The sequence below is a fragment of the Antedon mediterranea genome, chromosome 9 (assembly GCF_964355755.1).
Source record: "Antedon mediterranea chromosome 9, ecAntMedi1.1, whole genome shotgun sequence".
Lineage (NCBI taxonomy): Eukaryota > Metazoa > Echinodermata > Crinoidea > Comatulida > Antedonidae > Antedon > Antedon mediterranea.
Window position 1 is genome coordinate 18,107,082 of NC_092678.1, and position 112,174 is coordinate 18,219,255.

The 112,174-nt window shown below is 34.0% G+C and overlaps 4 protein-coding genes and 1 long non-coding RNA gene across 7 annotated transcripts; 3 read left to right on the forward strand and 2 right to left on the reverse strand.

Moving 5' to 3' along the window:
• The first annotated feature begins 25,024 nt into the window (after positions 1-25,024).
• LOC140058577 (NADH dehydrogenase [ubiquinone] 1 alpha subcomplex assembly factor 3-like) lies at positions 25,025-28,088 on the forward strand. The gene is made up of 5 exons (XM_072104256.1): positions 25,025-25,121; positions 25,689-25,887; positions 26,068-26,134; positions 26,466-26,566; positions 26,887-28,088. The coding sequence occupies exons 1-5, from the start codon at positions 25,036-25,038 to the stop codon at positions 27,025-27,027; spliced, it is 594 nt and encodes a 197-aa protein (XP_071960357.1). The 5' UTR covers positions 25,025-25,035; the 3' UTR covers positions 27,028-28,088.
• On the reverse strand, positions 28,065-42,734 carry LOC140058576 (store-operated calcium entry regulator STIMATE-like). Its single transcript, XM_072104255.1, has 6 exons — positions 42,267-42,734; positions 39,569-39,617; positions 38,916-39,023; positions 32,701-32,935; positions 32,202-32,291; positions 28,065-31,493 (listed from the first exon to the last, which is right to left on the reverse strand). Exons 1-6 carry the CDS (start codon positions 42,445-42,447, stop codon positions 31,278-31,280), a joined length of 879 nt encoding a protein of 292 aa, XP_071960356.1. The 5' UTR covers positions 42,448-42,734; the 3' UTR covers positions 28,065-31,277.
• A 14,420-nt stretch (positions 42,735-57,154) lies between these two features.
• On the forward strand, positions 57,155-58,744 carry LOC140059146 (uncharacterized). Its single transcript, XR_011847128.1, has 3 exons — positions 57,155-57,466; positions 57,893-58,015; positions 58,692-58,744. It is a non-coding gene; the product is annotated as an uncharacterized lncRNA (long non-coding RNA).
• Positions 58,745-61,622: 2,878 nt separating this feature from the next.
• LOC140058502 (uncharacterized) lies at positions 61,623-84,137 on the forward strand. 2 transcript variants are annotated; one of them, XM_072104132.1, is made up of 20 exons: positions 61,623-61,683; positions 64,224-67,241; positions 67,417-67,526; positions 68,138-68,274; positions 68,925-69,091; positions 69,406-69,658; positions 69,822-69,910; positions 73,379-73,622; positions 74,716-74,822; positions 75,637-75,886; positions 76,275-76,357; positions 76,962-77,205; positions 77,476-77,515; positions 77,664-77,752; positions 78,093-78,348; positions 78,920-79,095; positions 79,681-80,012; positions 81,012-81,131; positions 81,710-81,841; positions 82,370-84,137. In XM_072104132.1, the coding sequence occupies exons 2-20, from the start codon at positions 64,311-64,313 to the stop codon at positions 82,505-82,507; spliced, it is 5,898 nt and encodes a 1,965-aa protein (XP_071960233.1). In that variant the 5' UTR covers positions 61,623-61,683; positions 64,224-64,310; the 3' UTR covers positions 82,508-84,137. The 2 variants fall into 2 exon arrangements, with proteins under 2 accessions (XP_071960233.1, XP_071960234.1); XM_072104133.1 differs by having other exon boundaries at positions 68,931-69,091.
• A 527-nt stretch (positions 84,138-84,664) lies between these two features.
• Positions 84,665-99,360, reverse strand: LOC140058495 (man(5)GlcNAc(2)-PP-dolichol translocation protein RFT1-like). Of its 2 annotated transcripts, XM_072104123.1 has the most exons (13): positions 98,966-99,360; positions 96,956-97,041; positions 95,923-96,039; positions 94,453-94,642; positions 93,409-93,510; positions 92,845-92,973; positions 90,304-90,382; positions 89,766-89,947; positions 88,781-88,925; positions 87,996-88,101; positions 86,328-86,456; positions 85,725-85,845; positions 84,665-84,901 (listed from the first exon to the last, which is right to left on the reverse strand). In XM_072104123.1, exons 1-13 carry the CDS (start codon positions 99,029-99,031, stop codon positions 84,731-84,733), a joined length of 1,623 nt encoding a protein of 540 aa, XP_071960224.1. In that variant the 5' UTR covers positions 99,032-99,360; the 3' UTR covers positions 84,665-84,730. The 2 variants fall into 2 exon arrangements, with proteins under 2 accessions (XP_071960224.1, XP_071960225.1); XM_072104124.1 differs by lacking the exon at positions 96,956-97,041.
• Between the last annotated feature and the right edge of the window lie 12,814 nt (positions 99,361-112,174).

Here is a 112,174-nt window from a genome sequence, read left to right on the forward strand (position 1 = left end):
CTATCGCCTATGTTATGAAAAGATATGAGTACGCGTGCTTGCTTCATTCATTCTTGCTGATATAAAAATTCATTATAAATTAAAATGTTCAAACATTCTTCTGCTATAAAACATATATTACACTACGGTCAAACTAGTGCGACTGACAATAAACATGATATTATATCTTCTCGAAATGGTATCCACATCTATAATACTGGCATGTAACATAGCTTACTAATGAATATATCGGCTCGAAAAGTATGTCAACAGATGAAATGATTAAAAGTCGTATTATTCGGACTATGTCATTTCTGCGTGTTGTGAAACAAAGATTTCCCATCTGAGCCATCAACAGTATCGTCTGCAAAATTGTATGTGCGTACTTGAAGAACTATAGACGAGGTGTTATGCAGCCAGTGACGTATTATTATTATAATGTCTATGATATGGTAAAATATTATGTTGTAGAGTCTGTAATTATTGAGTTTTATATTCTCCTTTTAATCGAAATGTTGTAAATAGGGAACCAGATAAGGACATGGTACACTATAGCAAATTATATAACCCATCAGATGATATATAGATAAATTATTGTCTATTTTGTTATATAAGCTTAAAAAACTAGAGACTAATGACTTCTGTACGTACAAATAAATTGGTGAATAAATAAAAAAAAATCACTCCTCATGTTTAATACCGGTACTAGTTCAACCCTTTAGAATAATACATTTATACAATAAGTCATTCATTTTTAATTAATCGTATTTTTTATTTAGTATTGTGATGGCACTAGTTACACTCGGTTATGCTTGATTAATTAATAGAATGACGTCATGCATAAACGAAATACAATACGGAAGAAGAATATCATTGCGAGTAAGCTGCTATGGGCGGCCATTAGGGCCAAAATAGACAAACGTTGCCGTACGAACAATTCCGCTACGGGATACCGCTGTAGGTTATGCTTGTAAACAGGCCCGATGGGTTGTGAATAAAGTACCAATGAATTTAGCTGAATTGTCATCAGGTGATTATTGACCGACATCATAGTATCATCAGTTACAATCCCTCTAGGTATTAGTGTATTTTTCTTATTCTTATGGCTGAAAAGTCCAATCTTAGATCAACCATACTGGCAGTGGTGACATATGCACTCATTAGTATCTGTAGGTCTAAGTTGATACAGAGTTCCTTGATAGGCATAATTCTTCTCTCATGAAGTTCCTTCTGTTGTATCTCTAACTTATTGACACAATCTCAAATTGTACTATTCAATTGTATAGTTCAGTAATTGTAAAATAGATTCTCGGGGCTATTTCCGGTTACTCCCCACTTGCTTTTTGGTGGTTCGTTGGTTTTTGAAGGAATCAATAGCTTCAGCGTCTCAGTCAATTGCTGCAACCAGTCCATAGTATACAGCACTTGCTCATCTGGTCTAGAATGTTGAACATAATATTTAACGTAATTTGACGCGTTTCGTATGAGTTATGACGCGTGTCGTATGAGCAGGTATGACGGGTTTCGTATTAGTTATGACGCGAGTGATGAATTTAAATTGAAAGCCTAATATACCAAGAAATAATACAATACACATTCTATGAACGTCGCTATATGATTTATCTCACTGTGATCAATATCAGTTATAGAAGATAGTAATATTGTAATTTATTTATTTTAATATTTTATAAAACAAATCAAATATACTTTCTAATTTCTGACATGTAAAACATTTATAGGAAAAAAAATCAGAAAATTATGTTGAGCACCAATATAAAAGTCATGTGAACAAAGCAAATAGGATTTATTTAAATCAGGTATATTGCTTAAAAACCTGAAACGCATGATGTGTTTTTTTTTCTACAAAACCAATCAAAAAACATGAACCCAACCTCAATTGTGTTGAAGTAATTGGAAACATTATAGCTGGTATGATTATTGAAGGTAAATTCATTTGTAAACATGATGAATCGAGTATAGTTTTGCATCAGTTATGCTAAAATATTTTAGTAGAAAGGAAGTAATGGTGGAGTTGTGGCTTGGTAGTTATGATGCTTGGCTACCACTCCAATGGTCCTGGGTTCGAGTCCCGTCACATCCCATGATTTTTTCTAAGGACAACATTGCAACTCTACTCCTAAAGATTTGTAATACGACTCTGTTTATGTAGAGCATCTTGTGTATATGTTTTTCTTGTAAACCTCTGAGGGTCCCTAATGATCAGCAATTGATGGATGTATCACCCTCATTAAATATGGTTAAAAAATATATATTTAATTATATTTTAACAGTCATTGTATTATTGGTACTGCAGGATTAAGAGTGGTAGTTATAGTGGTAGAGAGGGGTTAGTGTTAGTGGGAGTGACAGTAATAGCCGTAGTGGTAAGGGTGGCGGTAGTGGTGATATTGGTGGTGGTAGTATCGGTCGCTTTGTGGTGGTGGTAGTATCGGTCGCTTTGTGGTGGCGGTAGTATCGGTCGCTTTGTGGTGGTGGTAGTATCGGTCGCTTTGTGGTGGTAGTAGTATCGGTCGCTTTGTGGTGGTGGTAGTATTGGTCGCTTTTTGATAGTGGTAGTATTGGTCGCTTTGTGGTGGTAGTAGTATCAGTCGCTTTGTGGTGGTGGTGGTAGTATTTGTCGCTTTGTGGTGGTAGTATTGCTCGCTTTGTGGTGGTAGTATTGGTCGCTTTGTGGTGGTGGTAGTATTTGTCGCTTTGTGGTGGTGGTAGTATTGGTCGCTTTGTGGTGGTGGTAGTAATGGTCGCTTTGTGGTGGTGGTAGTATCGGTCGCTTTGTGGTAGTGGTAGTATCGGTCGCTTTGTGGTAGTGGTAGTATCGGTCGCTTTGTGGTGGTGGTAGTATTGGTCGCTTTGTGGTGACACGTTCAGGCTTAGCTATAACTATAGTAAGTTGACAATCTACTCACCAAAGTTAGCGATAATTGGTCGATGACGTCACCCTATGCGAGTAAATAATATTAGTTAAACCTATCGTGACTGTAATATAATAGTGGACATTTCAGATTTACGCGTGCGAATTTTGATTTTGAAGTGCGCACAATCATTGATCATCACTAATGTTTTATTGGCATTGATTTTCGCTTAAAATGTAAATATTACTGTCTAGTCCAATTCTATTGAGTCTTACCAAATCTCGCCAGATCGTCTCGTCGTTTTTTAATAGCTTACACCTGTTGTCTTTGATGTATAGCCGATTTTACAGTTTGTTTAGTACTGTATCATAGACAATTCCTTGTAACAGGGTCATACGCCTGTATCACAGAAACAGCAATACTAGATAACGCTGACGATTCTCGATACTGCATCTAATTTTTCTAAATATCCGTAGACAAATTCTGTGATATATAGTAAGCAACGTATCATATGCCCTAATCTAACACTTAACCTAACCGTCCATGATACAGACATCACATGGAACACGTGTGTTGCTGTATTAGGAAATTTGACTTTTCATACTGAAGAAATATAGATACAGTATTGAAAATCGGGTGCGAATAATTGATATAGAATGCATGTTAAGCGTGGTTCCCACTCGCGACGCAACACAAGGACGTAACGCAACGCAAGTGAATTGACCAATCACAAGCGATGGCTTATTCGCTTGTGATTGCTAACTGTCTATAACTTCGCTTGTCATTGGTTAAAACGCTTGCGTTGCGTTTACGTCCTTGTGTTACGTTCTAGTGGGAACCAAGCTTTACCGCATGGGACCCTGTATCACGGACCTTTCCTGTGATAGTACGCTATCTTTGTAGACATACGTTTATTACTTTTCTGTACATTTTCACCTATACTATATATTTTTTTCTTATGGATATCATTCAATGTCTATTGCGGAGGCCTATTCTCTTGTTGAACCATATACAATGTAGGTCGCCATTCTAAACTGCATTTGATTACGTTTTAATTAAACCCTGGTCGATGACAATTACCCATCAATCATTGCGATGTTATCCAGAATAACATAAACTGAGAATGTTTTGTAAGATCAAAGCTTCTAGGGACTTAGTTAGACCTATTGTTCCTATGACAACGACCTCAGTTGACCTTTACGTTAGTTTTTAATGATTTTTTAATCTATATATTTCATCTTTGTGGAGAAATGGCTGGCTTAATTGGTTTCTATTGTTGAAATATCAATCTATAACGTACGGAACTTTCTTTAAATTGAATTTTTATATTTACATAATTGATATATTATTACAAATTTGATATTTATTTTTAAAATAATGTCAGGCCCATTTCACTGTTTTTATACAAACTGTGTTTACGAATTGATAATTGTAAAAATGTCTTCATTTTGTCAGTGAGAAAATACTAGAAATTGAACTTACTCTGAATTGGTTTATCAGTTAAATACTATACTATACTATATGAATTTATAAAGCGCTTTTCCAAAAAAAAAAAAGACCAAAGCGTTGTAGAATAATTTAAGCAGTTAAAGCAGGATCTAAGCCATTTATAAAACACCTAATGTTGTGAAACCTCTAAGTGCTGTACAATATTTCTCCGGTAATGTTTGGATCAAACACGTATGAAAACATAATAATAATGATAGATTATAATCAATATTGGGCTCACTCATGTTCACTTATCAAACTTTGTTTATTAAACCTGATTTTAAAAGGAGTAGTGGGTGTAGGCCTACAGAACAAAAAAAAATCCCTTCTTGTTTTCCTTTTTTTTTTTTTTTTTCTTCTTTTTTTAATAGATAATCATTATGGAATAGTTTTAATTTTGGGCCCACGCATTTTCCGTCTTATTAATAAAGTATTATGTAAATGTAGACCTATATATCAGAAATTCTGATAATATGTATCTAATATCTATATCTAACACCTGTTTGAAATAGGCCTACAAAATTCTCATTGCTGTATCTCCATGTACTTCAATATTTGCCCAGTATCATAGGAATATTTGGTAATACAGCATTTCATTTGTATCACATGTGGTGCTTGTATCGTGTACGATTAGGTTAGCCTATTGGTTAGGTCTATATTATAATGATAAATGTGAAACACATGTGATGCTGTACCGAATGATCTGAAGAAATCTATAGATTACAGTAGGACTACAGAGAATCGTGTGTTTTGAAATATGTATTGATTTATATTAGTTAGTAACTAATTTGTTTTCACTCATAAACAAAATAATATTATAATACTGCTTTTCTGTTGGTGTGTTATATAATCTAAAGCTCTGTTTACCCTATCAAACTTTATGTGACAAAAAATGTAAATGTTTTGTGTCCATATATGGACATGATGATGTCATATCGCTACCATATTTGTGCATATCACTACCATATTTGGGTACATCACACTAGTTTGATACTATAGATAGAGCTTAACTTGTTGTCATTCTTTGCCAAAATACGTGATATTTCATATTTTTACGAGAGAGTGACTAAAAACAGATTAATATTAACGATGGGCAAAAGCTGTTTGGACATGCACTAGTTATTATTAAAGTCCAATCCAGCAACAGCATTACCACAATTAAATTATATGATACTGTAATATTATTAGTAAAATTTGATTTAATTGTAGTCTAAATGTATTGTAGGCCAGAACAATTTACAATAGAGTTTCCTAAACTCTACACGTTCATACAAATTCATATATACATATAAAATACAAACGCGTTTCCTAAACTCTACACGTTCATACAAATTCATATAAAAATAAATACAAACGCGTTTCCTAAACTCTACACGTCAATACAAATTCATATATACATATAAAATACAAACGCGTTTCCTAAACTCTACACGTCAATACAAATTAATATAGACACATAAAATACAAACGCGTTTCCTAAACTCTACACGTCCATACAAATTCATATAAAACTAAAATACAAACGCGTTTCCTAAACTCTACACGTCAATACAAATTCATATAAACATAAAATACAAACGCGTTTCCTAAACTCTACACGTTCATACAAATTCATATATATAAAATACAAACGCGTTTCCTAAACTCTACACGTCCATACAAATTCATATAAAAATAAAATACAAACGCGTTTCCTAAACTCTACACGTTCATACAAATTCATAAAAACAAAAAATACAAACGCATTTCCTAAACTCTACACGTCCATACAAATTCATATAGACATATAAAATACAAACGCGTTTCCTAAACTCTACACGTTCATACAAATTCATATAAACATAAATACAAACGCGTTTCCTAAACTCTACACGTTCATACAAATTCATATAAAAATAAAATACAAACGCGTTTCCTAAACTCTACACGTTCATACAAATTCATATAGACATAAAATACAAACGCGTTTCTTAAACTATAACAGCAACCCTTGTATGCAATTGACAATATCTTTGCCCACGTGTTGGACAATTGAATATACATATTAATTAAAGAGTTACTCTCATGTTACACCGTTGTATAGGTACACAACATGCGTTTCAGTATATTTTCTCAAAATATGAGATTTCGAGTTTTAAGAGATGATTTTATTTTTATTTTAATGTTTTGACAATAAATTACATATTTTAGTACTGCTTGTATACAGTATTGCTTTGGCATTTTACCAGGAAGGACAACAGAACAAAATGGCGTCACACACCATATCTATAGCAGGCTATAATTCTGCTCAACAGAAAAATAGATGTTTTATATATATTAATTTGATCCAACGTGCATTGCAATTTCATTTGCACGTATGAAAACATTTATAACTGTCCGTTCGTTACAGTCAGGAAATTGGATTACAGTAAGGACATTACCAAAGTGTATCAGTGGTATAAGGCCTAGAGAAATAGTGTTTGAAATGAGAAGACTGATCGATTTTAACTGTAATCAATTATTTCTTTAGGCCACAGTTTCCTGCTCAGCAATATGAAGTAGCCTGCTTGATGCCATTTGTCCCGCGGTAGACTATACGTGCTAGTGTATGGTAAACAACATTGATAGCCTGTTTTGGTAATTCAAACAATTTTGAAAAGTATATACTGTACTAACTAAACAATACAACATTGTAATTCTTTCTGTTTCACCATTTTAAACCCTCTTCAACTTTATTAAGGTGTGTTTAATTTAGATATCATGGTTATTGCAAAGCTAGATTTGTTACGCCACACCCACATCAAATTGTGTATCATTTTATTTGAATATTGGTTAATTTGTATCACGTGCCGTTAGTTATTTGGTTCCATTGCACAGTCAAGTTCTATACAATGGTTATATTGCACCGGTTGTAACTTTTTGCAAGAAAGAGTGCATTTTTTACATTTCTCTGAAAATGTTGCGCGACGCGTTAGTTACCGTACCAATATTAGGCGACCGAGAACTACTTTGTAGAATGCGCTGTTTATAAATTGTTCAGGTCCCGAATTCGAGTGCCACTTTTGTTCTGGCCTGAAGTCTAAAGCTGTAGATATATTAAATATAAGTTTACTTTGTAACCGTCAGTAGGTATTGTCGTATTAGGTATTTTGTTTATAAAACATATAATGATTTTTATATAAAATAAAATATTCTCCAAATTCAGCTCATAAACATTCATTACTTTGTATAACTATTTGCCTGTAATATTTGAGGTTCTTTGCCGTTACATCTGTCTTAATGAAAATTTCATTATTGTACATACCACTAGCGATAGCGTCCTAATCAGTATTTGACAGCGATCAATTTCATAAGGGAAATGTAAAAATACAAACATCAATCTTCTCTGTCAAAACATTCTCAGGCATATTGAATAGCTTAATGGAACCTATAACATCGATTAACGGGTTACAGAAGCTAGATTGAATCCCACGGGTGATCAACTTGTACATTTGTGAAAAAGAAATTAATCCGAGCGTTTAATCAGGAACACTCGTTAGGCTGTGATTAAGCGCGGCAAAATCTTGTCAATTGATATTCCATTACGACGGCTTTCACGTTGTAAGAACAACTCGAGCGACTAAGTAGGAACAATAAGTACACGCATGATTAGACTAATTTTAAATTTTAAAGTGTGCCTCGTTATCATGCGCAAGCCGCTGTTCTTTCTCGTAGATGTATTGTTTATTGGGAAGATGATCAGTTGACCGGCAGTTTGGTTCTCGGAAACAATTACAAATATTAATTATCAAGAACAAAGAAAGTTATGTTAGTGTCTCCAAATGATTGCTTATCATTTGATGGAGTTATCAAATTGGTAACTATCAAATCACATTCCAATCCATCTTTCCACTTATTTAATTCTTAATTAATTTAATATTCTAGAGGTTGACCTAGTCTCATTAATTTGATGGATCCTTGGAGTGGAGCTGTGGCTTGGTGGTTATGATGCTTGGCTACCAATCTAAGGGTTCTGGGTTCAAGTCCTGTCATATGTCAGGGTTTTTTTCTCATGACAATTTACAACTCCACTCCCAAAGACTTAATAATAAGTCTTTGTTTATTTCTTGTGTATTGTTTGTCTTATATGTTCTAGTGCAGTATATGGAGAGCCATCTCGATAGTGCTTTGCACTCATGGCAATCCTCAGGGTGCTGCACCGCTGTATTGTCATGTATTGTTGTGCCTGAAAATTGAATAAAATAAAATAAAATAAAAAAGACAATACACGACAAACAATATTACAAAAACATTTAACTATCTTTAGAGGAGGTGCATAGTATGCAATTATAAGTCAATATTTTCAATGTTTTATTAATGATTCACTTGGAAAAATTAAAATTTTCTCATAAAGTTTAAGTAACTTTAATATTTCCCTATTATTTCGTAGATATGAAACCAATAATATCCATGGCCAAAATTCATATTTTCAATAACACACCAATATATCACTAATATTTCCAAGATATTTAACATATACTGGACTCCATATTAAATTGTATTTTACAATATTCTTCAAACATGTTTGACTCTTTTAAGTATACTTTTTTTCCATATAGGCGTATCCTTAAGACACGTTCATTCATCGTGTCAAAACATTTTTCAGGTTCAAGATTTATTTTTACTTTCAATGGAATTATTCCTATATTTAGCTCAATAATTTCAAGATCCTTAACTCCAAACATACTTAACTCCAAACATATTAACTAATAACTCAATTGCTTCAAAGAAACCTAATCTATGTGTAATATATTTAACTAAACAATGTTCAAGGTTTTTTTTAAACTCAATGTTAAGATTAAAGTTCTTGCTTCCAAAATCTCCATATTGTCAGGAAAAAGAAAAATTCTATACATTTCAGAACATGTAGTTCCTTACTTCCAAAGCAAATTAATTCTATCGTAGAGGAAACTGATTTTACTATAAGATATAACTCCGTACTTTCAATTTACCTCCATTTTTTGTGGAACTACAGTACATATTCTGAATAGTCTTCCATGACTACATTACATAGATATCTAAAACTTTCTCTATTTCGCACACTGTGTAACTCTATCCTTTTCAATCCATGGTGAAAACTAATCTAACCATGTTGAAGCAGAGATCACTTCCTTAATTCAACTACTATATAATTCCCAACCTTTATAATTAGCATGCTTAACCTCAATTCATTTAACGAAATGATGTCATTTGTAAACTAAAGATGATACGGTGTTGAGATTCAATTCTTACCGGAATTTAAAATGTGGCACTTGAGCTGAACCGGAAATTACTCGACAAAAATGTGAACATCAGCCTTCCCTGCAGCATAAGATTGATTACGGTATCAAACCCCCTTCACAAACTACTCCGTATCTACTAACGATCCAAAAGAAATATGTTATCGTTTTTTGACTGCAGAAACTCTGATGCTTATAAATGGTTACAAAATAAGAATAAACATATTTGGATTATTACCCTTTTTAGTCGCGTGCAAACGCGACTCTACAACTCACTATGTCGATCGGTTGGTCAGTCGGTAGTTTGGTCGGTTGGTCGGTAAACATTAACTAAAATTTGAGCACGCGACTGCAGCCTTATAGACTTCGTATTAGTGTGTTCACATTGACTGTCGTTATACCTAGACTTACTGGTATTAAGTTCATATTATTTTTATTTTGTTTGAAGGTACGTTTGCATGGTTGATATAAGTTTTCGGTACACACCACGTATGCAGTTCTGAAAAAAACTGTTGAGTTTCTCGACGTTTTGATCAATATGCTTTAATCGTCCTCAGGGGGTGTGATACGTGGTTCGATGTACGGCACACTATCAACATGTTTCGGTGTACCGCAAACTATCAACATGATGTTAGTTAGTATGATGTTAGTAGGATCCCATATGATTATTAATCAAGCATAGAATTTGTTTATTATTGTGTAGCAGCTACAGTATTCAAATTCAGCAATATGTCACGCTTCATTGCCTGTCAGATCCGAAAGTTCATTGTTTGACTACAAAACATTGGCCTACGACGACCTAGGCCAGTTTACGGCTTTCTTTCTCGGCAGGTGAAAACATTTATTGCAGAGGAAGATTGTACTCTGCATGCACTGGACTGTACATGTATTTTGTTATTGAGAAGCGAATATAGACATTTTGTTTTGTTTCTTAAGGAGGCCCTGTGTACATCCATATGCTATACACTTTGTAATTTCTAGTTTAAAAAAACAATTTACAAAACTTAATAAAAGTTTTAAAATACAACAATGAAATTCAACAAATTTATCGTCGAACACAGATTCCTCATCAAATTAATCACCACTAGGCCTAATTGTAAGAACAGTTCTATAAAGTAATAAACCTTCCTATTTTAGTTGCCCTAGTTTAAAAAATTCGTATTAATAAATATTTTAATTTTAAAAAAAGGTATTTACAAAAGCAATCGATATAGGCTACACTGAACTAATTTTGAAAAAAGCAATGCAAATATTTAGTCACCCAACCTAGAAATGAACAAACAAGTAATTTTGCTTGCTCGAGGTAATTTGTCATCAAATATAACAGGGTTTTTATACTATAACAAAACATCAGTTTATTTGAATATCAAAAGAATTATATTTGGATAACAAAAATCTGAGCTGCACTTGACTTGATGAAATTATTTCTGAAGCATAGTTCTTCTAGATAAATTTTAATTAAGTATCCAGAATTCATATTGTAAGAAACCCAATTTAAATAGTTGATGAATTTATCTTATAGTTCTTTGTCTTATGTAGATTCGTCCCACTTTATTCTTCTTTATCTGTTAAAATATTGTTTACGTAATCATGAATGATTGCACCGAACATACGAGTTAAAATAACTATAGCGAGGCATTTAATGAATAGGCAAACTGCCTTAAAATGTGACATGTTTCGAGAAACTGTTCTCATCATCAGAACAGAAAACAGCACCTAGAGTACTTATATACCAATATGACAGAGGTTGTATGTAAATAAGAGAGTGATTAGCATGATAAAACAACAAGGAACGCAGGCAACAAACAATCATATTACGTAATAATATGTATATGCCATACAGTACAACAATTACTCCATGTTACAACTGACATTTATTTTTCAACCATTTAAAAAAAATCTTTTCCTTACTATATTGTGTTTAAAAAACGATTGTTTAACTTAATAGTTTGTAAAAATATATTTCCTCCTCGTTTGTGTGGTGGGAACGTGTCCCCTTAATTGTGTCTGTATGTGTCTATTGTATAGAGGTGGTTGTACTGTATGGGAAATAAAATAATTATAATTTTTAATTTTGATTAATAGACTTCCCGAAGTATGTAGTTGTTGTCTTGTTTATGTTAGTCCACCACTGGTACTGATATTCGTTTATTGTCCATAGTAATATAACATAGAAATACATTTATTTATTTTAATTTTTAGGTTATATGCATTATCATGCATATAACCTCTTGATTCTGTCAAAATCTTTATTAGGTTATATGCATGATATGCATATAACCTCTTGATTCTGTCAAAATCTTTATTTATTTATTTATTTATTTATTTATTCTTTCCTTAGCACTATTTTGTCCGTGCATTATCTTGGCATCAGTTTAATCTAGCTAAGTCAAGTTTTCAGAGTATATTCCTCATGGCCAGGAATCGATGTGGTTATATTTTCACGATGCGTAATCAAAAATTACGCGGTCTACGCGCGATTTTACGAAATCACGTTTGTAATCATATCTTCACAAGCATGAATCACAATTAAACAAAATTTGGTACTCATAAATTTCAGGTCATATTTCATCATATGGCAATAAAATTACGTGCGTAGCGCATATAACGCTTGCGTACGCGCGCTTAAAATGTTCAAAATTGTCAAAATTTATTTTCGATGAAATTAGAGTACGTTTCAGGCAATTTTAAGCGTTTAAAAAATTGCCATGAGTGCGCAGATTTTTGCACGCGCACTGCGCGTTAAACGTTAATGCGCACTCTTTTTGCCCGATTTCTGTTTTACAATCTTTCTTTAATAATATCATCATGTTTGATTCAGGTTTCAACTCGAAATTGCGTTATACGAGCACGTCAAAAGTGACTGGCTACGCACGTATAAGTTAACAAAATGGTGAAAATATGCTAAATTTTAAAATTAATATATATCATCAGAATGCAGGGGAACACCTATTTTTTATTTCATTTTCTTGAAGTGTATGTATCATATGTATGATTTATTATCAAATAAAGAGAACAAAAGTTGATTAAGTCATCATTAATTGCATATTAAATTTTTTTTAAATAATTTCGACAACCAAACAAATTATGACATTTTCTTAGGCCAAAATAACAAACTTAACATTAACTTTCTTCCTTCAAAAATTTTATATATTAAAGTTAAAAGTATGTAGTTTGACAGTGCATCATTTGTATACATTTTAAAGATGTCATCATAGTAAAAAATTATAATTCATTTCGGTATGTAATAATCTATTTGCATCAAAGTGGTTACTGCATAGTAAATACACGGAGGAATTTTTCTACAACTTTTAGTCAGTTGTGTACGGCTCGGTGGTCTGTGCTCGTGTCTATGGCATTCAAGGTACCGAGATCGAGTCTCACCTTGGGAAACGAAATAAGATTTTTTTTTTATTATCCGTATTGTTTGTTCAAATTTATTTCTTAGTGTATAGATTATACACATGATTTATAATGAAATCTAGATAAAAATTAACTTATGTCTATATTATTATGTAACAACAAATGTGGTTTATGACATTATACGCATATGGATCTTTGATCGGATTGTGATACCGGCTATGGTGTTCGCGTTAGCAAGGTCCTATCATATATTATAAATAATTAACGATTCTGAGAAAATCAATCAATCAATATATCTTTTAAAAATCAATTATCTTTATTTAAATCAATGCATATAACCTATAATTCGTCATAGTGACGAATTAAATCTAGTTTATTTATTCTTTCCTTAGCACTATTTTGTCCGTGAATTATCTTGATATCAGTTTCATCTATCTAAGTCAATTTTTCAGAGTATATTCCTTATGGCCAGGAATCGATGTGGTTATATTTTCACGATGCGTAATCAAAAATTACGCGGTCTACGCGTGATTTTACGAAATCACGTTTGTAATCATATCTTCACAAGCATGAATCACAATTAAACAAAATTTGGTACTCATAAATTTCAGGTCATATTTCATCATATGGCAATACAGTTACGTGCGTAGCGCATATAACGCTTGCGTACGCGCGCTTAAAATGTTCAAAATTGTCAAAATTTATTTTCGATGAAATTAGAGTACGTTTCAGGCAATTTTAAGCGTTTAAAAAATTGCCATGAGTGCGCAGATTTTTGCACGCGCACTGCGCGTTATACGTTAATGCGCACTCTTTTTGTCCGATTTCGGTTGTACAACCCTTCTTTAATATTATCATCATATTTTATTCACTTTTCAACGCGTAATTGCCTTATACGAGCACGTCAAAAATGACAGGCTACGCACGTGTAAGTTAACAAAATGGTGAAAATATGCTAAATTTTAAAATTAATATAGATCGTCAGAATGCTCGGGAACACATATTTTTTATTTAATTTTCTTGAAGTGTATGTATCTTATGTATGATTTATTATTAAACAAAGGGAACAAAAGTTGATTAAGCCATGATTAATTGCATATTAAATTTAAAAAAATTCATTTCGACAATCAAACAAATTATGACATTTTCTTAGGCCAAAATAACAAACTTAACATTAACTTTCTTCCTTCAAAAGTTCATATATTAAAGTTAAAAGTATATAGTTTGACAGTGCATCATTTTTGTACATTTTTAGAGATGTCATCATAGTAAAAAATTATAATTCATTGCGGTATGTAATAATCTATCTGCACCAAAGTGGTTACTGCATAGTAAATACACGGAGGAATTTTTCTACAATTTTTAGTCAGTTGTGTATGGCTCGGTGGTGTGTGCTCGTGTCTATGGCACTAGACTCAAGGTACCGAGATCGAGTCTCACCTTGGGAAACGAAATAAATTTTTTTTTTATTATCCGTATTGTTTGTTCAAATTTATTTCTTAGTGTATATATTATACACATGATTTATAATGAAATCTAGATAAAAAATAACTTATGTCTTTATTATTATGTAACAGCAAATGTGGTTTATGACATTATACGCAGAGGGATCTTTGATCGGATTGTGATACCGGCTATTGTATTCGCGTTAGCAAGGTCCTATCATATATTATATATTATTTAAAGAATCTGAGAAAATCAATGAATCAAAATATCTTTTAAAAATAAATTATCTTTATTTTAATTATCAATGCATATAACCTATAATTCGTCATAGTGACGAATTAAATCTAGTTTTATTTTATATCTTTAGGCAATGTGGCCAAGGATTACCAATAGTGAATTAATCACTGTCCTATCAGATAGGTGGTAATCCCCCTGATACAGGGGCTATTTTGTGTTATGTATAATACATTAAAAGCTTTTATCATAAAATCACTTTTTATCATTAAAACTATTAAAAATACAATATTAAAAAGGAAGAATTGCACAATGATACGTTAACTCTACAGTTTTGTATCTGCCAGTAGACGTTTCGATTTTTTTTAAATATTATGAAACGCCATATGTCTCAAAATATTTATTTTTTAACTACTTTCGAACTAGAACCTACTTGATTAAAAGCATAGACCATCAAAGACATTTGCATTACCAATTAATCAAACCATAATTATTCCAACGCATTATTATAAATCGCTTAGTTGGTCATGTTTATTTGGATTAATTTTAGTCGTAAAACTTATAATTATCGTTTATGAATTACTCATCTGAGCCTATAATTGTTTATTAATTGATAAATGTAAATTTACAAAATATTTCTTACGTATCTTCACAACAAAACACCTGTTGATAGCATTCAGACACTTTTACGGCCATTTTGACAAATGTTCTCAACGGTACATGTACCCGATTCAGCTGTCAATAGGAAGAGTCTAACTGACTATTGCAAGTCATCTAGAAACGAGTCATAACAGGTATATGCGTATAAAATCACTGTTACTACATGTTACATGAGTTGGTTAATAGTAGTATGGGTCTTAACGCCAGTTTATGGTTTAAGCGTGGTTCCCACTAGCGACGCAACACAAGGATGTAACGCAACGCAAGTGAATTGACCAATCACAAACGAAGGCTTATTCGCTTGTGATTGCTAACTGTCTATAACTTCGCTTGTCATTGGTTAAAACGCTTGCGTTGCGTTTACGTCCTTCCGTTACGTTCTAGTGGGAACCAAGCTTAAGGCCTACTTCTGATTATTGCAACCTGGGAAAGTAACGCAAACATAAAAACACAATTAAACGCAAACATAATCCTAGACAATTAACTAATAACAATTCACGAGCTCACTTATTTGTTTATCTCAACGGTTCACAAAGTGTTTAATCGTTATGTGGAATTAACGATGCCTCATAATATTTTAGCCGTACTTCTGAATATTACCACTTAGAAAACGCAAACAAACGCAATAAAACACAATTAAACGCAATAACTGCATAATCTTATAAAAACAACTAATGAACTATATAACTAATGTAATTCAAATAAATAATAAATAATCAATCATATAATTTATGAGCTAACTTATTTATTCATCTATAATAATTAGTACCGCCCTTATAATGCCAGAATAAATTAAGCATGACGAATAATAATTATAATGCACTGTGTTTTGGTTTCGGGTGACGCTACAATTGAAATGGAAACAAATGCTAGTGGCGACTTGTGACTCACTATAAAGGTGATAACAGTAAAATGGCTTTCCATAATGAGTCATAGTTAAATTTAGCTGGTAGAGTAATTTGAAATAAATCATAACTAATAATTTAATTATTATAGTTATAGATATAATCTAATATTGGTTGTACATGAATTTGTTGTATTTAATGCGAACGAGTACTTTTTAAAAGTGGTTTAGTTTGTCCAAAACTAAATACTAAAAAGAATGTCTCTTTACGAAGGTTTTTAATAATAATTATATTGAAAATGTTTGGTTTTGGGGAATCGCCGATTCAAGAGGGTTTGTTTATGATGTAACTATCTGTTTGACGCTTTATTGCTTCATTAGTCTGTCATTTAAAAATAATCATTCTGAGAAACTACCGAACAGCAAAAACAAACAACAATGGAAAATTGCCGAAAATTCTGTACTTATAACATTGGGAATCTACCGAAAATACAAACTGACAGCAATGAAAACTACCGAAAATACTGACATTCAAAACATTCAAAAACTATCACAAATTCACAAACAGACAACAAAATGAAAAACTACCGAAAATACAAACTGACAGCAATGAAAAACTGCCGAAAATATAAACTGACAGCAGTGAAAAACTACAGAAAATTCTAACAGTGCAGCAATAATGAAAACTGCAGAAAGTTCTAACACAATAAAAAATACCGAAACTTACTACTGTACTAGGCCAACCTGAAACTAAATCAGCGTCATTTTTAATATTGAAAGTAATGTGTATTTTCCCTAAAAACAACCTATTTTGTGTGTAAATAAACTTGCAATTGTTAACATTATCTTCGGTTTCATCATTGTTATTTTATTATTCACGATTAGCAGTGAACACTATCGTCTGCGCAATTGAAGACGACTAAACGGTGTAAACGCATTATAGAAACGCATTGACCGTTCACCGCTCTAGAGATACCGTTACTGATCTCTGTAATACAATCTCAATTACACAACAAACATTTGAATTGCGGTCAGTTTTGGCTGGAGATAAAAAAACCAGGTTAATGAATGCTGTAATTATCTGAGCGCGTGTGTTAATTAGCGCGATAATACGCACTTGTCCATTTGTGTTAGGATTTGGAAACTAAGTAAAGCCAAACTGAATACAATCTCTGGCTGAATGATGATGATAGAGATATAATATGTTTTACAATTCAATCTTTTTCGTGTACTGTCTTGTGTATATCCTTCGCTCTGTGTTGTTTGAAAATTATACGTGACGCGGGACGTGACGCATCCATTATCTTGTGTAAATCATAATAATTTATTTATTTTTGTAAACATACATATTTTTAATTGAATATATTACACTAGTAAGCTTGTTCTTCTTCCAAATGTAAATACCTTGTCAAGTGATGCACCAATATCAAAACCTAACTACTCGGACATGGATATCGTGTCTTAAAACATACTGGGCATGCGCATATGTTTCAGAGCGTGCGCAGTGAATTCAGTAACGCAACGCAAGTGAATTGACCAATCACAAGCGATGGCTTAATCGCTTGTGATTGCTAACTGTCTATAACTTTGCTTGTCATTGGTTAAAACGCTTGCGTTGCGTTTACGTCCTTGCGTTACGTTCTAGTGGGAACCAAGCTTAAGGCCTACTTCTGATTATTGCAACCTGGTAAAGTAACGCAAACATAAAAACACAATTAAACGCAAAAATAATCCTAGAAAATTAACTAATAACAATTCATGAGCTCACTTATTTGTTTATCTCAACGGTTCACGAAGTGTTTAATCGTTATGGAATTAACGATGCCTCATAATATTTTAGCCCTACTTCTGAATATTACAACTTAGAAAACGCAAACAAACGCAATAAAATACAATTAAACACAATAACTGCAATCTTATAAAAAGAACTAATGAACTATATAACTCATGTAATTTAAATAAATAATAAATAATCAATCATATAATTTATGAGCTAACTTATTTATTCATCTATAATAATTAGTACCGCCCTTATAATGCCAGAATAAATTAAGCATGACGAATAATAATTATAATGCACTGTGTTTTGGTTTCAGGTGAAGCTACAATTGAAATGGAAACAAATGCTAGTGGCGACTTGTGACTCACTACAAAGGTGATAACAGTAAAAATGGCTTTCCATAATGAGTCATAGTTAAATTTAGCTGGTAGAGTAATTTGAAATAAATCATAACTAATAATTTAATTATTATAGTTATAGATATAATCTAATATTGGTTGTACATGAATTTGTTGTATTTAATGCGAACGAGTATTTTTAGAAGTGGTTTAGTTTGTCCAAAACTAAATATTAAAAAGAATGTCTCTTTAGGAAGGTTTTTAATAAAAATTATTTTGAAAATGTTTGGTTTTGGGGAATCGCCGATTCAAGAGGGTTTGTTTATGATGTAACTATCTGTTTGACGCTTTATTGCTTCATTAGTCTGTCATTTAAAAATAATCATTCTGAGAAACTACCGAACAGCAAAAACAAACAACAATGGAAAATTGCCGAAAATTCTGTACTTATAACATTGGGAATCTACCGAAAATACAAACTGACAGCAATGAAAACTACCGAAAATACTGACATTCAAAACATTCAAAAACTATCACAAATTTTAACAGACAACGAAATGAAAAACTACCGAAAATACAAACTGACAGCAATAAAAAACTGCCGAAAATACAACTGACAGCAATGAAAAACTGCCGAAAATACAAACTGACAGCAATGAAAAACTGCCGAAAATATAAACTGACAGCAGTGAAAAACTACAGAAAATTCTAACAGTTCAGCAATAATGAAAACTGCAGAAAGTTCTGACACAATTAAAAATACCGAAACTTACTACTAGGCCAAACTGAAACTAAATCAGCGTCATTTTTAATATTGAAAGTAATGTGTATTTTCCCTAAAAACAACCTATTTTTTGTGTAAATAAACTTGCAATTGTTAACATTATCTTCGGTTTCATCATTGTTATTTTATTATTCACGATTAGCAGTGAACCATTATCGTCTGTGCAATTGAAGACGACTAAACGGTGTAAACGCATTATAGAAACGCATTGACCGTTCACCGCTCTAGAGATACCGTTACTGATCTCTGTAATACAATCTCAATTACACAACAAACATTTGAATTGCGGTCAGTATTGGCTGGAGATAAAAAACCAGAGAGAAACCAGGTTAATGAATGCTGTAATTATCTGAGCGCGTGTGTTAATTAGCGCGATAATACGCACTTGTCCATTTGTGTTAGGATTTGGAAACTAAGTAAGCCAAACTGAATACGATCTCTGGCTGAATGATGATGATAGAGATATAATATGTTTTACAATTTTCGTGTACTGTCTTGTGTATACCCTTCGCTCTGTGTTGTTTGAAAATTATACGTGACGCATCCATTATCTTGTGTAAATCATAATAATTTATTTATTTTTGTAAACATACATATTTTTAATTGAATATATTACACTAGTAAGCTTGTTCTTCTTCCAAATGTAAATACCTTGTCAAGTGATGCACCAATATCGAAACCTAACTACTCGGACATGGATATCGTGTCTTAAAACATACTGCGCATGCGCTTATGTTTCAGAGCGTGCGCAGTGTTAGAATGTAGCGTTGTGAACGTATAAGTTGTGTACAACACTTTCGTTTATAATGCTACGTTTGGTATTATTCGAGATGCTGTTTCATAAATGTTAAACCGCCTGCTTTAATTTATGGCTTTACGATGCATTATACTATTAACAACAACCTTCGATTTACAATCCGGATAAGAAAATATAGATTAGAACAGTAACAGAGCCGTAAATCATATCATCGTTACATCATAATATGCATGTTTTTGTTGCTCAGTTAGTACAAATTAAACTAATTAGTAGCACCCCAAAGAGCCATTGATGTCATCATTTACAGACCCAAACACGGGGCTGCCGGAAATGTCACGGCGTCGGGAGGATGCGCAACTGTGGGAACTAACCTTCATGTTATGAAACCTACTCTTCCTGACTTACTCCCCCTGACCCAAGGCGCATTACCCCCACTGACTTACTCCCCCTGAACCAAGGCGCATTACTCCTTTTGAATTACTCCCCCTGACCCAAGGCGCATTACGCCCCCTGATTTACTCCCCTTGACCCCAGGTGCAGGTTCGTGGAACAGACCCCGTCAGAAACACGAACGTTTGCCGCGCACAGAAACATCCATAATCTTGGGGAACACACTGCTCTCCCGCTCTTTTAAATTTTAGATAAAACAACGCTAATGTAACACTGGGTTAATTTTAAAATTTCATTTACTATAATTCTCCCTATTTCAAATTTCTTGTAGGTCAACTTGATATGGAAAAGACACCGATCTATTTTTTGAAAACATCTGCGTCTTGTAATAGTGTCAAAATATTCTGTAGGCACGAATACGCGTTATGTTTGCTCGTCGAAGCGAAATAGTAACGCTTGTTCAACTGCTATCACGTCCGATACGACGCTTCCGAAGATTAACAATATCGACTGATCTGCCTGCCTAGACTTCCGCTGGTAGGTTAATATATTGTATGAGGACAAGGCCGCTTGGAAATGAAGACACACCCTAACAAAACAGCAAATTGCATTGTAATTCATACCATATTTTTATTACCGATTACTCAAGGTTTTATGAAATAAATTCTGCAATAAAAATCAAAATATGACGTGAAAGGTCACGTGAAAGGTCGCGTTAAAGTCACAGCATTGTGGTATTATTAAACCAAATCATATAATGTAGCTATTAATAGTTTGTACAAAAATAATTCGCAATTTAAAAAACTGACTTACCAATTGCATAATATGAAGCTTTTGTAGGCGCGCCTACCCAACAAAACCATGCAATTATTTAAATTATAATAATGTTGTACATTGGGACCGTATCTGTAGTTCTATTTTAAAATAGAGCCTTTATTTCAGTATACTTATTACATTGACATGATTGTGTGTTTATTGGAAAAAAAAATTGTAAACGCCGCTTTAAGTTAAATCAGTTGAACCGTAAGATGGCGCTCTTTACAATTCAACAACATTCGTATAAAAAGAGAAAATAAACGTTAAATTATAACCCAAAAACCATTGTCTGACAGACAAATTAAATTACATTATATGACAACAAAATGACACATTCAAAAACAAATTTAAAATTTAAAACTGTTACGCGAGAAGCGTTTTTTGTAAGAAATAATTCTTGTTTATTTCTTCTTTTACCATTTTGTATTTAAACAAATAATTGGATAGTATTTATCTTTCAAATTAAAACGTATAATTAAAACATAATTGAAGTATTATTTATACCAGTAACCAAGAAATTAATTAGACCAGAGATACACTGTATTCAGGCTTACGTTGTTGGCATGACTCGGCAATAGTATTTTTATGAAAAACACTTATTTTTTATTACTCTTTTATGTAACATATTTTAGGCAAACAGTTATCTAAAGACAGTATTTGTCCATATATGTTGTTTCAGTATAGCCTATAACGTGTAATTACACAAAAAGTTAGTCCTACTGAATGTACTACTACTCCTCTCGCGTGCAACACGCGCGCCAAACGAGGACTATAATTATGTCATTGTGTCACAGGCAGACATGAAATTGTAAATCTCTATCTACACTATCAAACTGTATGTGACAAAATAATGTGATGTGCCCATATTATATATGGACATGGTGATGTCATTATTACTACCATATTTGGGCACATCACACTTTTTTGTCGCATAAAGTTTGATAGTGTAGACAGAGCTTAACGGTTTGGTAAATCGTGGTTCCCACTAGATACGCAACACAAGGACGTACGCGCAACGCAAGCGAGTTGACCAATGACAAGCCGCTGTTCGAATAATCCATCGCTTGTGATTTGTTAAATCACTTGCGTTGTGTTACGTCCTTGCGTTGTGTCGCTAGGGGAACCAAGCTGTAGGCTTTGAATTTAACTGGAAAAAAATACATGCGGTACTTTCGTATTATATGATTGTTTTTTAAAGCCAACTGCAGCCTCGCCATGGACTCGTCTGTCATATATATGCATTAGGCCTAACAATCCATTCAACACGATAAGAATTAAACAATAATTCTGTTTAGATAGAGATGATAAAAACTACATTTCGACACGATTATACCACTTTATACCTTATAGGTTCAATGACAGTTAATTTACTGTACCATCTGCCTTAGTATTTTCTTTTGTGATAAAACGAAGGAAAAATCAATGAACGTCCAACGTATCTTTTTCAAATTATGAATTATGGAGAGATATGAGATTACAGTAAATTGCTATTAAAAAGTTCATTGTGCAAAATTCAATTTGGGTTTCTCATATCAATTTATTATAAGCTCATTAGTGGAAGTGATGTGCTCTTGTCGTGTACGCGTTGAATCGACGTACACTATGTACTTCAACATTAACATATTCATGATGACGACAAAATATATATCTGTAAAGATTGGTTCCCACTAGATAAACAGCATGATGTAACGCAACGCAGGTGGTTTGCCCAATCACAAGCGATGGAGTATTCGAACTGTCGGTTGTCATTGGTCAACTCGCTTGTCTTGCGTCTACGGCCTTGCTTCTAGTGGGAACCAAGCTGTAAGTTTGTTTCCCATTTGGACACAACGTAATGATGTAACGTAAGTATTTTGAACACCAATGACGAGGCGTGTTATTGGTCAACTCACTGTACATGCGATGCGCCTGCTTTGCGTTGCGTTCAAGCATTGGGGGAACGAAGCTTAAATGCCAATTTACACAGACGAGCGGTAACGGTAATAACGCAGCGCTACGGCTATGAGCGCTCACTGGATAAAAACGCATTAGGCCTCCAGCGCTGGAAGGCGGCTTGGGGTTCCTATACCAGTGACTATAGCATCTATTCTTCCTTATGACCACACACCGCGGTTTCCGTCTCAATATAGATACAGCTTATCGTGGGAACAAGCTACGCGGTTTTCCGCTTACCGTTACCGCTCGTCTCTGTGTAAATTGGCCTCAAAGAACAGAATTCCCTTTTTACCGTATTCTTATTCGAATTTGCGGAATCCTCTTCAATGCATTAAAATAGCGTCTTTAAATAAGTGTTTTATTTGAAATATCATCTAATCCTTGGCTTGAATTTTATAAGGAATTTATTATTTAAAACGTTTTTGGCAATTGATACCTCGCGGAGATAGATATGCATTATCGCATAATTGCACACCGGTTTAATTAGCAGCGAAAACAAAACGTGATCAATCAAAAAGTGCATTTTTATTGCTTCATTGATTTTATATCAACACACATGGCTGATGTAACCAATATTATCTTAACAATTTTATCGGTGAAAGAGATAATATAAAACAGATATTATTTTTATTTTGTTTCTTTGTATGATGTATTGTAGTACTCTACTGACATTTAAAAATTTCATCGTTTTAACATTATAGTTACAATGTAACTGAAGCAATATGTTTGTAGTCATTTTAACAAATTTTAATTTCTCCTAAGGTTCTCTTCACGTTTAGGTACAGCCAACAAAGACACTTATTCTGAGATGGGCCAGTAGACCGGGGTATACCCTCCCCCACCCAGTGGCGTAACGCGGAGGCCAGAGGCCCCTGGTTTAGGAACCACTTGATGCCTCGGGCGGTTTTAGCATTTTCGACATATGTATACCTGTTTTCCTCTTGGCACTGCTCATGGGCCCCATGAGCTCCATGCCTCCCCCCCCCCCCCCCCCCGGGGTTTAGCCAGTGAGCGCTCTTATCCGTTACGCCACCACTGCGTTTCGTGTGTACACTGAACCTCCAATCATTATGTGTTTATTAATTAATTTGATTAATTTTCTATTTTTACTGAATATATATTCAGTGGCCATAAAAAAAGAATGAAAAACATCAAACAAATTAAACAACTAGCCAATGAAAGATCCGATTGGAAACAACTGGTAAAAGAGATATACGGAGCACCCCAAGCGGAAATGTCGTAGACTTCAGCGGAAAGGCAGTAATCTATCAACAATCATTATAAGAAAGAAACCCACGAAACGTTTACTTTAACTGAATACATTTTAGGAGTCAACGAACTCATTTTAATTTGATTTTTTTATAGATTCGATACAACTTAATGCATTAAAATGTGGAAAACAACGAACTGTCAGGTAAGTAAAACGTTGATTTGTTCAAACTATTAATCATGTGAACGTGAACCCAATGGTTTACACTCCTATTGGCCTTGTGTTAATGACGTATATTACAAACAAAACATTAACCCATCAAAATGTTAATGAACCAGATGGCTTACTGTGCTACGACGAAATAATCAAGCAGGGTTTTTTTTAGAATTGATTTCAATTACCAATTACGGTATACAAAACTGACGTCTTACATTGTATTTAGTATTATTATTTGGGAGTCTTTTAGCTATTAAGATAATTAGACCTTATTACAATGAAAGCAGTTATGGGTTGTGTTCTTGCTTTTAGGTTCATAGATTAATATATAAACGCTTAACAACAAATCAACAAATGTATCGATCGATTAATGTTGGTATAATTTATTTCAGGCCTAGGCCTATGTGTGATTTCAATCTACTAGACATTAATTTTTTTTAAGAAAATCGGTAAAATGTTGCGATTGTTGTTAATTTTGTATTCTATTACTTTGATCAGGTTGGCGTATTAAATTAATTAAGGCAATTTATGAGTAGGTTTTCGACTGAATATAAACGAATAATATAGTACTTTATTTTATTTTCGATTTTGTTAAAAACTGGGTTGCTGCCCTCTATAATTGTAATCCAAAACTAATAGCGCGACCTCTGTCGTCAAACTTTAGTCTAACAAAATGGCTGCGCCCATGGGTCTTGTCAGGCCTCGTCTGTCAGGCATTCTAAGCCTGATATTTTCCAATGTAAAATGTATTGGTTCATGTTACAACATAAGGTAACAAGATTAAGATTTAATAGTTCTAGGCGCTATTGTAATAGCGCCTAGGCCTAGTTTAACATATTTTATTTTAGGTCTAGGCTAGCCTACTATTCTAACTAAAAAAAAGCCAGGAGGCTAGAGCCTAGGCCTAGCCTGCCTCTCTAACTAAATCTAGGCCTAGCTAGACCTAGCCTAGAGGGAGTAGGCTAGAAGAATGAATGTCACGCATGCAGTCATATTTGGCCGGCATGATCATGTAAATTGTAATGATGATGGCGAAACCTGCCGCCATGTAGGCCTAGACAGAATTGCCTATAATATAGACTAGTACTAATACTAGTAGAGAGTCTACCCAAGCTGCCGCCTAGTAGTACAGTAGACCTACATCTGGTGGGGCCCAATAAAAAAAGGTTTTTCAGCTATATTAATATTATATTATATAATAAATGTTATTGAATAAATGGGTTGATGTCTATCTTTGTTTGGTCAGCTGTACATACAAATAAAACACTAATTATACTATACTTTTTAGTATTGTTGTACATTTAAACACTATCTTTGTAAACATTTGTATTTTTGCAGCAAAACATCAAACCGAACATTCAGCAGGCTGCATCCTACTGATGATGAACTGTACGTTAAAACTACAGTTAGTCTTTTGTCGAAAGAGGTCACCGACGTCCCACAAGTGACAGCCTACAGTCAGAAGGGATTCACCATTAGTGAGGATTCAATTACTGGGCCAGTTGCAATATTACCGAAGAGTCTCATCTCGTGGAATGTAAGGGTAACTTAATTCGATGTTCCGCAAGCTACGGGACACAAATTGTAAAAAAAAATATTAATAAAATATTTGACTGACAGGCAAGCATCTTACCATCTTGTAATTCCACTTTCATGACATCATTTAATTTACTTTACTCTCTCTTTTTTTGCTAACTTGCACTATTTTTATTTACAGATTCGAAATTGGGAGGAGATTTCAAAAGAAAGTTTAAGTTTATTTTATTTGATAGAACCTAAAATAGGTGAGAAAATATGTTTGAGGAATAATAAAATGTCATTCCTATTTTGTACTCAGTTTACCTCAGTGATTTTTTTCAAACACGTAATCAGTGGAGCTGTGTTTTGACTTTGTCAGGTACCCATTTATACACCTGGATGAAGAGAGGTAAATGTAAGTAATGTCTTAACAAAGACACAAGCAATGTGACGAGCATTGGAATCGAACCCGCGATCAATACACTGTTGGACAGTAACAATGTGTACCAGTAAAAGATCTTGGTTATAAACGATGAGACTACTGTAATTGTCTTAATTTATTAACATTGTCCTGTAATTTTAATTATATATTTTTAGAAATTTTTATACTCGGTGTTGGATCAACAAACCGAAGACTTGACCCTGAAATTCACTCCTTTATGAGTTCAAAGGGCATAGCACTGGAAGTGCAAGATACGGTAAGTGACATACATTTTGGGGAACTTCTAATTCACTCCTTTATGAGTTCAAAGGTCATAGCGCTAAAAGTTCAAGATACTGTAAGTGACATGCATTTGGAGAACTTCTAATTCACTCCTTTATGAGTTCAAAGGTCATAGTGCTAAAAGTGTTTAATCCAATCATTATGTTGACATTAAATATTAAATTAAACTTTCAAACAGGGAAGTGGGGGGGGGGGGCTGAGATTGGACAGAATAATCTCTTCCAAAAGATACATTGGTTTCTTTAAGAGTGCACACACAGCCTATACAGTACTATAATTTTTTTTTCATTTCAGAGGCATGCATGCGCCACATTCAACTACTTGGTAAATGAAAGCCGTATCGTGGCAGCTGGCCTGATACCACTTGACCCTGTCTTACCCCCATCATTAGCAAAACTAAAAGGAATAGGAAAGGGACAACAATACATCGAATGACCGAGATTCTCAGTTTAAAAAATCGGTAACTAGAATTCAATTTTATCAAATTGATTCAATTTTTAAAAAAACAAATACACTGTAATATATTTTATACTCCTCCTGAAGTTGTTTAGTGTTTTTTTTTCAATGTCGAGTTGGCCAAATTTTGACAAGAGAAATTTGGCTGAACCCTTTATGGTGTAAACCTGATCAAAATAGGTTTCTTCTGTTTATGTACATTGTTGCAGACTATTGTAGCCTGCAGGAGTTGTCATTAAGGTTTTTAACTGTCCAGTTAACAAGTAGATAAGTTTTCTTACTTGCCCAAATTCAATATTACTGGCCACGAGTGTTGTATGCGAAAATTAAGTATCATAAATGACACTTTATGTTAAAAAAATATTCTGGCCCCATTTGGCCAGTTTTACAGGCCTGCCATGGGTTTTACTGGCCATTGTACTAATTGAATGGCAAGTCATATACTCGTGGAGATATACTGCCGTACTTTGAGAAAAGGCATTACCTCTACATTTTTTTCGAATTTGAGATTTTTGTCTTATTTGATTCTTAAGGGCATAACTTAACATCTGAATTGAGCATACATGGCATATTTTTGTTTGATGTTCTTCTCAAGACTATACATTTAGAAATAGAATATTATTTGTATGTTTTTTATAATAAACAAAAACGCATTTTGCTCATTTACTCAAAAGTACCTTTTTGTAGATAATGCCTTTTCTTAAAGTACGGCAGTATTGTACTCAGTTTCCAAAGAATTGCGTATAAAACAAGCATACATTTAAGTACAGTATGACACGCCATATGTGCAAAATGTTTTAGCTGAATCTCTATTTAAAACCTGGACTATGTGTTTACATTATTCTAAAAATTTAGCAACATCATAAATCTGTAGGCAGAAAATGAAAGCAAATCTTCCATCTAAATTGATAGCTGGTGTTTCAAGCTTTTGAAACCGGGTTGGTATTTTTGTTAATATATTTGTTGGTGATAGTAAGTATTTATGTGTTCAAAAACAATAAATAAAACATACATACTTTTAAAAATAAAATGCATTTATTTAAATGTGTCTCCTGTCAGACAACACTGATTTATCATTTCATTTCACCCTGAAAGCAATTTTTCTCTGACTTTTTTAGATAGAATTCGCTTAGTTTTGTGCAACACAAATACCTTCTTTGGTGAACAGTATTAATATTTTGGGAGACTAATAGGTGATTTTTCATTTACATTTTATAATCACAGGTCAAATAAAAAAAAAAAATGACTTTCACGTCCTCAACTCAAGGATGATTAAAAGTATGCTTGCAAAATTAATGATTCTTTCACATTTTTTTTTAAATATCTACATTTTTTAAACAAATAAAAATGAAAACACTCAGAAACTGAGTGAAGTACCACAGAGTGTACATGTTGATATTTAGGCCCATGTTAAGAATACAGATTTTTCTTCTTTTTTTTTTCTATTTGTAAAGTTATCAATGAACCAATTGTCTTGAAATTCAGTAGGCAGCCGCATGTTCTAAAAGTATATATACCTATTCACACCAAACTATTTAGGATAATAGTTTGAAAATAATGAGGGATGGCATTTTTTTTTGGCTAATAATAATAATAATAATATATACAAATTATAATAATATAATATGGCAACAAAATATGATGTTTGATGTTTGTTCGTAAAAGCTATGAATAGTTGTCATATCACAGATCGATTCACTTCTTTGTTTTCCTCACATGACGTAAAGAAATCCAGTACATGCCTACATATTTAAATTAAAAGTATTGCTTTTTAAAACACTAATAGCTTTGGTTAAAACGTGGAGGTATATTGCAACCTCCAGGGATAGACTATGCTCTCCTTAGGGCATTCGATAATGCACACCCTACCCTCACCCTATTTTAGCAATTCCAATACAATATAGAGGTTGAATTCAGCACATTTAAGATTTAGGCCCAATCAATATAATCAATTAAAAATATTCAATAAAAATAATAATAATAAATTAAAAATAATAATAATAATCAATAATAATCATTAAATAACTTATCAATTAATTATAAATGTAATTGTAGTGGTACAGTACCTACAACCTACTGTAAGGTTTGTCATATTAATAAAAAAAAAACTTCACCACCTACATTTACCCTGAAATTTGGCACACAGATTTTTGTTTTCCTTTAAAATCATATTCATTTTAATATTGTATTCTTACTATTCACTTTTACCAGACCACTACAATATAATTGTTTTTCAATTGTTTAGTTACTTCATATTAATGAAAAAAAAAACCAAACAAAAATAATATTACGGGGACACCTCCAGGGCACAACAAATTGTTCCCTTAATATAGGCATAGAATAGATACATTAAATTTTAACAATGCTTACTAAATATAATTAAAATTACAGCCTTTATTTATGTCAAACTAAGATTGCACATACGCTAAAACATAAAACAAACTTTTAAATTAAAAAATAAATATTTGCTAACATTATTACAAATTACTGTGGACATACGAAAGTATTTGTTTATAGGGTGAAAATTAAAATGTTTAATATACAAAATAATATATACATTGTTTTATGATTAAAATAAATGAAAGGGTTTTAATACGCCACATGCAGCATACCTTGAATGAAAAAAAGTGTAACTCTAAAAATTGAACGTAACAATTTTGAATAAAAGTTTTGATTCATTACATAGTACACAAGAATGTTAATACCACTTTTCACATATTTCATATTTTCGTTATTAATAAAATGGCAAATCGGGTGTTGCTAAAAAATGTATTTCAAATCAAATCCAAGTATAATATGTTATTCTTTCAAAACCTTCTATCATGGGCCATTATTATTATTATTATTATTATTATCATAATTTACTTCTAATACTACTTATTCTATATTATGATTTTTTTCCTCCTGTGTAAGTATGTTCCATAGAGATATGAGGACGGTATTGACTAAATAGCAAGGATACAAACATGGTATATGTTTCGTTCTATGACTAATTTGGCAATTTAATGCTAATAGCACACACCTCATCTAAACCACTCTAAATTAATTACAGTATAAAGATTTTTTTAAAGGAATTAACTTTTTTTTTACGTGATTGATATTGACAAATTTTTGAAATTTTATAGCAAATTGGACAGATGTAGATATTACATTTCCAGGAGGGGGTGGGGGGGGGGGGGGCGATCCATACATTTTTAAATGGCAAGCACTAACATAATCTATCAAAGATAGATATTAAAAAGTAGTTAATAATTCCATTTTACCTGTCTAAATTGAGGTAGAGTACGACCCAAGTGCTACAGTACAACCAGCTTCCTTAGCACCGTCATCTCGGTAAAAAAAACTAATGATTCTCGGGAGACCAATGCATTATGGCAACCATTTACCGCGCAAACATTACCACGAAATCGTATCTTCTTTAAAAACTTCACTGTCTCACAGACCACATTACGCGACACACAGCTAAAAAGTAACGCATTATCTGTGAACAAGATTTCAAAGCATGATAAAGTAGACTAGAAAAACAGTGGGAGACCTTTCAAATTGTGGTTATTGCATTATTAACTTCAGCCTCATTGTGTTATAAAAGTGCCGTTTTTTTTCGTACGCGCATCTAACCGCGAGAAAATCGGCAATTACAGTACAGGAGGATGGATAAACTATTTCATAATTTATGCTTATAAACCAAGTCTCACTCGAGGTTTAGGGAGTGGTGTTGAAAGAGTTGCGAGTTACAACCCTGGCATTAGGTTTAGGGAGTGGCGTTGAAAGAGTTGTGAGTTACAACCCTGGCACTAGGTCAGGATTGAACCTCAGGATTGGAAGGCAAACATGTTAACCACCAAGCTACTACAAGCCTAAGTCTATTCGCCATGGAGTTGAAAAAGTCAGGATTGAACCCTGAACTTGGGATTGGAAGGCAATCAAGTGCAGAGTCGATGGTGCCAAGCCTTATCCTATCCTATAGCTTCACCATACTTCCAACTATCTATGTAATATAACACAAAGTGTTAGACGCACAGTCGATGGTGCCAAGCCTTATCCTATGCTATAGCTTCACCATACTTCCAACTAAAAATTGTAAAATCAGGTTATGCAATATCATATAGTTGGTCTGTGAGATACACGTAAAACTATTTGTATTTGCTATTTTATGTTTGTACAATTACGAAGGAACATTTTCAGGCATACAATTTGTTTTGGTCGTATTTTGGACATTCGATCCATGGTCAAACACTCCTGTGTAGAAGATGCTCAATGACCACTTTCTCGTCGCTGCTCGACACTCTGTCATGGTCTTCTCGGTCCGTTAGCAGACCGTCTGATTCGGAGTCGCTGTTTCCCTTGTGGTATTTGACAATGTCGTACGACGGAAGACCTCGGCTTTTCTTGGACATTTTTTTGTGCTTCATTAGTATGTTATCAACGACCCAAAACATAATACCCTTTAGAAATAAAATAAATATTAATTTAATACAATTACAGTAATAATATTGCATTTAATATAGCACTCAATAATTCACAAAGTCTATCATTATAATGAAAAAAGGAAATTCAGTCAAAAATTCTTGAAATACGATAGTCTTGTTCTCAGTAAACGATTTCAGAGTTTCGGACCACTGACTGGTCGCGTAATTTTTTTTTCCAGGACGAACGTGGGCAGAAATCATGAATAATTCATGATTAATTATGACATAATAGGGAACATTATAGAGGGCGCTGTATAAGAATGCAGAGAGATTAAATAATTAGTGTAAACAACGATTGCCAACCGAAATGTTTGGTCTAGTGGTAAAGGCTTTAACCTATTACGCTGAAGCCCTCGGTTCAAGGTCTTTCATGAACATGTTTTTTTTAATAGTTGAGAGAGATTATTTAGAGGGTTAGGTTTAGTATATTTAGGAAGTAGATCAGCTATCTTTCAATTCTTTATAATAGAAAATAATTAAGGTAATGAATTATTCATGACTTCTGCCCACGTTCGTCCTGGAAAAAAAAAACACGCTGACTGGTCTGTTACGGAGAGAACATGCATCAAATCAACATTTCAATCAATGTTTCTGAGATATTGTATTGTTTGTGTTTATAACCGTGTTGTAATGTTGTAACATAAAAAGTAGATAAATATAAAATTAACGATTACGATTACTTACATTGACTATAAAAGGTATAATTAGAATATGCAGAACTATCCTTACTTCTCCACTAAATATATATTTATGACTTACTAGTATACTTTGCATCTGAAAGAAATAATGTTCAAACACATTATAATAAGTCTAATTTAAATATTTATTGTTGTAGCTCACTAAGGGGGGGGGGGCAAACCTGTTGTAGTGAGTCCTACTAATGGAAGAAAATAATACAGCCATTTGAAATATTGGACTATACCGTTATAGTTCGGACATTCATAACCCCTCCCGATATTTCAGGTTTCCAAGTTGGGGGGCAGTGGCGTAACGCAGAGGGAAAAGGCTGGCTTAGCACTCCTAAGGGGCCTTCCAATGCTGGGCCCCTGGGTTTAGCCAGTGAGAGCTTATAACCGCGCCACTGTTGAGAGGTCTACCAAAGGTAGTCAAGGTTTTGTATATTTATAGTAATTTAAAGTTATGAAAAATGAAAAAAAAGATAATTTGTAATCAAATTTGTCACCTTATTCCCAATTTCGAGAAGAATCAGCAAGATAATTACAGCCTTTGAAATTAGCAATATCAGCAAATATAGGGCACATTGACCAATCCACGCCTCTAATTTAGGAGGATCTCCATATTCTCCTGATAATAGTGATATATAACCTCTCCACTTGACTATACATTGCGATATTTTGACCAGAATATATATAAGAATTAGTCCAAGACTGGAGTCTAACAGGAAGTTAACTAAATATCTGAAAAATAATACATAACAAATTATTAATTAATGTGCACTGAATTTAGAATGTTTGCCACTTGGAAGTAAATAAGTGCTATAGTGAAATAAGTGCTATATATAGTGAAATAAGTGCTATAGTCAAATAAGTGCTGCAGTTTAATAAGTGATGCAGTCATACAGTTGTCAAATAAGTAGTAGTTCTAGTAAACTAAGCACAACAATCGAATAAGTGCTTCATTTGAATATCAGATTTGAATAAGTACCGCAGTCGCATAAGTACCATAGTCAAATACTGCAAGCAACGCAGTAATAACGAATAAGTAGCGGAGTCAAAATAAGTAGCGGAGTCGAAATAAGTACTACAGTCGAATAGTGCAGCAGTCAAATAAGTATGTACCATGTCAAATAAAGTACAGTCAGTTGAAATAAGTACTACAGTCAAATAAGTGAAACTGCAGTATTGAATAAGTACTGCAGTCTACTTTATAATACCGCTGTCAAATAAGTACCACAGTTCAAAGTAAAGTAAAATAAGTATGCTTGTAGAATAAGTACAGCAGTCAAACATTGTCCAGCAGTTTATCAAAAAAAAAATAGAAAACATTTACTCATGGAACCATAAGTTAGATCAATGATTTAATTAGTCAGTCAATGATTTAATTAGTCAGTCAATGATTTAATTAGTCAGTCAATGGTTTAGATAGTCAGTAAATGGTTTAATTAGTCAGTCAACAGTTTAATTAGTCAGTCAATGATTTAATTAGTCAGTCAATGGTTTAGATAGTCAGTCAATGGTTTAATTAGTCAGTCAATGGTTTAAGAGTGCTTGTCACCAAAAATCAGACATATTCGTAATTTAGTGGCAAGGGTCAAAATTTCGAATTGGCTCATATTTTGCACATTGGTAGACCTTGATGTAAGTAAACCTGATGTGTAGTTTGTTTGGTAAAATATCGCTTAGTTTTCGAGAAAATCGAAAAATAACGATTTTCGGCCAATTTTGTTAATTTTTGGTGTATAATTTACAATAAGTTTAACAGCCTCTGGAAGCCAAATTTTGCAACCTAGCGTTTTAATATTTTACACTTACGTTAACTAGCATCTTGACAATAATTTAGTAAAGTTTCAAAAAATTTAATGAAATTCTAATATTTTTACTAATTAATTACTAATTAGCATATATAAAACTCTTAAAAAGTAGGGTAAAAACAAACGCGTTTTTTTTCATGTGCGACGAATTTTTTTTAAATAAAAAAATCGTCAATCTACTGTTTAGATACTAATATTTATGAATCAAGTAAAAACAATTTGGGGAAACTATTTTCCGCTCCGCACCAGAGCCACAAAGTTGTAAGAAATTCAAAGATTTTATCTGTCGGCAAGATCAATCAGATGTACCTATTGTTCTCTATTTACAGATTTAAGGTAAATTTTACTACGAGAAACAAACTTTAAAGGTAAACTGAAAGGTCCTGAATAATTTGGAATTACGTTTTAATATAAAAACATCTAAAAATAAATTTCTAGTCAAATTTAAACGACTGACCCATGAAATTAAGCAATTACTATCTGAGCTCAATATTATAACTCGCTTAGCTTCATCACCTGTTATATTCTCCACTAGGTGAATTTATTCTTATTATTATTATAATATAATAATAATAATAATATTATTTTTTGCACTATACGCGCGCATGCGCAGTTTATTTTTATCAACAAAGTGTTCCCCTTGAAGTGCGCGTATACGCGAAAATGTTTGATTTGCGCGAATAATTTCGCCTAGTGGAAAACAGGCTATATAACATAATGTTCTTATCTTCTCATATAGGGAGTATTCGTACAAGCATGTTAACGCTATTTTCCAAGCTCCGCCCACTTTGTAAACAACTTGCTGTGCGTGCGCAAGCATTACGAAAAACTTTAGTTACGTGCGTCGAGAACCTTATTTTTTTTAAATAGCGTAAATGAAAACGTTAACCAAAACATGATTAAACATGCCTGGCTAGGCTTAGTCTCTATAAACCCATGATTTGTTTTAATACGTGTGGCGTATGTTGCGTGCGCTACACATGCGTTGCGTTCTACACTTCCCGTCGAAGAGCGAAATGAAAACGAGCAAGTACGTTAACGCAAATGTTCACTGAACTCTGTTGTTATGCAAATGAGTAGAATGGTGACATCCGATAACGTTCATGTGCTCGTGCGAAATTTCCTAATAATTCGTAGCCTAAACAATAAATTGTTTGTAAACTTGTAAACCATTGTTTCATCCCTTCGCTTTATTAAAAATTTACAGAATCGTCCCACATATTAAATTGTTATTTTAAAGAATTCTTACAGACATAGTTTTACCTTATTTTTTACCTTATGAGTGAGTGAGTGGCCGAGCGGTTAAGACAGTGCAACCGTAATTAAGTAGCCATAACATCGGCAAGGGTTTGAGGCTCACTCGCTCCATGGTTCTGGTGGTAGAACGAATCTTCTCGGATAAGGACTATAAACCGTAGGTCCCGTGTAGACATAGCTCATGCGCACTTTAAAGAACCTAGTACATCTTTCGAGACGAGTAGGGGGTTACCCCAGTGTACTAGTCCACACAAACACAGCCACTGTCACACACAGCCACTGTGCAAATTGGGACTGGGCCGTTTTAGAGGTGTTTACCACCTGTTGGTCCAGATCCTTCACTAACTGAGTTAGTGAGAAGTCGAATAAATAAATAAAAAACCTTCATTGCTACCTTAATCACTCAAGCAACTGCACATGGAAACCATCTTTCCCAGCAAATCAATATATGGCTTCTTGCGCTTTATGGTTATATCTGTGGTATCAAGTTCAAGAGAAGTACACATTTCTTGCAACATTGGCAAAGAGAATCTGGAGAGTTTTTCTTGAGCTTTCAGTACACAAATATTATGCTTTCAAACATTATTGGATGCTGCAAGCCTATTGTGTCCAGTACGGTTTGCGACAAAAGTTGAATTTCTCTTTCCTTTTCCGTTTTTGAATCGTCTCAATTTTCTTCGACTTCGTCACCATCTTCATTACTATCGTAATCATCATCTTCGTCATCATCATCATCATGAACGGCTGCATCTGTCCTCCTTTTTTTAGCCAAGTGTGAGAAAAAACTTGCAATCTGCTGTTAAAAATTCAGTCTTGCTACTAAATAGATGTGAACCATCGCTGTGCCTGGCCGATCTCATCTCTCGTGAGACATCACATGGATCAGCTTTCTGTCCCGTCTGCTCTCCAGCGTCAAAAACATCAATAAGGTAGGTTTTCTATGGTACAGAAAATCGGGTTTTTTTTGCAGAGGACTTTAACGCCCAGCCCATTTGCAGTTTGGGGCCAATGTCAAACCGTGGCAAATCGTTGGTTCTTGTTGGTTCTGGATTTTTAGAAGTACCCTCTTCTAGTTGTGTTGATTAATTTCATTGCCCTGTCATAAAGTGTTTCATGTTCTAGTGCGTTCTTGTGATTTTCATAATCTAAGTGTTTCTCTAGGGAAGAGTACCTCTGATATGACCTAATGCAACCTTGTTCGCGACAAAAGAACAGTTTGCTGAGGGTGCCAGGACTTTCTTCTCTTTCTATTTGTTCGTCGTCATTTATATCAGCTTGTTCTTCATGAGATGTCTTGGCTTGTATTCTTGCTTTTACTGCAATAGATGATACTTGATTTATTTTAATCAGACGTTGTATCTTGGTTATGAATTAAATTGGGTAGCTTCGAAGGCACACAGAATTTACTCAAAAGTAGATTTTGTCCTGCACCAACACCATTACGCCATCCACACCTTCATGGACCTGCTTCCATACTCTATGTTGTTGATGTGACTCACGCCTTTTATTTCCATTTCCCTGCTGCACAAATAGTACCACTCACTATCGATGCCCGTAAACCTAAACATGTATCTGTGTGCAGCGATTTCCTTCTGGCATGCTTGTAAAGGTAGGACTTCAGTGCTCTGTTTGCGGTCTTTTCTATCGAATCCACAAGCTCCGCCGACAACCGATTTAAAAGAACATGAAATCTCCATTTTGTTTGAACTTAAAGCCATCAGACAATAATTATATATATGAATTATTTTCAACACGTCTTTACATTGTAAGACATAAAATAAAATGGATAACAAATCAGTTCCGTTGTCAACGTCAATGAAGATCGTTATCTATCGAATATACGCAGTAAAGTGTTTTGTCTACTGTGGTTACTGTTTTGAAACATTCTCGTTGAGTAAGTTCGACCAGGTTCGACAAACAGGAAAACGATAACAAGTTAAAACAAATTTGTTTTTCAGTTTTATCCTATAAACTATGAGAGGATGGAATAATTTATAATAATGTGGTTTGACAAAGAATAAGCGAGTGATTTTTAGTTAATTGCTTAATTTCGTATATTGGTTAGTAATTGAAATTTTACCAGAAACGTATTTTTAGTTTGTGTTTAAATTACAACTTAATTCAAAATTTATCTTTCAAGTTTGTTTCTCGTAATAAAAGTTTGGCTTAATTCGACTTAGATTGCTAAATAGAGAACAATAGGTACATCTGATTGATCTTGCCGACAGATAAAATCTTTGAATTTCTTACAACTTTGTGGCTCTGGCGCGGAGCGCAAAATAGTTTCCCCAAATTTTTTTTACTTGATTCATAAATATTAGTATCTAAACTTTAGATTGATGACTTTTTTATTTTACAAAAATTCGTCGCACATGAAAAAAAACCTACTTTTTAAGAGTTTTATATATGCTAATTAGTAATTAATTAGTCAAAATCTTAAAATGTCATCAAATTTTTTGAAACTTTACTAAATTATTGTCAAGATGCTAGTTAACGTAAGTGTAAAATATTAAAACGCTAGGTTGCTACGTTTGGCTTCCAGAGGCTGTTAAACTTAATGTAAATTATACACCAAAAATTAACAAAATTGCCCGAAAATCGTTATTTTTCGATTTTCTCGAAAACTAAGCGATATTTTACCAAACAATCTACACATCAGGTTTACTTACATCAAGGTCTACCAATGTGCAAAATATGAGCCAATTCGAAATTTTGACCCTTGCCACCTAATGTTTGATTTTTAGTGACTGGCTCTCTTAATTAGTCAGTCAATGGTTTAATTAGTCAGTCAATGGTTTAGATAGTCAGTCAATGGTTTAATTAGTCAGTCAATGGTTTAATTAGTCAGTCAACAGTTTAATTAGTCAGTCAACGCTTTAATTAGTCAGTCAACGGTTTAAATTAGGTGTGTTTGTGTGAATATCAAACTTTTTTCTTTGGATTTTATATTATGGTATATTTTAATGATGTTCTTTTTGGAATGTGTCAGTCCACTGTAAGACACATCCCTCCTCTATGCTCTCAATTTCCTTTTTTTATTTATTTTTATTTCATTTAAACCATATTTAATGATGGCGATCCATCCAGCATTTGCTGATCATTTGGGGCCCTCAGAACAGATACAATATACAAAATACAGCAAAAAGAGAAAAGTAAAAGAAAAACGAAAAGGATATTCATAAAAGAAACATTTTGTTTTTCTAATGTACTTGTTGGCCTTAGTAATTACAGCAAGTTTTCTCAGTATTCAGTTTAAGACTGCTTCTGGTCTCTTATGGTAAATAAATCAATTATAAATTATAATTCCAGGAATGTATGAAGTATTTGTCAGGCTCAAAGGTCAAATGCTCACTTGAATGTTTTTTAAATCTGCAACATATTAGATTACTACAGAATTTGTTTTTTTTGGTGGACAATTTTTAAAATACATTCATCTAAAAGTTTGGAGGATGCATATGCCTAATTATCAAAAATTATTTGTCACAATTATTAAAGATGTTTGTTTATCGAGGCAGCCGCACATTGACAACATTAAGACTCGTGTGGGCCAAATGAATAAATAAATAAAAATCATTAAACATAATAATACAGTATAATTGTCATTAAAACATGCGAAACATTGTCAAAAATGAAAGTTACAGTATACGCACAATGTACATGGATCTACGCCCATGTTGAAGAACTTATAATCGGCAAGAAATATGTTGGCAAAATGGACCATTCCAGCACCAAATGCTTGCTTTGAAGTGTCATAAAACCTGAAAATAAAAGAAAAACATTATATTACTCTTACTTTTTTTCTGTATGCGGACATACCTTTCTGTTTTTAAACATTTGCAAAATATACAGTATTTGTCGAGTCGAGTGGTCGAGCAGCACCATACAGTAGCAATACAATCGGCACAGGTTCAAGGCACTCTGCGACCATTGTTCTGGTGGTTGCCCCGGTGTACCAGTCCATTCAGCCCCTACAGTATCGTTGTGGACAGACAACGGGCGCCGTTTAAAGGCAGCACTCGAAACTAAAGGACCTTTGGGCAGAAGAAAGTTACTGTATGTGCCGTCAACACCTGTGCGCAATTCAGCCCAGTTAGGCTGCAAGTCGCAGCTTATTCTCTTATTTACATTTACTGTCAATTCTAGTTTTTATTAACTAAATTCAAAGACTAGGTAGGAGAAAAAAAACTGATGACTGTTTTGAACTTCCATTATCTTAACCAATCAAATTTAAGTGGATATTAACAACATAGATTAATATTTGAATATTCAACCACCTGTATTTCAAATTATTCAGTATAATTACCATATTTTCCATGGTCGCCTTTCAGCTGCTGGTTCACGTAGTCGTTTTACTATAATGAAAAAAAATTTGTATACATAATACAGTATATTGTATTTTACAGTATGTTTTGTATTTAAAGCGTGGTTCCCACTAGCGACGCAACACCAAGGACGTAACGCAACGCAAGTGAATTGACCAATCACAAGCGATGGCTTATTCGCTTGTGATTGCTAACTGTCTATAACTTCGCTTGTCATTGGTTAAAACGCTTGCGTTGCGTTTACGTCCTTGCATTACGTTCTAGTGGGAACCAAGCTTAATATGTATTTTATAGGTCTACAGTTATCAATAATGTTTTGTAATTTAAATGTACATACGGCCCAAGGGAAAAAAACCCTGTATTTGATCTTGGCCTTCCTGGATTTAAATAAACTTGGGGGTGACACAAAATTTCTGGCCCTATATTGACACTTTACATGTGTCTGTTTCTATTATTTTTCTTAAGATTTTAGTTTACACATTGCCTGAAGAACTTGGACCCAAAATAAAACCGATTTATCAATTGTGATTGGTTGCGTATGTTCGATTAGATCATCTGATGTGTTGTCAAATTGCGACCACGATTAATTTAATTGGTTATTAGGGGGGGGGGGAGGTGGTACCCTCTTCAAACTATCAGATGTGATGATAAACACTGTAGACCAAACTACCCTTGCTTATGGCAATTTTTTCCCCTTTTGTGGAAAAAAAAACAAACCTGGTAAAATTACTGGCTTGCATTGCTTACATGATATTTCAGTGAAATACAATTTTTTTTTCTAAATTAAAGAAAATGGGTCTAGATAGAAGTAAGTGTAAATTTTAGTTACAAAACAAACAAAAAACGCATTTTTTAACTAAACAATTCACTATTATACAGTAAAATATAAATTAGAGGTTAAATCCAGATGTTGTATTCACTTTGATCATCATTATATAATTTGCATTATAATAAATTTCTATAGAATTATTCATTTTCAAAGCATTCATTCTTACAGCGGATATGCTTAATACGTCTCCTTGTGTTATCAGTTTAAAGCAGGGGATGTCCCTCATTAAACCAATGGCTGTCCAGGGAATATGCACAAATAACTACATAAAAGGAGCTTAAGAATGTGTCTGAAAAATGTGTTTTTTACTCTATTGTTTTTGTTATATTATCACACATTATAAAGATAATTGTCAATATCTTTTTTTAGTTAATTTCATTGTCATTGATTGTTGGATTACATTACAAATACTCTGAGAAAATAAATCATAAATGACTATACATTATACTGTACGCAATCAATTCCAATACCAGACACCTTGCTATAGAATAATTGGAAACTATCTAAAAACACAAATTGTATGCCTCTGCAACATTTTCGCCAAATTGGGTTTACCAGGCATCGTCTGAAACAGCCGCCAACATTTTCTGTGGGACCAACGCCTTGAGGGGACGGGTTTAAGTACTTTCTTTGAGCAGCAGCTCAACTGAAATTATGTAAGATAAAACACTGATCTGATTCTATCAAATTAAAAGCATAGCTAACCATAACATCATGTAAATACCAGAAGTTGATTTTTTTATCTGACACGATAAAATTAGGCCTATGTGATGACGACAAGATTGATATTGTAAACCGACTCTAGGCCTAACCGGTTCGGCGCTAGTTCCGTTTCGCACCTGTCGTTTATTTCGACTCAAAATTGGTTAAGTAACTTTATCGTGAGTACCACACCTTAGAATTAGGCCTCAAAAATACTATTACGAAGGAGATCACACAAAAAGTAAAAAATAAATCCTTTAAATTGATGAATTTACAGACGTGTTTCTCGCACATCGGTTCGTGAATTTCGCATACTCCATGTTCAATGTTGTTGTTTCTATGGAGCGCCAAAAGAGCAATCATAATAGAGGGCTAAATACTCAGTAAATTACGTATATTTAATGCATTTATTGATGAAAATTACGTTCAATTTTATATTTTGTCAATGTCAATGCAACAAAAATATTACTGTTGATACTGTACATGGTTTTTGCAGGAACTTTTAGGAATGAAAATCGACAAATTCATCATCATACATGTACTGTAGTGTATTAATAATATTCCTCTTAGTCTTTCTCTTAGGAAGGCGTAGGCCTAGGGTTGGTTGCTATTTGAAAACAGCAAATTATTAGCAGTAAAATGTTACAGCATTTTTATTGACAAAATATATTAAAATTAAACGTGTATTTCAATAATAAATGCAATAAAAGAAGACGCATTCCACTGAGTTTTTAACCATCTATTGTTGTTGCTCTTTTGGCGCGCCATAGAAACGAAAATATTGAACTTCGAGTATGCTAAATTCGCGAACGGTATGCGAGAAACATGTCTGTAAAATCGTCAATTTAAGGATTTATTTGTTACTTTTTATGTGATTATTCTTAATAAAAGTACTTATGTGGCCCAATTTTAAGGTGTGGTATTCACAATAAGTTGCTTAACAATTTGGAGTCAAAAGGAAGTCGAAATAAAAACAGGTGCGAAACGGAACTAGCGCCACCGGTTCAAGCTACTGTATGCTGTACATCATGACATAGCCTACCTTACCTAATGTAGGCTAAGTCTAGTATTGTAACTACTGTAGACCATCTAGGCCTAGAGTAGTAGGAGGCTATACTGTTGTAGGCCTAGGTAAAATGGATACTTACACATTAAAGTACAGAAAGCTACAAAAGCCAAAACAAACTGGACAAACCAACTGAAACGGCCCGTCAAAGCACATCCTTCTTCCATATCATCACCGCCATCCATGCCTAAGTTTGGGTTAGATACTTCTTGTAGTCTAGTCGAGTAGCCAACGCTTGTGACAGAGTGTTCAACGCTAATCATGTTAGGCCAGAGGAAGGCTATTCCAGTACCGGTAATCAGGAACCGCTACCGGCGTCGAGTATCGACTATCCGCTATCGTCACCTAATATTAATAATGTAAACTTGGGCCTAGCTAAACAGCAGCAGAAGAATTTATGATCTTCCGAACTCAACGAGATTACACAAAGTGTATTTCATAAATATTATACCACATGTTTCATACCAGTACTAGGCCTAAAGTCACATAAAATCGTATTCCCATTCATTCGTACTTCCTGATTAAAATAAAGGTATTTTAGGCCTAGCAATCATCGTCCGTGTAGTACTCTTTTTGTGTTTTCATGCGTGTCCATTTCGTCATTCCTAAATATTTCGTACACAAAAGAAATATGATGTAGCGCCCTCTATAGTTTTTAGATTCATCATTATTCAAAGGGAGCCATATTATTATAATTATTTTTAGAATAATAGGCCTATATCTGTCATAATATTCTTTTATAAATTAATAATAATTTGAATAACATGTAATCATGTATTGCAGGACACATGAATAGGAAAGGCTCGATTTTCCTACCACATTAAACAAATTAATAATTAAATATAGGGTAATCCCAATGACCGGCCCATTATATAATATCCGGAGAACTGCAGACATGTTTGCATATTAATAATTTATAGTGATTGAAAAATTGAATAATACAAATAGGGCTATTATAGAGGTTTGATTAAATGCGACAGAACAGCAACACAACAACAGTCTAATCAACACTTTCAACGCCCAAAAGTTTTTTTATGATTTAAAAAATCCTACAAAAATTCGAAAACGAATTGTGTGTGACAACAAAAAATATCGGTTTGCTGCCCTATCTAGACATTAAAAGTCTAAAAAATAAATATAAAAATATGCTCTCGTTTCGTTTTAAAAAAAAAAACACTAAATTGTATAGATTCTCACCAAATACATAATTCCTACCTGTATGTGTTATACTGTTAATGATTTAAACAAATGTATGCGTATTTTTCGCATATTTAGCCATTAGTTTAATCTTATTTTTGATAATATTATTAGTTTTTTCCCCTAATAAAATACAGTTCTTTCTTTTTCTTCTATTTAATTGTTCACACTAATAATAGCAGTAAGCAGGTATCAGAGAAATAGTAAATGTAGTAATAGATGTACTTGGTAATCGGAGACGTGTGAATGGAGGTCAAATAGGTGTAAACAAAGTTTAAGCTTTACCCCCTGTAAAACTTCAGGATACGGTACATAATTACACTACCTGTACAGTTAGGAGTTGATTTTAAATTGAGTGACACGCACCGGGAATATAAAGACAAGTAAGTAAAATAAGTTTCCGTTGATTTAATTTCATGGATCATATACGACGTAAGCCTAATAAATGTTACGCTAATATATAACAATCATACTAGAAATTGCAAAGTGCAACTAAGTAGATCTAGTTTTGATGACATGCCTTCATAAAGACACAAACCCAATGCCGACCTCAGTGGACAGTCGTCGCCTGATCAAATTATTTCACTCGCAGAGAGAGCGAAAGCCATAAACTTGCCTATGTCGTCTTATTAGGCCAATGTTTTGTAGACAAACAATGAACTTTCGGCGGATCCATGAAGCGTGATGGGGAAAGCTCAAATTGCTGTCCAGGCTATGAATAGCTGCTACGCAGAAGTTTGTAGAGAAAAATCTAATCTACCATGGTAAAAGTAGGCCTATAATAAATTCACACAATATTTTGCGTTTGAAAATTATAAGTACTGTATGCGCTACCTCAAACAAGGTCATATGGCCTACATGGCTGCAGTCGCGTGCTCAAGTAAAGGCCCATTTACACTAGGACGATAACGATCGACGATAAATAGACAAACTATGCATTTTTTATACATAAAAAAAAGAAATACAAACACTTTTCATTCTAGAACTATAAAATAACTATCTGTGCTTCCTTTGATGAAAATTATATTTTCACACGTCCAATCAAATGACGTCATGATTTGTAAGAGCAAAAATATCGTGACAAATACAACGATTTTATTGTTTTTATTTATCATGACGTCATTTGATTGGAATTTTAAAAATATTATTATTTTTATCAAAGACAGCATAAATGATTATCCTATAGTTCTAGAACGAAAACATTTCTAATTTCTTTTGTTTTATGTAAAAAAAATGCATGCTTATATATTTATCGTCGATCGTTATCCTCCTAGTATAAATGGGCCTTTAGTGTTTACCGCCCGACCGACCGACCGACATAGTGAGCTGTAGAGTCTAGTCGCGTATAAGCTTTTTTTCGCGAAAAGTTTGAAAAAGCACATTGTGATCAACTCTTTTCGATCATTGTTAATGAGAAACCTATTCAATAAATAACAAAAATCGTTCCACGTAAAGAGCCATTCCAATGACGGTCATTGCTTCTCATAGCGCACGCTGTCAAAAAGAAAATTAAGTTTTCAGAATTGAATTTTAAAAAACTGTCTAAAGAAGATTACGAGTTTCAGTAAAGGCATATTTTGGCAGCACTGGAAGTCCCATCTCCCCAGCAATGTTTTATCCTTTTGGAAGGAATGGTCCCATATGAATTATAGTCTGTGCCTATCTTTTTGGTATCCTTCATCCCAGTTATTTTATCGTTAAACGGTTATTTATCATCACGTGACTAATAATGGTTGCTTACATAAAAAACACGATTGTATAAATAGTGGAATGCATTTTAATCTTCAATCATTTTAAACAGATTGGCGTTTGGGGTTACATCATGGAGGAAATATACATATATGTATATTTCTTCCATGCATACCTGTAGTCGATTGTTGAACACCCTTTATGGGGCAGAGCTTCGGACACGAACTGGGACTGGATGGCGTGGAACGTGGAATAATCTTATACAGTGTAGGCTTTATACATTTGTTTGCATGGTAACTTACATAAGGTTTGTCCTATTTGTTTTTGTTTTGTTTCGTTTTTGTTGTTTTTTTTTTATTGGTTTTAGTTGACGTAAACAAAACTATTAAAGCTTGGTCCCCAGAATACAGCGCAATTACGTTAGTCATGTAACTGATTTGACCAATTTACAAAATAATGGATATTCGCACTGTCGCTTTTTGATTTGTCAATTCTTATGCGTTGCCGCCTTGTTACACCCTTGCGTTTCTTTTCAATAATTTCTCGTTTCGCTCAGTTTAAATGTTTAGTAGAGGTGGGTATATAGTAGGTCTACTAAACTAAATGGTTCTGCATTAAACATGATAATCAACAGTCCAGAAAATTCATTTTCTCGTTCAGCAGCGTATAACGAAAATGAAGTAAGCAACTACCGTTCCGATCAACAAGCAGTTAAACTTAATTAACTTACTATAATTTAAACTCTTTTTGTGCCACCATTTTGATGAAAAGTACATATAGTTACATTCAGAATGTCAACGGGGCCCCCCTGCGCTATCCCGACTGGACCCTATGGCATATTGTAGCCTGTTTGCGATGATCAAAACTTAATTTTAGGCCTTATACTTTGTAAAATAAATTACTTGCTTCTGTTTAAATCAAAATGAGCCTCGCGACGTCCGGGAGCTACTGTGTGTCCAGGTTATTTGTTTATCAAAACTTAACGTACAATACCCCAGCTAGCAATTTGACATTGGCCCGACGTCGGCAAGCGTCGGCAGACGTTGACAAAGTCGCGGGCAAATTGCCGACGTTATTACAACGTTATTACAACGTGTACTATAAGTCGTGAATTTAATGGTTGTTAACCTAACGTCCTGCCGACGTCGTATTTACGTTGAAAAATTGACAAAAAAATGTGCCTTGCGATTACATAAATCCAACGTCAGTTTGACGTCGTTATCATTGGTTGGCACAACGTCTGCAAACGTCAACATATTAAAGTAATTTTGACACGTCGCATCAACGTTGGCAAAACGTTGTAAAGAGTTGTCAACAATCAAACGTCGTCACAACGTTGACAATTTGCCAATATATGACAACTTATCAAGTCGGCAAATTATTGTTGGTTTAACGTCGCCATTAGTCGTTGGTTCACCGTTAGCGAATGTCGACACACTAAAGTCATTTTCCTCACGTTGCACCGACATCGGCTAATGGTTGTAAAATTTATGTAGGCATTTTAACGTCTACCCAACGTTTGAAATTGGATACAAGACTTTAAGCATTTGGGTTGTTCATTTATGTCGATTCAACGTCAAATAAAAGTTGTTAAGCCAACGTCAGCAATTGTCAACAACATTACATTGACTTGTTCCACGTCATACAGACGTTGGCTTATAGTTGTATACGTTAAGTCGGATATCAAACGTCGTGCCAACGCTTGAAATTGACGCAAAATACTATCATTTATGGTCACTATTCTAGCGTCAGTTTAACGTCAAATAAAAGTTGTTAAGCCAACGTCAGCAATTGTCAAAAATATTACATTGACTTGTTCCACGTCATGCAGACGTTGGCTAATAGTTGTATACGTTAAGTCTGATATCAAACGTCGTGCCAACGCTTGAAATTGACGCAAAATACTATCATTTATGGTCACTATTCTAGCGTCAGTTTAACGTCAAATAAAAGTTGTTAAGCCAACGTCAGCAATTGTCAAAAATATTACATTGACTTGTTCCACGTCATACAGACGTTGGCTTATAGTTGTATACGTTAAGTCTGATATCAAACGTCATACCAACGCTTGAAATTGACGCAAAATACAATCATTTATGGTCACTATTCTAGCGTCAGTTTAACGTCAAATAAAAGTTGTTAAGCCAACGTCAGCAATTGTCAACAACATTACATTGACTTGTTCCACGTCATGCAGACGTTGGCTAAACGTTGTATACGTTAAGTCTGATATCAAACGTCGTGCCAACGCTTGAAATTGACGCAAAATACTAGCATTTATGGTCACTATTCTAGCGTCAGTTTAACGTCAAATAAAAGTTGTTAAGCCAACGTCAGCAATTGTCAACAACATTACATTGACTTGTTCCACGTCATACAGACGTTGGCTAATAGTTGTATACGTTAAGTCTGATATCAAACGTCGTGCCAACGCTTGAAATTGACGCAAAATACAATCATTTATGGTCACTATTCTAGCGTCAGTTTAACGTCAAATAAAAGTTGTTAAGCCAACGTCAGCAATTGTCAACAACATTACATTGACTTGTTCCACGTCATGCAGACGTTGGCTAAAAGTTGTATACGTTAAGTCTGATATCAAACGTCGTGCCAACGCTTGAAATTGACGCAAAATACTAGCATTTATGGTCACTATTCTAGCGTCAGTTTAACGTCAAATAAAAGTTGTTAAGCCAACGTCAGCAATTGTCAACAACATTACATTGACTTGTTCCACGTCATACAGACGTTGGCTAATAGTTGTATACGTTAAGTCTGATATCAAACGTCTTGCCAACGCTTGAAATTGACGCAAAATACAATCATTTATGGTCACTATTCTAGCGTCAGTTTAACGTCAAATAAAAGTTGTTAAGCCAACGTCAGCAATTGTCAACAACATTACATTGACTTGTTCCACGTCATGCAGACGTTGGCTAATAGTTGTATACGTTAAGTCTGATATCAAACGTCGTGCCAACGCTTGAAATTGACGCAAAATACTAGCATTTATGGTCACTATTCTAGCGTCAGTTTAACGTCAAATAAAAGTTGTTAAGCCAACGTCAGCAATTGTCAAAAATATTACATTGACTTGTTCCACGTCATGCAGACGTTGGCTAATAGTTGTATACGTTAAGTCTGATATCAAACGTCATACCAACGCTTGAAATTGACGCAAAATACAATCATTTATGGTCACTATTCTAGCGTCAGTTTAACGTCAAATAAAAGTTGTTAAGCCAACGTCAGCAATTGTCAACAACATTACATTGACTTGTTCCACGTCATACAGACGTTGGCTAATAGTTGTATACGTTAAGTCTGATATCAAACGTCGTGCCAACGCTTGAAATTGACGCAAAATACAATCATTTATGGTCACTATTCTAGCGTCAGTTTAACGTCAAATAAAAGTTGTTAAGCCAACGTCAGCAATTGTCAACAACATTACATTGACTTGTTCCACGTCATGCAGACGTTGGCTAATAGTTGTATACGTTAAGTCTGATATCAAACGTCGTGCCAACGCTTGAAATTGACGCAAAATACTAGCATTTATGGTCACTATTCTAGCGTCAGTTTAACGTCAAATGAAAGTTGTTAAGCCAACGTCAGCAATTGTCAAAAATATTACATTGACTTGTTCCACGTCATGCAGACGTTGGCTAATAGTTGTATACGTTAAGTCTGATATCAAACGTCATACCAACGCTTGAAATTGACGCAAAATACAATCATTTATGGTCACTATTCTAGCGTCAGTTTAACGTCAAATAAAAGTTGTTAAGCCAACGTCAGCAATTGTCAACAACATTACATTGACTTGTTCCACGTCATGCAGACGTTGGCTTATAGTTGTATACGTTAAGTCTGATATCAAACGTCGTGCCAACGCTTGAAATTGATGCAAAATACAATCATTTATGGTCACTATTCTAGCGTCAGTTTAACGTCAAATAAAAGTTTGTTAAGCCAACGTCAGCAATTGTCAACGACATTACATTGACTTGTTTCACATTGACTTTATAGTAACAATTGTATTACTGGTTAAGTCGGATTTTAAACGTCGTACCAACGCTTAAATATTACAAACATATCGTGTTTATTCCAAACTTGATAGAGTAACTGATTGACAACTTACTAAATAATACAATACCCCACATAGAAAAGTTGATTCAAACAAAATGCAATATTATGTTTTGATATGGATATTAAAGAAAAGTAGGCCTATATTCTTCTTTAGATTGTTTCTAAATATTTTTGAACATTAATTAGGACATCTAACTTTATATATTAAGAGAATGTCTGTACACTTATCGTTTGAATGCAGCTATTGAAATGGAATGATTGATTTAATGATGGTCATCCTAATTATGGTTCCATTTAAAATAAATGGCGCCCCCATTCAAGAAACTGAATGTAATCAAAGATCTTATAAAATTAATGAAAATACAAAATCTACAATTTACAAGGAACCAATTATTGGTATTAAAAGATAAATATTGAAATATGTACTTGGCTATTTTTCTAAACGGAAAAATGCAACCATACCACCATACATCATAAATGCAAAATAAAGAAAAACGATTAAGTTCATTCCACTGATAATACGTTTAATTGCATTTTCATTTCAACAGCCTAACATTAAATTTATTTAAAAACATTTGTCAAGATAGATATTGGGAATACACCTCCATTTTTTCGCAATATAAGAGAAGCTAATAACGAATTGACAAATGGTCAAACAATAAACGGTCTCAGAAAACGATGTTATAACGTTCATGATCTGTAATGTTCGCTGATATTATAAAAACTAAAAAGTAGGCATAGGTTAAGTTTAATTCGTAGTAAGATATATGTGTGTATTATATTATATACTCCAAAGTAACTAAATTCTACAGAGGCTTCAAATTTAATTTATGTAAAAATAAAAATTGTACATGAATGTTAATGAACTATTTGGGCTTATAAACTTATGTTATGTTATGTTCTAAATTACCGAACGTAAAACAAAAAATGATGAGATACAAAAATGTGGATAAAGAAAGAAATAATGCGCAAGACATAAAATTAAAATAATACATTATTATGTAAGCAGTGTATAAATTGTTGAACAAAGTATTAATATAGTTCATATGTTATATATTATTTGTCTTGTTAAATAAATTTGTAAGGCCCTATACTGTTATTCTTTAAGGAAAGTTGATATACCCTATTATTTTATGCCTATTAATAGTATTAATATTGTTTAAGTAAATATTTTGTCTAATTGCCTTGATTTTGTGTATAGGCCAATGGCATCAAATTTGTCTCAAAGCAAATTAAAGACACTTTTAGACACATGATTCATTGATTTCTGATATAATATTCTGTACTTGTGTATGCATTACTAAAATAGTTATATTATGTTTCATTTATAATGTATGTAAACATTTATTCATTTTTTTAAAACAAATCGGTGCACTTTTTCTGTTGTTTTTGTTTAATTAATTTTAATTAAAATTATGACAACAATTCCTATCTAACCTAGATTCACACAAAAACAATTACTTCCTAATAAAATTGTATAATGGTATACATTACAGAGCATTGAATAAACTCGAGCGGAATATTAACGCACATAAAAAAACATTCATTTTCTTGTCGAAAAGTGCCCTCTCTAGTTTTCTATTGATTTAATAATTATTAATAATTAATTAATGGGTAATATTAAAATATTTTTAACTTTTAATGTTAGAAGTTGGTTCTACTCCTAACAAAGTTTCATATCTCCAAATTTCAACAAGGTAGACAAAGCACTTCAATAAATATCACATTTAACATCACAAATTAGGATTATGGATTGAATTTTTGCTAATAATTTTCGATAAAAAATACTTTTCGTATTTAAAAACATTTGATACTTGGTATGAATATTCAATATAAGTTGCTCTATCCATATTGCTAAAGAAAAATAAATATCAAACCATAATTCACTGATTGTTGTGATTTACGTTTTTACAAAATTTACACTTATGAACGACCATACAATTCCAACTCATTTTTTCAACCTAATAACGATTTAAAAAAAAAAAACCAACAGAAAAGGGTTATGAAAGCAATTTTGTTTCTGTGAATAGAGCAACCTATATTGAACATATAAAACGAGTTTCAACTGTTTTTAAATACGAAAAGTATTTTTTATCGACGTTTTTTATATATGTTTTTAGGCAAAAATTCCTTCAATAACCCTAATTTGTGATGTTAAATATGATATTTATTGAAGTAATTAGACAACGTTGTTGAAATTTGGAGATATGAAATTTTGTTAGGAGTAGATCCAACTTCCTACATTAAATGTTAAAAACATGTTAACCTTACCCATTAATTAATTATAAATAATTAATAAATCAATAGAAAACTAGAGAGGGCACTTTTCGATAAGAAAATGATTATGTTTTTTATGTACGTTATTATTCCGCTCGAGTTTATTCAACATACTGTATTGTATACTACAGTAATATACTATTTTATTGGAAAGTAAATATTTTTGTGTGAATCTTCTTGGAGTTCTTTGAAAGAGTATCCGCTTATACTTCTTTTCTTCAGATTCAACATCTGATTTAGGTCTTAAATGTGCACACACACTTCCTGAACCAACATAGTACATTGAAAGTCAAATGAATTGTTTTAACTTTTTTTATTGAAAACAATCTGACTCAAAACATATTATCAGTGACAATAATAGAAAGGTTAGATAGGTTTGTTGTAATAATTTTTAATTAAAATTAATTAAACAAAAAACAACAGAAAAGTGCACTTTTTTGTTTTAAAAAATGTAAAAAAATGAATAAATATTTACTTACATTATAAATGTAAACATTTCGATAAGAAAATGATTATGTTTTTTATGTACGGTATTATTCCGCCCGAGTTTATTCAACATACTGTATTATTATACTATTTTATTGGGAATACATTAATTTACACATTCATAGAAATATATGGTTCATACTTTTTTAACATAAATATTTAGCCATTTACTTTGATCGATACATTTATAATTTGTACCGATAATAGTACACCTATTATTGTATAGCATTACCATGTTTTCACCCATATTAATAATTCTGCATTTTCAATTCAATAATCAATTTCATTTATTTATTTCAACACACATTTAAATCGGTGATTGACAGCAAAATAAATAAACAACAGGCGCGTATCTTAATACATGTAGGCCTATACTATTTGTAAATATTATAAACAAAAAACATATATATAGAAAATGAAATGAAGTACATTTAGACCATTTTGAGCATATTTTCACTTATTATTAGGCCTATGTCAAAAACCGAAATTGAAAATGATAAAAAAAAAAGCTGAATGAAAAAATATTTAGGCCTACACATGTTGCGGGGATATATTAAAAAATGATTTCGTAATTGGTACTTCTCTTTAAAATGTACTAATTTCATTATTTTTTTTGTTTGGATTTTGAAATTATTAAATACGAATTATACTACTTTTATCCATATGTACTGTACGATATTTGTACTAAATCATTTCTCCAAATAAACATTGTGTTTAAAAACTTAAATTGCTCTCTGTTTGCGCTGTATGCAACATTACATATACGCATTGGCTCCGGTTGGGGGAGGAGGGGGAATTACCAACCTGACGTTTATTACAATATCGGAGCAACAGATACTGTAATGCGTAAGTTCAACAAAAGATGCGCGTAGGCCTACACAGTGTTTGTGCGAAATGTGTGTTTCATTAAAAATGCGAGACCCGTGACGTGTTAAAACTCTGTGAGCTGATATTATAGTTTGACAATAGGGAATGGTGTGTGGGGTGCTACAGTCCGCAGTAAATCGGAGGGATACGTGGGACTGTGGGCAGTAGCGAATTAAAAGTTCACACCATATTAATTCTAAAAAATAATTGATGAGATGCTCTTTAGTTTTCGTTTTAGCTATTAATGTATTTCATTCAGCAGAACATTTTATTTAAATTACATTCGTATACCCCTTCAGTTAAGATACATAAAAAGTGTGTGCGGGTGGCCGTTTCGAAAACGCGGATGTTAAGTTTTGATGGATGTAACTGAACATATTTGGAGGTGCGAAAAAGTCTCCACGACATTGGCCCATCATGTTTTTTACTTCATTTCCAAATAAACATATAGTGTTTTAAGGATGAATGATAAAATAATTTGATTTTTTTTTTATTTGATTTGAGTATTTAAAAACTTTAATTACTCTCTGTTTTTGCATACGCTGTTTTTGATACTTTATTCACATGCCGATGTAAATGTCCTTCAATCCTGTCGGTTGTTTACGAAAACCGAATGCCAATGCTTATATCGTAAACAACCGACAGGATTGAAGGACATTCGCATCGGCATGTGAATAAAGTATCAAAAACAGCGTATGCAAAAACAGAGAGTAATTAAAGTTTTTAAATACTCAAATCAAATAAAAAAAAAACTCCTACCAGCGTGCAAAAATGCATTACTGTAGGTATTCTTGGGAATGGGATATGTAACTAATTCCACGTGTAAATCGAGTCGACTTGACACGGATGCCCGGATGTACTCTCCTAAATGTTTTTAAAAAAGCCAGAGACGATATATATATATAAATCACTTGCACTGATGAAGGGCTAGTGTTGGCCGAAAGCTCTGCTAACTTTTCTGACTGTTTTACTTATCGTTTTGATTTAGCTTTCTCTTTTTTTTGTATCTCCATTGAGATCCAGCCACAGCATTGTCATTTTTTCAGTAATTTGCCTTTGGATTTATAAATCAATACATACTTTAATGTCCAATCATACTCAATTCATTCTATTGAATGTTTTAAGTAGAATTGGGCAATTGTAATAATTCATAATTATATTATTAGACCTATGTACAGAAAAATGAAAGAAATGTATCGGTTCAAATATATACAGCCCAAACAACACATTTGAAATGTAACACAAACACACACACCCCAGACCCACTGTAGGTACAGAACATTCATTCTTAGCCACCCGGTGATATAATTTAATTAACTAATTATTTTAAAACGATCATGTAATGAGGAAATCTGTGAGAATAAGAAAAATTTAGGAACCCTCGCTTGATATGCTGGTGCTTTCATAGTGTTTTTCAAATTCGACTGGGCATAATCAACAAACAAAAGCCCTAATGAGGTTTCGTAAAATAATACAGTGATATTTTATTTTACAAATACAATCAATTTTAGGATTTTCTTATACATAATAGTTTGGTTCTTTATCAGTATTGGATAGTGTAATAAATGGTCATTAATATTATACATAGAAATTATTTATTTAATTATAAATAGAAAATTAGGCCATATCAAATACCAGTGAACATCCGTTTAGCCCGTTTGAAATTCAATCAAACCTATTTGGTTAATAATAATTTAATGAGTTCAGAATGTATACCTTTTTATCCGCATACGATATTTGACTATGTATTTATGTAAATTATTTGATATGTTTTCCAATAAACAATGTACTGATTTTTGTTTTAACACTTTGCAATGATGAATGATAAAAGGGTCTATTTTTTGTAATTGATTTGGGTATTTGTAACTTTCCATAGCTCTCTGTTTTTTACTTTATTCACATGCCGATATGAATGTCCTGGAGTCCAATCGGTCATTTACGAAAACAGAATACACTGTAATAAGCATGATTTGCATAGAATTCTCATAAAATCCTGTGTTTATATCTCAAAGGTCACTAAACAGTCCCAGAAGACAGATCATTCAAGGTTATGATATGAATGGTGAACTAGCAAATAGCTCAACATTTTGATTACAAAATGCTTAATTTAAACACAAAGGAGAATGTACATAGGTATACAACTCCCTGGGTAGACATTCTGTGAACACCACTACTCGTAGATTTGAATGTATAGATAGATAAACAATATATAATGTGATGATCAATGAAGAATGATAATCTCATGTAAAATCGAAACCTTGCATTGAATTGACAATGATTTTTAATACAACAAATTCAATCAAGGTGCTTGATATAAATATTCTTTTACATTTCACATTAACATTATACCGACGATAATGATGGTGTATAATTATATGTGACTTGGTGGAGACTCTTACCCCAACCCGGTTTATAAATTACAATTCCGTCTGCTGTATTGCTTATTGTTATTGGATATACTCTTGTTTTTAAACCGTAAATATTAAAAAAACGACGAACTCTTTCATGGTAAAGAAATAACCATCATCCATACAAAAAGATAGATCTCGCAGATTTTTCTTTGTTTAAAGGTTCATGTACAAAAATAAGGAAAAACTGGCATTTAGGGGTAATGTTGTATCAAAATAATCTGATTTAAAGTGTACATTTGAACCATCTCAAGGATGTATGGTATGTGGATGTTGGTTGAGAATGAGAGGATGAGCTGAGGTGGGGTTGGTGGTTAGATGGGGATTCAGAGATAATGAATCAAAATGAATTCTTCTGTGAAGGATTTAACCTGTGATTTCAATCATTGCAATCATGCATGGTCTCCATGAAGCAAATAACTCCCACCCTGGGGCAGGTATTTGTGTCTGCTACCTTCTAATAAATATAAGAAGTCTGACAGTTTAGCATACCAGATGATTTTAATGCATTTTTATTTTATACTTTACTTTTAACTTTATTAAATTGTACAATCATTTTCATAAATCATAATAAATAAATAAGTCTATATGCAGACTTTTGTACTAGGTTCTCCCAACCAAAGGGCCAATAAATTTACCTGTCATGGACACTTGTTGTGTGCTATACCAATTAAGGGATTGTGACTTAAAGTAAGATGTCATCTTTTTTGTGGCACGCCTAATTGGCGACAGAAGCTGTGTTAGCCTCTTTTGTTGCTCCATGGCGCAAAATCTAGCTATTTTTTGTATTGTTATGTTTGTATAATTGTTTTTGCCGAAATTAATAAAATAAAATATAATAATCTAAATTTCTTCTTAAAGATGATGAGTTATTTCAGTTTGATCAAAAACTAACTCATATATATCAAAGTTATGCGATGAGGTCATAATTGCTACACCCATTTTACAATCTTAGTTTGTGTACATTTTATCATCGAGTTGAACAACAACTAAAATACAACTGTATCACACATTCATCAAACAATACTGTATAAGTAATAATAATCCCTTCTACATTGTAGTTGTGGGCCCTGTACTCTGCTAAAGTTACTTTAAATACACGTAATACATTTGACATATGCCTACAATCATGTACTGTACGTGTACTTGAACAAAGCATGTATTTGTGTTTATTCTGCATGTTGTCAACCCCGATATCTACTCGCAGTTTCCGACTCGCAACTCGCACTTTCCGACTCGCAACTCGCACTTTCCGACTAGCAACTCGCAGTTTCTGACCCGCAACTCGCACTTTCTGACTCACAATTCGCACTTTCCGACCCGCAACTCGCACTTTCTGACTCGCAATTCGCACTTTCCGACTCGCAACTCACACTTTCCGACCCGCAACTCCTAATAGGAGTTATCGCGGGAAAAACGAATACTGTAAGCCTATACTACAATGAATCATAATTTATCTGGACTCAAGAAAATAATTGAGAAGAATTGGGACAAGGTGGTGGTGATGGAACTGCAGTAATTTAATTTGATTCTATTTTTGTATCTATACATACTGCTCTTATTCCGTTCTCTCATTCGGCTAGGATTTTTGTCAAACAGTTCGTTTAATCTTTAATCATCAGGGTCTATGTGTACTTGATGTAATACTTTTTTGTATGGAATCTCTGCCTCGACCAAATGATGCTTTTTGTTTTTGTTTTTATTTTTATTACTATATTTTTGTTTATTAAATATACATATGTTGATGTTTGATTTTGGTAGAAATAAATGTTGAATTGAATGTTTGCGATATACTATGATATGACCTGATGCATATCTGATGCATATACAGTATATACACTTTTAGTACTGAGTGCCTATATTATTTGTACGTGTCATCTAGTTGATGAGCCTAGTACAGTATAATAATATATAGAATACAAATCTAACATTCTTCAAAATTCTATGATGTGGGTAACATGGGTACCTTACTGTCAAACTACTTTACATTGCATTCGTTTATCATGAACGGATTGTGATTGACTTTCCAGTCCGCGAATGTCCTTGCCTGTTGGAATTTGATTTACAAGCGTGATTGATTTTGACGGTAGCTTACCATTGAAAAGACCAAAAAACATTCTAGCACACGCTGTCGTCCCTGTATCACGCTCAGAACTTGCTGCTCAAAAACTTTTTGTCATCGAAACTGTAGGCCTACTGAAATATTATTTAAAAGTTCCTGAGTGACCTTTTCTGTTTCATCAATTGTTCGACTTCTTCAAATACAGTGAGTAATAATAGAACATTTGTATTATATTAATTTGAACAACATTTTACAATTATTAAAACAGTACTGTATTACTGTAACTATGAATGTAAATAGTAATACTCTAATAAACAGCACCCGCCATTCCAAGATATACACTGGTCCCAACATTGCTTCGGTGATTTGACGAGAACTGGTGTTTCAAAGTGTGTATATGAATTACCGTCTGACTGATTTTGGACGGAGATGCACACATAAAATTGGATGTCTCTTCCTCGTTTTCAAAATAATATTTTAAAAATCTTATTTAGTATTATTAAAATAATTATTTCAAATGCATAATTGCTTGTTTTATCTTGCTAATAGGGAAGCAAGAGGCTTTTGATTATATATTTTTCACATGAGATAAAGTATTCTGTTGATGCACAATGTTTGTACACTTTGCAGTTTCAGCTAGAAGATCATGGACCGGAATGACGGAGGCCACATGTGAAAATAAAATAAAATCTTGGCTGAAATACAGCAAGGACAGAGCTGGGGGAAGAAAACTTAGGGAACAAAAGAAGAAAGGTCAGTTCAATAGTTAAATTTAGTATTTAAAGATGTTTGTACTTTACTTGTAAATCAGGTATCAAGTCATTTTAAACCACCATCATGACGGCAACAACAATAATCCATGCTGGTGGTTATTTATTACGACTACTAATTTTCAAACTAGAATTTAATTCGTCTCTTTAACGAATTATAAGTGATGTCATTTTATAATTTTACTGACATTTATTTTAAAACAAATCATGCACTTACGTTAAAATACCATCGCAAAATGTTGATACTGTATAATTATGGCATCTTTTGACCTGATGCATTTACGCTTATAGTGCTGAGTTATAATTATCTACAGCATATGTACATCTATATACAATGTAGCATAGGTGAAATTACGGGACCCACATTATGTTCTATTTTTTTTGGTATGATGGCGTTATCAAAGTAAACATGAAGATGATGAATTGAGCAAAAAGATAAAAGATTTGGAATAAAATTAATTGGGCACGTAAAAGGGCGGCGGTGCGCGCTTTTTGAAATTTGTACAACTTTTACTAAAAACTAACATTGTGTTAAATAAATTGCAATGCGATAAGCTTTCTACTATAGCTTATGGTTTGTAATCACTATGTGTGTATTTAGTAAACGTATATAATTTACAGTTAATTGACAATAACTTGCTTTTCTTTTCTCTTTGTAGCAGCTGCAGCAGCAGCAAACACCGACGAAGCCGAAGATACCATAGATGATGATGAACTTTTTATTTGAATTGTTGGTTATCCGTATACTGGATGCTTTTACGGCATCATATTGCCAGTAGATTTTGTAAAATAGGATTTGTTTTTTCTTTGGTACTATTATTCATATTTAAAAGAGCGCATCTCGCTTATCGATACCCCATTTCTCCCAGCTTTAAATATTTTCTTATTCAATAAATCATTCCTCGCATGAGTAGTAAACTTTTTAATTTTGATGACCTCATTATGTCTCAACATTTGAACAACATGGGTTAATTAATTTAATCTATATAGTAAATTGTAATCTATAGCCCCTCAGGATGAAAAGTGGCCCTCATGATTAAATGTGTGCTCAAATTAACTTCCGAATTGATGAAATGTTAAAAACTTGATTAAAATGTAATCAAACGTTGCAATTAATTATACATTTTTACATTCTTAAGAGACGAGTTCAAATCTATATAGTTTATTTGATTTTTAATTGTCTAGTTTTTAAATGTTTTACTTAAATTGTTTATCATTAAATAATTATACCTTTAATAAAAACAATTTCCAATCCAATATTTGCAGAGTAACCGGCATTATTTAATTGTTAAGTTTCATTCATATTCATTCGATGGTACAATCTATTTACTACGGTGAATCGATGTAAATTAACACAGCTACTCCAACACGTTGTGCTCACGCATAACCGACGAATACAAAATACGATGACCGACGTAATCTATGACTTTAAGCCGACGTTGACCCAACACATTGGGCGAACTAATGCCCAACGAAGAACAATTACGTTAAACCAACGTCATCAAAAGTTGTTAGACCAATGTAATATAAATGACGTTAAGCCGACATCAACCCAACACGTTGAGCCAACCTAGACACGACAAATAAAAAAATACGTTGAACCAACGTCATCAAAAGTTATTAGACCAACGTAATGTATATGACGTTAAGCCGACGTCAACCAAACACATGTCGGGCCAACATCGTTAAAAGATGTTAAGCCAACCATAAATGACGACGTTTGTCCGACGTTGCCCGAACACGTTGTTGCAATGTCTGTCCAACGCGTTGGGCCCACTAAGGGCCGATGTAAAAAATAACGTTGGGCCTACGTTGGTAAAAGTAACGTCGGGCCTACGTCGGTAAAAGTTGTTAAGCCAACCATAAATAACGACGTTTGTCCGACGTCGCCCCAACACGTTGTTCCGATGTCTGTCCAACGCGTTGGGCCCACTAAGGGCCGACGGAAAATATTACGTCGGGCCTATGTCGCGGTATAAGATGTCGAGCCAACCATAAACGACGACGTTTGGCCGACGTCGCCCCAACACGTTGTTCCAATGTCTGTTCAACGCGTTGGGCCCACTAAGGGCCGATGGAAAAAATTACGTCGGGCCTACGTTGGTAACAGTAACGTCGGGCCTACGTCGGTAAAAGATGTCAAGCCAACCATAAACGACGACGTTTGGCCGACGTCGCCCCAACACGTTGTTCCGATGTCTGTACAACGCGTTGGGCCCACTAAGGGCCGATGGAAAAAATTACGTCGGGCCTACGTCGCCTAAAGTTGTTGGCCCAACGTAACTGTTGACCTTACGCCAACGTCGGTACAACGTGTGATTGCTAGCTGGGACGGGATCAGAAGAGATTTGAATGTGAGTGAAGTTAAATTAGAATGAAAACTATCTTGGAGAAATCTCAATTTAATTGCTTCCTGAATGTATCAAATTACTAAAGTCGACCACCTATAGAATTTATTTATAAAAGAATGCAGTTAAAAGAGTTGTATTCATATCATGCCTATTTCAACATATTAATTAATAAGCAAAATAAAAGAAAATTGTTAGTCGTATTATGAGTTAAGACCATTCGAAATACGTAGTTTTATTTTATACTTATGACATATGTGGCCATGACGGCGGCTAATGAGAAAGACATTATCTTTAAAAATGTTTTTATTTTTAATTCACGATTAATCGATCAAAGGTCATTATATTAATATTATAATTGGAATATTATTTTGGCGTAAAACATTGGTCTTTAGGAATGTCAGCACTGATCAACGTTACGTTGACATACTTCTCAGACGCCTCATTGTACTTTTTTAAATTTTACGTCACAATGTCTACAGTGACCACATCAATGTAAACAAATGCAGTGGTTTTTGTTTCGTTGTTATTATAATTTGCCTCACACACTTCAATATAACGATCATAACTGACCAGATTCGAAATAAAATAATATTAATAACCTTTAATTACTATTTGTCATCTTTTTTAGTTAGGCTATAGACTAGTCGATAATCTATGTTATACCTCCATGAGTCAATAATGTTGGAGGCATAGCCTGTATATATGTACAATACGTGTGTATTATGTACATGCAGTTCATTACCATGTAAATCATATATCAGGCAAACGATCGAAAACAACGCCACAACTGAGCGATATTAACATACAACAACCGCACGGATAACTACACTACTGTATAATTATATCACTCATCTTTTTTCTCTAAATCCCAGTTCTGTTCCGGTTGTCTAGTTAATTTAGAATAGTCTCGGCGAATCAGAAGTCGATACGAGGCAGAATTTCTACTTGGGTTAATTATCTCATCCCGCCTACTTATATGTAAATAAGCATGTTTCATTATATCATGGGTAAACTTAAATTAATTAAACATACATTTAACTAAATGGCTACGGTGAGCATAAATTGCAGTTTGTTTATTTTAGATTCAGAATTATATAGTAATTCACAATATTTTTTGTAAATCTATTAAGAATATGAAAATCACAGAAGAACACATTTTAGTTTTTATAAATTAGTCATCCCTAACAACAAATGTAGTCGTCCACACATGCGTACTGCTTTATTTAGGTGCCATTTTGAGGAAAACATTTTGCTCGTCGAATCGTGTGCGAAGATTTACACAAAATTATAACGTTTAAAAGTAAGATTTTCCTCATTTCCTTTTTTGCAGAAGTAATTAGGTTGGTCAAGTGTGTACTGGTGATATTTTTCTAGGGATGTATGATTTTATTTTGTCGTTTTTCAAAGTTTTTTCCTCACATTAGTTTGTATCTGACGACTGGCGGAAGGATATGTAATCTTCGAAGGGTTGTTATTTGGCGTTAACGTGAACTTAGTAAACTTGAATAATTTAAGCATAATTCGTGTTTAGACTCTTAATCTTTTGATTATTTCATCTACCTTGACCTTCATTTATCAGTCAAAGTACTAATTTTATTTTATAAAATCACTGTATATTATACAGTACGCAGTGTACATAATGATATATGGTTAGCGATGCTACTTTTTAGCGTAAGGATGTTTTGGGCGTAATGCGGCCATAATAGCTAGCGTGCTACCTGGGAATTTTGATAAGGCTATTATTGTATGGGAGAGGTGGTTGTTATTGCATGTATCAAGTGTGCTTTTCCAACCAAAATTAGTCATCTATAACTATAGGCAATTTTCTAGATAGTGTCTAAAAATAGTAGTAGTATATTTGTGTTTACCTTTGTCTGATTTTGTATGTTATAATTTTGTGCAATCCTCTAAGAAAAGATCAAATAATTACAATGAGTTAGGCTATGTTTTATGGAAATGGGCCTATTTATTCTAAGTATACTTGATTTTGGAATAATCCCATTTTTTTTTAATGAAGAGTAGACTGATTTTGTTCATTCACAAGTGTTTATTAAGGATATTATAAGCAACACTAAAGTAAAAATATGTTGAATTGAGTTAGTTCAATGACTGTAATAATAATCTGTAGGTCCTCCTACTTTTAATTCAATTTATGCCTAAACAATCATTATAAATATCACTTAATCAGATCGTGTATTTAGAATTAAAATAAAACTGTTCGTGCTACTGTACCGATGTATAATATGAATTAATATTTTTAACTGATCCAACATTGGTAAAATTTGACATCACTGAAATTAATGGTACACAAATGTTTACAGGCCTAGCTATTATAAATTCAGACCCCGACCTTATATATAACCTGTAGACAATTATTTGTAGTATATTATAGTACAGTATATTAATACATATCAACGTTATAAATTAAAATTGATCTAAACATTTATTGACCATACATTGGAAATTACTAAATTTAAGTAAAAGAAACAGATTGTTAACTAGAAAGCCACTCTGAGAGTGCGTACCTCCGCCTACTGTAAAATTCTCCTACATAAGATTTCTCCGGTAAAAAAAAATATATAGGCCTATATATATTTGTGTGTGTCTTAATGCTGTTTGTGATTTAGGCTAATTTCACTACAAGCATGTGTATGCGAGTTTGGTGTAATGATAACCATTACACCAAACTCGCATACACATGTAACAAGCCTTTCAATTAACAATAGCTTCAGTTGACTAACAGTAGGACAGCAACGCGAAAATCAAACGAGTGAATTTGAAAAGATTTGAAAAAATTTTGCCGAAAAAAAATTTGGCATCAAAAAACGTGCACATTAAATCAAATTATGTTTTAAAATTACAAATCACAAATTATAACTCTTGCCTCTTGTACAAAAATGAAGTTTTTTGGACAAGTAGTTCTCGAGAAAATGCAATTTCAGTATACTTGTTACTTTAAGACTGCTCGCCGGCTTTTGAAAAATTCTGTCCTATCTTTTAACACTAGCAGGTCTGAAAAGTGATCCAGAATTGGGACAATGGTCCCAACATTTAATGGAATGGTCCTTGACCACATATCTATCTGTATATTCATTTTGGTAAAGATCTTGTAATTACTTTTTGAGTAATCCTGCTAACAAACAAACAAACAAACACACGCTACCGATTACATATACCTCCTTGGCGGAGGTAAATTATAAATTAATATATAAACAGCTAGCTATAATATAAATAAATAATTTAAAATCCAGAAAAGTATTTTAAAAATTTACATTAACCTGCACTGATATTCAAATAGTGTTTTTTATTAAAGATGTTGTCCCCCAAAAACATGAAATATGAAGATTAATAAAAAAAACAAAAACTGAATATAGGTTATTTTGCAGTTTTATATTATAAGTTGATCATTTCATAGAAAAAAAAACTTAAAATATAATGCTTTTAAAAAAATAAATAAATAAATGATAGATTCAAATTCAACCCACATTAACTTTCATTAAATTTGACTATTTTTGTTTGCTTTTAATTACAGTTTTTTTCAGGTAAATAATTTTCTTTCGATCCATTTTTGGTGAAAGTGAATAGCTAATTTAAAATGGCGTTCAACAAAATCATTGAAAACAATTTTTGCAGGGGGGGAGGGACGTTTATTCACTCTTTAACCTGTTTCAATGACATTTTTTGTAATATAACCCTTTTTGGGTAAATCATATCACTCTTTTCAACACTCTAAAACAAATTATATCCATAGGCCCACGTTTTACAATAAAAAATCTATTTAAAGTTAAAACTGCAGTTATGCAGTAAACTTTAATCTCTGATTTTTTTTTTTCATCTTAGAAAGACAATCAAATCGATTGTTGAAGTTGATGGTCAAAGATGTTAGTGAATCTTAAAGAAGCTTTTTAGAAGATAACAATAGTTAAGATGCAGAACCAAGGGAAGATGCAGAACCAGGGGAAGATGCAGAACCAGGGGAAGATGCAGAACCAGGGGAAGATGCAGAACCAGGGGAAGATGCAGAACCAGGGGAAGACTTCCACAGTGAAGACTGAGCCAACAAACATTGTGACATTGAAGAGCACTGGCCAATCTGCAGTAGTACGAGATGGAAAGCAAGTTATGATCACAACTTCACAAGGAATTTCTCAAGGGCAACTGGTCAACCAACCTCAACAGCTCCAGTTCCAGAGTCAACAGGTTATACGTCCAAAGCAACCAGTGATTATTGTTGGCCAAAAACCTCGACTCATTCAACCTAATATTTCCATAACGCCCAAGCAGCAGCCATTGCAACCCAGAATAACAACACAAACTGCAGCTACAAGAGCTCAGATAATTACATCTTCGCCAAGATTTGTTCAGCGGTTTCAGGTTCCACAGAATATGGCCATTCGGAATACGTCCATAGCAGCTATTCCAGTGACACAGTCGATGCAGATCGGTCCTCAAGGGTTAACCCGATTACCAACTTCAACAGTGAGGTTAGCCAACCCACAGAAGCCTCTGATGCAGCACATCCACACTGTCAAAAGAAGTGTGAAACCTCTGCAAGCTGGTATTAAACAAACCTCAGGAAAACTCAATGTTCCTGTTGTGCAGCCTGCAGCTCAGACTGCTCCACAGATTATTGTGAAGCCATCTCAACAGACCACACTCAGCCAGCAAAATGTAGCTATTCAGCCTGCTCAGTTACCATCAAACCAGCCTTTCAAAACAGTAGTGGGAAACCCAGCAATAGTTCCTCCCATTAAAAACAATAACAAATCATCAAAATTAGTCCAACATGTTACAGTAGCCCCACAACAGTCTGGGATAAATATTTTGAAGCCACAACTATCCAAAGTCAGTGTTCCACAATGCACGTTCACACACGCTTCTAGCAAACAGCAAATGACTTTGGCTACACAGGTTTTACAGCCTGTAGGCACTCCAACGTTCATTACTACTGGTACTCCAATACCAGCAGGATCAAGATTTGTAATATCTCAACAACCAGGTACTGGAACACCCCTCAACATCATACAGACAGGGGTTACCTCTCCACATGTAATATCTACACCAAAGCAAGTAGTGCCTGTAACTTCAACATCTCAGAAGCAAGTCAGCATTGTAAACACACAGGTATCGAACAGTAGACCTATTGTAGCAAAACAAGGAACAACTCCGCAAATATTGACACAGAATATAAGACTTACTACAGGGAATATAATTTCCCAAGGTGCTTCTGATATCAGACCACAAACAGCAACAATCTTGCAACAACCATGTAGCATTCAGCAACTGACTACCATTCAAGGGGTTACAGCAGCAACGTCAGCAGCTGGCAATAAGAACCAACAACCTGTTCCAGCGCAAATCACTCTCCCTCCTGAACTTGCACAAACACTGCAAGCAAAGATAGTTGAGCAACTGCAATTGCAGCAGGCTTTAAGGGTTAGCAGTGGCCAGCCAATCCAGCAACTGACAACTGTATCACCAGGCATCCACAAGAACCCACCGATCATTCTTACACCTCAAATGCAAAATGCATTGATAGCGAAAGGACCGCCACCACTTCAGGTCACACAAACGGCAACAAATATGACCCAGAAATTTATTATTCAGCAACCAGTACAGACATCGATGGCAAGTACTAGCAAAATTTGCAACACCTCTTCTGTGCAGCCGCAAATAATATCACAGCCACAGGTGTTCTCACATCCCAATGTGATTTCCCAACCACAAGTAATCTCACAGTCTCAAGTTATCTCTAATCCACAAATATTTTCCCAGGCCCAACTCATATCACAGCCACAAGTTATCTCACAGCAACAGTTAAACTCACAGTCCCAAGTAATCTCACAGCCGCAAGTCATCTCGCAGCAACAGTTAAACTCACAGCCCCAAGTCATCTCACATCCTCAAGTCATCTCACATCCTCAAGTCATCTCACAGCAACAATTAAACTCGAAGTCCCAAGTAATCTCACATCCTCAAGTAATCTCACAGCAACAGTTTAACTCACAGTCCCAAGTACTCTCACAGCCTCAAGTCATCTCACAGTCTCAAGTCATCTCGCAGCCTCAAGTCATCTCGCATCAACAGTTAAACTCAAAGTCCCAAGTACTCTCGCAGCCTCAAGTCATCTCACAGCCTCATGTCATCTCACAGTCTCAAGTCATCACGCAACCTCAAGTCATCTCGCAGCAACAGTTAAACTCAAAGTCCCAAATACTCTCGCAGCCTCAAGTCATCTCACAGCCTCAAGTCATCTCGCAGCAACAGTTAAACTCACAGTCCCAAGTAATCTCACAGCCTCAAGTACTTTCTCAATCCCAGTTGATTTCCCAGCCACAAGTCATCTCTCAGCCTCAAATTCTGACAAAGCAACAGATACTCTCACAGCCACAAGTCATCTCGCAGCAGCAAGTGCTAACCCAACCACAAGTTATCTCCCAACCTACCAACACGCTACAAACTACACAACAGCCGACTAGCATCTCAATTCAACCAGTAACAACTACTCTAGCCAACATCCAGCAGAAGCCCTCTTCATCAAGTCAGATGACCACAACTATTGTACGGCCACAGCTGATACAAACCAGTGGCAACCAAGCAACAATTGGTTTAATCCGAATGAGTATTGCGCAGCCTATACTTCCAAATATGACTGTGACGAGTACCAACTCATCGGTGGTAGGTGTGCGTGCGGCCTTGCAGAACGTGGTGCAAGCCAGAGTTGCCAACTGTGCTGAAACGGTCCAAGCCGTTAGTCGTGCGCCCATCATATCACCGATGCTCTCGCCACAGATCATTCAGTCGCAGCAGATAAGCCAGCAAGTGGCTAAAATTGTCAGACCAGGAAGTTCATATCAGGTTAGTGATAACATACTATTAAAACCTGCCAGTTTTTCTATTTTTTTAAATGAATTTTTTTTCGCTGTGTCATTTACAACTATATCATTATCACCAGTGCTATACTTTTATTAACTAACTTAACAAAAGTGTAAACAATATATTTAAAAATAAAGGTTTTTGTTACTCCATTTAGTTGCCTGCATCCACAAAGATCTCAAGTCTGTTTACTCCGATGCCTGAAGACTTTCAGATGGAAGACGAGGCAAAGAAAGATCCCGTGTCCACAATAGACTATGCCATCACGTAAGCTTTCTAAAGATAATTTATATTATAATCACAAAACGTCTTGTACGGTTTGTTGTATCAGGCGTTGTCTTTTGAGGAATGGCAGTGCGATCACTCGCCTATCACACACCCAAGATGCACTTGAAGAGTGAGATTTACAGTACATTTAAATTTGGTACAATTAAAATCATAAACAGCAAACCTAAATCACACCTGAATGTGTTTGAAGACTACCTGCAATTTTCAACAGAGTGCACTTTGATTGTTTTCCTGTCCACATTTTTTAAACCCATCTTGTCCAAGTTTACTGTGATCAGCACTATGTGACTAGACAATTTAATCTTTCTACACTGTTCTGAATATAATCATATAGGGGTTTGATGGCTTTTTAAGTGACTGCGCGAATGCCAATGACTTTGTTCTAATTTCACCTTCCATAATACTGATAATGTTTAGTTTCATTACTGTAGGATGCAAGGCAAACACAACGTAAATTGACCAATCACAAGCGATGGATTATCCAAACTGTCACAAATTGCTTGCTTGTGTGTATTTTTACCTAATTTTATCTGTTTGAAATGATTACTTTACTTCCATGATTGTATTTTTAGATTTAAATTTTTTTTTAGACATAACATGTTGTGTGCACAAGTGAATATCAAAAGGAAGCGAAAACTTGCAGAATCTGCTGAGAAGGTCAGTGAACCTCCTGCAAAGGTAGAGAAACCTAATGAACCGGAACCAGTCATTCAAGAACAGGTCAAAGGTAACTAGTATCAATATATTGTCAAATAGATACAGAAACTGGAAACTCTCTTTTAATCAAATACAAATAGTAATATCCTGGATTTATTAAACTTTACTTTATCTGTTTTACATATTATTATTTACCCTGATCATTTTTTGATCAAACATGTATAAAAACATACTCCCATAATCAGCACAAAGTTGTGTCATGACCTTACCAGGTACCCATTTTTACACCTGGGTGGAGAAAGGCAAATGTAAGTGTCTTGGCTGAAGGATACAAGAAATGCAATGAGTGCTGAATTCAAATTCACGATCATTAGTCATTAAATTTAATAATATCCTCAATAATAGCCTAATAAAATTTCTTTAAACAATAAGATATTAATAATGTTGATAATAATAATAATAAATAAATATACTTATTATAGGCCTATAACTCCATCGAAAGTTGAGTGTTGTACTTTTTCACTATTGTATAATTCATTTCTTTTTCTTTAAACTTATGAACGCACCGTCATAAAACGTGTGCCGCTGTTCTAAAAGCGTCTGTTCAATAAAGTTATTATTATTATTAGTTCAAAGTCAAACACACTACACTACACTCCCTTACGAATATAACACATTGTAAAATGATTTATAAAATAATCTTCATAAATAATTTTTAAGCTGAAGCTGAACCTGAACCAACACAGACCACAGAACAACCTGTGCAGACGACACCACTACTACCTCCACCGGCACCACCACCGCCGCCACCACAATCCGAATTTTCATGGGATGACTATTTAGAAGCAACCGGCTCACAACCTGTACCTCAGAAAAATTTCAGACATGTAGGTTTCAAAGCTTTGTATTTGATTGTTTTCGTGCCATCTGATTGGTTAATTGTCTAGCATGTGTGATGTATGTGTTATTGTTTGTTTTGTAAAATGCGGAATAAATTGAATTGATTTTTAGAACAGTAGGTGTGTTATAAAACATTACTAAATGTTTTGAATAAATGGGAATAATATTTCATGTAATGTAACTCATGTAATAAACTCCTCTGCACCTTTCGATTCTACCCCATTGCAACATGGTAAACAGAAACAAAAGAGGAATCATGGCCTGGAATTTAAGAACTCACTGAGCATTGTTTCTTTCACAGGTTGAGGATTCACTCCAGAATGGCCTGACTGCTGGCATGATGGTAGAAGTACCCAACCAAGTGCATCCATTTGTCTCTCAGAAGACTTACTGGGTTGCCAAGATCATTGCGACCTGTGGCCAGCTTTTGCTGCTGCGTTATGAAGGCTACATGGATGATCGATCTGGTGACTTTTGGTGCAATATCGCATCTGGTGAAGTACATCCGATTGGCTGGTGTGCACGCATGGGAAAGAAGCTACAGCCACCATTTTGTAAGTAGGAAGTTTACATCGAATTAGGGTGCAGACATTGCTATCATCAAACTCCTTAACAGAGAGCCATTTGAGAATTATATAAAACTAACTAAATTATGGTGAATAGATAAAATAGCATAATAGTATACAGAAATTAATGATTGTAAATTTATTTTCACAGCAATTATAGAAAAACAGTCAAATTGGAGTGAATTCCTTGTAAAGGCATTGACTGGATCAAAGAGCATTCCTAACTACCTACCAGACATGGTGAGTACATCAAAGAGTTCATTTCTTTTATTCATCCACTACCTGCTTCTATCATCAGTCACAGAGCATTTTACACATAAAGTTTTTTTCCTATGGGACGCAACCCAATGCAAGCAAATTGACCAATGGCAAGCGACAGTTTAAAAAATCTATCGCTTGTGATTGGTCTAATCACTTGTTTGGTGCTTACGTCGTTTGGAACCAAGCTCAATTGCTCAAACTGGTGACTATGAAATGTGTTTTTTTCTTTCACTTATGCTGTGTTTTTTTGTCTGGACTGCAACACTAACAGTCAAAGATTATCCCAACTTGCCCTAGAGTCTTGGTAAGTATTTTTCTCCTACTTTTCTTTTGTCTCCACAATTATTTTACCTTTTAACCTTTCTTTGTTTTCCATTTTCATTTTGTCATTTATGTTTTTCTGTTGCTCTCCTAACTTTTGTTCTGCATCCCATTCTGATAGCGACCTTTTCTTGTCTTCTCAAAGGTCAAATAAGTTTCTGATAATGCGGAAAATGACTTTTTTACTCGAGGTGCGATGTGAAAATTTGTTTTTCGCACTACCAACTAGATGTAATGAATATAGTACTGTAGTGTGTTTTTTGTCCAAAGTTTGCATGACTAGAATATTTCTAATAATTTCGTTTTAAATTTGATTCTCAAAGAGATGTTTAATGGATTGTCCTAGTCACAAGATGTTTACAGTTTATATAAATGTGGTTTTGTTTATTACAATAGACATCCTTAATGCACCTTTTAGGCCAAAAAAGTGTCCCCTTAATAGGGTGTCCCTTAACTATACCCCTTCACACCAAAAGCAAAACTCCGGAGACACTCCGGAGACACCCCGGAGTTGACGCCCCGCTGTTTGGTGTGAAAGGTAAAATCAAGCAACTCCGGAGTTTAAAACTGCGGGGTTGAACAGCTGAACATTCTCCGGAGAGCAAACTGCGGGTACACCCCGGTGTTTTGGTGTGAAAGGTACCAACATCAAACTCCGGAGTGTTTCGGGTCAAAAGGTCATCCTCACACGATCACTCATTGCTTTAGTTTTATTTCAAAATACTTTAAATATTTGTACAAAATATATAGCGGGTTCAAAAAATAATAAGTAGTATCAATAAAACATTATATTACTTCTGAGACTTTTGAAAGTAATTATTAAATTAAACATATTATTAATTAAAATGATTCTAATGATCGTCGCTATGTAAACAAACAAAATAGAGGGCGACATTTACAATTTTATTTTATAAACCCCGGAGTTGCTAGGTTGGTGTGAAAGGGGTATCTCCGGAGTTTCTCGACGTTTTGAATGGTCATAAACCCCGGGGTGTCTTCGGAGACACTCCGGAGTTTTGGTGTGAAAGGGGTACTAGAGTGTTCTAAAGGAGGGGTTTTATTGTAGTGGTCATACATTCGAAAAAAGTGTCCCTTGAAAGGAGTGTCTCCTGAATAGGGTTGGCCAAAGTGTTTAAACATAATTATATTGTCCCTCGTTCTTTTTACGGAAAACTTTCCCCTTAATAAGATTGTCATCTGAATTAGAATGTCTCCTGAATTAGAATGTCCCCTGAATTAGAATGTCCCCTGAATTAGAATGTCGCCTGAATTAGAATGTCTCCTGAATTAGAATGTCCCCTGAAATAGAATGTCCCCTGAAATAGAATGTCGCCTGAATTAGAATGTCCCCTGACTTAGAATGTCCCCTGAATTAGAATGTCCCCTGAAATAGAATGTCGCCTGACTTAGAATGTCCCCTGACTTAGAATGTCCCCTGAATTAGAATGTCCCCTGACTTAGAATGTCCCCTGAATTAGAATGTCCTCTGAATTAGAATGTCGCCTGAATTAGAATGTCCTCTGAATTAGAATGTCCCCTGAATTAGAATGTCGCCTGAATTAGAATGTCCCCTGAATTAGAATGTCGCCTGAATTAGAATGTCCCCTGAATTAAAATGTCCCCTGAATTAGAATGTCCCCTGAATTAAAATGTCCCCTGAATTAGAATGTCCCCTGACTTAAAATGTCCCCTGAATTAGAATGTCCCCTGAATTAGAATGTCCCCTGAATTAGAATGTCCCCTGAATTAGAATGTCCCCTGACTTAAAATGTCCCCTGACTTAAAATGTCCCCTAACTTAAAATGTCCCCTGACTTAAAATGTCCCCTGACTTAAAATGTCCCCTGACTTAGAATGTCCCCTGACTTAAAATGTCCCCTGAATTAAAATGTCCCCTGAATTAGAATGTCCCCTGAATTAGAATGTCCCCTGAATTAGAATGTCCCCTGAATTAGAATGTCCCCTGACTTAAAATGTCCCCTGACTTAAAATGTCCCCTGACTTAAAATGTCCCCTGACTTAAAATGTCCCCTGACTTAAAATGTCCCCTGAATTAGAATGTCCCCTGAATTAGAATGTCCCCTGAATTAGAATGTCCCCTTAATTAGAATGTCCCCTGAATTAGAATGTCCCCTGAATTAGAATGTCTCCTGAATTAGAATGTCTCCTGAATTAGAATGTCTCCTGAATTAGAATGTCTCCTGAATTAGAATGTCCCCTGAATTAGAATGTCCCCTGAATTAGAATGTCCCCTGAATTAGAATGTCCCCTGAATTAGAATGTCCCCTGAATTAGAATGTCCCCTGAATTAGAATGTCTCCTGAATTAGAATGTCTCCTGAATTAGAATGTCTCCTGAATTAGAATGTCTCCTGAATTAGAATGTCTCCTGAATTAGAATGTCCCCTGAATTAGAATGTCCCCTGAATTAGAATGTCCCCTGAATTAGAATGTCCCCTGAATTAGAATGTCCCCTGAATTAGAATGTCGCCTGAATTAGAATGTCTCCTGAATTAGAATGTCGCCTGAAATAGAATGTCGCCTGAAATAGAATGTCGCCTGAATTAGAATGTCGCCTGAATTAGAATGTCGCCTGAATTAGAATGTCCCCTGAATTAGAATGTCCCCTGAATTAGAATGTCCCCTGAATTAAAATGTCCCCTGAATTAGAATGTCCCCTGAAATAGAATGTCTCCTGAATTAGAATGTCCCCTGAATTAGAATGTCTCCTGAATTAGAATGTCCCCTGAATTAGAATGTCTCCTGAATTAGAATGTCTCCTGAATTAGAATGTCTCCTGAATTAGAATGTCCCCTGAATTAGAATGTCCCCTGACTTAAAATGTCCCCTGAATTAGAATGTCCCCTGAATTAGAATGTCCCCTGAATTAGAATGTCCCCTGTTCTACTGTTGTAGTTGTCATAAAATATAAAAAGTGTCCCTTGATAGGAGTGTCCTCTGAATAGTTTGGCAATAGTGTTAAAACATATTGTCACTCATTCGTTTCATGGATGAGTGGTCCCTTATTAGGAGAGTTCTATAAACCGCCGTAGTGTTCTACTATGTGTCACTTTCACATTCTAAATATCATAATTTTCAATAATTGTCAATATTGTCTTATCCACTAGATCACTAGCTGCCTGTTGATTGATCGTATCCAGCCCGGTATGTTCCTTGAAGTACTAAATGAACATGACCCAACGAAAGCCTGGCCTGCTATGATCAGAGAGAACCGTGGAGGCTACCTAAAGCTAGCGTATGTCGGCACCTCAAAGGAGTCTAAAGAGTACTTCTACCTCTGGTACACACACTGGAGACTACATCCTTTGGGCTGGGCATTGTCAAAGAAATTATCATTGAAGCCTCCTGAAGGTACAATTCATTTGTAATGACTAATACTTATTAATAGTTTCTTTCTATTAAGCTCTGTCTACACTATCAAATTGGTTTGACAAAAACAGTTGTGATGTGCCCAAATTTGGTAGTGATATTCCCAAATATGGTAGTGATATGACATCATCATGTCCATCATGGGTATGTCACATAATGCTTGATAATGCAGACAAGGCTTTACACAAATGACATTTTGAAACTAATTTAGTTTAGTACTTTGCATAACAGAAATATGTAACAACTGTAATTGATACAGCAAATATATTCTTTGAGTAAGACCTCTATTTGAGGGACATCCTATTAATATATTCTTTGAGAAAGACCTCTATTTAAGGGACATCCCTATTAAGGAGAAACTATGTTGTGAATCGCACAAATGGCATTGTTTCAACATGACCAAGGTGATACTCTAAGAAGAAACTTTGTTAGTTGCATTTATCAGTTTAGTGAACTACCCTTTGCAAAAAAGCCGTATACGATCCGTATACGGCTTTTTTGCAGAGGGGATAAACAACACGGAACAGCCTGGGTTTTTATGCTTGATACAAAAATAACGTCTCGTAAAATACAGCACCAATTTTTTTCATTCGCGAAAATTATGAACTATATAGGGAATTTAATGTACATATAATGACTGAAAAAAAACAAACAAATTGTACACTAATAATATTGAAGTCAAGATGCTCCTGGCTAGCTGCCAACGTAAACGTACGCTATCGTCGTCTTGCAAAAAGAGGGACAGTCCCTTTTCGCTTGGTAATATGATGCAGTTTGTATACACGCGTCGTATACGGAACGTATACGGATCGTATAATTAGGAAATTGTTCATAAATGATCGTATACGGTTCGTATAAGTTTATTATGCGGGCAGGAACTTCCGAATTAACGTATACGTTTCGTATACGAAGTGGACTTCCTATACGAAACATAAACGTACAGTATGTAAATCGTATATGTTCGTATACGGCTTTTTTGCAAAGGGTAACACAGGCTTCAAATGTGTTTGGTCCTAAATGTGTCCCCTTAATAGAGGTTCGATTGATCAGTTAATTGATTTGATTGTTTTTAAAGCATTGGTGTCTGAAAACAGCCAGAAGACGATATCACAGTGGAATGGTTACCAGCAAGAAGCTTTCAAATCATCAGCTGAGAAGCCATTACCTGTTGATTTTTTTAAGGTCAGTTTAATTTGACATGTCCCATTATCACTAACATGATCAAGGCAGTGGGGCTCGACGGTTCGAACAAACACTCCTTTTTGCTGCCCTTTTCAAACCATGTAAATTAGGACTGTGTACCTCTTTCACCTTTTGTAGCATAACTTAGGAGTGTTCACACAATACAAAATGACCATGTTGATGTCACAGTGTGAGTAAACTAGGCTAGGTGATGTGAAAGAGGTACTAGATACTAGCTGCGAAAGTGATGGTAAATTGTTCTAACTAGCCTAGCTTATAACAATTGTTTAATACAAGTTTGGTTTTGCATTTTCCTAATTTTAATCCAATCATTTTTTGACAAACACTAAACAAGAGTAGTACAAACAGAAGTTTGAGAAAAACATTAGGCACCAAAAGTCACCACGACTTCAACACAGACCCATGATTGCAAAAATTGGTTGAGATGGTGCAGTGAAGAACCCACTTCCTCTCCTCCCCTTCCTTCCTCCTCCTCTTCCTTCCGCCTCCCCAAACAATTGTCTAAGAGATTCGTAATTGTAACGTCTTGCTTTCTCAAACCTAATACTTCAAATGAGACAATTCAATGAAACATGTAAACACTGATAAATTTGTTTTCAACTATACCCTAAAAACACCAATTTTGCTTGTATTTTGAACGATGTATTTTATGTAATTTAATCTCATTTTTGTATTTTTATGTGAATTTTTTCCTTTTTTAACAACCAAAAATAATGTTTAAGCCATGTATTTTACTGTGTTTGAATAAACAAAATGTCAATAAATTGTTTTTAAATTATTGATATTATTTCAGGACCAAAAAGATATTAAAGAACACTATTTCCTCATTGGTATGAAGATGGAAGCTGTCAACCCAAAGCGCCAGTGGGAGATTGGCCCGGCAACTGTGTCAAAGGTCTTCAACAAGTATTTCTTCTTGGTACGCATGGATGATCACAAAGGCGGAAATCTTCCGGTACAGTTTATTTGCTATCAGGATTGCCCTGGAATTTTTCCAGTCAACTGGTGTAGAAGAAATGGAATCAACATCGCTAAACCGCCAGGTAGGTTGAAGATGTGTTTAATTATTTCAACCATCCCATTGCACCCAACTCTTTCTGTGCACTCTTCTGCTCCCATGAGTGCACGATATCTCAGTCTCGAGGCATAAGTCAGCACGTTTAAGAATCTGTTGTTATACTAGACAAACACCAATACTCCATCCAGGTGTATGAATGGGTAAAGCACCAACTGCGAGGAGGGCCAATCCGAATTTCCTCAGTTTTCAGTTAAACTTAAAGAACCAGAATAAGTTAACATTTAACATTCAATGATCATTGAGGCATAACCTGTTGGTATTGCAGTTGGCAAATTGAGATTATTTTTTTTCACGTGGTTGTAGACTATAAATTGTTGTTATATTTTAATCTTTATGTGACTTTTTTTACATAGGTTACGATGTCCAAGTGTATCGTTGGCAAGATTACCTAAAGTACTGCAAGTCTCTAAGTGCTCCAGAAAGATTCTTCCGAACTGTAAGTTTTAGAAATTCATTTTCCGTTTGATATGGTTTTAAAATGTCTTCATAAAATTGACATTTTTTCTTCTACCGTGACTATCTATAAAAAAGAGAAACACCCTTTTTTTGGTGAACAAGTTTCCTGTATAATGTACTCTTATTTTCTATTTAGTAATACGTTATGAGTACAGTAGAGAACCCTCCTTTGAGACATCGCTGTTAAGGGAACACTGTTGAGTGTCAAAAGCGTTCCTTATTAGGCGTTCTACTGGATATTTATTTGTTAATAAAAATGGTGTGGACATTATGAAATAAGTGGAGTGAAGTTGTGGCTTGGTGGTTATGTTGCTTGGCTACCAATCTAAGGGTCCTGTGTTCAAGTCCTGTCATGTCAGAAATTTTTCTCATGACAACTCCACTCTCAAAGACTTTTAAGTCTTTGTTTGTAGAGCATCTTGTGTATAATGTTTGTTGTGTGTGAATAGGAGAGCCACATTTGAGAAAAGGACAGTGATTGAGTTCACTTGTGGTTATCCTTGGCAATTTGCCTAAAATTGAATAAAAAAATAAAAATAATAACTGATTGACAAAATAACTAAAACCTCTAAATCATCCTGCAGCACACAGAACATGATCACAAAATACAACGAGGGATGAAGCTGGAAGCTGCAAATCCGTTGATGAGGAATGGCAAGATGTACGTAGCGACCATAACAAAGATCATTGATCGATATGCATGGGTGCACTTTGATGGTTTTCGTTATCCTAACGTGATCGTTGATATCGAGTCCGATACGCTGTTTCCTGTAGGCTGGTGCGAGGCTAACAACAACCCTCTACGAGTGTCCTCAAAACTTCTACCAAGTAAGTTGTTTTAGTTACAGTAGAATCTTTAGTACAACTTCATTAAGGGGACTCACCAGGGCCCCACATTTTTCAGGGAAGTTCCTATTTAAGGGACACTTTGCTTAATCACTCCCTGGCTCTATCTCCTCTGTCTATTTATAGAGGGCACAATATGATTTTTTTTATGGTAAAAATAGTGGTTCCATGTCCCCAAACACTAGAGGGTGCTATATAAATGTTTATGATACTGCCTAGTACTTGTGTAAATGTTTACATTTTTTTTTTCAGTCAAAAAGCCGAAGGTGTCCGTAGTATGGAATGACAAAACGTAAGTTTTTAACTTCAAAACAACCTCATGAGTTTATATGCTAAGTAAATCTATTAAATATTTATTTAGGGTTAACTTTTACGTCACAACAGTCATTACTTCCATCACAGATGAATTAATAGTAATAATTAGTTATTTACTTTTGTAGAAAGAGGTCTTTGCACGGAACACCCATGAGCCCAGGTCGTGACCTCTATCAGCGATTGCAAAGCCACAAAGGGGATGAAGGAGAAAGTGGTAAGTAGTAATCATATGCTAGGACAGGTCATATAATAAGAATGCCCATGAACCCAGGTCATAACCTTTATTAACGATTGCAAAGTGATAAGGGGGATGAAGGAGAAACTGGTTTGTAATCATCATGCTAGGTCAGGTCATGGAATAAGAATGCCCATGAACCCAGGTCATGACCTCTGTCAATGATTACAAAGAGGATGAATAACAATTTGATATAAATACGGATTATATTTTTTCATTAAATGTATGGTGAAATGTTAAACTTCAATTTGTATATGAATTGCAATGAAGATAATTGATTATTTATTGATTGATTGATTGATACTGTTTTTTTTTTCAGCATCGGGTAAAGGATCAATCTTGATTCCAAAGGTTTTCTTCAACCACAAATGCTTTTCGGGGCCTTACTTGAATAAAGGCCGAATAGCAGAATTACCGAAGGCTATAGGACCTGGAATGGTGACGCTAGTACTTAAAGAGATTATGTCGCTTCTGATTAACGCAGCTTACAAGCCACCACGTGTACTACGCGAGTTACAGGTGGAAAACGACGAAACGGCCGGTATGAATGGACATCTACAAGTTATGAAAGCAAAGTAAGTTTGTCAATTTCGCAGGAATGTTTTGCCAAAAAGATTCTTAGTACTGTAGCTTCAGTTTTGTCACATGTAACCCTGTATCATGGAACTTGCCTATAATACTAAACAAATAATGCCTTATTTGTAGAAACCTGGTGCTCTAAATTCAGTACTGTACCTACTTTATGATATTATGGTCTACTAACTAATTTTCAGTCACGTGCCAGTCGGTTGGTCGGTAAACATTAACTTGAGCATGTGACTGCAGCCATGTATGGCCTTGTTTAACAGAATGTTCCCCAAAAACCATAATTATTATCTTTGCAATTGTATTAAGGCAAAATCTACAAAGGTGCAACGCGTCTAAGACACTGAAACAGAGTAGGTTTAGTTTTACGATTGTCTAAAATTTTCAATAATGGTAACCGACAGAAAACGTACAAGGAGAACGTCCTTTTTACCCCAGTCATTATCATTCCGAGAACCATCGTCTACACTTCCTGTAAAATTGTTATTGTTTCTTTAATTAATGTAAAATCATTTAGCAGTTATTAAAAAATGTACAATTTTTTTCCTATATTTTTTTAAGGTATAAAGGCAAAAGTTATCGTGCATTGGTAGAAATATGCAAGGTAGCCGACAACGTTGAGCAGTATTTACGCGAGATGTGTATCAAGTTGGAATGCTGTCCGAATCTCGTATCGTTCAAGTGTGTACAAGAGACATGCTCAGAAGACTGTTGGCAACTCACAAAGACAAAATACAGTAAGTTGAGTGCTGAATCTATAATATATCTCCAGTAGGAAAATGCCTAATACAGTGTCACATATGTATGGTATGTAAGGCATATGTGACACTGTATTATAGAACTTGTCTACAAAATATGTAATGGTATTGTAGCTTGGTGGTTAGCTTTCATGCCTAATGTATTGTGTATAGTTTAATTCTGTGTCTAGTCATTTTTTAAATAGCCGTGATCTTTCGTTCACAAAGTACATTTTAAGATATCACCAACCGTTCGTTTTCACTAGTTTCTACACAACTACGCAGCTGTTGAGTCTAATACTCATTCTGCTCATATTTTGTGTGGACAGAATGACTTCTCAACTCAACAGCTGTCTAGTTGCATGGTGCATCGCGAAGATAAAGATTGCTAATATTGTAAAATGTATTTCGTGCCCAGCTTACACGGTTAAGCCGAAAATGGCCCTCTCTCAAAAAGAAGATACAGTTTTTAAAAACAGAAATTTAGTTGGATCACCCCTATTGCATAATGGAACCGTCTGTGAACAACTCTAATTAATAACTCATTAATAACTTCATTAATGGAAGAATCACTTCTATTTTCAGCATATTATTATGGCAAAAAGAAAAAAGCAGTGAAGCTTGGTAGACCACCAGGACGACAAAGCAACTTAGAATTTGGACCAAAGAAACCTGGAAAACGACGGAAAAAAAGAAAGCCATTCGTTCACAGGAAGAAGCATTACTCGCCTAACGGTAGTGATGAAACTAAAGACGGCAACGAAAATATGGAAACCGAGAATTCAAACGAAACAGATAATGTACACCATGGAAAGCTAGAGTCTGGTGTTGTGCTACCAAGACTTGAGTTTAAGGCTGGTAAGACGCCACTCATGACACGTGCAAGGGCGCTTGTGATGTCGGCTAAACGAACTAAGGTAGGTGGTTGACATTGGTAAACAATAATGCTCACACTGTATAATAATACACAATGCAAAGCTTTGTCTACACTATCATTAACTACTGTAGTTTGACAAAAAAAGTGTGATGTGCCCAAATATGGTAGTGATATGACATCGTCATGTCCATATATGGGCACATCACATTTTTTTGTTACATAAAATTTGATAGTGCAGCCAGAGCTTAAAGAAGATTATCAGACAAACTTTCTTTAATAGATTAAATTCCATCAAAGCTCATAGACATCATGTTCCACCCAGCCGCCTTAAGACCTATGGTGATCGAGCCTTTGCAGTTGCAGCTCCTAAACTGTGGAACAATCTTCCTGATCCTATTAAAAAAGCATACTCTATCATAGTTTTCAAAACACTCTTAAAAACCCATCTTTGTAATTACTTTCTGTTTTTCTCTTAGCGCTTTGGGACAATCTTTTTAGATTGTATAAGCGCTTTATAAATTGAACAACATTACATCCAAGAAAGTTGGACATACGATACAGGGTGGGCTTCAAAACCTTTTTAGTAAAATTCCAGTACAGTCATGTTGATACCTCATGTGTGTAGATGCGTAGAGTAAAAAAATGTGAACAGTATAACCAAAAAAAATAAACACACTCACATAATAAATACTTTTCTTCCTTATATCTTATTCTTTTTAACTCAAAATTATTTATACTAACAAGCATTACCATTTATAAGCCTAGTGTGTTATCATTATTGACATAATTTCATTTAACATCCACATACAGTACAACTCTTCTTAACAAAATTTTTTCAATCTTCTATCAACTAAAAATCGTAGTTAGTCATGTCTCGGGTCACATTCTATGGTCACCGTACAGATAGGCTACTACATCAGTACTTCTATGAATGGATGACTAATTGGTGACAAGAATGCTAGTTGGTCATACCCAGTACCGTTTTGATTTTTACGATCTTTCGGGAAACCACCTCACGATGTTATACTTTATCTTGCAGCATATACCAACAAAGATGATGTTACCACCACGTGAACGAGGCACCAAAATGAAGACATTTGCTGCTATTCTAAACGCAGGACGTGGGAAAAGCAAAGAGAAGAAACATAAGAAAGACAAGGTAACGAATACCGATTTCAATAGATAACATTTTCATGTATATTCTGACTTTTATGATCAATAAGAGATCTGTCCATTCAATTTCCATTGTTTTTAAGATTCAAGGCTCTGTATACAGGACTGATTTTTCCGTTAGCAATATACAAATCCAGTACATTAAGCTCTGTCTACACTATCAACAACAAAATGTGATGTACTCATATGGACACATCAAACTTGTTAGTGTTATATATATTACAATTAGTAGCTATAAAGTTTGATAGTGTAGACAGTGCTTTAAAAATGAAAAAAAAAATAACATTAAAAAACAAGAATATTTAATAATAATATAGAGGAAACCCAGAGCTCTAGCTAATGAGCTATTTTGCCCTACATACTTGATACTCGGCTGGGGAAACCAAGCCTCTTCAAGAGGTACCCACTTCTGTTTTGAGCCATTGGCCCTTGGTTTCCTTTTTATTTGGGATATTTGCTATTTTTTTTATTAAATGAAGAGTTATGTTGAAAATGCTTCTTAAATCTAAGCATCAATTTTTTCTTTTTTTCAATATAAACTAATAATTATTCTACTACTAACAGGAGAAGCATAGGACAAAACGAAATGATGTTCTGGAGTTGGATTCGAACCCACTCCACTGGGATGTGGACCGTGTCACAGAATTTATCAAAGGGACCGACTGTGCACCACTTTCAAGACTATTCAAAGAACAAGTAAAGCATAAGAAATTTTTATATTTCATGTTTATTTATGTTTTATGAAAATTACTACCGAAAATCTTCTAATAGTAACCCCCTTCCAATCTACGATAATTGAATTAATTGATATAACAAATTTATTAAATACATAACATCATTTGAATAAAAAGAACAAATCACATATCTACACATAATCATAACATCGTGTACTCTATCTCTAACAATTTATTCAATCTTCTATCAACTAAAGCCGAAGTATAGTCGTTATCTCGGGAGCCAGGTAGGTGGCTTACTTCATCAAAGCTTCTATGAATGGATGTACTGGTTGGGAGCAGAAAAACTAGTACACCATACCCAGTACCGTTTTGATTACGATCAATCGGGAAATTACCTCACAACGTTCTTATTCATTATTCTTGTTCGTGTACCTTATTCCCTCTTTTTATTTCAAAAGACAACATATATTATTTGAGATCATGATACAGCCCCTATTTTATTTCATTTATCTGATTTCGTTTATAATTCTTATTTGTGTTTTTTCAGGAAATTGATGGCCAGGCTCTACTATTGCTGACATTACCCACAGTGCAAGAGTGTATGGAATTGAAGCTAGGCCCAGCCATCAAACTCTGTCACCACATAGAAAGAGTGAAAATTGCCTTTTATGAGAACTTTGCATGAAACCTTGAGTGTATTGGATTATAGTGTATAACACTTTCACACAGTCTATTCAGATATCGTAAAAATATGCGAAGTTAAGATCCTGAAGTAAGAAAGGACATACAGCTAGTTGTTACACCACCAAAATACAGTGTAACATGGAGACAATGTTAGGCCTAGGCTGGTTACGATTGCCCAATATAACAGCTATTTTATCTATATATGTCTAATGTGTAAAATAGCATGGTGGCAACGTTTAGGCCTAGATAATCATTGTATTGTATAGAGACTGAATATATAATATGTTACTGTTAAATCATGCATTGTAACAATGATATTGTCAATGTTGCAGGCTAGTGTAGTAGTCTGTCCATCTACCTGAAGCATTGGGAAACGCATACACAACTATCACAATTTCAGTCTGGGATATCGATAAACGAAAAAACAGCCTAGATTTTCCTAGGCCTAATTTACACATACGAGCGGTAACGGTAAGCGGAAATCCATGTAGGTTGTCCCACGTAGAATCTATATTTATCGTGAGCGGAAACTGCTCGTCCTCTCCGCGTTGTGTGTAACAGATTCTATATTTGTTATTACCGTTACCACTTGTCTGCGTAAATTGGCCTTTAACATAAGATAGTCATGTTTTATGAGGATGAAAATATCATTTTTTTTTCACATTAATTTTTGTATTTATTTCTTGAAAAACCCAAAAATGGAATGTGAAATGTAGGGCTGAACTTCAAAGAAGGCAGACAAAAAGCATATAATCTATTTCTCTGTGCATTATGAAGAACCAATAAGACATTCAAAGAGTTTTAACCTCTTTTTCTTTAAAAAAAATTATATTTTGTTTGGTGCTAATAGATTGCAAAATAAACCAGAATTTCAAATTATTAATATACAGACCAGTGACTATTACTGTATTTTAGTGTCAATGTGATTGTGAAAAGAGGCTGGAATTGACCCAAAAAAATAGGTGGGGAGGGAGAAAGATTGAGTAGGGGTAAGGATACAAAACACAATGGTGCTTTCGTTTTTATTGTTTTTACTATTTGCTTTAATATGTTCTGTTCAACCCCTGTGATACAGTATCAATTTCAATAGACATAATAAAGATGTATTGTCTCCCTGATAAACGTTTTTGTTGAATATGCCATTTTAATATAACATAATAGTTATCCACTTTGACCAAAAATTGGATCGAAAAAAAATACATTTACCTGAAAAAACTGTAATTTAAAGCAAAAAATGGCCAAATTGACTGCCTGCCAGCCAGTGGGTTTTGATTGAATTTAACCATTTATTTTGTCAATTTATAGGTGAAAACAATAAAAAAGGGAATGATGGAAATGATTAACTTTATTATAACTACAAAATAACGTATTCAAAGTCTGATTTAATTAATCTTCATTTTTCTTTTTTTGGGGGGACAATACATATTTAAATAAACGCTAATTATTACATACAGTATATAAACAATCTCATTTATGTTGTTCGTTCGTTTAAAATTATGCAAGTATTCAACGAACTTTAACCTTTTGAAAGTAGAGACGTTATTTTTTGCTAAATGCAACGCAAACATTGATACAGTTGCAAATGTTAAATATATGTTAATTTTTTTATTTTCGTTTTTAAAAGACACAAAGATTATTGTTGCTAAAAAAATAAACTATTTTGAAATAGCATTTGAGTTGTTGTTAAGAATCTTTATTTATAAGTTTATAATCGAGATGATGAATCATACTGTTTTCCTGCAATATAAATTACGTAACTGTTTTTATGTGTGGAAGATTTTAATAATGTGAGCCTGTATATTTCAAGGCTCTTTTTATATTATGTGCCGTATTTATTTAAATAAACACCCTGCAGTGTTTATTGTTCAGGAGGGTTTTTAGAGGGGTCAGTGGTCAATTGTAGATCATAGAAGTCAATTCATTTTTATGTGTTGTAATACAATATTGTGTGTATATGCATGTGGCGGGGTCGTTTATTTGAGGGAAAAAATAAGGCCTTGGGCTTTATTTAAGGGTCGTGTGGGGGTAGGGGGCGTTATTTTAATAAATATTATTGTTTTAATTTATATTTGATAGCTTATGTTACAGTAAATTAGTTTGTGATGAAGTCTACAAAAACTACTCAAACCAGTATCTCACAAAACAAGGCACACTTCCGTGAATGGTAAATATTTAATTTATTTTCTTTATTTTTTTCATCTTATATTTTTATCTTTACATAGTTTTATTTCTTTTTATCTTCATCTGTTCGCCTTTCTTTCCATTGATCTATTACAAACGATATTAATTTTTTTTCTGATAAGAAAATTGTGATCAAAGTGATTAGTAGGCACACAGCTCCTATGACGACATGGAGAAAACGATAAAAAATGCCTTGATTACAGCAAAACGTAATCTGCAGAAAAAAGAATGAAACAAATTGTATGTCACCAAATTGTTGAATATTTAAAGATAATTTAACTACTACTACTACTATTTGACCGTTGGTCGCCATGAAGGTGACATATGGTTTGGAATTGTCAAGCTAGCTGCATCAAGAAAACATGTTTCGTGGATTTTGAAAAATTGTAACATAATTATAATAGCCTAGACACTTCGAGGGTGCCTAGCTTATTATATACTAGATTATTGGCTCCATGGTTTAGATAGAGTATAAAGGGTTTGGCAGTGGAATAACATAACATAGAACCATGGACCTATAAATTAGATTTATAAGTAGGTTCATGATAGAACAATTAAAGTAATAGTGGTTTTGCATGAGGCTAAATATAACACAAAATTAACAATAGTTATTCTTCATTCAAGATTTGCATTCTTTAAAAAAAAAATTGTGCTCAATAGCCTAATTTTGTTATTATTTTGACATATATTTATTTAAGTTTGCTTCATATGAGTATTTATTGTATCTGCTTTCTGTCTCATACCTTTAAGTGACAACTTTCGTTGCTGTAGGTTTTGATGAAATAAAATTAAATTAAAAAATAAAATAAAACATGGCCAATATTAAATATTAATAGATAGATAGATTTTTTTTTTTTTTTTTTGATTTTTTTTTTATGATATGGACTTTGTTCTGAAATAAAAGTGAATTGAATTGAATTTTTTTATAAAACACTACTTGGTCCTAAGGGGTTAATGGTGTTCTATTGTTTCGTCTAATTTTTAGGATTGGTATTGAAGGTAAACAAAATTGATAGAAATAAAACAATTTAACTTACCTCTGAAAATATGGTAATTAGGCCAGACACGGTAAAAACTACAAGCACAGGAGGTGTAGGTACAAGTCCTGATAGGGGACTGTATCTGCTTCCTTTGTAGAAATTACTGATGAAATAAATACTGTTGGATAAAAAAAAAATATTTAAATAAATGTTAAATTATTATTTTTTAGCTTCAATTTGTCTTTGCAGACTTTTAATGCTTAATTTATACAATATCCTTTTATATAATTTACCTTTAAATATTTAGTTTTCAAGAAATTGTCGTCACATTTTATATAGTGCATTAGTGGTGGATTCATGATTTTAAAATGGGTGGGGGATGCGCAGGGAATAGGAAGTGGGTTGTCGAGAAAGGAGCTTATACATATTGTAACATAGAGTGTTGCACTAAATCTATTTCATATTGTTTGCATTTGAAATTTTAGGTAGGTGGCCCACACTATATTTAGTCTGTGTTGCATAGAGCACCAATAAAAGTAAAGCTAGCCTATTTCATTGGAACTGCTGAATGTTAATCCAATTATAAGATATGACGGATGACATGCAAATCAAGCAGAAAACCAATATGATTTATTTTCAATCGCATTTTTAATATCTTACCTGTGAATTATTCTAGCTAGCATGTTGAGGCAATTGGCTAGGATAAAGCCAACACTGCCTACACTCTTTGTAAGAAAATAAGATGATGTTAAAAACACTACTGAGAAGCCTAACATCTTATGATTGTACCTATAAAAAATATTAGTAATCAACTTATTTGAATAAAATATTACTAAATTATGCACAAAACATAGTTAGTCTTTCACACACATTGTAAAAACAATATATATATATATATATATGCACATTGACCAATTTACAGGTGGTACTACCTCCATGTTTAAACACTGCATTCACATCATGAAACAAACTAAATTTTCCAAGAATTGGAATACCAATTTTATGGTAAGTTAAGATTTGTAATTGTTCTATTTCTCTTCATTTTGTACAGCTGCATTAGTTAAGTAATTAAAGCACAGTATTAGAAACAGAATACATGATTGTCTAGGCCTAGCCCTTGTTTATTCTATGGATGTTAGCATTTGCTGGTCAGGCATGTATAATGAGCATCTGTCAGGGCTGGGACAATTTGCCAGGGCTGGGACATTTAGCCAGGACTGGGACATTTTTCCAGGGCTTGGCAATTTTTTCAGCCAGGGTTGGACAATTTGCCAGGGCTTGGCCAATTTTCCAGTACTTGGACATTTTGCCAGGGTTGGACATTTTTCCAGGGCTTGGCAATTTTTTCAGTCAGGGTTGGACAATTTGCCAGGGCTTGGACAATTTGCCAGGGCTTGGACAATTTTCCAGTACTTGGACATTTTGCCAGGGTTAGACAATTTTCCAGGGCTTGGACAATTTTCCAGTACTTGGACATTTTTTCCAGGGCTTGGACAATTTTCTAGGGCCTGGACATTTTGCCAATGCTTGGACATTTTATATATTTTCCAGGCATTGGAGTTGCTCATATACAGTATGTAAGGAGGCCAAGTTATATTATAATAGCTTTTTTTCTTAAATTGTCCATGTTTTTAGAGTTCTATTGTAAGCAAGTATTGCCCTAAACTTAAATTGATATGTGCCAGGTTTTTTAATTTATGTTTTCGTACTAGGCATGTGTATGCATGGAGGAAATATATAGATATTTCCTCCATAGTGTATGATAGTTATAACAATAATAATAATATGAATTTGTAATGCGCCAATTCCAGCAGTAAGTGATCATGAGAGAGCTCAATTTGAAAGAAAAAGATGAGTTTTCAAGGCAGATTTAAAGGTGATAGTAGAAGAACATGATCTTAATAGCGGCGGGTAGGTCATTCTATAAGCGAGAGGCAGCAGTTATGATTGTTTTGCCATTTGTTTCAAAAGACATCCATTTTGATTTGCTATGCATTAACTTAGCTTTTGTTACTCTAGGCCTTATGCTTGTTATCATAGCTACATGTCTCGAAGGTGCAGTCACTGTGTCCTTATTCATGTTATTTACATATTGTTGTTTTAAAGCTCTGTCTACACTTAAAACTATTTTTGACAAAAAAAACGTGTGATGTGCCCAAATATGGTATTGGTATGACATCATCATGTCCATATATGGGCTCATCACATTTTGTGGTCACAAAAAGTTTGATAGCGTAGACATAGCTTAACATATTTAGTAGTTTCAACAGACACACGTACACGTGGCTAGATTATTTTTGCTAGGCCCGTTCTAAAAATTACACCAACCTGTCCACTTCCCCTTGGCTCATAGCAGCAAAAACAAAACATTCTGTTGTCCCATTAACAGCAATCATCAGTACATACATACAGTAAAACCGTAGTAAAGTCGGGCCTGAAACATTAAAAATGTTATAAATTATAATCCATGACACAACAAAAATGAATTATTGGCTTACCGGCATATTTCTGTACAATGTTTGAAATCGTCAACATAATGGAAATCTCATTGCGAGGAAGCATTTTTTCATGTTAAAGTATCCCCTCCTTTAATAGGGGTGTCCCCCTCGATAGGAATGTGCCCTTAATAGGAGTATCCCTTGAATAGAGGTGTCCTAAAGAAGAGGTTCTACTATTGGCCTTCATTCGTTTCATGTTAAAGTGTTCCCCTTAATAGGAGTGTCCCCCTCAATAGGAGTGTCCCCCTCAATAGGAGTCTCCCCTCAATAGGAGTGTCCCCCCCCTCAATAGGAGTGTCCCCCCCTCAATAGGAGTGTCCCCCCCTCAATAGGAGTGTCCCCCCTCAATAGGAGTGTCCCCCTCAATAGGAGTCTCCCCCTCAATAGGAGTCTCCTCCTCAATAGGAGTGTCCCCCCTCAAAGGAGTGTTCCACTCAATAGGAGTGTCACCCTCAATAGGAGTGTCACCCTTAATAGGAGTGTCCCCCTCAACAGGAGTGTCCCCCTCAATAGGAATGTCCCCCTTAATAGGAATGTCCACATTAATAGCAGTGTCCACATTAATAGGAGTGTCCCTTGAATAGAGTATCCCAAAGGAGCGGTTCTACTGTTTACCTGTTCCTGAGCTTAGTAAGGTTCCACCATACATATCTAAGAGGAGATATGAATATGCATATCCAAACACTAGAATCGTCGCGCCAACCAGGACGACAAACTTCAGCAATGCCTCCAATGCCTTAGATGCTAGATCAATTGATTCCTGCAAAGATTATAGTAAATGTATAGGCCTTATTGTAGTATAGAGTATTTTCTCTTATTTCTGTCTCTGTATGTGACAAAAAAAATGTGATGTGCCCCAATATGGACACGATATCATATCACCACCATAGTTGGGTATATCACTTCCAAATTTGTACATACACTGATAGGACTGGAAATGATCAAATAAGCACTGAAGTAGTTTAATTTATGAGCTGTTCAGATATTCTACAATTTTAAAATTCATACGACAAATTATAATATACAAAATGTCAGTCTAACTGAACTGTTGAATATATTCTTATATTCTATGTGACTTTGTATTATCTGTGTCTTTAAATAATTTTTTTAGGTTAACCATGCTTACTTTTAGCTTTGATTGATTGAAATATATATTTATACTGGGTAACCTCTTCAGTCAAAGACTGGTCTCCCAGAGGGCCCAGTTGGTGTACAGTGGCTGTGATGTACTAATATACCGGGGTAACCCCCTACTCGTCTCGAAAGATGTACTAGGTTCTTTAAAGTGCACACGAGGTATATGTGTACACTGGACCTACGGTTTATAGTCCTTATCCGAGAAGACTCGTTCTACCACCAGAACCATGGAGTGAGTGAGCCTCGAACCCCTGCCGATGTTATGGCTACGTAATTACGGTTCCACTGTCTTAACCGCTCGGCCACTCACTCACCTATATCTCTGTCTACACTATCAAACTAGTTTGATAAGAAAAGTGTGATATGACATCATTGTGTCCATATATGAGCACATCACATTTTTTTGTCACATAAAGTTTAGTGTAGACAGAGGTTTATTATATAAAAGCTTTTGAAGACGGACCTTTGGCTGTTTTTTTGCTATCTTTCCTCTTTGAACCGTCTGTGCAAAGAACAGGTAGCCACTTTCTTCTATCGGTAAGAAGATAAACCTAGCTGCCAACGAACCCAAATTGTTGATGATGTCATAGATTCCCTGATCGCCAAAGTTCAGGACATCGAAAATTGTCATCATGTACCTTTCTCCTAAATTAAAATACATTGGTTTTTTTTAATTATTAACCCTTTGAAGACGTGGCCTATACCCCATACGGGGTAATTTACTGTCTCAGGACGCGAGGCCTGCATACGTACGAGTTGATGTTTTGGTCATTGAATTGCACTTTTTTTTTTTGCACCCCTGCCGATGTTATGGCTACGTAATTACGGTTCCACTGTCTTAACCGCTCGGCCACTCACTCACTCTAAAGAAATTACAAGGCAAAAGATGGGGCATTTGGTCAAGATCAGGTTCATTTTTTTTTTGCCATACTGTATGTACCCCGAGGTGGGGGGGTTGGGGAGTAGCCTCAGTGTCCCCTCCTTGTCACTACTATACATACCTTCTGTAAGTATCTGTTTCAGAAAACCTTGCTTAAAAAAACTCCACACTAATATAACTGTTGAGAAATCTGCCCAGTACTAAAAACATAATAAAAGAAAGCTATTAAAATGTAATCAATAGAAAGACTACAATATTAATACTGTAGTCTATTTCGTGCCTAGCGTATCTGGATAAACCGACAATAGCCCATTCTCACTACTACTACAAACATTACATTTCATTCAACATAAGCATTACACAGTGGGACAGCCAGTCGACAAATCGTGTCAAATTTCGACTCGGAGAGGGCGCCCTACTTTTCTAATTTAGTTCAAAATTGCTAAATTTTAGGGTGTTGGAAAAACACAATATTTGTAAATTTAGCTGATTATCGGAAAAATATTGTTAGTGAAATAAATTCATAAATGGTTTTAATATATTGTCATGTAAAATTAAATGTATTTGAACAAAACGATAATCTGTAATTTAACGGCAAAATCAACCAATGTCTTTTTTCCGAAATTGTACCCTAGAAAATCGTTAAAATAAAATATTTAGAAAAATTGAACAGTCCTGAATTTAAAATCCCTGTTAGAAAAATTAATAATCTACAGAATACGATATTAAGATACAAAATTCGGTGGTTGGGATGCAGCTCCGACTATGAAAACTAAAGGTACCACTATTTGTTCCATCGAAAACTAGCGAAACCGCCATTTTGTAAACACATCGTCATCGTGTTTATGAATTTATTTATAGCGAACGATATACGCGATGTTCATAATTGTCCGCGTATAAGAATTCATATAAATAAATACATTCCAATACAACGTATATTATTACTTGTTTATTTATCACAGTATACATTTTAGTTGAGGAATATTTATCATTAGCGAGCGATTGTTCCAGGGGCGGAAAGTCACTTAGTGACGTTGTGATCGGGCGCGTCGGGCCTAGCTAATATTAATAATATGACCTGAAATAAGCGGCTAACAAGAACTGTTATATACTTGCTTACAATTGTTTTGTTATTGATGAACAAACAAGCAATTAGATTGAATAACAAATTATTTATTCATTTTTTGGGGGTAAAAACATGTACAAACTATAGTACTGTATAATATAAATTAATAGTAATATTAAACTAATACAGTAGGCCTATTAATAAAATATAAAATAGGCCTAACATACAATAAATATTCAATTTTTAAGGTCTACCACATGACAATAACATAATTTACAGAGTATAGTGTAGTAGGTTTGCATTCAACATAAATATTTGTATTGTAATTCATCTAAATCCTCTGCAACATACATATATTTGTAATTCAACATTTTGTTTTAAATAATTAAATTATAGTGTGGGTATGACAATGTCGGTAGGTACCGGTGTCATCTTTTTATCCACTTCACTCTCAGTTTGAAGTCACAAAGACAAAGAACTCTGCATCATCAACGATTCCTGAAAGTGTCAGAAAAAATAATAAATATTATTTACAAAAAATTTTAATGTCTGGTTGTATATATAATTATAATATTATATGATGACATAAAAGTAAGGCAAATGGAAGCTGTATTTTATTAATTAATATTACAGTATTTGCTATTATTATTTATATAATCTAGGCCTACTAGTAGCCTAGTAAGGCATCTATTGAGCCTAATAAATCAAATAATAAATGAAAAATAAAATAATAATATTAATACTGATTGAAAAAAAGTATTTTTTGTGGGGGATCAGATCACCAGGCTAGGCCGGCCAGGACCAGATACTCGTAATCAGTACAACTTAACGACTATCGGATCAGCATCAACACAGTACAACACACGTCTCGCTATCGCCTATACTGACACACGTGTCTCGCGTTGCCGAAACCACGCTCACAGCTAGAAAATGTACCTACCTTTCGAGGCCTGAGAATACACCAACAAATTTTGAACAGGATAGAAATATATCATACTCGATTAAACTAATATTATTCTTGATAAAACAATTGATTATAATTTTTTTAATTTGTTGGGATGCACCTCCGACTATTCAGAAAATGGACAACAAAACAGTAGTAAAATCGTACCACATTTATAAATTTCACGAGTCCCGACTTCAGTCGCCAAATGTATTTTATTAGCTTCGGTTTCTTTGAAGGAAACCGATTGGTTATTCAATTATACTTATTAGGAAATGCTTTTACCATAATAGGTAATGTTGGGCGGTTCTTAAATATTCTTGAGAGCTTAAAATAAAACAGTACTTATTTGCTAGGCGACGAAAAATCGTGGTTTCAGTTTTCAACGATAGGTGGCGCTTCAAAATCGTCAATGCGGAAGTAAGTCGATTTTACACGATTTAACGGTCAAAACGCGAAGTGGCTTTCCCACTGTACAGGACTTAACACATATAGCAACTATATACATACACTGTAGTGTAATATTATACACATAGACTTCTCTAGCTATTTGTTCTTATGTTGTTAGTGTTGGAGCACCAACGTTTTGATTTTTGTTCAAAGTATGAAACACACCCAGTAACAACCAATAAAATACTATTTTGTGATCTTACCGCGCCAGGAATAATGCGTGGAAAAATATCTCGTACACTTTTAAGTGGGAAATTGTCATCTTTATTCTTGATAATGTAATATGTGAAAAACGCATAGTACAAACTGACGTAGATGAAAGTAAAACAAAGCTGAAAATAAATGAATATTATTTTAATAACTTGCATGTTTTGATAAACACTTACTTCCGTACTGAACTATTAGAAATAGGTATGTTTACAGTAATTAATTTGACTGTTTCTGTTTCAGATAAGACTTTATTTCGGTTTTAGAACCCTTTTATTTTTTGCCGTACTCTTATAGTATTATGACTATGGTAATATTGTTTGTTGGTTTGTCATAGACTTGAAACACATCTCTCGTTACTAATTGTATGTTATTGGTATTATTTGACGTAGGAGTTTTCATTTTTGTTTGCAGCTCAATTCCAGCTCAATTATAGTGTAGGTACAGTATGACATACCAAGTGTGCCAAAATATTTTCTTTTAACAATTATTTGCATTTGCCTAAATTGCCATCTACAACCTAGACTACATTAGTTGATTGATTGTATTCTTGAACTTACCTGTGCTATACAGAATATAACGATGCCTAGATCAGGATATTTTTGAACCAGTATCACAGTCATGATGCATCTCCCAGCTATTGCAAAACCCTCAATAATCACCTGTTCAAAACAATTGTAATTTATCATTAGTGTAATGATTTGAATTATGACTCTGCGATTGATGAAGCATGAAGGCCAATTTACACAAACGAGTGGTAACGGTAAGAGGTAATTGTAAGCGGAAACATGCGTGGCTTGTCTCACTTACACAGTGCGCAGAATTCGCGAGCGGAGTGGTGGAAAGTAGGTACTTGTAGGCCTTGAGGCTAATGCATGTTACAGTCACTGCGGGCCTGGATGTGACAGACTGTAGGCCTAGCACACACAAGTTTTTAGAAGGACTTGTTGCCTAGTAACGTCCTAAATGTAAATTTTTTTTCCACTATTCTTATACAATCAGTCAGTCACGTCGTAGTTATTTGTATTTCTGAATAATAAGAAGTTCCAAAACTAGGCTAGGCCTACAACGGCACTCGTATTTATTGTTGTCTTTGACTCTGTGGACTTCAATAATGTCGTTGGTTGGCAAGAATCCATAATTACTGCGCGGTATTTTCACAAAATTCGAATAAGTTTCTATCCTGAGCAAATTTCAGCTCAACCGCGTCTTCTCCGCGTTCTGTGTAAATGGTCATAAGAAATAACACACTCATGTAGATTCTATTTTTGTGTTTTCCGCTTACCTTTACCGCTTACAGTTACCGCTCGTCTGTGTAAATTGGCCTTGAGAGTGGCCAAAGAAGGAATATGGAGCTCAAGAAATCATAGAAATTGTTGGCTTGAGATGGACAGGTATGTAACATAATGGTAAAGAAAGAGAGCCTCGGTTTCTACTGTAGGAACATGATGGGCAAGACAGGATGAAGTGGAGATATGGCAGTATAGAACCCCTTGGAAGAGAAAGAAAATTGACATCAATTAAAAAAAAGAGATGATGGAAGTAAATTTGAGACTCCTGTTGACATTTTGGGACAATATGTTGTCACAACAAATTTACTGTACCTTTAATCTAACAAATAGTAATGCTTGTCCAAGTACCCAAAGAGGTTCCACTAACAGCTCAAGGAGTGCGGACAATCCAAAAATCAGAACACCGATATCATAGTTTGGTAGAACTGCATCATCTGGGCGCTCAAGCAGAAACATCCAGACGAAACTGAGAATTGTTGCAAAGAAAAATCCAACAGGAATTCTAAGAAAAAAATTGGAAATAACATAGACATCAATTACCAGGAAACCTAATGCAGTGGAGCTGCAACTTGGCTTGCCTTCCAATCTGAAGATCCTGAGTTCAAGTTAGTGCCGAATTCGTCTCATCTGCTCTACTCTTCAAATTAGACTTTTTATATGATTTGCTTTGAAAAGACATAACGGACACAATTCGTATTTGGGGACAGTCGGGTTAAGCCACTCCTATTCAGGGACTTCCTATTAAGGGGACACTCATATTAAGGGACACTCATATTAAGGGACACTTTCTCATGTAAAAGGGAACAATGAGGGAAATGATGGGAGGCAATATATTTGTTAACACTACACCTAACCGATATTCAGGGGACGTATTTAATAAGGGAAACCTTGTTGAGTCCTGAAAGTGTCACCTTAATAGGTGTTCTACTGTACAATTACAACGGTAGAGTAGAACTGATCCCTATTAAGGGAACACTTTCCCTGTGAAATGAACAAAGGAAAATATAAGTGGCCAACCCCTATTTAAATGACAACCCTATAAAACACTTCTTGGGGTCCTGAAGATATAACCAAGGCAATCTAACAACAGTACGCTGAGCTCTGGAGAGCAAAGGGTTTATCTGTGGCTGCGACACAGTCAGTTACATGACCCTTAGCAGACACCTCATGCCATGCAGAATATGTACATACAGTAGTACAGTACTGTTGGTATTTGTCGCAGCCAGACATAAGATCAAAGGACTGTTTACAGTTCCTATCTTGGAAAGGCGAGCTCAGTGTCCTGTTGTTAGATTGCCTTGGTATAACCAAAGAACTTATAACACAAGAATCTCCTGTTCGTCCGAAGCGCGTAACAATTTCGAAAGGCATTGTGGGATAGAATAGAGCTATGGGTGGCGCCATTGTGAGCCATGGAGTAGGGCGCCCGCATCAAATTAGAAAGTCAAAATCATAGAGGGGATCTGCTAATGCTCTAGGGGGGATAGAGTAATTGACTGAGGAGTAGGGCGCCCGAATCAAATTAGAAAGTCAAAATCATAGAGGGGATCTGCTAATACTCTAGGGGGGTAGAGTAATTGACTTCCTAGTTTGGAGGGGGCGCTGCTCCATGCTGTGAAATGGCGTCGCCCAGTTTGACCTTTTAACCCTGTACTTCCGATACTGTGTTTTGAATGCAAATTGAAGAACAGGAGATTCTTGTGTTATAAGTTCTTTGGTATAACCATCAAAAGGATTACTGTATATTGCATAATATCATAATAATAATATATTCATTCTTACGTGCACCAGATGAGGTTTATAGTTTGTGCCCATTGGTTCTTGTTGGGACTACTAAGACAGGCTCTGCGAAATGCTTCCCTTGCTATAAATAGTATCGTTGAATACAGTAGTGTTAACCTACAAAAATATAATTTTAAAAAAGAGCATAATTATTATAATTAAATACTATACCATATAACATTGCAAAAAAAAAGTTTGAACTGCTAATACAGGCTTCCCTTGCTATAAAGAGTATCGTTGAATAGAGTAGTGTTAATCTACAAAAATATAATTTTTTAAAAGAGCATAATTATTATAATTAAATATTCCCATTATTGACTTTTGGTCTGGACGTAGTCTCTCTATAGCCAGTTCAGATGAGTTTTTACAAGAAATGCTTACCAATCATTTTTTCCTGAACATGGGTTTTCTCGGGTATAGTCCCACTCCTAAAGTCGGTCCAATTTTGCTCGATATACGGTGATATTGTGTAGATTTGATTGATTTATGTTATGTATTTTTTCCAGTATTATTGTGCGACTATAGTAACAAAGGGCCTGGAAAAAAAGGATTGGCAATATACTCATATTCATTAGCGATTTATCATAAATCCTGTGTGTGATATTAGTCTAAACTAGCGGGTGGGATTATACACAAGGGTGGGATTATACACAAACATGGGATTATACACAAACATGGGATTATATTTGGACATGATCAACTACAATCCTACCACCTTCTAATTCAAACTAAAATTCAGACAAAAGACTTAACTTAAATTTCATTATTAGATCAATCCAAGTATTATCCCACCCTTAATTTCTCCCCAAATTGTACCCAAGTTAAACATTAAAGCAATCCAAGTATAATCCCATCCCTAATTCACCCCACCCCTAAATTTCTCCCCCCTCCCCCCCAAAAAAAATGTTACCCAAGTCAAACATTAAAGCAATCTAAGTCAATTTAAATTTCAAACCTGCTGTAGTATTTTATAGAAAACCGCTCTGATTTTTTTTGGGAGATTTGTTTATAATAATGTTTGGACCTACTTTACCTGACATTGACCACACCCACCATCTCTTTAGATATGTATCGTAGAATGAAAGCATTTAGTAGAAATGTAACCATTCGAAACATAACCTAAAAAATGATCGGAATTGCCATTAATAATTTTACAATTGTTTTCATATATGGCGTATAATATAATAATTGTCTTTTTTTAAATCAACATGGGCTTTATAATAAAAATAATTAATGTAGGCGAGGCCTATAAGGGTCATTCTTCAGTAAGTGTCTAATTTCAGGTTTATAAAAAATCTATTTTAAAATTTGCATTTTTTAAATTTTAAAAGTTTATTCAGATAAATGAACATGTATTACATGGCAAGCGTATGTTTGGCGCAATCTTTATTATATATTTCGCATTTTATTCGCATTTATAAATACATGGTTCTATGTTACTGTCATTTCCGTCACATTTATGGAATATACAAAGATAGAAAAAATAACGGTTTAGGAATTATAAAATTATTTCCATTATTAATTCTTTGATACTATATATTATTTTTGTCTCTATTCATCAAAAAATGATTGTTTTAACATTTATTAGTATGATGTTATACGTTCAAAACCATTTACTATTCCAAAAAATAATAATTTTCAGAAAATAGTATGACTGTCACTGATGTTTTACAAAATTCTGTTGAAGTAGAAGAATATTGTTTATATTTCAATATACCACATAATTGCATTCATTACTTAAATATTTTAGGATATTTTAGGATTTAAAAGGATAAAATATCCATGTGACGGAGATGAAACCGTGACGGATATGACGAACTTAAAAAATCATGTGACGAAGATGACTTTAAGATATGATTTCATTATGTTTATTGACCAGAGTCACATAGATATACAATGTAATAACATAATAAAGATATACAAAACAAAATGTACAACAAAAAAAGGCCCTGGCAATAACAAAAAGTCATCTCCGTCACAACGAAACATTGGGAAATGTGACGGAGCTGACCGTGACGAAGATGATGTATTTAGCATTGGACAGCCTAGGATCACATCGTAGGCATGTCTGACAGCGGAGACGGATTGCATACTTCTAGATACCATGAATAACTTGTACTTCCAGTTGAAAAAAACCAGAAATTATAATTATTCAATGAGTTCTATACCGTTCGGATATGACATTCAATAAAGGTACGCAACTGTAATTTTTCTAAAACCTTGTTTTATTAGCTTTTTTCCTCTTTTATTGAAAATGATGTGCGGCTAGTTTTATTTCAATATCTTCGCATGTTTACAACGCACAGTCAATTTTTTTCCCCGCCGTTCATTAAACTGTAGACGGCACATTTCAATTATGTGACGGAAATGACACAAAACTGCGGGACAAGCTTTTTCCAAACAAAAACTTTAAAGTTTGAGATTTAATGTATATGTAGAGATGTATTTCGAAGAATATAATCGCATGAAATCATGATTAACTAACTTTTTACAATATTTTCGATAACAAAAGTCCTGTTATCAAATATATACGGCGATCATAAAATTGAAGATGTACGATCGGGACATAGGATTTTAGGGGGTTGCCTGAAACATTTTTATAAAAATTAACAATATCAATGTAGGCCTAATTATCTTTGGTTTATGTAATTAATTATATTTACAATAATGTTGATTATGATTTAAGTCAAGAATTTTTATTTTTTAATGATGAAAAGTATCGGGACACGATTTTAGACACTTACTGAAGAATGACCCATAAGGTTTATCGCGGCGCATGATGAGAAGGGTTTGGGAGCAAACGTCATGACACGTACGTATACGACGGTACGCGACGTGACATTTTTGCTCCCAAACCCTTCCCATTATGCATTGTGAAATGACTTTCCTCATGAATTCAAGCTATTTGCGATAACCCTTATTATAATATAATTATAATAATCAATCAATACCTCTTACAGTAGTTACCTAGCCTTATAATATAGGCCTAAAAATATACTGTGTACACATGTTACTGTGTAATAAATTTTAAAAAGATACTTACTTGTAGGATCATGTTGTATGAAGCAGAGCGAGCAGCACTTGCTAATACCTTGCCTGATGACGGCATGTTTAGTTTTTAAAATTTTTTAGCCAAAAAAATATATATTCCTAAGCCAAGCTAGGCCCTAGCTAGGTAATAGCAGCAGTGCCACGCATGCAGTGCAGACAGGGGCTTGCTGGCTGATGATGTTGAGAGAAAGAAAATCGGGCCAGTAATTCGCTACTCACACCACGTTGTCCTTCTAAACAAATAAAATGTAGAATAAGCATAAAAAATGTATCTATCCTATAGCTAAATTTAACTTTACATTTAGGCCTAGATCCCCATTGTTTTGGGAAATCCAAATCAAAAGCACAGCGACGGTGCGGTGACGATATAAACAACAACCGCCTCCTCTCGACGACTCAGGTGGTATCTTGTTTATATCACGTGACGATACAACGAATATCACGTGGTAATTGTTCACATTGTGTACTATTGAAATATTATTTGACTACCCCTGCGAAAAGAATTAAACCCTAGGGATTTACAAAAAGAAAATGTTTAATCTCGTATATTAAAGGTATAATAGGAAACCTTGATGATTGTAAGAGGGTCAATTTCGGGAATATCTTATGAAAGACAATAGCACTTCCCTCGATTAATTATGAATGTGGTGTATGGCCGGCACTGTAATTAAAAAAGAGATAGGCCTAATTACGATAGAAAACTTACAGCTACAAATGGCTAGATAAAAGCTCCCAGATGCACACCGCAACAAGCACTATATGGCGATTTAGGATGGAGTCCTTTATCAAAAACACATGAAATTACTAATAAAATACCTCAAACGTATAATAAATAGGGGCCATGAATGTATGGCCGGAATATTTCACTCCACTGGATGTTTTTAGGCCTAAATTTTAAAATTTATAAAAATAGATTTTAAAATACAGCTTTTTGTAAGGAAACCTTAGATAGGCTAAATGCCAAGATTTAAATATGTTTGAACACGTTTTTGATACAGACAATTTTACAGTAATTCATCATAGAACCAAGATGATCATGCAGATGCAATTTAGATTGGTTAAATAAAACCAAAAGTCATCCCTTGAAGATTACTTCAAGCTAAAAGAAAGTCCTAGCCTTCAATGTTATCTCCTTGATAAAACCAATTTCACAGGTGCAAGCTTAAAAATTTAAATTAGGCCTAAGATCGAATACTTTACCCCTTGATGGACGAGCCTGTAAATGGTCTAAATAAATATCTGGCCACTGCACTATGCCAGAGTGGTGAAATAGAAAATATAGGCCTACAACATTTGAATTAGTAAAGCTAGCTAAATAATGACCTTGAAATTTTGGATGAGTCTGCAACATGGGAATATTTTATAAATGCTAATGTTAATGAAAAAACAATTTTAGTTTTAGGGGGAACATTAACATGGGTCTTAGTTAAGCTGTCTTGGCAGCATTTGACAAATATTGTAGGCCTAAACATTTTCTTAAAGTTGCCTGGGAAAAAAGATCTGAGTTTAAAAAGAGCTAATTGGCATTGTTGCTTAATAATCAAGTTAAGAAAAGTCACTAGGCCTACATTGGGTTTGTATTACTGTTGTATGTATTGTGTATGTATGTATCGCTGAGTGTACATACATATATATATAAGATGATAACATAAAGTATAACATTAAATGGCGAATAATAAAGAAGTGTAAACCATATTCCAATGTTAACAAACGGTGTAATCTATGCTTACAAGAGAAGTATTATATTATATGCAAGCCTGAAACCAGCTCACTTAACCATAGGAACAAATTAGTCAGTGCATGTAGACATAGGAGAAAGTTTCTACTAAAGTATCAGTAATTTAGATAATAAGAATTTGGTTAACAATAGACTGTCCAGGAAATAGAGATGTGTTGTACTTGCTAATTAGCATACTATTGTTCACATAAACAGTTTGCCTTAAGACTTCATTATAGCTTTTTGTATTCACTTGTGACTATCATTCAGAGCCAAACACCTGAAGATTCAGTTCATACTCATGAAACAGCCTGTAGTGCAATAAAATGTTCAGTTGGTAATTTACTAGCGTCTTTCATTTATTTACATATATATATATATATTTCTTCGTTTTTTTTATAATTTTTTTTGTTATATAATGTTGATTTGTGGGGCCTATGTAGTTTAAGTTGACTGCACCCAATGAGTGTTTTGCCACTGATCCAAAAGTGTACGGTCAATAAAATTATTGTACAGATTCAAGAAAATGATGAAACCGGGTTTTTTATGATAGAGAGTGTAATATTTACGACATCCATAAACTAAATTTTATAGACTTCATGGATAATGTTAGGCGTGGTGTGTTACCACAATATGTTCTTAACATTTTTAGTAAGCATGACAACAATTATCACAATCTTAGACACAAATATGCAATGAATGTACCTTTCTCAAGACTAACTTGCGGCCAACACTTTATTCATATAAATGGACCTAAACTTTGGAATTATTTCTGTAATAAAATTTCAAGCATGGTGCATAAGCATGGCAAAAGTTTTAAAAGGTCCATTAAAGAATATCTTGTATTAAAGTATACCTCAGATGGTTACCTAATTAATTAAGATACTGTATTCTCTGTATTTTTATACTGATGTAATGTACGTAACGGCTAATTAAGATTAGCTTAAGTGTTGTATTATTATAATTTGTACTGGTATTTATACTTGTATAATGTAAAGAGAGACTACAGCGACAGGCCCATCGGGCCTTTTGTAGTCTCTCGACTAATATTATATGCCAACCATTGTTAATGTTATGCTATAATATTTTTGGTCAATAAATGTTTCTTGAATTGAAATGAATTGAAAAAGAGACCCCAGATTACTTTAGTAAAATTATTACAAATTGGTTTACAAAAACTCGGGCAATAGTACATGTTTTGCAGTAGGTCTAAAAAAGATAATAGTGGAGAAGAACAAATAGACAATTAAGCTAATTAGTTACAAAAAAAAAATTATTTAAGAGTATTAGGCCTACAATGTAGTTTTAAAAACTATAGTATTAGGCCTATACCATAATCTTATTTTCGAAAACAGTGACGTGTATGTTATTACATACAGTAGTATGCATATTGTGTATGCGACATTTATAACATTTTGTCAAACTATTACAATTATAAACTGTAGGCCTAGGCCATAGTGAGTAAAAGAAGTAGCATTTGTCGCAAGTAGCGCCTACATATTGTTTTTCATATTGTATAATATTGCAAACATTCGATAAAAAAGGTGTTCAGTGTAACAGACCAAGACACTTTTATTCTAAACAATATAATCCACACATTCCTACATAGTTAAAGTCACCTATTGCGCATGCGCGCTTCAAAAATAATCTGTATCAGACTACATCCTTGTTGTACCAGGGAAGAGTCAACTCTTCCCTGCTTGTACAAACACCATTGTTGGTTATGATGTAGTGAATTGAAAGAGATGATTATTGATTACGCACTGTATCTAAGGTAACTTAAATTGTTTATTTAACGGTATCTTAGTTACAATGTACAACTTAATTAAACGCTTAAATAAAGTTGTCGAAAAAGCATTGTAGGTGCAATTGTTTTATATTATGTACATACATAATACACACACATGCGCGTACATATTTTAGTCTTTAACAACAAAACTGACATGGCTATAAAAACATGAAGCTGTAGATGTTTTTGTGAGCGAACACCATAAAAAATATTTTAATACGCCTAAAACGACAACTTTATTGAAAATAAACAATAAAGTTGTCGGAAAACATTGTAGGCGCATTTTCATATTATGTACATATTAATACACATACATGTGCGAACATATTTTATTCTTTAACAAAAAAAAACTGACATGGCTATAAAACATGAAGCTGTAGATTTTTATGTAAGCAATGTTACAAAAATATTGCTTGAAAAAATGCAGAGAAAGTGACAGATGGCGTGTTATTTAATATTTCCGGCCTAAACTAACAAAGTTTACGTGACAAAAAAAGTGATGTGCCCAGATATGGAAATGATGATCTCATATCACTATAATAATGGGCATATCTATAGCATATACTATATTTGGACACATTACAATTTGTTGTCAAACTAGTTTGATAGTGTTGACAGAGCTTATAAATATAATAAGATATTAACGTCACCGATATATCGATTTTTAAGAGATCAATATGAATGTTTTGTTTGTATATAAGTGCAATGCAAATGATTTGACCAATGACGATGCGTCGATTCGAAATACCATCTCAGGCCATTGATCTGGGTATCGAAAATTGTATTTCTCGAGTAAGTTTCCGAGTCGACACAAAGCAATCTGGAGACACATTAGGCTGGATATCATGGAATGAAGCTAAAGCAAAAGCAAGAACTGGTTGAAGAGAATCTTGTAGCCTTATGGGACAATCTGTACAAAAAGGATATTGTTAAAGATGTATTGTCCCCCAAAACATGAAAAAAAGACTAATGAAATCTTTGGATTGGCCATTTTACAGTTTTAATAAAGTTATACATAAAAAAAAAAATATTTCACTTATAAAAAGACAAAAGAAGCGAATAATTTTTAATAAAATTCAGAAAAATATAATCTCGACTATATATATTATATGCCAACCATTGTTAATGTTATGCTATAATATTTTTGGTCAATAAATGTTTCTTGAATTGAAATGAATTGAAAAAGAGACCCTAGATTACTTTAGTAAAATTATTACAAATTGGTTTACAAAAACTCGGGCAATAGTACATGTTTTGCAGTAGGTCTAAAAAAGATAATAGTGGAGAAGAACAAATAGACAATTAAGCTAATTAGTTACAAAACAAATAATTATTTAAGAGTATTAGGCCTACAGTGCAGTTTTTAAAACTATAGTATTAGGCCTATACCATAATCTTATTTTCGAAAACAATGACGTGTATGTTATTACATACAGTAGTATGCATATTGTGTATGCGACATTTATAACATTTTGTCAAACTATTACAATTATAAACTGTAGGCCTAGGCCATAGTGAGTAAAAGAAGTAGCATTTGTCGCAAGTAGGGCCTACATATTGTTTTTGATATTGTATAATATTGCAAACATTCGATAAAAAAGGTGTTCAGTGTAACAGACCAAGACACTTTTATTCTAAACAATATAATCCACACATTCCTACATAGTTAAAGTCACCTATTGCGCATGCGCGCTTCAAAAATAATCTGTATCAGACTACATCCTTGTTGTACCAGGGAAGAATTAACTCTTCCCTGCTTGTACAAACACCATTGTTGGTTATGATGTAGTGAATTGAAAGAGATGATCATTGATTACGCACTGTATCTAAGGTAACTTAAATTGTTTATTTAACGGTATCTTAGTTACAATGTACAACTTAATTAAACGCTTAAATAAAGTTGTCGAAAAAGCATTGTAGGTGCAATTGTTTTATATTATGTACATACATAATACACACACCTGCGCGTACATATTTTAGTCTTTAACAACAAAACTGACATGGCTATAAAAACCTGAAGCTGTAGATGTTTTTGTGAGCGAACACCATAAAAAATATTTTAATACGCCTAAAACGACAACTTTATTGAAAATAAACAATAAAGTTGTCGGACAACATTGTAGGCGTATTTTCATATTATGTACATATATAATACACATACATGTGCGTACATATTTTATTCTTTAACAAAAATACTGACATGGCTATAAAACATGAAGTTGTAGATGTTTATGTAAGCATTGTTAAAAAAATATTGCTTGAAAAAATGCAGAGAGAGTGACAGAGGGCGTGTAATTATTTAATATTTCCGGCCTAAACTAACAAAGTTTACGTAACAAAAAAAGTGATGTGCCCAAATATGGAAATGATGATCTCATATCACTATAATAATGGGCATATCACTACTATATTTGGACACATAACAATTTGTTGTTTGTCAAACTAGTTTGATAGTGTTGACAGAGCTTATGAATATAATAAGATTTTATCGTCACCGATATATCGATTTTTAAGATATCAATATAAATGTTCTGTTTGTATATATAAGTGCAATGCAAATGATTTGACCAATGACGATACGTCGATTCGAATTACCATCTCAGACCATTGATCTGGGTAACGAAAATTGTATTTCTCGAATAAGTTTCCGAGTCGACACAAATCAATCTGGAGACGCATGGCGGAGAAAGAAAGAGATTAGGCTGGGTATCATGGAATGAAGCTAAAGTAAAACCTAGAAAAAGAACTGGTTGAAAAGAACATCTTGTAGCCTTATGGGACAATCTGTCCATAAAGGATATTGTTAAAGATGTATTGTCCCCCAAAAACCTGAAAATTAAAGACTAATAAAATCTTTGGATTGGCCATTTTACAGTTTTAATAAAGTTACAAATCAACAACAATAAGTATATCACGTATGAAAAGACAAAAGAAACGGTTAATTTATATTATTTTTTGTTACAGAAGTGAATAACTTTTGTATTTGAAGTAAAATACAACAAGAATTCATACTTTGATAAGTCATAATTTTGCAATTGAAAAAAAAAATACTGAATCTGTAAAAGATGATGTGCTTATTAAATAATTTAAATAAAAATGATTTCTAAGTAATATTACTTTAATATACTAAACAGACTCAATTTCTGTCATTTTCGTTTATTTTATTGCTAAGGGTCACTTCATCAAGCTTCAAGTGTCAACAAATTGTATCCTATTACAACCAAAAACTTTACTATTACTGTATATGGACTGTTTTGATAATAATTCAATGATTATCTGACAGCGAATTACAGTTAATATATATATCGGTCTTGATTGACAGTCAAATGGGACTCATTGTAAATACCAGAAATAATGTTTTGATTATTTGACCGTGTGAATTATTATAATACTGGCCTATGTTGACAGACTCTCTATTCTCCTAGCTTTGGGGTTTGTAATTTTAGCAGGACCCGTCCTAGTTTACAAAGTACCAAACACGTCGGCCTCTGGAACTATAACTGCTGCTTGCTTTAGCTTCTGAATGAGTAGTCCTCTTGGGACGTACCTGGCTAAAGCAGCAGCGTGAAAAGCCAACATTTTTAGGGGAAAATATCTATATATAAATTATGGTTAATTCTGACATAGGCGAGCACAGTGCAAAAACTTCTCTACAAATCTCCGCCTTGGATACCTACCTTATCTATCCGAGATGTACCGCGAAACGTAGATTTGATAACATTAGTGTGCACGCCGACGCTATTGTTCCATATTTATATCTTAGGAAGATATTATAAAGAGTTTTTTAACAACATTTATCATTTCAACATTGGATTTTCCTCTCAATTTCAATTCTTCCCGGTCAAAGTAATTTCCGGGTTTAAGATAAGTTCACCTTAGTTTCAAATATTTTCTCTCTTTTATACACAAGGGAGCAGTTAAAATAATAGATTTGACCCTAAAGGTGACTGGAAACAGGCACTTTCCATCAATCAATACAGTGTCCCTTTGGAAGACGAAAAAAAATTGGCCATTAATCATAGCCATTTCAGTTTTTTGTTTATTTTAAAACATACCACACGTGTGTGAAGGTACAGTAGTTAATTAATAGGAATTATACTGCAAATTAATAAAGATCAAATTAAATATACGCCATAAAGAATCAGAATATATTGTGGGGAATAGTATTATAAAATTACATAGGGAGATTTGATAAGACATTTTTCGAGTGAAATCCCGATAGCTGAGTTTTATTGAGTAAGCTTGCAGGAATAACTGTAGGCTATCTTCCTGTGTCCCGTTAGGACCGAGATGTCTGCCCATGTTGCAAGCCGTAATGTCTTCTTTCTTGGGCCCACTCTGTCACGGCAGTTAGTTTCAAAAGATGATTAAATTAAATAATGTATTAATAATTATTAGGATGGTATTCATTTGAATAAACGCCTCTCCAATAAAACATCACTTTGAATAATAACCCCGCCCCCCCCCCCCCCCCCACAACCCAGCTATCTAATAAACGTCCATCCACATATTTATAATAACACAATTATACTATTTGTAGTAGAATTCACCGCACTGTTATCTGCAATTTACCAAGCATTTGTTATTCTTTTTTACCACTTTTCATATCTATGAGAGGATTTCATTTGATTATAAATGTTACCATATTAGAACTAAAACATTTAACATATATCCCTCGAATAAGCACCTCCCTCAAATGACCTCCGCCTCCCCAAAGGGCCCTACCAAACAATAAAAACTATACTTTAAAATGTTATTAATCATCTAAAACACTGTGAAACAAAGTAGTTTAGTTTTACGAATGTCAAGCATTTTCAATAATGGTAACCGACAGAAAATGTATAAGGAGAACATTATCATTCCGAGAACCATCGTCTACACTTCCTAGAGGGGGAGCGAGCGAAGCGAGCTCACCCTCTAGTATCTTTAAGTAAGGTAATTTCCGTGCAGGAACTGGTGTTTCGAGACAAATACACAAATCTAGTGATACTGCTGGTACTAGATATTGGGACGTCTACTGTACATCTTATATTTCTATTTTTTTCATTCTCCTAAAATTTTAAGTAAAATGCTAAAAGTATAATTAACCAGCAGTTGGCCGTCGTCGCGTGAATCCATAAATTCACTCTGGTATTGTCATTTTCAAATTGCTTACATAGTCTGATATTTTTTCAGTGGGATAATAAATATTTAATAAATAAGTTCTAAACTTATCCAGTATAATGTAGGTTTATTAAGTTATTGATTATGTCTTTTCTTTAAGGTAATAAAATACTATAACGTTCACTTGTGTGTGTTATTAAATAAAAGTACAGGTTTTGTTGTGCTTGTGCATATAACGTATTTAAAGTGGAGCTACACTCAGACTTTCTCAGCTTATATTATGTTTAAGTATGTTTAATTGAAAGTGATTACATAAAAAAAACCAGGAAAAATACGGAAATATTTTCCAAAAACTCATTTCTAAAAAATCGGTCAGAAAATAGTGTTTTTTAACAAATTACAGTTTTCCAGTAACTTAGGGGTTATTAGTTTACAATACGGCGCAAAACGCGTTACACTTAGCGACTGACGCGTTGTAGTCGCTGGTCAACGCATTGTGGAAATTTCTTCCCTTTGGTAAATTATGTGTCGAAAAATGGGGAATAAATTTTATACACACAATTAATACGATTTGTTTAGGCCTAAGTAATATTTCCGATAAGAATGTCAGTATAATTTACATGTAACCTCATGATTTTCACTGTACAACAACAACAGCATTATAATCTTATCAGATTGCTTTTAACTTTAAGCTAGGGCTAGGCCTAGCTAAGCCGTCTGCTCAGCCTAGCTAGCCTTGAATTTTTGTCTAGAGGCCTATGTATTCATAGGCATGGTCGTTTCGCCCCATTTATCGTTCCTGTGTTTTCTCGCATATTAAGAACTGTGAAACACAAAATCCTATACAGAACAAGAGTAGTAAAGAATAGTAAAGCGATGTGCAAGCTTAGACCTGACTAAAAAGCAACTATTCAGGCACCCTATCATGGCCCATGGGTAGGCCAAGGTCGGGTGACAGCAAAACAAACTTCACTGCTGTCAGCCTAGCCTAGCTAGAGGCCAAGCCACTCGGTACATACCTACACTCTAGTAGGCCTAGGCCTAGCTTTATTGAATATATAGCCACATCTTTCTCAAATCTCGTTAAATTTGACATTTTAGTAATAGTCTCATAATCACATTATTACACTGTGAAACATAATAGGGTCACATTCAGAATGTTTTAATATACTTTTCGCCCGTCAAAAATAACATCGCGACAAAATAACAGATCGCCAGCTGCAGTAGTGTGATTGTGAAAAATGTCACGTGATCGTACTCCCTAGCAAAATAAAAAACCCAATTGGACCCGAACGGGGGAAAGTGTCTATTTACGCAAAATTGCGCAATGTATACGTGATAAAAATACCAGAAATAGAAAGATCTGGAAAAATTACATAAATATACATTTTACATTTTTTTTTTGGTGAAGAAATGAATTTTTTAGGATTATTCAAATATACCCCCCTTTTGCATGTAAAAGAATAGGAAATTACAAGGTATCCCCCCAAAACGCAAAAAGGCGTGATTTTCAAGAAAATCGTACTCATTGAAAAAAAATTCAAAAAAATATGAAGTATAAGGGATGATATTTTTAAATAATAGTTGAAATGTATGAAAAATAGTAATTTTCTGGGTGGAGCTCCACTTTAATTAGTCAGGCCAATGTGTATGGAATTATTTTTAATACTAGCGTTCTTGCTAATTTAACCTAGAAATTAATTAAAAATAAATTAATAACTCATTGTTATTATCCATTATCATATACATGCACGTACATATTATATTCTTTATAAAAACGGTTATTGCTAAGAAAAGTTAAAGATGCATCCGAGTTGAGCGAACGCCATAACAATTAATGCTTGGTGATACGACAGAGGACGTGTTATTTAAAATATTTCCGTCCACGAAGATAAAGATACTGAGACTATATTAAACTCATCCACTTTTAAGTTATTGATTATGTCTTCGTTTAAGAGAGTCATATTCTAAAAGATCGGTGTGTATGTTATGGTCTTAAAAGTATTGTGCTTATCATGTGCATATAAAGTACCTAATATATCCGTCTTAATTATTAATTAATTTGAATAATATAGCGTTATTAATAAACAAATCGCAACAAGATAGCGTTAGTTATAATATTGCGACCGTGTGATATACAGCATATTCATTTTCGACAACGTAATTGAACATTGTTTATTAGCACACATTAACACACAAAATGGCCTGTTGGAAATTCGTCTGTTTTTTTCTTTCTGTACTTCTACAATTAATTAAAGGTATGTTATTAATATATTTTAGTATTTACCAATGCTGTAAATGTAAAGGGAATCTCCGACTAACTGCTTCCTTAGGAAGAAACTTGATGGTTTTTTGTTCTCTTTTGTGGAGTAAACACCACTTTTATTCACATTCATATTATCTTTCATGTCATCACATAAAATTACAATTATTTATCGCATTTTTGTTTATTCTTAATGTCATCAAATTTTGATAAACTTCATCAATAACATGTTTAAATCTTTGTATTCCGTATTACCTCATTTGTTTTCATTAATTCTCTTATATTTTGCTATAGTATAGGACCTACACTTTTTAAGAATTTTAAAAAGTTAATACAAAGACGTTTGGTCTAACTAACTTTGATGTTTATACTCTTCAAAGTAGGTTACTGTGTATTGTACGACTTGAATATGAATTTTAAACAATGTTTTCCGGAATTGACTATTATAACATAATTAAACATTTTTAGTAATCACAATTTATTTACAACATTTAACTTAAAATGTTCTTGTTGTTCTTGTTATTCGTTCACACACTGGTGACGGTAAATTAATCAAATATATCGGTAACTAGATATGATATTAAATATTTTTTCCTAAAGCATTATATAATCTACCACATGTACGCATATCGAGTAAAACATAGCAATTGCCACGTCACGTCCTGCTGGTGATTTTCAGGTGTGAAAAGACACTTAAGGCGTGACTACAGTTATTTACCTCTGCCAAGGAGGTATGCAGTCGATCGCGTTTGTTTGTTTGTTTGTTACCAGTATTACTCAAAAAGTAATTACAAGATCTTTACCAAAATGAAATTACAGGTAGATATGTGGTCATTCCATTAAATTTTGGGACCACGGTCCCGATTCTGATCCACTTTTTAGTATACTTTTCAGACCTGCTAGTGTTAAAAGATAGGACAGAATTTGTCAAAAGCCGGCGAGCAGTCTAAAAGTAGCAACTAAACTGAAATTGCATTTTCTCGAGAATAATTTGTCCAAAAAACTTCATTTTTGTACAAGAGGCAAGAGTTATAATTTTTGATTTGTAATTTTAAAACATAATTTGTTTTTTTATACGAGTAGTTTTAAAAAACTTATTTCTTTTAAAATTTATCCGCTTGTTTGTGGCGTTGCTGTTCTATTGTTAGTCAACTGATACTAATTGAAAGGCTGGTTACATAACCATTACACCAAATTCGCATACACAGTCATGCTTGTAGTGAAATTAGCCTAAATCACGCCCAACATTCAGACACACAAAAATATATTCCCGCCCCGGAGAAATCTTATGTAGGAAAATGTTACAGTAGGCGGAGGTATGCTTTCTTGTGACAGTGGGACTGAACAATTCTTACAAGAAACCTGATAATATAACTGTGGAGTGAATACTTTTAATAATTTCCTAGAGATCGGCATTGATGTTTATATTTTTTTTAATGTATTTTCACTTTAGTTAGAGAGAGGGTAACCCTTCTAGCTGAATATTCAGGCCAACTAGTATCCAGAGGCCTTGAAAATAATTGTATAAATCTATACAATATAACATTCAATAAAAAAAAAAACGATACAATTATATTTTTAAAATTTAAATTTAAAGGAATTGAAAGACTCGTTTAAAACAGATGGTAATAAATAATATAAATGTGTCGGAACGACGGAAACATTCAAATGTTACTTTTGGTACCTGTAAGTCGCCTCTTGAAGCAGCTTTAAGGCCCATTTACACTAGGACGATAACGATGGACGATAAATATATAAACATGCATTTTTTTTACATAAAACAAAATAAATTAGAAAGGTTTTCGTTCTAGAACTATAGGATACTCATTTATGCTGTCTTTGTATTTTTAAAATTCCAATCAAATGACGTCATGATAAATAAAAACAATAAAATAGTTGTATTATCACGATATTATAGCTCTTACTAATCCTGACGTCATTTGATTGAACGTGTGAAAATATCATTTTCATCAAAGGAAGCAGAAGGTTATTCTATAGTTCTAGAATGAAAAGTTTTTATACTTCTTTTGTTTTATGTATATGAAAAATGCACATTTGTCTATTTATCGTCGATCATTATCGTCCTAGTGTAAATGGGCCTTTAGTCCTCTCGAACTTTGCAAAATCCCTTTTGTTTTTGTGCATAGGTATTGTATTTGATTTGTTCACGCGTTTATTTATGAATCAGCAAAGAATTTTATTCCAATAATTAATGTTTAATAGAATAATAATCAGGGCGTTAATTTTGTTATACTTATTGTTTATTAAGGTTTTAAACGTTTTTTATTTATATTTTATTAATACAGGGGATGTTATGTTTGTTGTCAAC

Excerpts from the sequence above, each read along its gene's own strand:
- LOC140058577 (XM_072104256.1), top strand. The coding sequence starts at position 25,036 with ATGGGTCTTGTCAGGCCTCGTCTGTCAGGCATTCTAAGCCTGATATTT. Across the intron at positions 25,888-26,067 it reads AGAGTCTCATCTCGTGGAAT|ATTCGAAATTGGGAGGAGAT; the intron begins GTAAGGGTAACT and ends TTTTATTTACAG. Across the intron at positions 26,135-26,465 it reads TTTGATAGAACCTAAAATAG|AAATTTTTATACTCGGTGTT; the intron begins GTGAGAAAATAT and ends ATATATTTTTAG.
- LOC140058576 (XM_072104255.1), bottom strand. The coding sequence starts at position 42,447 with ATGATTAGCGTTGAACACTCTGTCACAAGCGTTGGCTACTCGACTAGA. Across the intron at positions 32,936-38,915 it reads GGCGTAGATCCATGTACATT|ATATTTAGTTAACTTCCTGT; the intron begins GTGCGTATACTG and ends ATTATTTTTCAG. Across the intron at positions 32,292-32,700 it reads TTCTCGAAATTGGGAATAAG|ATGCAAAGTATACTAGTAAG; the intron begins GTGACAAATTTG and ends TATTTCTTTCAG.
- LOC140058495 (XM_072104123.1), bottom strand. The coding sequence starts at position 99,031 with ATGCCGTCATCAGGCAAGGTATTAGCAAGTGCTGCTCGCTCTGCTTCA. Across the intron at positions 94,643-95,922 it reads ATAAACCTCATCTGGTGCAC|AATTCCTGTTGGATTTTTCT; the intron begins GTAAGAATGAAT and ends TTTTTTTCTTAG. Across the intron at positions 85,846-86,327 it reads CTAGCTAGAATAATTCACAG|TATTTATTTCATCAGTAATT; the intron begins GTAAGATATTAA and ends TTTATCCAACAG.
- LOC140058502 (XM_072104132.1), top strand. The coding sequence starts at position 64,311 with ATGCAGAACCAAGGGAAGATGCAGAACCAGGGGAAGATGCAGAACCAG. Across the intron at positions 77,753-78,092 it reads AGGGGATGAAGGAGAAAGTG|CATCGGGTAAAGGATCAATC; the intron begins GTAAGTAGTAAT and ends TTTTTTTTTCAG. Across the intron at positions 78,349-78,919 it reads CTACAAGTTATGAAAGCAAA|GTATAAAGGCAAAAGTTATC; the intron begins GTAAGTTTGTCA and ends TATTTTTTTAAG.